This window comes from Panicum virgatum, chromosome 2N, assembly GCF_016808335.1.
Source record: "Panicum virgatum strain AP13 chromosome 2N, P.virgatum_v5, whole genome shotgun sequence".
In the NCBI taxonomy this organism is placed as follows: domain Eukaryota; kingdom Viridiplantae; phylum Streptophyta; class Magnoliopsida; order Poales; family Poaceae; genus Panicum; species Panicum virgatum.
The window spans coordinates 8,694,220-8,836,491 of NC_053146.1; the positions used below are offsets into that span (position 1 = coordinate 8,694,220).

The 142,272-nt window shown below is 46.0% G+C and overlaps 9 protein-coding genes and 2 long non-coding RNA genes across 15 annotated transcripts; 6 read left to right on the plus strand and 5 right to left on the minus strand.

Annotated features, from left to right (window-relative positions):
- Positions 1-35,645: 35,645 nt before the first annotated feature.
- Positions 35,646-40,369, plus strand: LOC120659667. Its single transcript, XR_005669130.1, has 2 exons — positions 35,646-38,759; positions 39,818-40,369. It is a non-coding gene; the product is annotated as an uncharacterized LOC120659667 (long non-coding RNA).
- A 6,833-nt stretch (positions 40,370-47,202) lies between these two features.
- LOC120659668 lies at positions 47,203-49,846 on the plus strand. 4 transcript variants are annotated; one of them, XR_005669132.1, is made up of 4 exons: positions 47,203-47,805; positions 47,872-47,979; positions 48,785-49,025; positions 49,115-49,846. It is a non-coding gene; the product is annotated as an uncharacterized LOC120659668 (long non-coding RNA). The 4 variants fall into 4 exon arrangements; XR_005669133.1 differs by having other exon boundaries at positions 47,208-47,805; positions 47,895-47,979; positions 48,785-49,846; XR_005669131.1 differs by having other exon boundaries at positions 47,214-47,805; positions 48,785-49,846.
- Positions 49,847-51,572: 1,726 nt separating this feature from the next.
- LOC120658708 (sugar transport protein 8-like) lies at positions 51,573-53,351 on the minus strand. The gene has a single exon (XM_039936940.1). It carries the CDS (start codon positions 53,283-53,285, stop codon positions 51,744-51,746), a length of 1,542 nt encoding a protein of 513 aa, XP_039792874.1. The 5' UTR covers positions 53,286-53,351; the 3' UTR covers positions 51,573-51,743.
- An 11,297-nt stretch (positions 53,352-64,648) lies between these two features.
- Positions 64,649-69,878, minus strand: LOC120659670 (cycloartenol-C-24-methyltransferase 1-like). The gene is made up of 14 exons (XM_039937879.1): positions 69,670-69,878; positions 69,217-69,343; positions 68,359-68,425; positions 67,954-68,027; positions 67,711-67,795; positions 67,574-67,629; positions 67,247-67,301; positions 67,098-67,145; positions 66,630-66,713; positions 65,839-66,039; positions 65,538-65,663; positions 65,270-65,367; positions 65,075-65,153; positions 64,649-64,987 (listed from the first exon to the last, which is right to left on the minus strand). The coding sequence occupies exons 2-13, from the start codon at positions 69,297-69,299 to the stop codon at positions 65,096-65,098; spliced, it is 1,035 nt and encodes a 344-aa protein (XP_039793813.1). The 5' UTR covers positions 69,300-69,343; positions 69,670-69,878; the 3' UTR covers positions 64,649-64,987; positions 65,075-65,095.
- Positions 69,879-73,799: 3,921 nt separating this feature from the next.
- LOC120659671 (V-type proton ATPase subunit G 1-like) lies at positions 73,800-75,473 on the plus strand. 2 transcript variants are annotated; one of them, XM_039937880.1, is made up of 4 exons: positions 73,800-73,986; positions 74,343-74,440; positions 74,936-75,036; positions 75,116-75,473. In XM_039937880.1, the coding sequence occupies exons 2-4, from the start codon at positions 74,353-74,355 to the stop codon at positions 75,257-75,259; spliced, it is 333 nt and encodes a 110-aa protein (XP_039793814.1). In that variant the 5' UTR covers positions 73,800-73,986; positions 74,343-74,352; the 3' UTR covers positions 75,260-75,473. The 2 variants fall into 2 exon arrangements, with proteins under 2 accessions (XP_039793814.1, XP_039793815.1); XM_039937881.1 differs by having other exon boundaries at positions 73,893-74,103.
- A 15,719-nt stretch (positions 75,474-91,192) lies between these two features.
- LOC120659672 lies at positions 91,193-94,546 on the minus strand. The gene is made up of 3 exons (XM_039937883.1): positions 93,816-94,546; positions 91,609-91,678; positions 91,193-91,516 (listed from the first exon to the last, which is right to left on the minus strand). The coding sequence occupies exons 1-2, from the start codon at positions 94,488-94,490 to the stop codon at positions 91,610-91,612; spliced, it is 744 nt and encodes a 247-aa protein (XP_039793817.1). The 5' UTR covers positions 94,491-94,546; the 3' UTR covers positions 91,193-91,516; position 91,609.
- Positions 94,547-96,135: 1,589 nt separating this feature from the next.
- Positions 96,136-99,720, minus strand: LOC120659673 (leucine-rich repeat receptor-like tyrosine-protein kinase PXC3). The gene is made up of 2 exons (XM_039937884.1): positions 97,141-99,720; positions 96,136-97,042 (listed from the first exon to the last, which is right to left on the minus strand). The coding sequence occupies exons 1-2, from the start codon at positions 99,503-99,505 to the stop codon at positions 96,717-96,719; spliced, it is 2,691 nt and encodes an 896-aa protein (XP_039793818.1). The 5' UTR covers positions 99,506-99,720; the 3' UTR covers positions 96,136-96,716.
- Positions 99,721-109,130: 9,410 nt separating this feature from the next.
- LOC120659675 (general transcription factor 3C polypeptide 6-like) lies at positions 109,131-111,852 on the plus strand. Its single transcript, XM_039937886.1, has 5 exons — positions 109,131-109,401; positions 109,798-109,994; positions 110,150-110,200; positions 110,947-110,998; positions 111,394-111,852. The coding sequence occupies exons 2-5, from the start codon at positions 109,863-109,865 to the stop codon at positions 111,573-111,575; spliced, it is 417 nt and encodes a 138-aa protein (XP_039793820.1). The 5' UTR covers positions 109,131-109,401; positions 109,798-109,862; the 3' UTR covers positions 111,576-111,852.
- Positions 111,853-112,859: 1,007 nt separating this feature from the next.
- On the plus strand, positions 112,860-115,073 carry LOC120659674 (40S ribosomal protein S2-3-like). Its single transcript, XM_039937885.1, has 2 exons — positions 112,860-113,634; positions 114,720-115,073. The coding sequence occupies exons 1-2, from the start codon at positions 112,957-112,959 to the stop codon at positions 114,879-114,881; spliced, it is 840 nt and encodes a 279-aa protein (XP_039793819.1). The 5' UTR covers positions 112,860-112,956; the 3' UTR covers positions 114,882-115,073.
- Positions 115,074-131,396: 16,323 nt separating this feature from the next.
- On the minus strand, positions 131,397-137,833 carry LOC120659676 (receptor-like serine/threonine-protein kinase SD1-6). Its single transcript, XM_039937887.1, has 10 exons — positions 136,995-137,833; positions 135,657-136,138; positions 135,115-135,167; positions 134,930-135,006; positions 134,140-134,256; positions 133,752-133,849; positions 132,821-133,040; positions 132,502-132,736; positions 132,253-132,406; positions 131,397-131,976 (listed from the first exon to the last, which is right to left on the minus strand). Exons 2-10 carry the CDS (start codon positions 136,101-136,103, stop codon positions 131,626-131,628), a joined length of 1,752 nt encoding a protein of 583 aa, XP_039793821.1. The 5' UTR covers positions 136,104-136,138; positions 136,995-137,833; the 3' UTR covers positions 131,397-131,625.
- A 2,975-nt stretch (positions 137,834-140,808) lies between these two features.
- LOC120658710 lies at positions 140,809-141,495 on the plus strand. The gene has a single exon (XM_039936941.1). It carries the CDS (start codon positions 140,821-140,823, stop codon positions 141,382-141,384), a length of 564 nt encoding a protein of 187 aa, XP_039792875.1. The 5' UTR covers positions 140,809-140,820; the 3' UTR covers positions 141,385-141,495.
- Positions 141,496-142,272: the final 777 nt, after the last annotated feature.

A 142,272-nucleotide genomic window follows, 5' to 3' on the forward strand; every position in this document is an offset into this window, starting at 1 on the left:
GAGGTAGCTGTTGAGTCTTCTGACACGTGACGTAGGAGGCACCGGATAAACCGATGGGGTGGCGTCGGTTCATCTGGTGCTCGTCGGATCATCCGGTGCTGAAGGCATCTTCGGCTGACTGCTGACGTCATTGCTCCGACGCTATACTCCGGTGCCCGTCGGATCATCCGGTGCTGAAGACTTGGCTTCGACGCGCTTGACATGCTCTCTGGTACATCCTCCGGTGATTGCTCCGACGCTCCATCTTGGCACCGTCGGATCATCTGGTGCCACTTGGCTTTTCTCCTACTAGTGCAGCAATCCGATGCCAACCGGATACTCCGGTGACCCTGCATCGGATCATCCGGTGCCACTGGTTTCAGCAGAACTTGTCCATTTCAATCTTTCTTTGAGTTTTTTCTTCGTGTTTTGCTTTGTTTGGACTTTTTGCTTCATCTATGGGATCTATTAATGTTCACTTGACAACCTCATTAGTCCCATTGATTGCGTTGTTACTCAATCACCAAAATCACGAAACTATGACCTAATGGGGCCATGTTCCTTACACAGCACTTCCCTGGCCGCCATGAATGCCGGTGACCGTGGCTGCGCGGCCACTTGCAGGTGTCCGCTAGTGGAGGTGGTGGTGCTGAGGTGACGGCGGCGTTGACGGCGCGTGCGCCAAGGCGGCAAGGCCAGGGAGAAGGTTGCGACGAGGTGGGGGACGCAGCGAAGGGCGGCACGGCGTGATGCCGGCGGCAGTGCGCGGTCCCGTCGCGGGGCCGGCGTGTCGTGTGTGCGACCCGAGCACGGCGAGGGAGGGGGCCTGGCTTCACAGGCCTGCACGCGGCAAGCTTGCAGCTGAGACGACGGCGGCGTTGATGGCGCATCCGATGAGGCGGCGAGACTGCAGCGGCGTGGGTCCGTGGCGACTGGAGAGGCATGGCATTTTGAGATTTGCTCGTGGCGTGCAGCAGCGAGAACGGAAAAGCTTTGGTTTGGTCCGCGAGAAGCTTGCATGCATGCTGCGCAGAAGTGTTGAGTGTGTGTGCAGCTCGTGCGTGTGAGAGTGCACAGATTAGAGAGAGAGAGAGCGCAAAGAAAATTGATTGACTGGAGGGAGAGAGAAGGAAATGATTAGGATCAAGCGAGAGATGGATTAGATGTAAGGGGAGTTGAGCTCAAAAGATAAATTTTGCAATAGGTTTTGAAAATAATTTTTAACCTAGTAAATTTGGTTAATTTTACGGATGTTACATGACCCTAACTATACTTCTGTCTGTGCTTATTTACAAGATTATATGTTTTAATTGGAACATGGAGAACCATCCAAGAAAACAGTACAACTACAATACTATATGACTCTGGTCTTGTCTGATTAATTAGAAACTCTAGTTTATGACAGTCTTACCGAAAAGACAAGAAGGGATGCATCAATGGAGTATAGCTCAGTCCTCTTTGGGTAGCAGCCTTTGCTAAGTTGTTAACTATTAGGGAGGTTTATGCTATGTTTTGGCTTGAAATCTTAGCGGATTATCATTTGTTAGAGAATCTTTGTAAAGGTCTCGTAGTGTCCCTTTGCGAACATATCTCGGAAGTGTGGTATTGTGCCTAGCTAGCACAGCGTGGTTGGGTTCAAAGTTCTTCAGAACTTTTACGCGAATTGTGGTGAAAGCGTACAACATCTGCAGAGTGTATAACTGATATATCAGCCGTCCTCACGGTTATGAACGGTTTAGACCCTCACATGATTAATAAATTTAAAGGTGGATATAAATCACATTCTTGTTATTTCTTGTGGCCTTGCTGACTACCAATTATAAGTGTACTCACCCTTGCTTACTGCTGCTCAGAAGAGAAAGTTGCTGTGAAGTCTTTCAAACATGATGCTGAGTTCTAGGCGTACGCAACCCCCAGTCGATTGCCTGTGAAGTTTGAAGCCTTCGTTTTCAGGATAAGCTGTATAGCTCTGATAGTCTTTTAATCGTTTGTAATTCTCTTTTACATGATACTATTACTGATCATTCACTTATAATGTCTCTATATGTATGAAATTGATCCTAGCATACATATAGTTATGCATTCGATTTTGTTCTTAAAACCGGGTGTGACATGTTCGCGCTAATCTTTGTTTGCATGCTTGTTAATTGATCAAGGTTAATTAGTGCTAGTCCTTTTTTGAGACTCTTCATTGGCTTTTGTTAAGCTTTGCTTCTGTTTATTTTGAGATTTGCTATTCATTGTTAAATCATTATCTGTGTGGTTAAGTGAAGCTTTTGTTGATAGTTGTGCACGAGTCGATCGCTTTGCATTCACATCCTCTTTGTATGGAACTTTTAGCACTTTGGTAAATAATTGCTTCCGCTTTGTGCCGCTCTTTCCATCGAGCTTTTCTAACCTTTCCTAGGATGAGCTCGTCAAGAGTTGGCTCGTGTCAACTTGGTGGTTAGAAAAGAGATGTGCCGGATGTTCTCTCGGAGAATTTTCAAAGGCTCTTATTCACTTCCTTCTGGTCGCCCGTTCCGATCCCACAAATCCAAAATGACACCTTTTTTTACCTTCTTTTTTCCTGAACTCTATTGGACTCTGGTTTTGTTTCTTTGGCTTTTTAATATATAATAACCAGTAGGGACTCTACCTCTCCTATTTCATAATTTAAAAAAAAAGTGAATCTAACAACAAACCCTTCTCAAAGCAAACGCTGGCATGCTTACACAAATCTAACAACATTTTACAGCTCTTCGTGTGAGAAATCATGCTTCATGGACCATGACACAAATGGACCGAGTACCCTCGACCTTGATTCCTCGATTGATTATTAGCGAACAAAGTATTGCGTGTCTTTCGGATCAGTCAACATATCTCTGTTGGCTGCGTCATGATGTGCGGTGTCCACAGGGTCTAAGAGCTGCTCCCCATGGTTGCTGCCAAGGAAGCCCGCATGAGACAGCAAAGCCCACAAGTGTGTTATGAACTCGCCGCTTCCAGCCAGATGCTCCCTATGCTTCGTTGCACTGGTGCGCGCAGCCAAGTGGAGGAGCAATCCCGTCCAGAACTTAGCCAAGTATTCCCAGAGACCTACTCTGTTTGTGCCGTACGTCTCCATCAGCTGCTTTCCAAGCCTTGTACCCATCATGGTTATGGTGTCTTTATTTTCATAGTCATCCTCAGGGCCTGGCTCAGGGTCTTCTTCATTGCCTTCTATGAAGTCTCCAGTGCCATCGTCTCCCTGGTCGTCTTCACCAGGTTCTTCATCACAGATTGTGGAGCCGTCTCAGGGTTTTTAATTCCGGTAGGGGAAAAAAATCGGAACCCACCGATAAAACCGATATATCGGGAATATCGGGATTTTTTATTTTTATTTTTTATTTTTTATTTTTTATTTATTTTTTAATTTATTTTTTAGTATAAAAAATATTCATTAAATCAATTTCGGCCGATAAAAAAAATATCAGACCCCACCGATAAACCCGATATATCGGGCATATCGCGAAATTGCGGCCGATATTTCTAACCCTGAGCCGTCTCCCATGGCTACTTCCACTTCCACCTCTGCCACTTTATCAGACTCTACTTTGCTGTCCCCAGACTGCACATTCGGGTTTGTATCCCTTTCTGCATTCTTCATAAGTCTTTGATAGATATCGAACAAGGAGTTGAACCTACACCGCCTGAAAGTTGCACCGATGATTTCGCGGCGTACTACGAAGAAGACCTTCTCAACAACAAGGCCATTATCAGGTACTAGTCCCCTGGTAACCAGGTATGCACAGTAGTTGGATAAGCTGGAGGCAGTTATGTAGTGCTTCCATACATCTTCCGGAGCTCTTGATTTATTTACAAATGGCCTCGGTTTCATCCAGAAAGTCTTGAGCGCTGTGGCTTCATCAGAGAGATTGATCTCACAGAGGCAGGTTGCGATATGCCAGACCAGTATCCTGTGCGTGTCTGCTTCGAGGTCAATTGCCCATTCCAGGTCTGCCTTTGATGCGAAAGCAGCGTCTAAAATATAGGACATTGATATTTCTGGATTTTGGTGAAAACCTTCACATGTTTGGGGTGCTCCTTCTTCTCTAGTACCGAGACTCTTAAATGATTGCATTATCGCCTCCATGACCTCTGTCTCCAGCTTGATACTTGTAGGGAACAACCTGGCCGCAGTTATCTTTAGTAGACGGGAAGATATCAGAAGGTTGTACTGACGGATCTTCCGGTTCCACTTGCCCTTCCCGATCAATTTGAACATGACTGTCATCGCCATCTCAACCAGACAACAGCGCCCCAACCTTGGATAGTTGATGTGCATGCAGATCATCAGAACCTTGGTCCACTGTGAGAACACATACATCAGGATTTCTGAGATCTCTTTGGCAATGATAAGAGCAACGATAAAGCGAGTGATCAACACTCCATGTGTAATCCCACTCCGGTCTTTTGGGTCAATCCTCTGCGGTATTTGACGAATAGGATAGGCAATGTATCCAGTAGCCGCAACCAGAGAGAGAGAGAGCAGCAGACTACCGTACGGGAATCCATTGATGAACATTTGTGCATGCTTACTGTGAAATAAGTCTTGGAGGAAGGACAGCTCGACCCCTGTGATGCGAAACGCCCGCTCGTAGTCACTGCCGTCTTTCAAGATACCCTCCAAGACAAGCTTCTTTGTCTTTTCTCGGCCGGCCTCATGTATGGGGAGGTCGTACAACCGACGGCGTAGCAGCTTGTACAGAGCGTATGAAAGGCAGAAGTCCTTCAATTTGTTGTCAGGGTCAGCGGTTCTACCCAGCAACCTGCTGTCGTGAAGCCCCCATATCTTCTCCACGGTGACGAGCTTTTCGTGCTTCATGTCCAACGTGAGGCTGAACTTGCCGGGTTCACGCTTCATCTCCTGTTGATCTTCCCCGCAGACCAAGTACTTATACCCGCCCATACTCTCGGCGTTGCTGGTTTCAGAGAGTGTGTGCTCATACCTCATGTAGTCGCTAACCAGCCTCGCATCCTCCTCGTTGCGGGTCATCGCTTTGTCAGTAAACAGAAAGTATGCCATCATGCGCGCTGCATTGACTGACCAGATAAACCACAACGGGATTTTCAGAAGGAAGACAGTCTGCACGCGAAGTAGGTTGCCTGCCCAGAAGGAGGACATCAAGTCGAGCAGTGGGATCCGCTTGGACCTACCATACGGGCGGCCAATTTTGACACTGTATTGGAGAGTGACCATAAGCACGGCCCAGACCTGGAAGTAGTCATTCACCCTTGCCGCCGAGAGCTGCATGAGCCCTAGGGTGTAATGCACCATGTTGTAGTTCAAGAGCTCAATAGTTTGAACCGCGGCCAACGTGAACTTCTTTGAGTACCATGGCCCAAAGAAATCCATGAGGAACCTGACCACCAGGAGTAGCGTCGTCGCCAGCACCCATAGTTCCACACTTGCCATGTGAGTGACCTTATCTTGCTTGAAAAGCCTTTTCATCATGTAGAAAATTGATCTTGCAGCAGCCTCTACAAACGACGGCATCCTGGCACTTGGCGTCCAGCCTCCCTCTCTCTGCTGTCAAGATCTCAGGAAGGGTCAAGCACGGATCGATTTATTGCCAATCACTAACACAAAAGAGCAGTTGATCGTCAGCAGAGATCCTTTTGTGCTGGCGGACATCTTAAGCACCCGCCATCACAAATGCCTCTACATTAGTGATGGTGGTTGCTTAAGAAAAAATTTATGATAAGGCCATGCACCTACAAAAGATTAGTTGCAAATTTATAAATTTTTCATAGAATTTCAGGTATTAGTGTCATTATTTTCAATAATGTTGTACACAGAAGTTCAAATTATTCATAGCGAACATTTGAAACCCATCTTTTATATCAAGGATATAAGCTAAAATGGAGCACAAGTACTTAAATAAATTCTTTGCGATATTTTTTAAACATTATTTGAGATACATCTAGTTTAAAATGGTATTATTTAATTATGCTAGTTAAACAATTATGTAATGTATCCAAAAAAGTTTGCTTAAGAAGCCCATCAGACAAATTTTTTGAAATTTTTGTGATAAGATCATGCACCTGCAAAAGGATTCCTTGAAAATTTATAGATTTGTTGAATGATTTTTAGGTATTTGTTGGGGATCGTCACTTTGGCTGGCTTTTGGCCAAAGGTTACCATCAGGTTGCTAGCTAACTATAAAAGAGCCGGAGTGTAAGCTCCAGAAGGCCAACAGCCCTCAACAAATGCTTTCCTCTTCACTGTGCATCACATGTGCATAGGCTTGGGAATAGCACTCTCGGAGATCGTTAGAAGCAAAGGTCAGCTATTCGATAGTCATCACCTCCGAGATTGAGGAGAACTAGTGACGGCGCCTGAAGGTGCCAGTGGTCACGAATATGGCGTGAAGCCCCCTTGAAAGTTAGGGCGGACTCACGAGAGAAGCGTGAGTACATGAAGAAATCCAATTTGAACACTTGCTCGTGGTATGAAATATTTCAAGCATATTCCGGGTGGTTTGAGGGTATTTCTGGTATTATGTAATTCTGGCAGGGAGGTATAAATACCCACCCTCCCCCCTTGTATGGGGATGATTTTTTTTTGGTAGATAAAAGTTATTCCTAAATTTGTTGGAGGAAAACCATCTTGTTCTTCCCTTTTTTTGTTTGGAATTAACTTGTTTGACACCAACAATATTAAATTATTAACGTTATTATTTTCAATAAAGCTGTAAAAGCAAGTTTGAATTATTCATAGCAAGCATTTGAACTCATCTTTTATTTTAAGGATACAAGCTAAAATGGAACACATGTACTTGAATATAATTTTTATACAATTTTTAAACATTATTTGAGATTAATGTAGTTCCAAATGGCATTATTTGATTAAGCTAATTAAAATTATTTAATGTACAAATATAGCAAATCAGCTCAAAAAATATCAAAATGCGACAATACATCTTAGCACTGCTACAAAAACTGATGAACAACGACCTTTATTTAGGAGCTCTGAGGCGGGTATAAAAAATAACCGCCTCTGTTAATACGAAATGACCATCTCTGTTAATGCTGGGTATTAACAGAGGCGGTTACGAAAACCGCCTCTGAAAATCGATTAACTGAGGCGGTTATGTTTAACTCGACCGCCTCAGTTAATGCCCCTATTTTCAATGGAGGACACGTTATAGATGTCCACCTCAGTTAATGGACTACCCCAATTAAAGCCCGTGCGAGCCCGTTCCGAAAACTCTAACCCTAGATCTCTCTACTGTCTTCCTCTCCCCGATCAGCGGCGGCTGCACCTCTCTCCTTTCTCCCTCTCCTCCGCCGCCGCCCCTCTCTCTAGCTTCTCCCTCTCCCCGAGCAGCGGCGGCGGCTCCTCTCTCCCTTCTTCCTCTCCTCCGCCGCCGCCCCTCTCTCTACCTTCTCCCTCTCGTCACGAAGCGGCAGCGGCGACTCCTCTGAACCGCCGAGCAAGGGCCAGATCCAGTGAGCAGGGGCTAGATCCGGCCTTCCCCGGCGGCCGCGGCTGGTAGGGCTGGACTCGAGCCGAGCCGAGACTTTTTTCGAGCTTTCTTCGAAATCAATATATTCGTATTTATTATAGTCTCCCGCGTTGTTTGATATGCAACTTCAAATCGAGCGAGCCGAGCCGAGCCGAGCCGAGCCGGCCAAAATTGACTTTTGTTCCAAATCAACTAATCTTTATTTTAAAAAAAGAACGAACGTAATCGGAGCAATTTTGAAAAAAGGCACCGAGCCAGTTAACGAGCTTTTTTTCCAGCCCTGGCGGCTGGGCGGGCCGGCGGCGGCCGCATGCGGGGCGCTCGGCGGCGGCGACGGCAACGACGGCCGAGGGCAACGCGTGCGGCGGGCTGTGCTCTACGGCGGAGATGGCGGCGGCGACGGCAACATCAACAACATATACGTAGAACTCAGCAAGATCTTCAAAAAACTTCATTTCAGCTTTCTCTTCTGAGCAGCGGTTTTATCAAGTGTAATTACACTTATGGTTGGTAATGTCATTGCTTCTTAATGTCAATTCAGCCATGTCATTGCTTCTTAATGTCAAAACACGTTTGGTAAACTTGAGAAGGGGCAGCTGCAAGGGGTGCGGGACTAGGGCTCAGGGGCACAGGTGCTCGGTTCAAGAAGGGGCTCGCCTGGCCTGGGCGTCCGTGCCCAGTAGGTCTGAAGCATTTGGATCAGTCCCGGACTCAGGTCCAAGTCTGGCTCGGGAACGAAAAAAAACCTCTAGGCGATCGGGGCCCACCTGGGGACTGCAGAGGGAAAGAGCAGGAGTGGGGCGAACTGGGCCGGCGGGGGATGTTGGCCCGAGAAGGAGAGGGGCCGATAGGGAAGAAGACCAGTGGAGAAAAAAAAAGAAAAGTGAAAAGAAACGGAGAAAAAGGAAGAGAAGTAGAAGAAAAGGAGCTTTTTATTTTCTTCAGAAAATAATAGAAAGAAAGTATTTTCATTCCAAAAAGTTTGGAATAAATTTAGGATAAGAGGAGCTCAAATAAAATATTTTAGAGCCCTCGAAAAGAAATCTAGATGCTTTCAAAAATTGATTTAGCTCTAGAACAATTGATTATAAAAGCCAGCAAAATCTGAAAAATTCTTAAAAAGTCTATAAAATATATAATTTTATTTGAGAAGTTATTCACAACCCAAAAAATGAAATTTTTGGGTGGGGTGTGACATCGGTCGACCAAGTTTTTGGGTTGGCCCACCAGGTGAAGCTCTCTATCTTGGAGGTGTTTCGGCTCTAGCTCACACCAGTTTGAAAAAGGCTCAAGCTTAACAAGTTCCTCAACGGAGTCATGGGATTCACAACGGTGAATTCGAACTTCAGGAAATAAATTCTCATGACTAAATTTTGTTTATCTCAATTCTTTACTATCTAGTACTTATTAGTTAATTCCCATCAATCTACTTGGTTGTGCTTGCTGTTCTGTGTGCAGTGACTTGCTAGAAACACCAGAAAACATCTACAGAAGCGCTCCACCAAGTTTGGTTTGTGTTAAAGCTCGATGAAGGAAATTACTCTGATTTTATTGTGCTTTCTATGTTGGACTGGTCTGAGTGTTGACAGTTGCAATTAAGTGTTGTAATTTGCAGAAAACTCTATTCACCCCTCTCTAGGCATCATCAAGATTCTTTCACTATCAATATATAAAAAATTAATTGGACTTTGAGAATTCCCCATCATATGATGTGTTCATGTTAAGAGGACTGGACAAGAACAACGAAAACCTAGACGAAAACAACAATTCAATCATAGACAAGAATAATGTACAATATTCATGTCAACCTCATCACAAGACTGGGGGGAGTGATAGAAGAAAGAAGAACGGACGGGGATTGTGGGTGTTTACAAAATTAGAATGCGAGCACGAGTTCGAGTCCTTGTACTAGCTACGAGGACTTTTGTGACATCTCTACTATAAAAATGATTTGTAGGAACACCTCTCTTTTTTTAGGGGCGGGTCGAAAAAATAATTCATTCCTATAAAAGAATCGAGTTACTGTAGCAGAAACCCGTACCTAAAAATGCATTTGTAGGGGAGGATGATGCCATCATCTGCCCCTAAAAATGATCATTTTTAGGGACGGGTGATAAGGTTACACACCCCTAGAAATGATATTTGTAGGGACGAATTATCCCATCACCTACCCTGCAAAGTTTGAATGCAAGAAGAGGGACGGGCGGGATTAAAAAATTGTTGTTTGGGGCAGCACCGGCGTGGACGGCCACACTTATCTACCTCTTTCTATCCTTCTCCCTTAGGCTATGCGCACCGGGGTACTCGACAGGTTACTCCAGTACCGCTTTTACAAGAAAACATACTGCAACGGGGTACTGTAACCTTTCCGCTACTGAAGCGGACGACCGAGCATCCGCTAAATGTGGCGGGGTACCGGACCTCCTCTATCAAGGATGTGGCTGCTCACGGGGCCCGCCGACCGCCGACCACTCGCGCCCCTGCTGTCTAGCAGAACTGGCCCGTCATGCCTCGGCGGTCGAGACTGCCGCCCCCGCGCCGGCCAGAGAGGGAGGCCAGGGAGACAGAGAGCTCAAGCCGAGGAGGAGAGACTGCCGAAGAGGAAGGACAGCCGCCACACCGGAGCCAAGTGGCGGCGGAGGTGAGGAGCATGGGCGGTGGCGAGCTCACGGAGGAGGGCTGCCGGGGAACGATCGGAGCGGGGAGGGCCGCTGAGGAAGGACAGCGCAGGGAGGAGGTCAGTCGCAGGGGAGGAGGAAGGCCGGCGCGAAGAGGATGCTCGAGACGCAGCCCGCCCTGGCCACTGAGCCCCACGCGCGCTGCTGTCGGGTCCCGACGCTGTCGCGCGCCGCCGCCGAGTTCGGTGTCGCGAGCAGGGCATGGAGGAGGGCGCGCCGTGGCATCGCCTGGGGCTCTGCGACTACCACCGAGATCTGTGAGGAGGCGGAAGGAGAGGACGGCCGCCGAGGAGCTCTGCCGCGAAGGAGGAAGGGCGCTAGAGTTTGCCGCCTCTGCTCCACGCCGGCCATGGAAGGGAGGGAGGAGTGAGGAAGGAGAAGGGAGAAGGGCTCTCGGTCCACGTCGCCAGGGAGGGAGGGAGGCGTCGCACCGGCCCCCTGCCTGCGCAGCCGCGGTGCTTACCTCGCTCCTGCGAACGCGCGCCCACCACCTGGCGACGAAGCAAGGAGGCGTGTCGGCGTGCTAGTGGACCGGAGCAGGAGGAGCTCGTCGGGGCCTGCCGCCTGCCCCGTGGCTCCTGGATCCGGTGGCTCCGGAGGCAGCCGCTACGCAAGAGGAGAGAGGAGGGAGGGAGCAAAGGTCGTCGGGGCACCGCCGGAGCCGCCGCCAGCGCACACCCGCCGTGCCGCCCTCGAATCCTCTGCCGGCCTCCACCCTGGAGCTGCCGCCGCACCGCACCCGCGCGGGTCTCTTCCTCCGCCGCCCGCGCGAGCCTCCACCGCCGGAGACGGCCATGCTGCCGCACGCCACGGGCCCAGCCCGTGCTGCCTGGGGCCGCGCCGCCACGCGCGCAGGCACCGACCGGAGAGGATGCGACTCGCCGGCGGGAGCGAGCAGGGAGGGTGCGACAGGGGAGCAAGCAGGAGAGGGAGCGGAAGAAAAGAGAGAAAAACGAGGAAAAAAGGAAAGAAAGGGGTAAAAAGAAAAGAAAAATGAAATGTATTTATTAAAATAATAGGGTAGTTGGAGGTGGTGGACTAAACGAGAAAAAACAAGCAGGGTTGTAGTTGATATAGAGTAGAGATATAGAGGATGAATGGGTACAGAAAAACTGGAGATAGAATAGAGAATCTCGATAACTATGACGGAATATTCCTTTTTGAGGAGAAATTTAGAGTATGACAAGTCGGATATCGTTATTCTCTGCTTTTCTTCTTCTCCATTATCTCTCTCGGCAGCCACCTCTCTCTCCCCTTCAATCTTTCCTTCTAAAGCAGATGACAGGCTGGGTGCGGCAGCCAACAAATGCGGGCGCAGGTGCAGAGGCCGGCAGAACCCGGGCCATGAGCTGCTGCGGCCGCGTGAGGTGGAGCGACTGCGGTTGCGGCACCCGACGGAGCGCGGAGAGGCGGTGCAGAGCAGCTGCGGCACCATTTGATGGAATTTGGGATTGGCCCATGAGAAATTTCAAAAATTCCAAATAAATCTCAAAGGCCCATGTAGTGCATGAGGAAGTGTGCAATCCTTTAGTCCCACATTGCTAGTTGAAGTGGAGTATGACCAACTCAAATGTGGAGGTTGCTTCACCTCTCCAAGCTATGTGTGTGGGGAGAGAAGGGGAGCACCACATGCGCGCTCGCTAGCCTCACCGGGCGTGGTGTGGCGAAATACGCGGGCGCATGACATACACGTGAATGGTCCGCTGAAATCCGGCCCCTCGCCTTGTTGGGGCGCTGCTTCCTTTTGCTGTTTTTATTTTTGGTTACTTGGCCTTTAAGTCTACGAGATATGGAATCCTAATCGGTTTCCTAATTTTTCAGAACCGATCATGACTCGAGGTCGTGGGCTCTTCTATATATCTGACCTGTCGGCCTCCACCAAAATCATCTAATCGAGTTAGGGTTTTGCCTCTCCTCACTGCTGCACCGCCTTTGCAGTTTGCTCCATCCCGAGCGCCGGCATGCAACGGCGAACATGAGAGAAGGTCTCTGGAACCGCTCGCTCTTGTGATCCTGCACCGGGAGAGGGCGAATCAGGTTTTTGGGAAGCGCCAAGCACGACTGCTCGTCTTCTTCGCCACGGCTCGTCCTCTGTCCAAGTCGGAGTTGTGGCGTACCGTCGTCTGCAACGCCGGTTGATGTGCTCCGTTCAAAGGACCATCTTCGTATAGTCTGCACCATTCGTCTTCCCGTCAGCTCCCGCTCAGTACGTATTTCATGATCAGATCCAGTTCATAATCATGTTTTTTGAGATCATGTTTATGATGTCCATACTGTCTAGTATGTTAGAGTCATGCATGCTAGGTTTAATTCTCATCATGTTAAATCTAGTTTGAAATTTAAACTTACAGTTGTCTATTTTTCCAACAATCCAAAAACATGATTATAGGCAATCTGTTGATTTAACAATGGTGTGATTTTTGGGTTGTGATTATAGGCCAGAAAAGTTTACTGGTGTGAACTTTAAGATCTAGAAATCAAAGGTTCGCCTCTGGTTTACTTCTATGCACATCTGGCACATGAGACTTGTCAAGCCTGTGGGCATACTTACTGCTGATGAGCAGAAGAAGTATGATGAGGCCAATAATCTCTTTGTGGGATGTACCATTAGCAATCTGTCAAACGGCTTGGTCCATGTGTACAATGATGAGACAGAGGCGAAGGCGCTCTCAGATGCTCTGGTTGCTAAGTATGATGCAACAGATGTAGGCGATGAACTGTATCTCATGGAGAGTTTCCATGACTTCAAGATGGTGAACAATCATTCTATGGTGGAAGAGGCACATGAGGTGCAGTGCATTGTGAAGGATCTTGACCTCCTTAAGTGTCCTATTCCCGACAAGTTTGTGGCTGGTTGCATCATTGCAAAGTTGCCTTCCACGTGGAGGAACTTGGCCACAACTCTGAAACACAAGAGACAGAAGATATCAGTTGAAAATCTGATAGCAACTCTTGATGTGGAGGAGAAGGCTCGGAAGAAGGACGCACCTGAGAAATGAGATCAAGGCCAGTCCAGCGCCAACATGGTCCAGAAGTTCCCACGTGGCAAGAACAAAGGGAACAACAACAAGCCTAACAAGACCACTACCTTCAAGAAGAAGAAGAACAAGGCTTTGGAAAAATTCTATGCTTGGTTAGCTTGGACACTTCTCCAAGGAGTGCCTAGATCGGGCAGACCGCAGGGCCAAGAAAGCAAATGAGTCCAAAGATGTCAACATGGTGACCATGGGCAACACAGGAGATGCATACGGTAATTTACCTACAATTCTTTCTGTTTTTTAATCCACGAGACGGTGGCTTGATACGGGTGCTAATGCTCATGTTTGTGTTGACATCTCCATGTTTTCTTCTTACCAGACCATCCAGGCCTCCTCCGTGCTGATGGGGAACGGGTCACATGCTTCTGTTCATGGTGCTGGCACATGGTAGATCTAAAGTTTACTTCGGGAAAGATCGTGCAGTTGAGGAACGTGCAGCATGTGCCCAATATCAACAAGAATCTGGTCAGCGGGTCAGTCCTATGCAAGGACGGGTTTAAGATAGTGTTAGAGTCCAATAAATTTGTCGTGTCGAAGCATGGAGAATTCGTTTGTAAAGGCTATGATTGCGGAGGCTAGTTCCGCTTCTCTCTTGCTGAATTCTGTAGTAAATATGTGAACCATATTTGTGGCAACGTTAGCAATGATGCAAGTGTTTGGCATTCATGTTTGTGTCATGTTAATTTTGGTTTGATGTCTCGCTTTCCAGCATGTGTTTAATTCTGAAATTCAGCATTGCCAAAGATTCTAAGTTCCATAATTGTGTGCAATCAAAGCAACCTCAAAAGCCTCACAAGGCTACTGAGGAGAGACACTTGGCACCTCTAGAACTCATACATTCTGATCTATGTGAGATGAATGGTGTGTTCACAAAAGGTGGAAAGAGATACTTCATGACGTTGATTGATGATGCGACTAGATTTTGCTATATTTATTTGTTGCGAACAAAGGATGAAGCACTAGACTGCTTTAAAATCTATAAAGCTAAAGTTGAGAATCAACTAGAGAGAAAGATCAAGCGTCTAAGGTCAGATTGTGGTGGCGATTATTTTCCCAAAATATTTGATGAATTCTATGAGGAGCACGAAATTATTCATGAGAGGACGCCTCCCTATTCTCCCGAATCAAACGGGATTGCCGAGAGGAAAAACTGCACGGTTACTGACTTGGTTAACTCCATGTTAGACACGGCTAGTGTTTCTAAGGCATGGTGGTGGGAGCCTATATTGACTTTGTGTCATATCCTGAATAAAGTTCCAAACAAGAATCAAGATCAAACTCCATATGAGATGTGGAATGGGAGAAAACCATCACTTTCTTATCTGTGCACTTGGGGTGCTTAGCGAAAGTTAATGTGCCTATTCCAAAAAAGCGCAAGTTGGGGCCTAAGACAATGGATTGTGTCTTTCTAGGATATGCTCAGAGGAGCACTGCTTATAGATTTTTAGTGGTTAAATCTGAGGTCCCTGATGTGCATGTTGATACTATTATGGAATATCGTGATGCAACAATTTTTGAGAATATTTTTCCTTTGAAAGATATGTATTGCAATTCTAGATTTTTGACAAAGATAACTCCTCAACCAGCAGCACCTATAGAGTCTTCTAAACAATTCGATGAGCATGTCCTAGAGAAGGATGACAGTGAAGCTCCTAGAAGGATCAAGAGACAAAGGATTGCGAAATCCTTTGGTGACAATTTCACTGTGTACCTTGTGGACAATACTCCGACGTCCATTGTAGAGACATATGCATCTCCAGATGCAGATGATTGGAAAGAATCTGTCCAAAGTGAGATGGACTCAATTCTTTCTAATGGGACATGGGAGCTCACCGAACGACCCTATGGTTGCAAACCAGTGGGTTGTAAGTGGATATTCAAGAAGAAGCTTAAGTCTGATGGTACTATTGACAAGTACAAGGCTCGGCTTGTTGCCAAAGGGTACATACAATTGGAAGGCGAAGACTTCTTTGATACTTACTCACATGTCGCTAGATTGACTACAATTCAAGCACTACTTTCCTTGGCTGCCTCATATGGTCTTATCATTCATCAGATGGATGTTAAGACAACGTTCCTAAATGGAGAGTTGGATGAGGAGATCTACATGGATCAGCTTGATGGATTTGTAGTGAAGGGTCAAGAAAACAAGGTGTGTAAGCTTTTGAAGTATTTGTATGGCTTGAAACAAGCACCAAAGCAATGGCATGAAAAGTTTGACAGAACTTTAACTTCTGCGGGCTTTATCATTAATGAGGCAGATAGATGTGTGTATTGTCTCTATGGTGGGGGTGGAGGAGTTATATTATGCTTGTATGTGGACGACATACTGATCTTTGGCACAAACATTGATGTGATCAATGAGGTCAAGTCCTTTCTATCAAAGAGCTTTAATATGAAGGATCAGGGAGAAGCTGATGTTATCCTGAACATCAAGCTTATCAAGGTTGAGAATGGGATTACTCTTTCACAATCCCATTATGTGGAAAAGGACTTGAGCTGCTTTGGCTATATTGATAGCAAGCCTTCTCCAACACCTTATGACCCCAATGTGAGGCTGAGAAAGAACAGGAAAATTGCCAAAGATCAACTGAGATATTCACAGATTATTGGTTCACTCATGTACTTAGCTAGCACAACGAGACCCGACATATCTTTTGTTGTGAGAAAATTGAGCAGGTTCATGTCAAACCCGGGTACCGATCATTGGCATGCACTTGAAACAGTTATGCGCTATCTAGTAGGTACTGTGAGTTACGGGATTCACAATTCTAGGCACCCTGCTGTACTTGAGGGATATAGTGATTCGAATTGGATTTCTGACGCTGATGAGCTATATGCCACGAGTGGGTATGAGTTTATCCTTGGAGGTGGTGCGATATCATGGAGGTCTTGCAAACAGACCATCTTGACACGATCGACCATGGAAGCAGAACTTACTGCTTTGGACACAGCCACTGTTCAGGCAGAGTGGCTGCGTGAGCTCTTGATGGACTTGCCTATGGTTGAGAAACCAGTGCCGGCTATCCTTATGAACTGTGACAATCAAACGATGATAGTCAAAGTGAATAGTGCTAAGGATAATGCAAAGTCATCAAGACATTTTAAAAGACGATTGAAGTTGAGAAACTCCGGAGTGATAAGTGTGACTTATATTCAAACAGACAAAAACCTGGCCGATCCCTTTACAAAAGGATTATCATAGAATGTGATAGATAGTGCATCAAGGGAGATGGGTATGAAACCCGTATAAGTTGTCACAGTGGTAACCCAAACTATGTGATCGTAGGTCCCGTGAATTAGGATTTGGGAAGAACAAGCTGTTGGTGAACTGAGGAGAGTAATGATTAGACCCTCTCTGAGTGAAGATACAATACTCTCAGTTGTTGTAAGGTAGGTTCGCTATATGCCTTAATGTGTTTTTGTTGGCTCTGATGAGCAAAGGTGCTGTCCTACAGAGCATTCTTGAAAGAACACACCTATATGAGTCTGATAGTCTAACATCGCAGTTTGTGAGATTTGGGTGATCTCTATTAAACTCATGAAGAGACCAGGGAATATGACGTAAATTCTCCAACTGCGGAGCAGGCTACTGGCTGCCATTTACTGGTTCTGGCTTTGAATGAATCTTGTTCGCGCAAAACTTGCAATTCAAGGCTTAGTCCATTGTTCAAGTTGTGAATGAGTGAAGCTTGAAGCTCTAAGAGAGAGTTCAACTTAACAGTCCTTGCTGAAATACTGGTATATAAATAGTAGTGAGAAACAGGCAAAATATCTGATGGGTAATTGAGATCTGGTGGGGGATTGATGGAATTTGGGCTTGACCCATGAGAAATTTCAGAAATTCCAAATAAATTCAAAAGCCCATGTAGTGCATGAGGAAGTGTGCAATCCTTTAGTCCCACCTTGCTAGTTGAAGTGGAGTATGACCAACTTAAAAATGCGGGTTGTCTTCACCTCTCCAAGCTATGTGTGTGGGGTGAGAAGGAGAGCTCCACACGCGCGTGCTCACACGCCTCGCCTCGCTGGCCCGGGCGTGGCGTGGCGTGGCGAAATATGTAGGAGCACGACATACGCATGAATGGTTCGCCGAAATCCGGCCCCCCGCCTTGCGGGGGCGCTGCTTCCTTTTGCTGTTTTTATTTTTAGTTACTTGACCTTTAATTATACGAGATATGGAATCCTAATTGGTTTCCTAATTTTTCGGAACCGATCACGACGCGAGGTCGTGGTATCTTCTATATATTTGACCCGTCGGCCTCCACCAAAATCATCTAATCGAGTTAGGGTTTTGCCTCTCCTCACTGCTGCGCCGCCTTCGCAGTTTGCTCCATCCCGAGCGCCGGCATGCACCGGCGAACGGGAGAGTAGGTCTCCGGAACCGCTCCCTCTTGTAATCCTGCACCGGGAGAGGGCAAATCAGTTTTTTGGGAAGCGCCAAACGCGACTACTCGTCTTCTTCGGCACGGCTCGTCCTCTGTTCAAGTCGGGAGTTGCGGCGTACCGTCGTCTGCAACGCCGGTTGTTGCACTCCGTTCAAAGGACCGTCTTCATTCTGTCTGCGCCATTCATCTTTCCGGCACCTTACAGTTGTCTAATCTAGTTCGGAATTTAAACTTACAGTTGTCTATTTTTCCAACACCTTTCTTGATAGAGGGCGCGCGGGGGCACGGTTCCCGTGGTGCGGCACAGCAACAGCAATTGGCAGGTCAACAAGAGCTCCCTCCCATCGTACGTCACGCCCTCTTTCTTTCCTTCAATTCCATTCTGCTCCCTCCGATCCAGATCTGGCAGTTTTCTTGCCTACTAAACTGAAGTACTAATTGCGATAAAGATTGCATCTTTACTTTCCAATCCAATAGTAGCACTAATTTGGAGATGAAAGCAGGTTCGATGCTCGGAGTTTCATGGAGTATCACACCAAACTCGAGTTCTGCTGGGCGCCCTTCCTCGTCGAATCCAACTCCGACAACCCCAAGATCCACAACATGGAGCACCGGATCGCTGAGCGGATCGAGGGTCACGGACTACCTCATCTTCAACACGCTCCTGCTTCCTTGCTTCGTGAGGCTAGGGCTAGGGGCACGGCGTGGCCGGCGCGAGGCACACATCGGCGCACAGCAGCGGCGGCGCGGGGTTGCATTTTTTAATTTTTTTTATTTGATTTGTAAGGGTTGGACGTGGCGTGACCCGCTGTCCATTTGCAAGAGGCAGGTCATACCTTCATTTGTCTACATTTTTAGTTGCAAAAAATAGAGTCGGATGCAGTACTTGCTCTTGAAAATATCTTTTTGCCCGCTCGTACAAATCCTTATTGTAGTATTGGAAATTAACCTTTAGGCAGTGTTTAGTTCCTAAAAAAATTTGCACAGCATCATTCACATCGAATTTTCAAACACATGCTCCTCTGTTGCACCTATTGTTAGAGTTTTGGCTGTTAGAGTTTTTGACGAATTGAACCGATGCTCCTCTGTTGCACCGGTGCAACAGCGTCGGATCATCCGGTGTATTGGTTTTCGTGACAGCATCTCTGGGTATTCATCCGTTGTACCGCCGGGTTCATTTTGTCCCTCATCGGTTTAACTGGTGAGTGGTTCTGGGTTTTGTCCTTGTCTGGGCATCGGTTTAACCGACGAGGTGTTCCCTGTGTACGTCGGTTTAACCGGTGTTCACTACGTTGTTTTGCTGCCTCTCTGGACTACTGCACCGGCGTTTTGAATTTGACTTCGTCGGTTCAACCGGTGTTCCGTTGGTCCGTTTTGGAGCCTCTCTGGACAATTGCACCGGTGTTTCTTGTTGAACTCATCGGATCAACCGGTGATTGCTTTTTCGTGCTGCCGGCTCTGTCTCACCGGTTTAACCGACGCAGCCAAGTTCATATACGTCGGATCAACCGGTGAGGTATACCATGCGTTTCCTAACGTTGTTTCTGCATGTTTGCTTCCGCATTTTGTTGTGTTTGTTCCTAGGGTTGTTCTGTGTTAGTGTAGCTCCTCTATACCTACTCTACACTTCACTTAGGACTCTAGGGTTGGGTGCGCACTTGGGATCATAGGCTGAGCTTCCGATTGCAAGAATTTTTATCGGCTCCCATTCACCTCCCTCTAGTCGCATTTTCGGTCCCACAATTGGTATCAGAGCTTGGTTAAGGTTTTCATTACCCTAACCGGTTCGAAAACCACTTGGCGACCATGGCAAGTCTTGGGAAGATCCCTGTGTTTTCCGGCGAGGACTATGCTTATTGGAAGGTTCGCATGCGAGCCTTCTTGCAAAGCATGGGAGCCGAGGTTTGGGATATAACCAAGAACCAGACTTATGAGGTGCTTGCCGTTCGGACCATGCCTCTTCAGGTGACCGAACACGAGGCTAACGCCAAGGCTATCAATGCCTTGTTCGCTGGCGTTTCTCGTGCGGAGTTCTCACGCGTCCAGGGTTTTCAGGAAGCCCACAAAGTTTGGACGTGCCTTAAGAACTACCATGAGGGCACACCTCAGGTGAAAGCTAGGCTTTTCGAGACTCACCGGCATGAATATGAGAACTTCACACAGGGGCCGGGTGAGAGCATTGGCGACATGTTCGGTCAGTTTCAATTGATTGTGAACAAAGTCAGTGCGAACAGATCTGCTGATGCCCTTGACTACACAGAGCATGAGAAGGCTCTCAAGTTGCTCTACGCACTTGACCGCTCTGTGTGGGATCTCAAGGTGAACACGATCATCGAGTCTACAGGCTATGAGACTTTGACCGTGAATGAGCTCTTCGGCAAGCTCAAGGCCACTGAGGTGGACAACCAGACACGAGCCAAGCTCAATGGTGCCCCTCCTTCCAAGAGCATCGCTCTTGTGACTGGCCCAGGTGGATCGAGCTCTAACGCTAACTCAGCTCTTGGCTTTTCTCTTGCCTCCTTGCCTTCTGTTATAGATGAGCAGTTGGAGACGCTGGGTGATGACTTGTGCCTCCTCATCAACAAGTTCCAGCGTGTCTACCGCTACAGGCAGAGGAGGAAGAACCCCGGGTGCTACACTGCGGCGATCCGAACCACTTCGTCGCCGATTGCCCCAAGAAGTCCGGCGGTGGCCAGAAGAACAACCTCGACTACTACCGCCACTGCGACCGCGACAAGGGAGGCTCCAACAAGGAGCGTCGGCGCCACAAGCACCGCAGTCGTGACCGGGGAGGGCGCTTCGACAAGGAGTCACTCAAGAAGCGCTTCCAGTACAAGGCCAAGAAGCGGGAGAAGGGTTTCTTGGCGCAGCTCAGCAACCTCGACAAGAGCTCTGACACCGACCGCTTCTTCACCAACCTCCGATGACGATGACAAGAAGAAGAAGAAGCGGGACAAGGAAGCCACCGGCTTCATCAGCCTTTGCTTGGTGGCCGGTCGGCGCAAGAGTTTTTGCACCATGGCGGGTGAGGCCAATGGTGCTCGTGCGTCTCCAGGTGGACATGCTACACCGATGCACGACGACTCTTCTCCTGGATCCGAGAGTGATTCAGAGGTAAACTCCACTATCGACCTTCTTGATACTGAGGTTAGGGAGTTGTACGCCACTCTCGACAATTAGAAAAGGCTGCTTAAGGAAGCAGCTAGAGAGCGTAAGAAGCTTAGGGCTGAGCTAGCTTGTGCTAGAGAGAAATCTGGTGAGGATGAGTGCGCTGGCTGCATATCTCACATGAATGATCTTGTTGCTCTCTGTGCCAAGCATGATGAGAACGTTGCGAACTTGGATGTTGCCAAGACTTTGCTTGCTGACGTGTCTCATGAGCTAGCCAAGGCCAAGCATGAGCTTGAACTGACCAAGGACGCTCCTATCGTTAGTGATGTGCTTGAATGTGATGAGTGTCCTATCTTTAAGTCTGATCTAACCGCTTTGCAATCTAAATATGCTACTATTGTGTGTGAGCTAGAGGAGCTTAGGTCTAGGCCTGTTCAGCTTGGTGCTTGTAAGCTTTGTCCCACGCTTAGGTCGGAGCTAGATGAGAAGAACGCCTTGATTAAGTCTTTTGGGAAGACTACGGTCGGGGAGTCTAGCCCACCTATTGATTGTCATGTTTGCCCTGGTCTAATTTCTGATATGGATAATCTTGCGGTAGAGAAAGCCAACTTGGAGAATGAGAACACATATCTTAGGGTGATTCTTAGTTGGGTCTCTAGTAGTGAGCCGTAGTTGGGCATGATGATCAAGCAGTTTAATCGTGGTGATGGGTTTGGGGTCGGTTACACCTACACGAAGTCAGACTTTGACAAGCTGTATGGTAAGATCGGCAAGGCTGCTGAAGTTTCTAGTGCTCTAAACACTGCTAGTACAAGCACGCAGCCTTCGCTTGTTGACCCCGTGGATGGTGTGCTGAAAGAACCACAGAAAACACCTCCACAGAAGCAGGTTTGGGTTCCAAAGCCCAATGAGCTGAGGAATTCCCTCGATATGCTCCCTGCTGCCATAGCCCAGGTTGCCCAGAAGAAGAGGGTTGCTCCTCCCCATCCAAAGGCGGGGCCTCCACCTCCCAAGAGCGAGGTGAGGTACCACTGCGAGTACTGTAACAGAGACGGTCACTTGGAGGAGTTTTGCTTCAAGAGGAAGCGGGCTATGAGGCGTGAGCAGGAGAGACGTAACTCGGACATGTACTCTGCTCGAGTGCATGATCCTCCTCGGTGTGGTGGTAGGCAAGATGCTAGGGCGTGCCGTGTAGGTGGAGGACAGGGAGACGGTGGTGCTTACCGTGCTCCAGCAGGTGGTCGCTTTGCCGGTCGTGCTCCAGTTCATTCTCAGTACGGCTATGGACCACGGGACCGAGGTTTTAGAGGAGGTTATGAGACATCACGCTTTTCCTCGCAGTGGTGGTCGTCAGCCTCGCGGTAGACAGGATGGGGGATACGCTTTGCCTGATCTTGCTAACCCTTCTGTAGAGCAAATAGCTCGACACTGGTTTGCTTCACACTCTGCTAACCCCAGTGTTGAGACATTTGCTCACCCTTTGTCTCGCTACTGATGTGCAGGTTGGAGGCTTGGAGAACAGGTGGATCATGGACTCTGGTTGTTCGCGCCATATGACCGGGAATGACAAATGGTTCTCCAGCCTCACCCCAATGCACCACAAAGAATACATTATATTTGGGCATAACAGTAAGGGCAAGGTATGTGGTGTTGTCACTGTTAGAGTTTCTGATCGCTTCACCCTGAGAGAGGTTGCTTTGGTTTCGAATCTTGGCTTTAATTTGCTTTCGGTTTCGCAACTTCTTGATGAGGGGTTTGAAGTTCGCTTCAAGGAGGGTGGTTCTCGAATTTTGGATTCCAGAGGAAACCTGGTTTGCCGGATCGTTCCTCGTGACCGAGTTTTCTTGGTTGATTTCTCTGGAACTCCTTTTGGCCCTTCTTGCTGTTTGGTGGCGACTCCTTCTTCTGATCTTTGGAAATGGCATAGGAGACTCGGTCATTTGAGCTTCGATTTGCTTTCTAGACTTAGCTCTCTTGACTTGATCCGAGGATTGCCCAAATTGAAGTTTGAGAAGGATCTTGTTTGCCACCCGTGTCGCCACGGGAAGATGATTGCCACTTCTCATCCGCGGGTTAATCAAGTGATGACCACTCACCCTAGAGAGTTGCTACACATGGACACAGTTGGTCCTTCTCAGTGATGTCGGTTGGTGGGAAGTGGTACGTTCTTGTGATCGTGGATGACTTTTCTCGCTATTCTTGGTTCTTTTTCATGAGAACCAAGGATGAGGCTTTCGAGTTTGTTCGAGACTTGATCTTGAGGTTGAAAAACGAGCTACCCCAGCCATGAGAGCGATTCGCAGTGACAATGGCACAAAATTCAAAATACTCGTTTTGACAGCTTTTGCGATCAAGGTCTTGAACACCAGTATTCTTCCCCCTACACTCCGCAGCAGAATAGAGTTGTAGAACGGAAGAATCGGACATTGGTTGAGATGGCTAGGACAATGCTCGATGAGCATAGGACTCCTAGAAAGTACTGGGCTGAGGCGGTTAACACCGCTTGTTATGTGTCCAATCGTATTTTCATGCGTGCTTACATGAACAAGACCTCTTATGAGTTGCGATTTGGACGCCAGCCCCGTGTTGACTATCTCAGAGTTTTCGGTTGCCGGTGCTTTGTGCTGAAGGAAGGAAATCTTGATAAGTTTGAGTCTCGCTCGTCTGATGGGATTTTCCTCGGTTATGCTTCTCATTCCAGAGCCTACCGTGTGTTGATTATTGATACTAATATCGTCAGAGAGACTTGTGAAGTCACTTTCGACGAGACTGCACCGTGCAATGCTTCTGTCTTTGAAGTTGCAGGAGATGATGAGTTCGGCACCCCCATCTTTGAAGATGAGGAGGAAGAAGCTATGGAGGGTGATGCTGAGGGTACCACGCGTGCTGTGGACCCAGCCGCCTCCGCCACGAGCTCGGACGATGATGACGGCCCCGACCCGACTACATCTACTTCCCGGGGGCCGATCGAGCAGGTGACTCAGCCTTCCCCAGCTACACCGGAGGAGACACCAGCTTTTGTTGAGGAGGAGGCGACTTCAACAAGGGAATCACCGCGACACATTCAGCGTCGTCATCCACCTCAACAGATGCTAGGTGACCTCAACGAGCGAGTCACACGGTCCAAGGTAACAAGTATCGCTGGCTTTGCTCATTCAGTGTTTGTTGCCTCTTTCGAGCCCAAAGATGTTGGACATGCACTTTCTGACTCCAATTAGGTCAATGCCATGCATGAGGAACACGAAAATTTTGAAAGGAATCAGGTTTGGGTTTTGGTTGAGCCTCCGCCTGCTTGTAATCCCATTGGAACCAAGTGGGTTTTCAAGAACAAGCAAGGTGAAGATGGGTTGGTAGTGCGGAACAAGGCTCGACTTGTAGCCTAGGGGTTTTGCCAAAAAGAGGGTATTGATTATGAGGAAACTTTTGCCCCGGTAGCACGCTTAGAGGCGATTCAAATCTTTCTTACTTTTGCTACTTCCAAGGGTTTTAAAGTTTTCCAAATGGATGTGAAATCTGCCTTCTTGAATGGTTTTATCGAAGAGGAAGTTTATGTGAAACAACCCCCTGGCTTTGAAAATCCCAAGTTTCCAAACCGATTTTACAAACTTCAGAAAGCTCTTTTACGGTTTGAAACTGGCGCCTAGAGCTTGGTACGATAGGCTTAAAACTTTCTTGCTTGCTCAAGGTTTTAAAATGGGATGTGTTGATAAAACCTTATTCCTCATGCGCTCTGGCTCTGACTTTCTGTTGGTTCAGATTTACGTGCATGATATCATCTTTGGTGGCTCTTCTCACGCTCTTGTGTCCAAGTTTTCTGACCAGATGTCCAAGGAGTTCGAGATGAGCATGATGGGTGAGCTACAGTTCCTCCTCGGGCTGCAGATCAACCAAACTTCCCAGGGCACGTTCGTCCATCAAGCCAAGTACACCAAGGACTTGCTGCAGAAGTTCGACATGAGTGACTTGTCTCCTCAGCCGACTCCGATCAGCACATCGACGGCTCTTGATGCGGACTTGGATGGTGAAGAGGTGGACCAGATGGAGTACAGGAGCATGATTGGCTCTCTCCTGTACCTGACAGCGACCCGGCCGGACATTTAGTTCGGGGTCGGCCTCTGTGCGCGATATCAGGCTTCGCCGCGCACCTCCCACAAGCAAGTGGTGAAACGCATCTTCAGGTACCTCAAGTTCACTCCTGAATTCGGTCTTTGGTATTCTGCGAATTCATCTCTTGTCTTGGTTGGCTTTTCGGATGCCGATTTTGGCGGGTGTCGGCTGGATCGCAAGTCGACTTCCGGCACTTGTCATTTTCTTGGTACATCGCTGGTTTCGTGGTCCTCTCGCAAGCAAGCTAGTGTAGCACTCTCTTCCACAGAAGCCGAATATGTTGCCGCTGCTAGCTGCTACTCTCAGATTCTTTGGATGAAACAAACCTTGCAGGATTATGGGTTGAGCTTTGGTAGGGTTCCCATCTTTGTAGACAACATGTCTTCCATTTGCATTGCAAAGAACTCAGTGCTCCACTCCAGAACCAAACACATAGACATCAGGTTCCATTTCCTGCGAGATAACCATGAGAGAGGCCACATAGACATGATCCATCTACCATCCGAGAGGCAAACCATAGATATCCTTACCAAACCACTTGAGCTTGAGACTTTTGCTCGCATGCGAGGGGAGCTTGGGGTTTGTTACCCCTTTTAGTTGCTAGCTTTTCTTTGGTTAGCTTTGTAGGTTTTATTTGTTCTTCTCTTTGTTTTCTAGATTTGGTAGTTGGCTTGTGCATATGCATTGTACATTTCTGCATCTTGCATTGCCTCACTTGCACTAGCATTCTTGTATACATTGCTATGATCTCCTAGTGCTTGCTAGTGTGAATTTATAAACGTGATCATGTTCAGCTTGCTCTTCTGTGTATATTACATCCTCTGAGTATAGCTGCTTTTGTTTTGAAAATATGAAAACATGGTCACCCTGTCTTGGCTACTAGCATGTTAGGGCGTGTTGATATGCTTTGCTATCTTATTCATGATAGTGTGGCTTTTGACTCATGACATGAGCTAGATTTGTTAAATTTAAGATATGTCTGAAATGGAATGAAAAGATCCAGGTGGGATTGCTTGTCGCACTGATCGAGCTTTCGGGATGGCTCACAAAGCACTAGTGAGAACCCGGGCAAGGCTGTGCATGACTGAAGCGAGTGCCTTAAGCTTCTGACTGACTTTGGCATAGGCTTGGCCTCGCTGCTAAGTAAAGCATGACAAGCTTTCAACCCCTGGCAGAATCACTTGCTTGATATAACTTGTTAAATTTTCGTTCAAATGCAAGCTTTGAGATGCAGAATTGGTTCATGATAAAATTTATTGGCTGAGTTTGGCTCACCTGTATGAGTTTGATTAGCACTGCTTTCCTTTCCCTACTTGTTAGTGCTAGATCATGGGTGATGCTTTTATTTCTCCTAAACTGAACTTGCCTAGCTCTAGAATGATTTGATATACCCTGTGGAGCTAGATGCAGGACTAGTTTATAGATGCACACATGCTTATGACTAGATATTGCTCATATCCTTGTATCCCTGAATGCTTTCACTTACACCTCCTGCATTGCATTCATTGCATAGCATAAGTTCAGGGGGAGTCTCAGTTTCAGGGGGAGTTTTAGGTCTGTTTAGCCTTGATGTGTGCATGTGCCAACAAGGGGGAGAAGTTTAGTTATCGAACAATGGGAAAATTGTTTGATTTTTGAGAGAACCAAAAACTTGTTGTGCACAGGGCTTTGAGAGTGCATACATGTGGTGAGAGTTGCACGTCTGAGGGGGAAATGCATTTCAGGGAGAGTTTCTGCTTTGTTTGGCTCCTGGTTTCCTCGTCACTTCTGCATGATTGTGTCGAGCCCTGCCTCTGTCCTTGAGGAGTCATGCTTGTGTTTGATCGATTGCGTCGAGCCGTTGCCCTTGTCTTAGGGAATCGATTTTTTGCTTGGTCGAGTGACTTGTTCGTGATTCTTTCAAGCTTTTGTCACTTGTTCAAGTTCTTCATCCTCGTTGTTCTTGATTCACTTTTAGTTTGTTTTGGTTTGTTTGTGGTGTGTTGACAATGCACTCATCAAGGGGGAGATTGAGGAATGTTGAAAACCTTCTCCTGGCTGTGATGAGTGAATTGTCAACCGTGCGGTGTGATTGTGTGCTTGGTCTTTGGTTGCAGGTACACGGGCGTCGAGTGTCGACGGAGAGCTGCCGTGGAGGTGCTGTGGCCGATGGACCATGTGGCCGTGAAGGGCAGCCGGGACCGGAGCTCGGGCCGGGCGTCAGTTGTGGCGTCCACTCCTGGATCGAGGGCGCAAGTGATGACGGAAGGCGGGTTTCCTGGTTTGCGCCACAAAACCAAGCTGGCGGACGGCGGTTGAAGACACCAAGTTGTGGAGGCACGGGCGTCGGTCTCGGGACTGGCAGAGGAACGGGCGTCGACGGCGTCTAGGGCCTCGCTACGGGCGAGATGGTGACGGGCGTTGGGCGGCGTCTAGGGCCGTCAGAAGGCCGAGGCGGGAACAGCGACCAGGGACACGGCGTGGAGGCGGGAATCTTCCCGCGCGTGGAGTTTTGGCGGTTTTCTCAAAACCGGCCACCTACCCGGGTTTCGCGGACCCTGCAAAACCGCGGACCGGATCTTCATCCACACGGTGGCATCGCGGAGAAAACTTCGACTCGAAGAAAGAAACTCGGCCGTCGGATGAGTATATGTATCTTTTCCGGTTTTGCCCCTACAGGCCTTCTAGTTTTTGAGTTCTAGATAAAACCCCGTTCTTGCTCGGGAATTCCTCGATTCCTCCCAAACCATGGAGTAACTCGTCGATTCCTTTCATGGATATGTTCAAAAGGTCTTTGTGATCATGCCTGCATGTTTTGAGCCCATTTCGACTTGGTTTGATACTCCAATCGTCAAGTTTTCCAAAGGTCGCAGGCCGTTAAACTCCAGTTCTGCTCGGGCTGGGTTTTTCATCATCATCGGTTGAACCGACGCTTGAGATCAAGATCGTCGGATCAACCGGTGAGTACAAGTTTTGGCTGTTAGGGTTTTTGACGAATTGAACCGATGCTCCTTTGTTGCACCGGCGCAACAGCGTCGGATCATCCGGTGTATTCGTTTTCGTGACAACATCTTTGGGTATTCATCCGTTGCACCGACGAGTTCATTTTGTCCCTCATCGGTTTAGTCGGTGAGTGGTTCTGGGTTTTGTCCTTGTCTGGGCATCGGTTTAACCGACGAGGTGTTCCCTGTGTACGTCGGTTTAACCGGTGTTCACTACGTTGTGTTTGCTACCTCTCTGGACAACTGCACCGGCGTTTTGAATTTGACTTCGTCGGTCCAACCGGTGTTCCGTTGGTCCGTTTTGGAGCCTCTCTGGACAACTGCACCGGTGTTTCTTGTTGAACTCATCGGATCAACCGGTGATTGCTTTTTCGTGCTGCCGGCTCTGTCTCACCGGTTTAACCAACGCAGCCAAGTTCATATATGTCGGATCAACCGGTGAGGTATATTGTGCGTTTCCTAACGCTGTTTCTGCGAGTTTGCTTCCGTGTTTTGTCGTGTTTGTTCCTAGGGTTGTTCTGTGTTAGTGTAGCTCCTCTATAGCTACTTTACACTTCACCTAGGACTCTAGGGTTGGGTGCGCACATGGGATCATAGGCCGAGCTTCCTATTGCAAGAATTTTTATCGGCTCCCATTCACCCCCCCTCTGGTCGCCTTTTCGGTCCCACAATACAGGAATAAAGGACCACTAGTACTGAACTTTGCTGAAAATATCTATAAGTATTGAACTTGAGCAAGAGAAAGGGAAGAGAACTTGCTTGGCGCCTCTGGCTGGGACATGGCGCCTACTGCTTGGGGTTCCATCTGAGCTGAAATTCAGGTGGGCCGCGCGCGTCAACAAGCCAGCACGACGGAGCTCCAATTTGGCCTGCTAGAATTTTTAGCTGCCGCTAAACAAAGGTCTAATTTAGTGGCTATGTCTGGCTAAGCGCAGCTATTAGCGGCAGCTAAATCATAGCGTTAAACTTGAACTATCCTAGCTGCTCATCTCCCTGGCCGCTATCTCCGGCTAGCCGGAGATTTAAAACCCTGAAAATGATTAGCTTATTAGATCATTTAAGCTCCACTTTGTAGATTAGAATTACTCAATGATGAGGCCTAGGACATTGAAATCATTTTTATTGAGCTTGTAGTACAATTAGATTTGGAATTGGCGATATACTCTAGATCAAGCAATTTAAGCATTTTTTAGGCTACTGTGCTATTGTAGTTATCGCCATTTGCACTAGTTTAAGTGTTTTTAGTACGGCCCTAGGCGTGAATTTCTTCTAGCTCCGCGGCTGCTGGCCGCTGGTGAGTGGGAACTGTAGCAAAGAGAATGAAGCACCCAGCGGCAACGAAAAAAAAGGGGGGGAAAATGGTTATCGGAGATCCACCATACACGGCAGAACTTCCGCGCGACCCATTTATACATTTTTGCACCCGATGTCTTGCTTGGTAAGAGTGGATATCTTACTGCAGTTTTCCCGAAACAATTTCATGTTTTGATGTTTCAGTGCCAGAAATCAGTTCAAATTACTGCCGATGTCTATTAGATATGTGTGAAAACTGCTGCTTTGGTGCGCAATTTTGTAAACTCGCAGCTGAAATCCGCGCGAATAGATAAAGATTGATGATCCATACACACAGGAATGAAATTACAGATAGCTCATACCGTACCGTTGTCAGATGCTTATATGGATGAACTTTGAGTCCTCCAAGCTATGCCTCCCGAACCCTTCCTCCGAATAGAATTTCAAACTCGACGAGCCCACCGAAACGTCTTTTGGATCAGAACTTGGAAGGCGCATAAGGTCGCTGGAAAGTCCAGGTCTCTAATTTTCCACTGGATCTGCAATCGGCAACTGATGCAGTCATGAAGCAAATACTCACAACCGTAGCTACCTATGCTCGTGTGTGTATACGCAGAAGCTAGAGTACCTTGATTCAGGAGCTGCTCGTACTGCAGGTTACTCTATAGGAGGAGGAAGAAGAGATACCCATTACCAGTTCTTCTGATTTGCAGATAAACTAATAAGCCAATGATTAACTCTGCATTTCCATTGACTTGCATTGGCTCACACCTCTGGATCACGAGGTCTACTCTACCAACTCTGCATTTTTTTGCACCGACTTAACTCACACCTCCGCATCAAAGACTCAAATATAGTCAATCAAGAAGGTGCAAAGACCCTTGCAGAGTTCCCAAACAGCATAGAGCTTGGGAAGCTCAGACTCGGTCAAGATCCGAACAACGGCGGAGCACTCAACTACATGTTTAATAAGTAGTTGTCTTTTTCTATTTGGATTTTTGCGAACAGGCGTTTACATGAGATTAGTTGAGTAGGCTTGCCTTAGTTGTCTGCTATAAGATAGCTAGTTGTGGGGCTTTTGAAAAAAAAAGGCTGAAGGCTTCGCTATCGCTCATGGCTTGTATTGTAGTCGTAGTCTTTAGTCGGCCCTCCATACCTCTTTAGTCTCTCTAATCCTGAGGCATTTTTCCTTCATTCATTTTGCGGTAGCTTACGCTTCAGAAAAAGGCCTCCTTTCCGGCCCGGAAGATCGCTTCGCTTCTGGTGACTAGCTTCTACCCACAATGGCTGAATCTAAGAATCAATCAATGAATGATTTGTATCCCCCATGGGTTCAAGGACCTGTTTGGGTGGGGGGAGGGGTCGAGATTCTAGGACGGAACCGTATGAGGCGAGAGTCTCACGTACAGTTTTCCTTTGAGAAGGGTGTGATACCACCACCTATCAGGCCTGACGAACGGTCCATGGAGCTGCATCCCTACTCACCCGGTCTATGCGCATCGCTCTTTCCAGGAGGTTGGCCGCCTATCCTAGATCTTCCCATTTTCAAGAAGATCCCTTGTTCGATCTGGGGTCTGTACCAAAATTTATTACTCCCTCTGACCCAGTATATAATGTCAGTCTCAGTGGAACTTTCATGTGTCAAATGGATTTCATGGTGATAAAACTCTCCTCACATCCCATGAAACTTCATCATTCTCTCTTCTTGTCATATCAGCAAAATTAATAATATTTAATGCTATAAAATTCTCAATGAAACTCCCATTAAGACTGGCCTAATAAGTAATCACATCTGGTTCAAAGAGTAAGGAATACATTTAATTCTCTATCAACACTAGTATTACAGCATCAATGTACTAGTATTAGGGCACCCGCAAAGGTTATAGAGAGCTAGGGTCCTGTTTGGTTTGTGCTACGCTAGTCATTAGCACAACTTTGACCGTTAATTAAAGGTGTTAAATATAGTCAGTTTATAAAACTAACTCCACAACTCCTGCACTATTTCAGGAGATGAATCTAATGAGGCCTTTGACCGCATAATTAGATGATGGTACTGTAGCATTACTGTAGCTAATCATAGATTAATTATCATTATTAGATTCGTCGGGTAAAGTTACACCCATCCGGGAAGAGGTTTTGCAAATAAACTTCATTTAGTACTTCATGCATGCCAGATTCTCTTGTAGCGCTAGGAGTTGTAGCTCAAAACAAACGGGTTGTCCACGTCAGCTGTAGAGAGCTTTATAGAAGCCTCACCCATTGGACTGTCTATAGCACGGTTTTTAAAATGTCGTTGGTCCCATGCGTTAAAGTTTTTTAATGGTACGCTTCTCTGAGTTCTGGTTCTTATCCGTCCCCCATCATCTTCCCTAGCCGGAAGTCATACCCGCCGCCACCTCATCCCAGCAGCCACGCGCTCCTCGGCGTCCGTACTTCAGCGGAGCGGCGGCTGCGAGCTCGGCGCACACTGGTCTGCATCGACGGCATGGCATGGCGCTGGTGCCTTGGAGAGCGAGCTCGAGCTGCCGCTTGAGGAAGGCATTGTTGCTGCTTCCTTCCCTATGAGAACTCTTCTTTTCTTGCATGAACGGAGCACAACAGAGCAGCTCCCTGCTTCTTGATGCTACCAGAAATAGCAGTGAAATTGAAGCTCTTCTTTCTGTTGGTTTTGATTTCTTGTTGTTTCTAAGGAACACCACTGAAGATCTTTGCTAGCAGCAGAATTGATTCATATAATGCTAAAGCTTCCGAAAGCTACAAATGCTGGTGGTATTAAAACAAACTAGACAGCCACGACGAACTTTGCCCCATGCCGGCTGCCTGCCTGCGTGGTCCTGCTCCGCCTTGCTCCGCGTCAGCGGCCCGGTGTCCGCGCCATGCGCCGCCTCGCACTGCGCCTTCACCAAGCTCCGGCCGCGGAGAGCGGCTAGAGCGTCACGCCCGACTACTGCCGGAGTCCCCGGGGCACCGGCTAAGCTAGCCATCAATCCGTGCCGTAGGAGCTCGCCTGAGCTGAGCTCGCTCGCGCTGGATTCTGTGAGGCCGAGCTCCGCCTCGCCCGCGCTCTTCCCTGCTCGACACGGGAGACCACGTGGGTCGGGCCTGCTGCCGTTGAACCGCATGCCAGCGAGCCTCGCTTGTGTAGGAAATAAACTTAATTTAGAATTTAACTTACACAATATCTACATCTACTCAAGTAAGCACAACCCTTAAAATACATAAGAGATTTAGATCTAAACCGGCGAGAAGGGGCATCGCGGACGTAGTAGATCCTCAATCATCTTGGTTGGGAAAATATGCGTTGTAGTCGTACTCGCCGGAATTGGAGTAGTTGTACTCGCCGGAGTCGAAGAAAAACTCGGCAGGTACCGGCGTTCTTCTGGCCTCCACCGGCACTGTCCTGGGACGGCGGCGGCGGAGAGGCGGCGACCTTCAGGTAACTCCAGCGCCGCCGTAAATCGGGTGGCTGTAGGGGGGGCGCTAGGGTTACTTTTGCAAAGTTTTCACTGTGCTGCAAAAGGTGCCGGGTCCTCTTTTAATGTGGCGCTAGGTAACCTGGGGTCACAATCAATGGGCTGATTGGACCCCGATCAAGGCGCAAACAGGCTTTTTCTCGAAGGTCTTGTCCTTCCTTTTTCCCGTTTTCTTAATGTTGTATTTTTGGCATTTTTGACCACCAAAAATTCCAACAGCTTCCTTTATCGACCTTTTTTCTCTCTCCTCTCTATCCGACGTGGATATACTACCGCAAGCTTTTATCGATCCGTTAGTCATGCAGACTTAGAGCAAGTATTATAGCAAGCTGGCTGAATCCTACGTGGAGTAGAGAAGGTAGAAGAGAGAGAATAAAGTGGGCGCTAGGCTTGCCGCCGGCTGAGGCAGGCAATTCAATCTCTGCTATGGGACTGGACGAATCAAAACTCTCGCACGCAGCCTGCAGCCGGCGCAGATGCCGGCGCATGCATGCGCACCCAGCCGGCCGGCGGGCTGGCTTACCTGTTCTTAGTAAGAGCAAGTATACGGGTGCCAGATCGGCGGGCGAAATGCCCAGGCACGTCAGACTTTGCTGACGTGGGAGAAAGAGAAATGAGAAGAGAGAGGGAAGCCGGCGACTCACACAACGCCGATTGAGAGCGGGCACAAGCCGTTCCCTTGATTCTCATTCGTCCACGCTGCACTGCGTGAATACAGAAGGCATTAAAGAGCTGGGGTCCACAGGTACTGCTCGAGTGACATGGCTCTCTATACGTCTGCCGGCTTATTAGCCATGCTCTAAAGAGTGGTTGCCCATGCCCACGCATTCAAACAGCGACATGTGGAGCAACCAAACGAGCAGTCTGAATAAGTCAGAAAAGGGAATCTGTCTGTAACAAAGGTGGACGCTCCTCCCCACCACATGCTTTCGCGCACAGTCAGTCCAAACGGTACAGACACTAAAAAACGAAACATGTGCGCACGGAGATTGGTCTCTATATTAGGACGGAGGGGGTATCTCTAACAAGTAGACTCCGTAAAGCAGAGTAAAATACCTTGCGTTCAGCTGCATCTGAGGACGCTGGCACGTTGATCCAATAACTAAGAAGATGACCTTAAAATTTTGGTTGACCATGTGATGCCGAGGTGTGAGTCAAGTCAGTGGAAATAATGCAGAGTTGGTAGATCCCGTGGTGCAGAGGTGTGAGTCAATGCAAGTCAATGGAAAGGCAGAGTTAATCATTGGCTTAATATTGTATCTGCAAATGAGAAGAACTGGTAATGGGTAGGTATCATCTTCCTCCTATAGAGTAACCTGTAGTACGTTTGCCCCAATATATTGGACACACGAGCAGCTCCTGAATCAAGGTACGCTACTAGCTTTAATTTCCACATCTAGCTACGGTTGAGTATTTGCTTCATGATTGCATCAGTTGCCGATTGCAGATCCTGTCAGAGATTGGATACCAGGAGTTTCCACTGATCTTATGCGCCTTCCAAGTTCAGACCCACAACGTTTCGGGCGAGCTCATTGATTTGGAAATTCTATTCAGGGGAAGGGCTCGGGAGACGAAGCTTGGAGGCCTCAAAGTTGATCCGTCTGAGCATCTGACAACGGTATGCGCTTTCTGTAATTTCAATCTTGTGTCTATGGTTCATGTTTATCTATCCGCGTGATTTCAGTTACACGATTTTACAAACTAGCTCACTAATCCAGCAGTTTTTCACTAACATCTCTAACACACATGGGCAGTAATTTTAACTGATTTCCGGCAGTGAAACCTCAAAGTATGAAACTATTTCGGGAATACTGTAGTGAGATATTCACTCTTACGGTCTTACCAAGCAGGACGTCGGGTGCAAAAACATATGAGGTCCTAAAAGTAACACCTTTTTGCCTTACTAGCGTAGATGCAGGTGCTGCCGCATGGTGTCTTTTTTTCCCCAAAAATTTAGTGAAGAAAAATTGGATTCATAGATCAAAATATTTGGAACTCTTAATACTAATACAATGGGATGAAAACACAGTCAACTCTCACTACTGGAAAAAGTGTCTTTGGCACCGGTCACGGATAGCCTTTGGTACTGGTTCTTACAACCGGTACTAGACATCCGGGACCAATGGCTCTAGCCATTAATACCAGGTGAATGACCCCGTATCTTTGGGTACCTTTGCACTGCGTCAAAAGAAAATTGAGGCACATTGCAGTGGCTAGGATTCAAACACGTGGCCTCTTGTCTCACGTGTATCTCCTTTACCACCTCATCTACAACGTAGTTGTGACTGAGGGAAAGATATTTTCCTTTTGAAGTAACATGTGAAGCACTTTTAGTACCGGGTGGTAGACACCACCCGGTACCAAATGCTAGACATAGGTACCGGATGATGTTTTCACCCGGTACTAATGTGAAATGATCCATTAGTACCGGGTGGTAACACCACCTGGTACCAATGTCTAGCCTTTGGTACCGGGTGGTCTTACCACCCGGTACTAAAGGATCCCCTGGATCGTTTCATGCACCTTAAAAGAAGCTTTGGTACCGGGTCATTTTGGTTTTGGTACCTTTGAGGTGGACCGATGGCCTCTTTTCTAGTAGTGTCTTGAACTGAAGAGATGAGTTTTTTTTCTGCGATATCGTAGAATATGGTGACATTTGAGGGGAAATTGCAAAGGTAAATACACATTATTGTACTTCATTTAGTAATGCCCTTTAATTTGATTAGGAAGAAATTGAGGTATTAAACCACAACTATGGATTCTCCCACCAACCGCTCATCTACACATCTTCTAGTAAGTAAAAGCACGGATACCTTTTATTTAACTAGTAACACCCTAGAGGCAGATCCGGCCAGTTCTCACTTTGTTCCTCACCACTAGAGGTAGAGCAACATGCAACCGGTGATGAACCTATATCATGATACTAGAAGAACAGAGGGAGATGGATGGTTCACTGGAGAATACATATATATTTTGTGTTAAGGATAGGATGCATCGAGAATAGAGAAGCTAGCAGCTTGAAGAAACATATGGCATCTCAGACTTAGAGATCTACCATCCCTTGGGTAACTAGCCATGTTTGCAGGAAATTATCAGTGCCATTGCTTCCACACACCTGCGTTTGCTTGCTGTGAATGTTGAATTGTATATTCCATAGCATTTGATTTGGTACCCTTCTCTATAATTCTCAAATTGACGCATTAGTAGCAACTATTGGATCATCTTTTATAAAAATAATAGAGTGTAGATATTAAGGTTATACACGATGACAATTGATGGGATGCATTGAGAAAGAAGAAGCCAAACAGATGAAATATAAGTCAAATTAGAGACATGTAGGCTGTTGTTGGGCATGGTGGCGGGGCAATTTCCAATATTAACAAACCAAAAGGGAAAACAAGATGCAAATTCCTGTGTCAACAATAACCAAAAATGTATACCGTCATGTTTAGGTTTTGATGAATTTTCAAAGTTTTGACTCCTCTTAGTGCAAAGAGATTTAATAATCAAAGCCAAGATAAGCAATCTCTATATAAATATTTCAATGAAAATCCACATACATGCAATGCAACCATTAGATAGCATTAAAAATGGAAGATTTGTCAACCTTTACATTTCAACTGCATCAATCAAGCACCATTATAAATAAAACTTTCTTAAAATTTGGAAATGAAATTAATACGAATTCGAAATAATTTTATATCTTTAGTGGGACATATGATCAGCCAATCTATCACCCATCAGGCATATAGCGAAGTGTACTTGCTCTTGCCATGCTGGAGCAACCATTTTCTAGTCTCTTCCCTTAGTGTCGTAATGTTGTATCAACATTCATGGAGTTAACAGAGAGTGTTGAGATATTGGAAATGGAAGCATCAGGAAAGAAAAAGAAAGGATATTAATTAATTTATCTGAACATTAGTAGGCGTCTATATAAGTGTTGGCTCATTCTCTACCTGGCATCCATGCATGTTCCCTTCCATTTATTCGGACCCGAGAATGTTTATCCTATGTTCTAGTTCAATCCTGCAGGTCATTTTGCCCGATGTGCCTCATGTTCATGTTTGGGTGCGAGATTGAGACAAATCAAGAACTGAGAACACCATAATCAGCTTCTAGTTGCAACTTCTAGGAAGCAATCTTCTCAAGGAGATTTGGCTGTCCTACCAATCGCTTGTCTAGAAAGGGTACCCAATCTTTCAAATACTTGTGCTTCAATGGCTCAACAATCTGACACACTTCAATATACGATCTTCCATCTGACAGTACTGTCGGGAGTCTGGAATCCCAAATGTCAAATTAGACAAGGCGTGCCGCATAAACTGTGTTGACGTGCTGAAGGAAGTTGTTGACATCTTCCAAAGGTTAGAGGGAATGGGTAGCAATGATGTCGAGGTATAGGAACGAGATGTCTACATGAGTAGCAAATGAGCAGTATGTTTATCGCTGAAAAGGATATGCACTATATTATCATAGTTAGTTATCTGCTGTTGATACTGTAATAAGTAACATATGAATGTTTTCTACCATTCCCTCAAAAAACATACTCGCTCAGTCCCATAAAGAGTGCAATTCTAGTTTTTTTTCAAACAGATTAATGGTGGACTGGTGGCGTGAAAAGACACTCATGCTCTGATTTGTTGGCCATATGCAGTTAGTTTTGGTACACAAATCAAATTAGACCACATAATTAGGTAGGTAGTTGTGATCCAATTTCTAGGATTGCACTATTTTTGGGACCTTTTTCAAACCAGGATTGCACTTTTCATAGGAACAGGATAGAGGGAGTGAAATCGAAGCAATGTTAGAAACTTAATTGTAAAACAAATGTTCCTAGCTACCTACCTATCATCCATCCACCGTATAAGAAGCTACTCTTGGCACGCGCTGCTCTCCACGCATAAACATTTCCTGCCCTCCCTTCCTCTGCATAGCGACACTATCAATTTTCTTGAGATGGTGTAAGAAGGCTGAGAAAATTCATCTGCCTAAAAACCATCAAGAAAGCCCAGGTATTGGGATGGGATGCACTGGGATAGAAAAGAGGAGATCTAGGGATCCTGTGTTTCCAATAGACATGATTTGTTGTCATCGTTATGTGGAACCTCGTCTCACGTCAAATTGTGATTCTTGGCAATCCAGGGAAGCAATGAGAGTTACTTCAAAATTAGTTCCGTAATAGAGGGGATACATTTCCTGCCTCCTTCCATTGGCACACGTAAAGTCAGCAGCACAATGCAAGTCCGAAAGGGTAGAGGGGACGAGAGTGACAATGCGCACCAAGAACGATGATGAGGTAGGGGAATGGGGTGCATTTAGAAACCAGAGTACCTCTCATGAAAAATCCAATGTGATTATGGGATGTACAGTGATAATATATTTCTTCCTGTAGCAGTTGAAACTGAACTTCTGAGCATAGCTATGCTCGAAATTCTTTTTGGGAGTGTTTGAGTCACTAAAAATTTGACTTCCTAGTTTGGAAATCTCAATTGCTGCTAGACTACAACCACGTGTGTAGCTATGAGATTCTTGCTCTTGAGTGTGAGATTACAATGAGAATCGCCCATATCACTGCATTCATGTTCTTTCTCCAGAAAAATAGGTACTGTAATTTTTTTATTATACAACATATGTTATACAAGCATTTTCTTTCCTACTTTCTTCCCTATACATTAGTATGATGAATGGCTTATCTGATGTACTTTGACCAGAGTCAAAATCTGAAGTGCATTTGGATTCTCTTAAACTACATATTCTATTTTGTTGGACTCAGATGCTGAAAAAATTGAAGGGTGGAGAAGATAACACCCAGGGAAGGCAAAGCTCTGCCTCAGATTGGTGTTTTCAGAGCATCGATGGATGCCTGGAAACCTTGCTCCTCGCCGCGGACTGAATCCCCTCGCCTGAATCTCATCCGCCGGGCTCAACGTCGCTGCCTCTGCCGACCCGGGATGCATCCTCCACGCAGGGGTGCCGCTGCTGCGATCCCCGCCGGCGATGCCTGCTCATCCTTCCGATCCATCTCCATCTCTAGATCTCTCTGTGCATCTCCCTTTAAATGAAAGAAAAAGACTGAAGCTTGCCTTGCTTTGCGCAGCCATGCAGCGGCATCCCGTGCGGATTTTGTGGAGATGGGCGCGGGATGGCTAGCCAGTTGAGGTCTCAAGTTGCCGGTGGCGAGCGCGCAACCTCACTAGGATGCCCTGTCGCCGGCCGAAACATTTGTGAAAAGCCCTCCGAACTGGATTATAATTATTAATCGTGATCCAAATATATGCAAATAACTCCCGAATATATGCAAATAAGGACCTAATAAATTGGATTTTCCATACAATCGTGCCCCTTGGTTTGGTTCGGTCTCTGCTATCCGGTCAGCCCATCCTCCATTCCTCATCCGCTTGCGCCTCCGGCCTCCAGCCGCCGGCCATCCCGGCTCTAGCACCGGCTTTCCCCTCCCTTGCTCCCAAATCGCCGGAATCATGGCCGGAGACGGGGCACAAGGTGAGAAAATCTTCGGCCAGCATCCGGCTGGCGCAGTCAACAGCTTGCAGCGTCTGGCGTGAGCATTATTTCAGGCATGAGCCTTCTTTCTTCCCAAACAGCGCCAGCCGTCTCGGTCTAAGCCCCACTCATCGGCGGCGAAGAATAAGCCAAATGGCAGCTGAAAGATTAATTAGCATGTGCCTGAACTTCTTGAGGCTGCCATTGCTGCTAACTGCAGAGCTGAGCAGCTTGGACTGAACATTTTCCTCGCCCTTCTCTTCTTCAGTCACTAACTTGAATGCAAAAAATGGCAGCAGATCGAGAAGATTATCATACTTTCTGTAAATCTGGAATGCATATCTAGTTAACCGTACAAGTGTATATTTGTCATTTCTGAAATTAAGTTGGAACTTAAGATTAGTACTGGAATTAAATTATTCCGTGCATGATCCCCAAACTCATACTCTATGGATGCTCTTGAAACTCAACACTGTACAAATGTACATGCGAATCAGCACACATGATCATGACATGAGTATTGATAAAATGATTTGCTAGGTTATAAGTGCCACTAATTTTAAAGTTATAAGTGTACGGCAAACTTTATGAAATGGTATAGTTTTATCCATACGTACTAATAGGTGAATGCACCTGTTCACAACTACCACTGAGGCTGACACATAAATGAAGCCTATACGTCGGGAAGATTCTCAAGTGAGGCAACTAAATGCCGGAAATAAGTAGTAAAGCATTTGTGTTCAAAGACTCAACTTGATCTCTTGTCTCTAACTCTCTCCAGGGTATACTTGCACTAGTAGCTAGAATGAAGACAATACAAGAACCAAGCAGCAAGGGACATGACTGATGTCTGATATAGGCATACGCATGGGATGCATTAGGGAATAAAATTGGTGTCAAACAAATGCTTGTTCATGTCGAATAATGTATGCCAGCGCCGTGGATCTTGGATCAGACCCGGCTACTGCAAATTCTTGGTGATCCTGAAGATTGATGCAAGGGAACGAAGCGTGCAATGAAGGCAGCAGATAGATGTGTAGGCAAAATCGTGTGAAGGACATGCAATGAACTCCAGATCTGCGAGAACCTGTCCGGGCCATGAAGTGTGAAAGAAGGAACAACCAGACAAGCACTGTGAGAGCAGCGCTGCTCTGCACCGGATTGAGGCTTGCTACCGTGGTAGTGAAAGAAAATTTGAAGTAATATGTAATTTTCATAGTATAATTAATACTGAAATGAGTTTTTTTGCGATATTGGAGAATTTAGTTGGATTATATGGAAGAGACAAGCTATGAAACTTGGGATTTAATTTGTTGCATCGCTTTAACATGCATGTCTCAAAATGGAATGGAACATATAAGAAAACTAAAGTTTTCATATGCTTTCTTTGGTGAAATCTTTACATGATCCGATATGAAGCAATTTTGCTCAAGAAAGCTGCAAACCGATTCTCTTTTCTATTACAATTTGTCAAGCAAAGTTGTCTCTGGTGAAAGGGATATCTCGGGGATCTGAGAGCATTGTATAAGAACATATAGTTGGCTCGTATGACTCACAATAACTCAGAAGTCCATTAAAAAATGTCCACAAAAGAATTTGGTCACAGTCTCACAGATGAGGGGAAACTGAGAACGTAACTAGCTACACGATTGCAGTTCATTTAGTAACACCCATTAATTTGCTTATGGAAGGAAGTGTGAGCTATTAAACCACAAGTATAGATTCTCCCACCAACCATTCATCAATACATACAGTGTGTGAATGAAAGCACATATGCCCTTTATTTAATTAGTATTTAAAACCCTAGAGGCACATCCGGTTCTCACATTGTCCCTCACCACCAGAGTCACAGCAACATGCAATCTGGTGATGAAGCTATACTAGAAGAACATATGAAGATGGATGGTTCATTGGAGAATGCATATTTGTGTCAAGGATAGGATGCATCGAGAATACAAAAGTTAGAAGCTTGAAGAACCATGGCATCTTACAGGCTTGAAATCCTAGAGATCTACCATCCCTTCTCTACCAGAAAATATGAGGAATGTGGAGTACTCTATCCTGCTGGTGATGAGTGAATTGTCAACCGTGCGGTGTGATCGTGCGCTTGGTCTATGGTTGCAGGTACTCGGACGTCGAGTGTCGACGGAGAGCTGCCGTGGAGGTGCTGTGGCCGATGGACCGTGCGGTGGACGGCGGTGAAGGGCAGCCGGGACTGTAGCTCGGGCCGGGCGGCAGCTGTGGTGTCCACTCCTGAATCGATGGCGCAAGCGACGACGGAAGGGGGGTTTCTTGGTTTGCGCCACAAAACCAAGGATGCGGACGGCGGTTTAAGACGCCAAGTCGTGGAGGCACGGGCGTCGGTCTCAGGACTGACGGAGGTGACTGGCGTCGGGCGGCGTCTAGGGCCGTCAGAAGGCCGAGGCAGGAACGGTGTCTAGGGCCACAGCGTGGAGGCGGGAATCTTCCCGCGCGTGGAGTTTTGGCGGTTTTCTCAAAACCGGCCACCTACCCAGGTTTCGCGGACCTTCCAAAACCGCGGACCGGATCTTCATCCACACGGCGGCATCGCGGAGAAGACTTCGACTCGAAGAAAGAACCTCGACCGTCGGATGAGTCCTTGTATCTTTTTCCGATTTTGCCCCTACGGGCTTCCTAGTGTCTAATTGAGTCTAGGGGTATTTTAGTCTTTAGTCTAGAGAGTTAGTGGGCTTAAATATCTACCCCCTCACCCTCTCTCTCTCTCTTTCTCTGCTTTTTGGCCTGGACAGCACGTCGCCCCTTCTGCTCCTGGCGCCCCTCTCCTCCCTGTCCCTCTCCTCTCCTCTCTAGAGTTAGGGATTAGAGGTATGGATTCTTGAGGATTTTGTACTGAGATTGATCGGGAAAGGAGGCCCTTCCCTCCTTGTGCCCTCCGGGGTTTTGAATTCATCTCGTTCTTGTTCGTCTTGTGCCTCGTTTGATTGAATTTCGATTTTCATTTGTCGATTCATGAGTACAAGTTAATGGCTTGATTCTTGATGATTTCGTGACTCTTTGTAGTGATTCAAAACCATCTAGCCTAGTGCTATACCCTCCGGAATCACGAGTCCCCCCGAATCGAAGTTGTTGCGTTCTTGTGAAAACCCCAATCTTGCTCGAAATTTCTTCGATTCCTCCCAAACCATGGAGTGATTCGTTGATTCCTTCCGTGGACATGTTCACAAGTCCTTTGTGATCGTGCCTACGAATTTTTGCGAGATTTGGACTTGGTTTGATCCTTCGATCATTGAGTTTTTGGGCGAGGCGCGGACTGGAAAAGTGTTTCTAGACTCGAACAGAGTTTTTACCTATCACCGGTTAAACCGACGCTTGTGGTCATGTTGCGTCGGTTCAACCGGTGAGTAGGCCGTTCTGTGTTAGGGTTTTGGCGTTTGACTCGTTGCACCGACGCTTGGAAATTGTTGAGCGTCGGTTCAACCGGAGCTTAATGCGACTTAGTTTGCTGGTTCTCTGGACAATTGAACCGACGCAAGGGCTTTGATTTCGTCGGTTTAACCGGTGCGTTGAATTTCAATTTTGCGATCCCTCTAGACAACTGCACCGGCGTTGGTGTTTGATTTTACCGGATCATCCAGTGTGTAACACCGGTTGAACTAACGCTATTCAAACCCATACGTCAGATCAACCGGTGCTCACTTTTTCACTGCTGCCGGCTCTGACTCATCGGTTCAACCGACGTACTTAGTCTCATATACGTCGGATCAACTGTTGAGTTATACCGTGCTGGTTCTTGTGCTGTTTTCTCGCGTTTGCTTCCGCGCTTGTTCACACTTGTTCCTAGGACTGTTTTGTGTCGGTATAGCTCCTCTATAGTTACTCTGCACTTTACCTAGGACTCTAGGGTTGGGTGCGCACTTGGGATCAAAGGCCTAACTTTCATTTGCAAGAATTTTTGATCGGCTCCCATTCACCCCCCCCTCTGGTCACCAGTTTCGGTCCCTCAAAATAGAAATTTTGTGAGAGCCGAAAACACTATAATGAAAATAGCCAAAACTGAAAATGATCTATGACGTCTAACTCTCACGAAAGTCCCCTCATGAATCAGGCATCACGAAAACAACATTTTCAAGAGAGTCAACCGCCAAGATCTATTTTCATGGCGATGACCTCGATGAAAATATATTATGACACCAGGTCTCATGATCGTTTTCATGAGAGCGAACCATCAAGAAAACGCCGCCACAAATGCTTTTCGTGTAGGCTTATAACACTCATGAAAATTCATTTTCCTCTCCAAGCCGAATCCATCATGAAATACATTCAGACCATCATGAAAAAACTGCCAAACCAAAGGGCGAATTTCATTTGCATGAGTTCATGCCACCAGGAAAATACTACACACAAAACACCAGATCCCGTTCCAGCAGACATCCATGCTTATATAGTATCCATGTAGCACTCCAGCACATAATCCATGCACATATATGATCCAAATATAAATATAATTTGCATTCATGTATGAAGGAGTCTGGCATTAGCTACTGAAGCATACAGATCCGAAATTACCCCCATGTTTAGTCTTGCATACAAGTCCATAGATGCTACAACAATTAAATCATACAATCCTACACTCATGCACCCAAAAGGTTAGCATCAACTATGTTGCAGCCACCAATCCATAGATATACCCAAAAGGGATTACATGTGATGAACCAGTAACCTGCAAAAGAGGACACATGAATGCATAACACTTAGAGATTCTCTCATTTAATTGAATAGAAGTAACCTGATTTGTTGGCTTCACTTATTTCTGCGGTCTTTCAAATGTTTGCATCAAATTATCTGTTTCATTGCTTCCACGCACCGACATTTAATGTGAAAGTTGAATAGTATATTCGATGGCATTTGCTTTGGTACCCTTCTCTATAATTCTCAAATTGGCGCATTAGAGAATAGAGGGTAGATATTAAGATTATACACGATGACAATTGATGGGATGCATTGAGAAAGGAGAGGCCAAACAGATGATGACATATAAGGCATATTACAGACATGGAGGCTGTTTTGGGGATGGGATGCGCTGGGACAGAAAAGAGGAGATCCAGGGATCTTGTGTTTCCAATAGACATGATTTGTTGTCATGCTTATGTGGAACCTCGTCTCTCGACAAGTCCTGATCCTTGGAAATCTAGTCAAGCAATGCGAGTTACCTCAAGATTAGTCACGTAATAGAGGGGATGCATTAGCTTGAGGGTTTTATGCAGGCACTAACATGTATGTATCGGGATATAGTTGACCATATTGAGTCATCAGCTCGATCACCTAGCTGCAGTTGACATTTTGCAAGCGTCAAGTGTATGTGATTTCTCTGCGGCATCACCCTAGTTATTTGCCAGCGTCAGGGTTCAACTTGTGCTATTTGTATCAAGTCCAGATTTATTTGCTGATTTGTACTACAGTTAGTTATTGTATAAAAAAAGAAAGAAAATATGTGGATATATTAGACATCGTTCATAAATCAATGCACCACCAACTGATATACTCCGCCTAGTTAGTCGCAATGCAAGTAGGTGACGTTTTAGGATTGTCTGAAGTTAATTATTCCAAACTTTGACTGCATATTACTTTTTACATGTCGAGCTTCAGCATTTGGAAGTGATATGAGTACATTTGTTTTGGAAAATAGTATTTTAAAAGTATGTGTTTTCTATATCTTGTAGATATTAAAATAAAAAAAAGTAGGTAGCATAACAATTGTCGACAACACAATAAATTCAAAGTACTAATAGAAAAAAAATACTGGACCACAAACACCAATCAAGCTACCGCACGTCCAACATGCATGTATACTCAGCAGGCACGCACTTGGTGCATACACAGCAGCACAATGCAAGTTCCAAGGGGTAGAGGGGAGAAGAGTGACAGAATGCTCACCAACAACGACGATGAGGTATTTGGAATGGGGTGCATCACAAAGGAAACCGGTACTAGGCTGGATGATGTCCAATCACAATTCGAGGAAATTGGAGCACGAATCGAGGAAATTGGAGCGCGCACATTTGGATGCGCTCCAAACCGTGATACAGTTAATCAAAGAACTAATCAATGCCGAACCGTGATGGAGGAATTGGTTTGGCAAGGCATGACATGCGCCATATCTTGGCCTCCCCGTTCAGGTCTTCTATCTTGAGCTCCCCGTTCAGAGCTTCTTCACATTGTTGGCTGCCATGAATCGAGTTGCCCGATAATCGAGCCGCATCGGGCAAGTTCAAATGGAAGATGAGGATCGAATCGTCATCTAGATAGGCCGGGGCTCGTTCGTTGGCCCGTGGGCTAATTAATTCTTCAGCATATCCGAATTTCCTTTCGTCCTTTATTTGTCACTCAATGCCTGTCAAATACTTGTTGGCACTCAAATTTCTCTCCAAATTTGGTCTCCAAATAAATAAATAGTGTGGGACCGGAACGGGTGATCAGAGGGGGTGAAGGGGAGCTGATCAAAATCCCTCTGAAAAGTTGACCCCAATTCACTGCCCAAAACACCTCTCTTCTAATCGCGAAGATGACACAAGTTAACTGGTGACATGCTCATCCTAAAAACGATTAGGAAGCGGAAGTACAGATTGAGCAACGCCGAGAGCTCGACACAAAGTGGAAACAAAAGCGAAACGATTCACTTGTTACCAACAAAAACTTCACTTGATCAAATGTGCACAAGCAAAAATGTCACGAGCACTTCACTTAACCAAGATTACAAAGTTTATCCAAAAGGCCGATCAAGAGACTCACCAAAAATATTGGAACTAATCACCGTAAAAGAGTACTCTTAACTAGGCAAGCAAAGATTAACAGTTGGAGCTAATTAACACAAGTCAATTAAGCATGTAAAGATCTAGTGAAGATTATCAAGTGCAAGAGCTAATCATCAAAAGCTAAAGCATGCAAGGACTTGCAAGCACTAGTAACAACACAAACTAATTAACTAGCTTAAGCAGGAAAAGATGCATGGAAATTAAATTGCAAACCAACACCTGCTAGCTGCTGGACGGTACTGTGCAACCGGCCACCTTCCTGGGCCACGTGCCTGCTTGCCTTGCGTGCCTAGGAGCTGGGCTGCTACGTGCAGCTGCCGAGCCTTGTGCAGAGCTGGGCTGTGGGCCTATTCTGCTTGCTGCGCTAACCAGAACGGTGGCCGCGAATCCAGCCGCCTGCTCGCGTTTGGGCCGTGTACTCGGCCTGCCAGTCGCACAGGCCTGCTCCTGCACTGGCTGCCTGGCAGCCACGTCTGGCTGGGCCACGACCCACGAACGAGCCGCCGCGCCTGCACAGCGCTCTGTCGTGCATGACTCTTCCGGAACTCCTGTTCCTCGGGATCAAGCCTGCACTTGTCCTTCACCACCAAATATAGATGGTCAAACGGGCGGCCCGGCACGAGCCCGTTTAGGCACGGATTAATAAACGGGCCGTACCGTGTCTGCTCATGGGCTGAACTGTCGGCCCAGACACAGCTCGAAAGTGCTTTAATCGTGCCAGGCTGACCCGTTTGGCCCGACAGCCCGAAAGTGCTTTAATAGGATTTAATAATAGAGTGGGCTGGTATTTAAATGAGCTTATCATGCTACCCATCGGACTGATTGGGCCGTCTATTTCGAGACGTGCCGGGACATATCCAGCGGGCCGACAAAGAGGCCTAAGCACGGCCCGACAATCGGGTACGTGCCGCCCGGAGCCCAAAAATCCTCGGGCCAGGGCCGTGCTCGGGTCGGGCTAAATTGGGTCGGGCCTCGTGTCCCCATGGACTTCGGGCCTCGTGTCCCCATGGACTTCGGGCCAAATGGCCAACTATACCACCGAATCATGCATCGGCGTCAAGACTCTTACATGCCTATCATCACCGCACGTCACATCCAAGATGGAGCTCGCCCTTCATCACAACACAATGTCGTCGATCGTCACATCGTATCCAACACCTGCATATCAACATTGTCAATCACTTATCATCCAAAAGTGACCATCAATCCTCAATCAGTTTTTTTCTAGTGAAAGAACATGTATTATTATATGTTATAATCCGTGTAAAAAGTAAAAAAAATATATGTCAACTGATCTACCATATTCCTCATTTCTGTATACCACTTCTTGCTCCTCAGCCGGCCACGTCACCCACCAGCAGCTGCCGTCGGATCTCCGAGCCATTGGATGTGATCGGTTGGAGCTGCTTCCGCATGTAGCGGCTTCCCCTGGTCATTGTTGCCCTCCTGACTTCTGCTACGAAATTAATCAGCCAGATATTTCGTGACTCATCCATCCTCTCTCTCTCCAGTCTCCCGAACCTTCCCCTCGCGCGATCCCGACCGTGGCGCCGCCGCTCCCAGCCACTGCCTCCGGCGCCGCTCTGAGCGGCCGCGCTCCCGAGCGCCATCCGCCCCCCCCCCCCAACCCGCACAGAGGTTGCGAGCCCGCCGCTGGTGGCCGCGGTGCCGCGAGGCCGCAGCTCCGCCCTCACCGGCTCAGATTCGCCAGGTGCTCCGTCTGTCCCAGCGCCGCGCACTCCACCCCTGCCTCTTCCTTGCTCTGACGTCCCAACGCTGTGATGCGCTACCTCGGAGCCCCAGCGCAAGAAGACCCTAGCGGAGCAGCCCGGGCGCCGGCGTCTCCCTTGGTCCCACTCCCGTGTCCGTGTCGAGCCGGCGATGCCCCGCCAGTGCCTTTAGGCCGTGCGAACGTCCTCCAGGTTCCAGCATCCAGCCAAGCTCTGCCAGCCGCCGGGATTCCTGGGCACCTCTGGTGAGCACTAACTAATGAGTACAGACTACTACATATTCCCTTGAAAATGATATGAATTTTGTGCAGTCGTGTACACTCATATGCTTCAGATGCCGGCTGCAATTTGTGATTCACCATATTAAATGGGGCTTATGCCGCATCTGTTGCCACGGAGTCCGCTGCCTAAACTGAAGGGTACAGATATTATTATGCAACTATTCACAAGTCAGCATTTTGTCTACCTAAACTTACCTATTAATTCGAAGCCTATGTACTATCTTTTGTTGCTGTGGAAATGGTTTTGCTCCTTTTCGCTCATACCTCTGTACATCTGTAGTTTTCAGGCTACGAAGCTAATTTCAGAATTATTGCTTCCAAAACAGTATGTGCAATGCAATGGATCCACTGAGGATCTTATTAACACATTCTAGAATGGTAGCGATTTATGATATATCAACAAATATAATATTGAGCCACAATGCAATGGATCCACTGAGAATCTTATTAAGCCATTCTGGAATGGTAGCAATTTATGACATATCAATAAATATAATATTGAACCACAATGCAATGGATCCACTGAGAATCTTATTAGGCCATTCTGGAATGGTAGTGATTTATGATATATCAATAAATATAATATTGAACCACCCTTCCAGCCACTGAGAATCTTATTAAGTCATTCTGGAATGGCAACAATTTATGAAATACCAATAAATGTAGTGTTGAACATTTGAACCACCCTCAGACTTGGGCATATGTGCAATGCGCTTTTTTTTTTACTTAATTCTCTGCATGTGTTGGCAGGGAGTTGCCTACCTAAACTCAATGGTACAAATATTATTGTTCAACTATTCACAGGTTATTATTATGCTTACGGCTTACCTAAACTTAGTTATTATTTGGGAGCCTATGTGTTATCTTTTGTTGTTATGGAAACAAATTTGCTCCTTTACATTCTTGCAATTTCCTCATACCTCTGCACATCTTTGGTTTTCAGGCATCGTCTATTCTACTTACAGACTCATTTCTCGAATCAGAGCATCCAGAAATTTAAACCAACATATCTTGCTGTAATTTCAGCAGTTGACAGCCAAACAGCTGAGTATGCCTCTTCAATTAATCTGAAGGTGCCTCAGGTGGCATAATGACCTGTAAATCTGGAGTTTAGTCTGCACCTATTTTTGCAGTATATGTACTCTTCCAGTGCCCCTGTTAACTGAAACCAGTAGAAAAATCAGGTCAGAACTCTCAACCTTCTAAAAAGGAGATATGCTATTCCTTACATGATAAAAAAGTGAAATGTGCCATTACTGTTTGCTTATGACAGAACATGACCTCACACTGTGCAGCATGTTGAATATCAAAATGTCAACCTTCCGTGAATGTACTTATCTCTTCTCCTATCCCACTTAAAACATTCCTAATCAGTGTACGTAATACCTCATCATTTATTTCACACAAATTTCAGTTTGAAAGCAATACTGCACCAATTTAGCCACTCTACAAAGAGTTATAATTTTTCAAAAGCAATACTGCACCTATCTAGCCGCTCTACAATGGGTGATAATTTTACCATGTGCATTCCTTATTTCTTGCTCATTCATCATCAAAGCATTCCTGTGATGGCCCTTGCATGCCATCTAGCCAGTTCTAGAAAGACATGAACCTACTTTGGACAACTTAATCTCGCATCCTGTTTAACTATTTTTTATGCGAACAATCTTTATGCTTCTGATTGCTAAATCATTTGCATGAAAGCCAAGGAATAGGCTAATGAATGACATAACGTTTTTTTTTTTGGTGTTTTCCTTGCTACTACAGCTGCTTCTTGATGAAAAGTGTGACAGCAAGGTGCCACCATCAAATCATCTCTGCAAGATATCATTTCAAGAATAGTCTGTTCACGTGTGAAACATTAGGTTCTCTGATCTGTTCACTCTTTATCCTTTATTTAATACATAATACTTCAAAAAAATGTAATTGGGAGTTTCAATAATCTTTCTGTATGCCCATAATTACAGTAAGTATTACCAAACATGCCCCGCGCAATGCGCGGGGGGGACTGCCTAGTATCTAGTTATATGTACAAAATGATCTAGACTACTCCTGTTGAGATGCATTATATATGGCGCATCTAGTAGCCCATTTAACCTCAAAATGACATAGCTAACAAGACCTGATAGTGGTCTAGCTAGTTTTTTTTTAGGGGCTAGTGGTCTAGCTTGTCTATAACATACTAACGGGCCATGATTTCGAGCCCTGTCGTGAGCCATGGCTCCACGTGGGACCCATATAATATTCATACGGGACCCATGTATTCTTAATGTGGGACTCATGCCTTGACCCCATGTGGGACCCATGTAATGTTCATACGGGACCCACATGGGACCCACGTACTCTTCCGGTAGGGCTCACGTACTATTATGGTGGGCTCTTTAGGTGGAACCCACATACTATTCAGGTGGGACCCACATACTATTCAGGTGGTACTGTTCATAGGTTTGCACGTACTCTTCAAATAGGACCCACATGGGACCACGACTCTATTGAATGAGTCTCTTTTGTCTTTTTCAAAAAATTATGTTCCTTCTATTATTTCAAAACATAAAATATATTTAATTATTTTTATATAAAAAATAATAACTAGACTTTGTATATTACGTCCGCATGTGGTAACTCTACTACTTTCTGAATTTTGCTTTCACTTTGTAAACTCGCAAAATATAGTCGAATTATTCATTCATTGCTAAGCTTATCATTTTTCCCCTACCAAAAGCAATATTCAATGTACATTAATCCATCAACTATACCTACTAAAATAAAAAAATAGTGAATCCCTAACAAAAATAATATGTATCTCTATACTAAAATATCTGTAATTGCCACGCTCTTAAACTCTGAACTGCTATACCAAATTTAATGTAACTTTTATATTTGCTTTAATACATCGATACGATGTTGCTTTGAACATAGCAGGGGAAAATATTTTTCCATCATTACTTTAGGCCAATATTTTAGGTATAGGCGTGCCACGTCGACCTGTCTAGTTAATCTGAAGCTGTCTAGTTTGGTAGGATCCAGCAGGAGTTGAGATTTATCCGGTAGCGTACGTGTTGGCCGTCCTTCTCGCTTTCTCAATCCTCACGGGCAGCTGCTGATAAAGCCCACGGTAATCGGATCACGGCGATCTGGCCATGCATGCAAGGATGTGTGGCCCCTACACTTGGCTGGTACATGTGTCAGTGTGTGCAAGCAAAGAGATAGGATATCGTAGGAACAACGAGATCCTACACACGCGTGCATGGCTTCATCTTCATGCATCACCTATCAACATCTAGGGGATCAAAGGATCAAACTTAGTTTGATCTAGGGGCTTGTAGTGTGCTAATGACCATTCTCCTGCCACAAAATTTCAAGACTCCCTCTAGCCTTCAAATAACTATTGTTATGGTATGCACTTCAAATTAACTTTTGAAAATGGTATGACCAGATTCTTCTTCAATACTAGCAGTTTCAAAACATTGCAGATTTACTATATATCTTAAATGTGTTTAATGCTATTAACTAAAGGTTAAAATAGTGTTTCAGTGACCATGTCGCCTTTTGAAATGACAACTATATATATTTTGAAGACAACGGAATAGCTCTAATGTTCATAACGCGCAATAGTTATGAGTTCTTGAATATACGAACGACAGTCACACAGCTCAACATTTCTTTTCTCGAATACACAGCTCAACATTTCTCATATAGTTTAACCTCCCAACATCCTCTATCAGAGTAACACTTAATAATAGTTTTACATCTCCGTTATCATCATCATCATCATCATCATCATCATCGGAATCCGGCAGATTTATAGAATGACAATTATCTGTATATAGGAATTAATCCATCTAAATAGAATTAAGTATACTAAAGTCTAAAACCGAACGGGATAATCTATCATCGTCGGATTAGCAGTTGTTGACCCTGGCCTCATTGGCGCCATCGCCGAAGCACCTCTTCCAGAACCAGTGGCGGCGCCAGACCCTGCCCACCATCTCGTCGATGGGCACGCCCTTGGTCTCCGGCAGGAGGACGAGCACGAAGGCCCCCATGACGACGATCCACGCGGCGAAGAAGAAGAAGATGAAGGCCCTCATGGCGCACATCATGGACAGGAACGCCTGCGCGATGAGGAAGGTGAAGAGCATGTTGGAGCTGACGGCGATGGAGAACCCCGCCGCGCGCGTCTCCAGCGGGAACGTCTCCGACGGGATCAGCCACCCCAGCGGGCCCCACGACCACGCGAAGCTCGACACGTAGACGCAGATGAGGACGACGATGGCCACCGCCCACGCGCGCCCCGGGCTGCCGTCGGCCCGCACGTGCGCCACCATGATCCCGCCGACGGCCGCCTGCGCGACGAGCATCTGCGCGCACGCCTCCAGGAGGAGCTTCCGGCGGCCGACCCTGTCGACGAGGACGATGGAGACGACGGTGGAGGCGACGTTGACGCAGCCGGTGACGACGGCGGAGAGGAGCGAGCCGGCGGCCCCGAAGCCCATGGTCTGGAACAGCACCGGCGCGTAGAACATGATGGCATTGATGCCCGTGAACTGCTGGAACACCTGCATGGCGACCGCGATCACCAGCGGCGGCCGGCTCTCCGGGCGGAGCAGCCGGCGGTAGGGCTTCTCCTCGGCGTTGAGCGCGGCGGCCGCGTCGCACGCGGCCCGGATTTCGGCGAACTCGCCGTCCACGTCCGCGGTGCCGCGGATCTTCTCCAGCGTCCGCCGGCCTTCCTCGGCGCGGCCGCGCTCGACGAGGCTCGTCGGGGTCTCGGTGATGGCGAGCGAGCCGACGAACAGCACCGCCGCGGGCGCCGCGGCGCCGCCGAGCGCATAGCGCCAGCCGGCGGGGTGGACGCCGGCGGCGAAGTAGTTGACGACGTTGGCGACGAGGATGCCGACGGTGACGTTGAGCTGGAAGAGGATGTTGAGCGCGCCGCGGATGCGCGCGGGCGCGATCTCGGAGAGGAAGAGCGGCGCGGCCTGGTTGCCGAACCCGACGCCGACGCCGAGGCAGACGCGGCCGACGATGAGCATGGCGAGCCCCGCGGCGCCGGCGCAGAGCGCGCTGCCGGCGAGGAAGAAGGCGGAGGCCGCCTGCATGGTGCGCCGGCGGCCGAAGCGCGTGCACGCCCGCGACGCCGCGAAGCTGGCGGCCAGCGCCGCCAGGTACAGCGACGACGTGAAGAGCTGCAGGCGCTGGTCGTCGAACTTGCAGTAGTTGTTCTCCCGCGCCCGGTGCTTCCGCGCGTACACCGCCGGGAAGAAGCGCACCAGGAAGTCGTCCATGGCCGTCACGCCCCCGGAGATGCCGACGTCGTAGCCGAACATGAGGCCGCTGGTGGCGGCGACGACGCCGCAGATCCAGACGTACCAGGTGATCTTGCCCCCGAACTCCCGGCGGCCGGCGGCGGCGGGCTTGGAGACGGCCAAACCCCCGGCCATTCCTCCGATCGATCCTCGCGCGTGCAAGATGCGGCTCGATCGGCCGGGACAGTGGAGTGGAGATCGGAGTACTACGCGGTGGAGATCAGGAGATGGAGAGGCGGGCTGCTGGCCTGCTTAAATAGAGGGAGGGAGGGAGGGCGATGGATAAGGCGGGCAGGGGAGTTGACGCGGTTCCTCGGGAGTTCAATTTGCTGAACGGATAAAGGATAATTGAAGGATAATGGCAGTTGTTCAGGTACGCCCTCCGATGGATAATGGCAGCATGCTCGTGCGGACGTGCTTATTTTTCTCACTTTTTTTAAAATCAACTTTTCCTGATATAACACTTCTTCTTGCAACTTTTTAGAGCATCTTCAAAAGTTTGTCATACTGTATTTGGTAAATTTTGTGATTTGCCAACTCTCAAAACTATTTGCCAAGTAAAAAACAGTTCGATCTCCAATAGTTTACTATTTCGGATGTAAGAATTGTAACCCTTCATCTGTAATGTATATGCTCAATCTGTTTGGCTTCTTGATTACAATTGAAACCCTTCTTCATATTAGTGTCTTACATATTTGTGCATCACAACAACAAAATATCATTAGCACATTTTATATATCGTGGTCTACAATATATATATTTTGTTTGTCATCATCCTCTCTGCAGTCTAACCTGTATAACTTCACAGTGCTAACATGGTTGTAATAATATTGTTCACTTCATGTAATTGGTCTGCATTGTACATACATCTCAAAGTTTACTGGTTTTACTTTTTACTAGTTCTGGTTGATATTACAGTTCAAACAAGTGGCTATTGATATGTTGCCTTTGGCTCTGCTGCATCTAGTTCCGTTGGCTCTGCTGTATCCAGTTGCTTATGGCTTTTTTGAATTTTCCCTATTTCCCTTCATCTAAATCACACTAAAATTTGTATTAGGCTAACTATATGTGAATTATATACATCTCAATATTTTTTATACAATTGAAACCCTTCTCAGATTAGTGTCCTACATATTTGTGCATCACAACAACAAAATGTCATTAGAATATTTTATATACAGTGGTATACAATATATATATATTTTTTGTCTGTCATCATCCTCTCTACAGTCTAACTTGTATAACTTCACAGTGCTAACATGGCTGTAATAATATTGTTCACTTCATGTAATTGGTCTGCATTGTACATACATCTCAAAGTTGGCTGGTTTTACTTTTTACTAGTTTTGGTTGATATTACAGTTCAAACAAGTGGCTATTGATATGTTGCCTTTGGCTCTGCTGCATCTAGTTCCCTTGGCTCTGTTGTATCCAATTGCTTATGGCTTTTTTGAGTTTTCCCTATTTTCCTTCATCTAAATCACACTGAAATTTGTATTAGTCTAACTATATGTGAATTATATACATCTCAACATTTTATATATAATTGAAACCCTTCTTCAGATTAGTGTCCTACATATTTGTGCATCAAAACAATAAAATATCATTAGCACATTTTATATACAGTGGTCTACAATATATATATTTTGTCTGTCATCATCCTCTCTGCAGTCTAACTTGTATAACTTCACAGTGCTAACATGGCTGTAATAATATTGTTCACTTCATGTAATTGGTCTGCATTGTACATACATGCGGCGCGGCGTGGGTCCGGGGAAGTTGAAGCGGTGCCGAGGAGGTGGAGAGGCGTGGGTCCGGCAGGGCGGACCCACCAATCGATGAAGACTAGGTGCATTACATTAGATAGACCGATTTGGCTATATGATTGTGGGCAGTAATGCTACTAAGACCATCCCCAACCTTCCTATTAGGATGGTGTCCATAGCATTAATGATACTGCCACATAAGCAATTTGGTGACATGGCAAGAGAATTAAAGAGGGAAAAGATAGATATGATTTCTCATGCAAGACTCCATGTCTACACAAGAACCAAGAAAGAGAGAGGAGTGATAGGGTAAGTCAAAGGAGAGAAGAGAGATGATTGAAGGGTAAAAACCAAGATGGACATGGGCCATGTTTGGAGAACTAGCTAAGGGTTAGAGTTAGAGTTAGAAAGTAGCCCTTGCAAATAACCCTTCCTCAAAGTAGCTCTTGGGCTGTTTGGATCCAAGGGTTATTTGGGGTTAGTTGGCAATTAAAGCACTTTAGCACCCCTTGGATGGAGAGGAGAGAGAGGGGAAAAGCAGTGGTGTCCACTAGAAGTAACCCATTTAGCACCCCTTGGATGAGCTAGTTTCTTTGGAGGGGGGGGGGGGGTTAGTTCCAACTAGCCCCAAATAACCCTCCATGTTTGGCTACCCAAGAGTTATTTGGACCCCAACTAACCCCAAATAACTCTAACTCATGGGATCCAAACATGGCCATGGTTTCTCATGCAAGACTCCATGCTACATGAACATTGAGTGTAAAACAAGCATAAAATATCATGACATGACATGTAATCATGACAAGTTATACAAGTCTCTGAATAGATGCACCGTACGTTGTCCTTTTATGGAACTGGCTTTGCCCCTGGCTAGCAGGCACCGTACGGGGAAGGAGACTGATGTGAACTATCAGCACGCACAGCCTCTCTCAGTGGCGAATCTAGTCGGAACATTTATAGGGCAGGGTTAATAACCCAGCCGGCTGCATGCCCTGCCATGCGCCAGCTTTGGCACCAGCAGCAAGCTGCAAGACAGCGGCTGGGTTCGGCCAGGCCAATGAGCAGGAGGTGAGGGCGTCCCTTCCATCCGGCGGTAAGCCAGATGCCTACTTTCTTCTCTCTCTTCTTCTCTCACTCCACATAGGATTCAGTCTACTTGCAGCCCACTATAATACTTGCTCTTAGAGAGGGCTCATGATCACTCTCTTTTCTTGCTCCCCTTCTCTTTCTCCTCCCCTCCTGTTTCTCTTCATTGTTTCATCCAGTCCAGAGCCTGTGCTTCTACAACATTTTACATTCATGTCATGTTATGTTCTAGACTCCATGTTCATGTAGCATTTGACTGTGATTGATGGTAGTGGCATGGCGTAAGTTGCGATAGAGCAGATCAAACTGTGCCTGCTGAGACGTCACATCAGTCTCTGTCAACCTGCTGGCCAGGGGTGATGCCATCAGATCCATATTGACCACGAACGCTACATGCATACAAAGTCTTGTATAACTTGTCATGATTATATATCATGTCATGCTTCGTTTAGAGATAAACTATTATTTACACTTGTGCCAGTGCACCAGGCAGAAGCAACGTGGCTTCACCCCTGCTGCTGGCTACTACAGTAGTTTGCGTACGCTACTAACTCACACCGCATGTGAACCGAGACGACGCTATGGCAGTACCGTTGAGTTTTCTGGACTCACCGGTCACACAGGACATGTTCACCGGACTATACACCCCAGGACGGACCTGTCGATCTATCCGGTGAAGTTAACGGTCTTACCCCTCTAAATCTACTGGATTGCCCATGTAAATCTTCGTGGGATGTGACCGCCGCCTGCACCCATCCGGCCCATCCACCTCGTTGGCTGCTTGGGTTGTTTCACGTGTTCTGGCCCATCTGCTTCACGGTCTGCTTGGATTGCTTAGCATTTTTCTCTATTATTGCACTCATGAGTCAGACTGTTGATATGACCGGCCATTTTGTTCATGTACTCGACAGATTTCCTCATAGTTCCAATGACCATATGGACCAGTGTTCATAGTTCCATAGACCGATGATCTTTAGGATGAGCCCCACTAACATATTCTTGATCTGTTGCGAGATGGGTGTAGTGAGACTGGTGCGCCACCCGTACCAATCATCGGCTTGATTTTGTGAAACTCGACGCTCCGGAGCCAGACAATGGTAACACAAATGATTGACCCGTGTTCAGTGTTTATTATCACCAGAATATTATTTACTCGCTTGACACATTCGCTGATTGACCACCTCTTTCGACGCATGTTTTGGACTGGTGACCATCGGTAAGAAGCACTGAGCGAGTCAGCGAGATGACTGGTGGTCGATTCATGCACCAATTCGACCGTTGCTCGACAGACAAGTTCACCGTCCAATCAATAACTTGGAAGGGAGATGGACGATGGGCTATTGCCTAGAGTCATTAAGGATCTCCATATAATAAGCAACAGCATCCATGTCCTAAAGGACACTAGAACTTGTAACATCAGTGGCATCCGGTGAAATGTTCTCCAACTTCCCCAAGAACCTCCATGAGGAAGGCTTAGCGCCAACTTGTGAAAGAATGAGTACATACTTCAATTACTTGAATTTGGACGTGTTCCTCTTTTAGTGCACTCACTGATCGAACCCGTGGACTCACGGGACATTTTCTAAAGGACTCGGCAGATTACCTGGCGGCGCTATTCTTTCCTTCCACTAATTGGACCGGTCTTCACCATTCTTGACGACCGGTCAATATGTTAGGAAACTACGAGCATAGAATGCATTGATACAAAGGCATTTGCTGTAGAGAGGCCTGGAAGTCAGTCTGGCACTCTGGATTTCTCTTCTCTTAAGGTGCATGCCCAAAACAAAGGGTACATGTACATTGCACCAGCATTACATGTCGATGATGACGGTTTTGGTCGTGCCAAGACATTCCGGTGCAACACGGTCGACCAGATACCCAGATGCTCGTGGACGCACACGTGCTACACTCCTGATTGTCATGTTCTTGAAATTGGACGTGTTCCTCTTTTACTCAATGCCGAGCGACACGAGCAACGGCACTCTGGAACCGTCACTGCGCACACTGGCACCCCTCCACGGTCCTTGGGAATCCCAATCGTCGCTTGCGGAATTCAAACGACTTCCAAGCCATCTACACTCACCTATCTAACTGTTGGCTACAAAGCACATCACCACCGGACGAATTCAAAGGACGCGCCTGTTCTGAGTGTGGTTACAGTGCAATTAGTGGGGTAGCGCTAGACGACGGCAGTTCCCAAGGTTGCCCGTTCAGGCTTCTTTTTGATTGCTACATAAGGGAATGACACCAAACCCAGTCCTCTCATCCCTTTGCGACTGCGCACTCGCCCTCTTTCCGGCCTCTTTCCATCTCCATTGTCGCCGACCACCCCGACCAGAACCTCCTTCGCCCTCCTCGTCGCCCGGCAGCCTATGGCACCTACAAGATCCCTCGCCAACCTTCTAGAGGAGATGCTCATCCACATCGCCGCAAGTGTCACGGCCTCGTCCGACTACCCCATGGCTGATTTTAGTAGCCTTAGGGGGGCTTGCTCTCTCATGAGAGACAAGGTGTGCGGCGCGTGGCTGGTCTGCCGCAGCCTCAACCTGAGCCTCGGGCTGCACCAGTCGGTCGACGAGGCGAGCAGCGAGCGACTGATCTTCAACACCCACGGCGCGGGCAACCCGGAGGCGCTCTTCATCATGGGTATGAGGGCCGTCTTCCGACAGCACAGCGGGGCTCTTGATGCGCCGCTCGACGATCTCGATCGGGCTGCCCGGCGGGGCCACAAGCCGGCGGCGTTCCTGCTCACTGTGCTCCTATGGCGAGCAAATCATGGCACCGAGTATGACCTCCGAGCCAATGAGCTCCTGGTAGAGGCGGCGGACGACGACCTGGCGCTCCCCGTCTTGAACAACCGCGGGCTTTCTCTTCCGCAGGAGCACGTCTTCCACACGCTGTGGAGGTACGTATGGCCTTTCTGGCGCGTGGCCCCCCCGCGTGCCTCCGCCAGCACCTCGCGCGGACGTTCACCATTGCGTGTCCCCGTACCGGCATGAAGGATGGGGCATCGATGCCGTCAAGGAGGGCTGGTGCGGCAAGCGCGTCAGCGAGTACAGATGGCATCCGTGGTCGAACTTCTGCAGTGAGGATTGCAGAATCTGTTTCACATGCGAGTCCTTCCTCAGCTCCCTCTGGCGTTATCCTTAGGATGTGATGTACTTCTGCAAGTTATGTTATCCCTAAGGTCTCATATTATGTTGTGTATGGTCTAGACTCCATGTTCATGTCATCTAGAGCCTGTGCGTCTGCAACATTTTACATTCATGTCAGGTTATGTTATGCATGTTTCTAGACTCCATGTTCATGTAGCATTTGACTGCGACTGATGGTAGTGGTGTGGCGTAAGTTGCGATAGAGCGGGTCGAACTACGTCTTCTGAGATGTCACATCAGTCTCTGTCAACCTGCTGGCCAGGGGCGAAGCCAGCATATCCATATTGATGAACGCTGCATCCATTCAGAGCCTTGTATAACTTCTCATGATTACATGTCATGCCATGCATCATTAGTGGTAAACTATTATTTACACTGGTGCCAATGCACCAGGCAGAAGCAACGTGGCTTCACCCCTGCTACTAGCTACTGCAGTAGTTTGTGTTCGCTACTGACTCACACCGCACGCGAACCGAGGCGACGCTATGGAAGTACCATTGAGATTTCTGCACTCACCGGTCACACCAGTGGAGACCGGTCGGACAAATCAACTCGACCGGTGTTCACCGACATGTACACCGGACTATACACCAAAGGACGGACCTGTCGATCTATCCGGTGAAGATAACAGTCTTACCGGTGAGAGCTATCATGATCTACTAGATTGCCCTTGTAAATCTTCGTGGGTTGTGTCCGCCGCCCGCCCCCATCCGGCCCACCCACCTCGCCGGCTGCTTGGGTTGTTTCACGTGTTCTGGCCCATCTGCCTCGCGGCCTGCTTGGGTTACTTAGCGTTTTCCTCTATTATTGCACTCACGAGTCAGATTGTTGCTATGACCGGACATTTTGTTCATGTACTCGTCAGATTTTCTCATAGTTTCCTATGACCATTTGGACCAGTGTTCTCGGTCCATAGTCCGGTGATCTTTAGGATGAGCCCCACTAGCATATTCTCGATCCTTTACGAGATGGGTACAGTGAGGCCGGTGCGCCACCCGTACCAATCATCGGATTGATTTTCTGAAACTCGACGCTCCGGAGCCAGACAATGGTAACACAAATGATTGACCCGTGTTCAGTGTTTACTGCCACCGGAGTATTATTCACTGGCTTGACACATTCGCTGACTGACCACCTCTTTCGACGTATGTTTTTGACTGGTGGCCACCGGTTAGAAGCACTGAGCAAGATGACTGGTGATCGATTCATGCACCAAATTGACTGTTGATCGACGGACAAGTTCAGCGTACAATCAATAACTTGGAAGATCTGGCTGACTTACATTGTCTCTTGCCAAATCATTGTCACTAACATTACAAACTCAACATCTACAGTAACAGCAACTAGCACTGGAGATCTGGTCTTTGCGTTCACCGGACGCTATAGATCGTCCTGTTGGTTTCATCGATCACTCGGGAGGTATGGAACTTCAAGACACGGGTCGAACGGACAGCTTCTCTTCCCGAGATGCATACACTTAGTCAACACCTGGAAGAGAAATTGCACGCCATTTTCGTGGGCTCTGACATAAATTGTGGGCAATGATAATGTATATTGATCTTTGACCATGACACCTTCACTTCTATAGGTGCAACTATAAGAACCGCAACTATGGGACTGTTTTTTCCATGCACCAATGTGACCGGTGTTCATCTGACATGACCACCTGACAATTTATCATCCGACGAACTACATCATTTCTATGCCTCACAGACATATATTGATCATGTACACAAGAGCACAGAAAAGCACCAAGAGGTCCAGCTCCAGCTACTCAAGAAGAAGGACCATGTCCTTCTCTACAGTCTACAACCATTGGCAGCTCCTGCTCAAGCAACAAGGATGCATCAACTTTTAAAGCATCTTCTCAAGGACCATTTCAGAGCATCCCAAGGAGCAGTGGCCGCCTTTCTTACTTCTTGTTTGGTGTCAAGTACTGAAAATCTCTAGCTGGAAGATGATACCTTTTCTGAACTTATGTTACTACTTCTTATATTGTTTGATGACATCAACCTGAAGATACCGTTTGCTGTAAATATTTGCTACTATGAGATGATGTTTATGAACTCAGGTTCATGTTAGTGCTATTACCTTAGCTCTATGAACTCAGGTTCATGTTACTGCTCTATGAACTGATATTATTAACTACCATCCATGTGCATTTATCACTTCATTTTGCAAACCTGTTCATTTTGCATTGAAATATGCTGCAAGCTCAGTCAACATTTACATCAAAAGATCATGCACAAACAAAGATTGCCACAAAAACTCAGGCTCTAATAGAGCATGTCATAATGTTGAGTACTTCAGTACAAACAACAGCCCTAACAAAGCAAAAACTACAATGCACCTACTGAAACAACTATAGTTACTCTTCTCCTTCAAGTCAATTTGCTCCTTTTCCTCCATCTTCTTATTGAATTCATCCTTCTCCTTTTCTAGTTGCACTATCATCTGCCTGAGCTCTCCATTTTCCTCCTGAATCCTCTGAACATGCTGTTGCTCCTCTTCTTTCTCCCTCCTCAGCTGCCAAACAGCATCACGAAGGTCACACATCAAAATCCGCTCATACTGTGTGGCCTCACGATCCATCCACACATAATATCCGCAATCCCCAGGTTTCTACACTCAAATAAATTGCACAGCAAAACAGAAAATCAATCGCTGAGCAGACCAATCTAAGGGGACAACCTAAAGAAATGATTACCAATCCTGAAGGGCATCTGTAGTACCTCCGGCCCGGGTTGTCGTCACTCCATGATGTCCAACAAGGCGTCTTCCTATTGCAGCGGCACTTCACCGCCGGGGAGTAGTCATACGGACCTACTCGGTACGGCACCGGCGCCCTAAACCTCTCCATCTCCCCGCCTCCTCTTCCTCTCGACGATGCGGACCACCGTGACGAGCGTGAGCTTGACGACGCCATGGCCGCAAGCCCGCAGCCTCTCTCCCTTCGTCGCCGGACCGCGCTCCCTCGCTGGGAGAAACCCTAGGTCCACCAGGAACCCTAGAACCGACGTGGGTTCAACCTTAGTGGACTAAAACTATATTAGATCAACCATTCAATCAAACTTTACTACTCAAAGAGTTATTCACGCAATTAAGGATTTACCATTGTACCCTTATTCAAATAAAAAAAATCAGAAATACAATTTTCCCACCTCATCTCCGCCGGTGGGAGGCCCACCACTTCGGTATGCACCAGGTGCTTAGGGCCCACCATTTAGTATGCACCGGTGCCTCTCTTTTTGGTGCCTCTTGGTGTCTGTACCTTCCCAACCGTTGGATCGAGCGATGATGCGTCCATTTTTCTCCGACCATTCTAAAAAAAGTGTTTATGTTTATATAGTTTGGTTCTATATTTTTGTTCATACTGTTTTTCGAATAATAAAAAAGAATGGAAACCATGTTGTGCCGGCAGGTGGACTGTAATTTGAGTGGTGAATCGGCTAGCACTACAATGCATTGGTCTGTGTGAGCTATGGAGGGGAACCGAGGCTGTGGGCGTCACGACAAAATGGGCAAAATGAGTAGAAATGGAAAATGATAAAATATTTTATAAAAGGAAAGATAGTAGGTTTGTGTGATCCATCGCTAGAAGCTCTACGGACGCGCGCCTGCAAATTAGAAAGCCCCTTCAGAATGTCCACAAGGTCTACGGAGGTTTGACTAGTAGTTTTTCTAATAAAGTAAAATATTTTAATGAAAAGACAATTAAATAGTCTAGGTTCCTACACTTCCATAGCCCGTGGCTATACAGGAGGAGAAGGGTGGCGGCGGCCCGGCAATGGTGATGGTTCGGCAGGCGGTGGAGGTGAGAAGGGAGCACCGCCGGCGGGGTGAGGCTGGACACCCGGTAGGCAGAGGGGCAAGAAGAAGACCGGTTTAGGAAAGGTCGGACCGAAGGCTGACAACACTACAACAGGCAGACGGCGCAACGGTGAGGTAGCCGCCTACTAGCACGGAGGACGACGGGGTGGGGTGAAGGACGGCCGGGCAGGAAGGAGTGAAGCAGCAGCCCGTGGTTGGGCTGTGGCTTTATCAAAAACTGCTGTTGGCTGTGATTTTGAAAAAAAGTAACTTTGGCAAAATTGCTGTGAGATGATTGAAAGCCCGTTTGGTTAACATGCTGTGGCTTTTGAAGAAGTTCCCTCACTTACAAGTGAGTTCCACATGTCATACATAGATTGTATCTTCTTCTTCCTCTAGTCAATGCCAAGACCGTGCAGGGAGGGACTCGCCGGAGCCGCGGCCGTCGCGCCCGAGGCCGCCGAAGCCACGCCCGCCGGAGCACGCCTGCGGCCGCCGGAGCCAGGCCCGTTGAAGCGCGCCCGCGGCCGTCGCACCCGAGGCCGCCAGATCCGCGCTTGCGGCCCGCCGGAGCCAGGCCCGCCGGAGCGCGGCCGTCGCACCCGAGGCCGCCGGATCCAGCCCGCTCGCCGTCGTCGCAGCTGACAGAGAGGCGCCAGAGCCGGTCGTCGCAGTCGAGGAGAGAGAGGCGCCGGAGCCGGCCGCCGTCGCAGCTGAGAGAGCCGGATCCGGCCGCCGCCACCGCTCCTCGCCCCGGCCGCCGCAGCTCGTCGCGCCATGGCCACCTCGCGGGCCTCCGCGCGCGGACGCCAGTGCCGGCGCCGCCACCGCGAGCAGGGGATGGGGCGGAGGGAGCACCGGCCTGCTCCGCCACGGCCCCACGCGCGCGGACAGGGGAGCGTCGGGGGAGGAAGGCGGCCGGGAGCTCCGTGCAGCGGTGGACGTCGGAGGTGGGGGGAGGGATGCCGACGAGGCGAGGCGCTGTTGGACGAGGTGAGGAGAGAGAGCGACGGAGAAAATAGAATGCGAACTAAGTGGCAGGTGGGTAATTTTTTGAACCAAAAACCAGTAAAAACAAGGGGTCTAGGAGCTTTCTAATTTGTACTACGCAAAAACTTTTTTTTGGATGTTGCTTTGGATAGCAGCCAACCCCTTTGATTGGATGTTGGCTTTTGGAGGCAAAAGCCACAACCAAAAGTCCAACCAAACACACCCTTATGCAGCCATGGCTTCTACCTAGTATCTAGTTTCCACAAGCCAGATAATAGCCCCCAGTGAAATTCATCCCATTAGTTTGATTAGCACACAGGCCGTGCAATTTCACATGACCCGTAACCCAAAGCATTCTTATACATGTTGGTTGGTTGAAGAGCAGAGGACTTGTATTGCAATCAGCATGGTTCCAGCTTCCCAGCCGAAAAGGAGAGCAAAAGAACTCCAGATGATTTCACCATCTTCAGACTTCAGTTCACAGGTAGCCCAATAAAAGGCAACCCTGGGGCAAATGCTGCATATGACAATCCTTATCTTCCTTGCATGAAGTAGTTGCACACTGCAGCAGGCCTTTTGCTGTTTTCCTCAAGAATCAAGACGAAAAGAGCCAACATAAGGTTAACAGCTCCACTTCTTCAGAGAACTTAAACTGTCACATTCTGCTAATACTGAATCTCAGAGAACCAAATAAAAAACAGAGGAATTGTACTAGATTGGACAAATCTCCGAACCACCACCCAAAATTATTTCGACATTTAGTACATCAATCAAAGGAGTTGTATAAACCAACTTATTTTATACTACTGAGCTTAGGACAAGGAAAGGGATTCAAATTGTCAGTCCAAGAACAGCACAAACACTATACCAAGGAAGCTCACGCAAACAAAACAATCCAACAAATATATGCTCAACAGTTAGCACATTCCACTACTTCTCTTCCTAGGGAGAAGAACTCCAGTATCTTGATTGCAGATTTCTCATTCTGCATCTTCATTCAGCTTCCTCGCAATGACTCCTTGTTTTCTCTCTGGAAACATAAACAAACAACCACTTAGAAACACATAACAGAACCAATACAGAATTGATCTTGGGAGCAGGCAAATTTTTATATTACCTTAAATGTGCTCTGATGGGCTCATTCTGTAAGAGGCTTCCGAACCAGAAAGAAGTACATCGGCGTGAAGATTTCCTTCCTGTGGTTGGTTATTCAACAGTAAACAAGAGAGAAAATTCAGTGCAAAAGTAAGTGTAGTAAGTTAATGAAATTGTTCTTATGTCATTCTGCTTTCTGGTTCAGAAACAGACTTACTTGCCACCCTCTACAAGACCTTCTGCAGCCTTCTCTAGGAAATTGGAGACCCTCTCACTTCCTTGTGGAGCAAGACCAATGTATTCTAACGCCTTGACCTGAATAGTATCAACAAGAGACTCAATGCGCGGTCATAAAGCTTTACTATGCCCTAATTGTCAATTTTCATCCTTGGACAGAGGATGGCATTTATTTGATTCCGCAGGACAATCAGACAGAACAAGTAAAACATGAAGGATCTGAATAAACAAACAATTATTGGCCTCACCATTGTACGAGTGACCATACGTCCCACAGACGTCAAACGGAAGCTACTTAAGGAAAATCGGCTTGGATCCAAGGGCAAGTACCAAGGCAAGGGGGAATCTTCGGCAAGATCCTTATCCCAAACAACCTGCATGAAGAAAAATACTTACACAACTTAATCCACTAGCTAAGCTATGAAACTACATCATATCAAGCAGAAAGAAGTACGAGTAGTACATTGCTTTGTCAATGGTGTATTTACAGCAGGTAAACTGTAGCAGAACATGATCAGAAGACAGGGGAAAGTGTAGCATCTGTCTTACCTCAAACCCAGCATCTTTTACTGCCTGAAGACATTGGTGAGTGCTTCTAATATCCGGCAGGCCATTGCCAAGCTCAATTTCATCCTTAATCCTTTTATGGGTTGCATTGTTTGGATCATAGTGATCAGTAATGCACCACTCATATACAGCAAAGCACTGACCAGGCTTCAATACACGATATATCTCCTTATAGCAGCCAACCTTTGCAACAAAAATACCAATTTAGTTTCCAATACAACAAAGATAAAAATTCGGCCATATAGCCATTTTCATCCTTAAACTTTCTACCGTGGGTCAATTTCATCCTTCAACTATCAAAATGGCCATTTCAGTCCTCAAAATTCTCCCGACGGTTCAATTTTGTCCCTCATCCTGCATGTCATCCGCCGCGCCCATCGCTGTGCCGTGGACATGGTCAGGAGAAGAGAGGAGAGGTGGGTGGCCCACTTGTCTGTGAGAGAGAGAGAGAGAGGAGAGGTGCCACGTTGAATGGGTGATGTGGACAAAACCGGATGACGTGGACCAAAACCGGGTTGTTTAGGTTCGTGGGGGGTAATCTGCACAGTTTTGAAGAGTTGAGGGTGTAGGATGTCCGGTTTTGTAGTTCCGGGTTGAAAATCGGACTATCGTGATAGTTCAGGGTTGAAAAATGGATTTTTCCCTTTTAATGATTGAGGGACGAAAGTGAGCCTTAGTGGAAAACTGGAGGATGAAAATGGCTATGCTGCCTTAAAATTGATGATAAATCCTAGTACAGAACTAGAAATTTGAAAAATAAAATGAAACCTTACTGGATCAGGTGCGTGACATGTCGCCTCTATGGCATAAACAGCATCAAAAGTGTTGTCATCGAACGGCATCTTCATGAAGTCTGCCTGCATTACAGACAAATATCAGCATTGCCCTTTAGCTTAACAGTAATTCCAAGGAATCCATCTACAGGCATCAACATTATGTTAAAAAGAACGATGTCTTCATAAAGTCTGCATCTATTATAGACTAATACGGCAAACTGTGGACAATGTAAATCTTTCTAAGTACTACTGAAAAGCATCAACCTTGCAACTAATTTATACAGCCATGCAAATGCATAGAACTGTTAACAAAATTTGCACTAAGAGGACATTAGTTACTTTATTATTTTTCAACAGCAAAGCAATTGCAATGGCTTGTCTGTCAATACCAATGAAAAGAGTAGCGAGTAAATACAAGAGCTGAACCAAGCAAGAAATTTGACCTAGCCGATAGGCTAACTATACCTTGACAAAATCACAGGTTCCACTAACTCCTGCCAACCGATTGAGCTCCTGAATATCAAAACATCATGTTAGCATTAAAAGCAACATGATAACTAGTGTAACAATTCAAAATGTTAATTTAACAAATGTCAAATGTGGTTACAAATAACCTTTCCCCTGGTTATCTGGTAATCGTTGTTATTCAACCCAATAACTGAAGTTGAGCTGCAGGAAAAACATTGCAAGATTCAATTGGCTGCGGGATTTTTAGCATAAAATGGATCAATACTGAAACGAAAGAAGGCAGTGCTCTAAATAAATGAAGATTTTGCTTTGTTTGAGAAGGCACCATCCCTCTAAAGCAAATTCACCAGAAGTGCCAATCTTTAAGTGATAAAGATTAGTCAACTCTAATACATTGGCCAGTATGTTAAAGAGCTACAGCTAAGGACATCATAATTCACCAGCAGTAAAGAACTTAGGATCAAGAATCAAACCTAAATCTTGCAATTTCTCGTAGTGGTCCACCTATTCCACAGCCCACATCCAAAACCTACAGTTAAAAATGAAAGCACACATTTATTATAAGATCAGCAAAAACAACTCTCACATAGAACTCGATATGACAACTGACCTTCATTCCTGCTTTCAAACCAAGCTGCAGGGCAAGAAAATGCTCATGTCGCTTGATGCTTTCACGTAAGGATTCTCCACTCCATCTAACATAAGAAGCATAGTACAATTAACATGGACCATGGAAAATTATAGCCAATGTTACCTTTAGAATAGGCACTAAAACACTTATTTGTTCTGATAAATCCAAGACCAATAATACAGAATTTTCTGCAAGGGTAAGGTTCTGCAAGAGAGTTCTCACCTGTGAGCAAAGTGGAAGGATTCGCCCCAACCATACTCGTAGAAGCTAGTGGCTAGATCATAATATTTATTAACCTGGTCAATCAGAAAAAGAATCGGCTGATGATAAGTACATGAAAATGTTACAAAGTAAATAGCCTCTCACTCCAATGCTACTGCCATAGGTCATGAAGAACAAAAACCAGTTTCAGCATCATTGATATGTTATCTAAAGATGTCTTTCTGCCAATATTTTTCACTCTCTTTTCGAATAACATATATCCTCAAGGGAGTCTAGTCAAGGAGAGTTGCAAGCAGAGAAAGTTTTAAGTTGCAGCAGCTGCAACTTAACTACAAAACCATATTACAACTAGAATAAGGGGCATCGAATTTATTAAAGAAAGCTCTATTCGAAAGGTCATATTACCATATCAGTGTAGTTGGATTTTCTTGTTTCCTCCTTCCCTCCATAATATCCATGATATTTCTCATACCTTATAAAATAATTTTACATAAAAATCAGAGTAAAAAAAAATGATTCCTAGATGAATCTTTCTTTGGAAGGAATGAGCATAATATGAACCAGGATGCTAGTTCCGTTCAGCAGCTTCCACAGTATGTTGCATGCAAAGGGGAAAGATGAATATCTAGATGGCTCTTTAATGGTATGTACTGTATGAAAGGACAGTTTAACAACTTAATCTGTTATGTGGAGAACTAAGTTGAGATAGTGATAGACTGATAGACCGGAACATAAGCTAGGCTAATAATGTTGCACTCCACAATTTACACAGTACAGTACTCTGTTTATATGAATGAAACAGTTGAGATGGCTAGTATTAGACGCGGCAGATAGTGACATACTGATCATACAACATCAGATGCACATTTAGTCCAATGAACAAATAAACATGGAACAGATCAAGAGCAACATCACTATCAAGTAATTGTTGGTGAGTTTATGACACAAAGCACATGGTTGTTGGTTCTAAAAGCCCTCATCTAAAAAAATGAAAGTCTTCTGAAAAAATTATCCTACAAAACAGCAAAAATTGAGGATCCCATCCTTTTAGTTAGACATACGAAGAAAATTCGCGAGCGGATTATAGCATGGATGCATGGAAATCTAAATCTAGAGAACACAGAAGCAGCTGCAGTTATATGGAGTGTAAGTACAGTCAACTCCTCTGTTTAATTTATTCGCAGACATCGCTGGGAGCCCCACAACATCCCCGGAACTACGACCGTGCCACCCACAAAGACCTGCCGAGATTCAGAAACATACTCATCGACTGCCGACTTAACTTCCGCCTTGTTGATCTTCCCTCCAAGGCCAGACGCAAGATCCAGGGCTCCTGCCTTGGACATCGTGAAACTCCTCGCCGCCGCCGCCGGTTGTGGATCAAATGCACCTGAAATCGTCGTGGCAGCGATTAGAGCCCTCCCATTTCTCTCCAAGATTCTGGAACAATCCCGCACCTGCGCGCCCCTCCTCCCCTCGTCGCGCCGGCCCGGCCGGCGACAGCGGGCGGCGGCGGCGCGAAGCAGGGCGGCAGAGGGAGGAGCAGCGCGCGCGGGGCGCGGTCCAGACGAAAGGATTAGCGGAACGCGCAAACGAATCCGCCGCCGCGAAGTGGGCGGATCGAGGAGGAAGAAAGGGTCCGGGTTCGCGGCCCCCGCGGCAAATCGGAGAGAAGGGTGAGCGCGCCCAATCCGTCTGGAAGCAGGGCGTCCTTACCAGCGGCAGCGGGTGGAGAGGTTGGCCGGGCTGGATGGACCTCCGCCCGCACCCCACCGCAGCACGGGGAGGACGAGCGTCGTCGTGCTTGGCGGAGGCGGAGGCGGAGCGGAGGTCGGCCCGGGAGGCGATGCCGATGGGTTTAACGAGAAGGGGCCAAGGTCATTTTGGGGATACCGATGTCCACTTGGAAATGTGCTACTATTTTCCTCCCAAAGGCAAAATTGTTTGAGTTTGATATATGTATTGCCTTTTGGGATACCATATGTTTTCCTGGGGATACCGACTTGCTATGCCATTGAGGTCACTGCCCACCGAAGTTACAGATCTTAAAATCAAATGCTTTTTTGGCAAAATACTGCTCCACTCCGCAAAAAGTTCGAATCGGTCTCTTGCACCTCCTTTTTTATGATAAATATACAGGCAATAATCTAAATGAATAATAGTTTTTGATAACTCATCCTCTTTACTATGTTTGTGCCCGCTCCAACATCCATGGATTATCAGCTTGTTTGGCGGGGGAAAAGCTAACCCAGCCGCGATTGGTCAAGCCAGCCGAACAGGTTGCATACCTTTACCTTACGTGCTATACCAAGCTTAAGGAAAGCAAGCAGCAATAGAAGAAAGAAAATCATGTCAGAAATGAAAATTACAATAATTAAATCTGACAGGTCCTCTCTCCCACCGCATGCATGCATGACAATAGACAACCAACCATAGCTGCGACGTTGGTGCTCCATTTTCCGATCGTGCCCTACAAACACTAATCCTTTTGTTAGCAAAAGTAAAAGAAAAGGAAGCAAGACGTTGCATACATACATGGATAATTGCTGCTCACGTGCGAGCAACCGCGGCGAGCGACAACCGTCGCCTCGTCGACGATGAGGTTCCCTTCGATACTACCGATGCCCAGAGCTGAGGCACATGCCCCGTATTGCCCCTGCCTTTTTGCCTTTTGCCCCGTCGTCTCATGTGCATGGCATCTTTTTTTTCTCTCTCCTTCGGAATAAAGTCGATCTCGTCGATCTCCATCTTTTAGTTTTTTGATGAATAAAGCTAGTCTGGCTCGTCTGCATCTTTCGCTACAGCTATGAGCCAGCAGATGTTGACACCAGATGTTGCCAGAACGGCACAGGTAGTAGTGGTGGATGAGTCGGCGGAGTGTCGACAAAGGAAAAGGATGAGCACGCACCACATGCCCTCGGGTCAAATTGACACGTCAGCATCCGCCTTTGATTTGGCTTTTAGCGCAGTCTGTCACAGCGTGTGTGCATCAATCCGGAGTCGGCAAATGGAAACGCGTCGTCATCACGAACCTCGCAGCATCGGCGCTGGCAAGTGGCAACACGGGCGAGGGCGTCCGTCGTCGCCGCACTCGGACAACCTGGGTCTGGTGCTTGCCACCGGGGCGCACGTACGTACATGGCAGGCAAGTTCCTGCTGACACGTACGGTCTCGCGATGTACACACCATACTCCTCTAGCTATGAGACAGAGCGCCCGACACCTCTTGGCCCCTCCCCCACCATGCGTCCCCACTCCGGCCGCCGAACTCGGCTGTGTGCCATATTGTGCGTGCGCCGAGAGGTCCGTGCTTGCCGTCTCGTCGATACTACCAATGCGATCCGGTTCACCAGTGTTGCCCACGCCACGCCACGGTCTCGTGGCGTCCCTTGTTGTTGCCAGCTAGCACGAGAGACCAGGGCCATGTTTGGTTGTGGAGTGAAAATGTTTTGATGAGAGAGAAACGATGCTTTGACCACTAATTAGGAGTATTAAATAAAGTCTAATTACAAAATTACCTCCACAATTATGGTACTGTAGCAGTTGTTCTAGCTAATGAGGCATTTGACCGCACGATCGGAGGATGTTTGAGCACGGTTACTGTAGCATCACTGTAGCCAATCATGATGGAACTTGGCTCATTAGATTCGTCTCGAAAAGTTACACCCATTCCTAAAAAGATTTTGCAAATAGACTTCATTTAGTACTGCATGCGGGCATTCGTCTTTTAGTGCAAAAGTTTTCGTGGTTGCATCCAAACACGGCCCAGATGGATGTTGCCAGATAACCGAAAAAGATGGTGGGTCTCGGGTCGTATGTGCTTTGTGCAGTCCAGATCGACAGCACAGTAGTACAGCTAGCGCCTCCAGCCGTAGGTTAGTTCCGTATGAGCTAGCTTGAACGGGAAATGAGAGGGGACCAGATTTGCAATTTCTGCACACTTGTGTGGTAAAGCTTAAGTCCTCCTTTGATCAGGGGGGACCATGGCCACTTTTGTCCATCATCTGCCCTGCTCTAGAGTTGATATATATGAAAGAGATCGACTCTGCTCTAGAGTTGATATATATGAGAGAGACTGTTCATAGGAATTCGAAAGAAATTGCTCAACTTTTTATTCCTTTTCGCCTCGAATTAATTAAAGCCGTGACTAGGACAATATCCTATTTAATGAACCTACCAAAATGTTTATAAGATCTAATTAAGTGTAGATTTAGATCCATCAGTTAATTGTACATTTAATTAACCCGATGGGTCCAAATCTACACTTAATTAGATCTTATAAATATCTGGTTGGTTCATTGTACCTGGAATGGGTTTCAACAGGAGACAAGCTAGTGCGCAGTTAAAACTCTTCTAATAGTAACTAGCTAAATAGTAACTATCCAATTAGCTGGCTGTTTCTAATTTCAGCTAAGCAGCTAATGGATTAGGTATTGGATCCAAACGGGATCCAAGTATAAACTCTCGATGGTCATATAAGAATATCGTTTCGCACGTGGGTATCACTAGCACAACAACACAATGAGTATCCGGTAAAAAAATATTCTTTTAAAATATATATACTTATATACATACCATTTCTTTAAGTTAGAATTCATATATGCGAAAAAAGAGGAATACTGATGTTAAAGCATCTTCAGCAATGGTTCGGAAAAATATTTTTTTTGAGTAAGGGCTTCCTCTATATTTTGAGGGCTGTTTTTTTTAACCTCAATTGTAGTCGTGGTCTCTGGATCTTACCCTCTTCTTTCAATCTAAAGGGTGGAACCCATTTTTTAGTGGATGAGTGGCTGCTAGAGACTCTCCAAGAATAGAGGATAGAGGAACGGATTTAGAGGCCTCCCTAAAATCTTCCGTAGAAGATCTGTGTGTTTTTTTATTCCACCATCCAGATTTAAGATGGAGGATTATTTAAAGAATCTGCTGAGTTACACTTAGTGTATTCACATAACTTGAAACGTCTAACGTGGCCGGAATATATTTAGGCGCGGCTACAACACTAACAGTACTTTACTAGTGCGAAAAAATACTGAAGAAAGAATTTTAGAAGTGGGTAAAACCATATTTTTTAGGTTGGACGCGGTACGAGTCTCTATTTCTCGTAGATAAATTTTGATTTTTAGGAACGGGTAATGTGACCGTCCCTACAAATACATTTATGGGGGTGGATCATGGTATCACCGGCTCCTACAAATAATAGCCATTTCTTGCCCAATTCGGCTAGCTGGGCCAGACGCCTGCGCTGGATGGAGCTACAGTGAAATATGAGGGGGAAATAAGCCCAGCCAGCCAGCCACGGAAAACGCGCTAGCCAGCAGCGGCGGCTGGCCCAAACCAATCGAACAGGTTATCTAGAGCCGGGTGAGGGTATCACTCATCCTAAAAATGGTGACTATTTCTATATGTATTTTTAAGGGCATATCAATTGTATAGTAGCTCCACCCCTTTTAGAGTGGATTAACTTTTGACTTGTTTTTATGAAAAAAAACTCTACCCGGGGGTGTGAAACGGCCCCACCATTTTTTCATTAAGAGGAAGCCTAGCTGGCTTACCCGGGTAAAGAAACCCCCGAACCTTGGCCCATGCCCATGAGAGACAAGTCTTGCGGCGAGCACAGCGAGGAGTTTACCTTTCGCTTGACTTGTTTTTATGGAAAAAACAGAACGTTCCTGTGAATCATTTTTACAGTTACGATTGTTTTATCCCTCGTGATTTACTGTATAGATTTCCATCATCATATTCGTATTCCAAGCTATCGGTGGTGTTTTTGTTTTTCTGTTTTTCTTTTCAAAACGGTATTTGTATTGGATTCCACGATTTTTTTTATACTAGTACAAGCATCCAGTCAAAAAAAAATCAAGCAAATCCGTTCCCGGCGACCGGCGTGGAGGTGGGGAGCCACGTCGTATATCCGCTGGCCAGCCAGAGTCCTCCAGAGAGGGACCCCGATTTGTTTCGTTCCCCATCCTCGCGGCCGCTCCACCGCCGCCGCCGCCCTCCGCTCCGGTCGCCGAAGTCCCCGATTCAGATCCAGGTACCCCCCGCGCTGAGATCCCTCCCCTCGTCTCCCAATCGCTCGCGGCCGCGTCCAGATCCGACCGGGATCGCTCGTACGTCCCGTCGGATCGATCCGCGGTGCGATCCCTGCAAGGCTGGAACCCAGATCTCTCTCTCTCTCTCTCTCTCTCTCTCTCTCTCTCTCTCTCTCTCTCTCTCTCTCTCTCTCTCGCCGGGCTACTGGGACGCGAGCTGTCCAGCTCGTCGCGGATTCGGCGGTCTCCTCCGCCGCGTGCTGGACGGCGGGGAATTTCCCGTCTGGCGTAGTGGGGTGCTTGATCTGAGAGCTGCTGACGTGTTTTGCCGATTTCTGAATCCTGTTCCTTCGTCCAGGGCCCGAGAGATGGACGCGAGCAGGCGCCAGAGCGGGATCCAGCAGCTGCTGGCCGCGGAGCAGGAGGCGCAGCAGATCGTCAATGCGGCTAGGGCTGGTAATGCTTCCCTATCTTTTCGTTCGGCTCAGCCATTGCGGATCTAGCGTAGCGTTGTTGAGCAAGTTAGCCGAGCATGAGTTCGGGCTTGTGTTTGTTCTCAATGCCATCCATATGTTTGTTCTCAATGCCATTGTCGATACATAGACCTTTCGCGTTGCGAGGTTGCATTGAAATCGGCATCTCGGTTGTGGCTTTGCCTTGGGCGTAGACTCACATTTTGCATATGTTACCATAATTTCACACCTGTTTCAGCCTATTAGGCTATCTCATCTGACCCAATATTGCAACTCAGTTTAATTTACAAACTTGCTTTTAACAATCTTTGTGCAATTTAAGGTTGGGAATTACTTCTCTTTGTCTGATAGCTAATCTGTATCGTTGCAAAACTACTCTGGAAATCATAAATAGCTATGTAGATGAAAAGCAGAAGGATATGCTTTCCCCATTTGTATAGGCTGCAATGTAAACTTGAATTTTTTCCGTATCCAACAGCTAAGTCGGCAAGGCTTAAGCAAGCGAAAGAGGAGGCTGAGAGGGAAATAGCTGAATACCGTAAACAGATGGAGGCTGAATTCCAGAGGAAGGTTGCAGAGGTACGCACACCTGTGCATCCTGTTCTTTTTTCCCCATAGGATTTCAGGGGCCTAACTTCTATCTTGTTGTCTACTACAGAGCAGCGGTGACTCTGGTGCAAATGTCAAGCGTCTCGAGCTGGAGACGGCGGCGAAGATCGAACAGCTCAATCAACAGGCTGCAAGCATCTCCCCAGAAGTCATCCAGATGCTTCTGAGGCATGTCACCACCGTGAAAAACTGAGCCTTGCTGTGCCTGAAAATATGATTGGAAGCTTGTATCATCTGTCCATTTATTATTTCGGAGAGCGTGGTGAGAAATAATTTGACTTATGGCTGTAATTCCTTGACCACGGAATAAGCTGCTGCAGTAGAGCAGCAACCGTACTGGTACTGTCAGATCTTGCTTTGTTTGGTATATTGGTAAATATTTTCTTCATGTTCAAATTTTGAACATACTCGCTGTGTTCGCTTGGTTGTGTCTGATGGCTGGTGCTGATTTGTTATGAGAGAATAATACTGCTGACTGGTTGTTAGCTGGTGTTGATTTAGTACGAGAGAATAGTACTGTTAGCTGGTTGGCTGACAAGCTAAGTGATGCTGTGTCCCAATCTAGTGCTCCTAGTTTCCTATATGTCGCTTCAGACCTGCAATCAAAATCATGGAGTGCAACCTCTGCAAAAAAAAGTTGTGGTGTTCCTGTTCAACAAGTCATGGTTTCCTATGGTTGCTATTTTTAACTAGTAGTGTCTATGTGCCGCACATGTTTGTTTTAAAATTAAGAGATTTCTAGCATAAATTCACATACGGCATCTTATGTTCAAAAAATTTAATAAACAATAATTTTATATTTATGATAAAGATGTATGCACCATAAGGACTTTTAACTTCCATTAGACAAAAAATACATGTATTTATACAAGCAATTTTTAAAAATGTACATCTCAACGTTATTAGTATCTCCTAAATTACCAGACTTCATACTCGAACAACATCCAACATATTCACCATTTTCATGGTTATCTGAATCCAGGAGGAACATCAAGACCTTATTATTGACAACTATACATCTTTCCCGACTTCTATACTTCCAAACCAATCCAATTTGAGAAAGAGCAAATAAGACTACAAAAAATTTCCATCCGAAAACTGATGGCCAATCTTCCTTTTTTCCGTTCATCGTCATTCCTCTTTCCAAGTGTTTGTGGCATCAAAAGTCAACAAATACAACACATAATTAGTTTTATCCGGCTGAAAAGCCACACTTTTAGCTTGTTTTGGACAAAAAATACATGTATTTATACATGTAGTTTTTTTAGAAATGTACATCTTAATGGCACAAGAATCTCCTAAATAACCAGTCTTCATATTTACAAACACTATAACTTATCAGAGTCTTTAACTGAAATAGTAGTGTGCACGTGCGTGCCGCACGTGGTTGAAAAACAATATTGCAAAAAAATAACCACACTAAATTTTAGTGGCAATAAATATTTTAAATAAACTATATATATGGTGAAAATAAGCATTGAGGTTAAAGTTGTGAAAATAAACATTTGTGTGAGAGTCTTTAGAGTGGATTATCTCCTCCGCAATCCGTGTACCATTAAAAAAAATCTAAATTAGATATTAAGCTACTTTCATCAAGAAATTATAAAACTCAAAATGAGTTATGCACAATCACTGAACAACTAATCAGTTCAAGTATCGATCTCCCTACTTCACTGAACAACTAATCAGTCAAAATGAGTTATGCACAACCACTAAACATGGACATTTAAGAGATAAAGCTTTCACGATGAAGATAGCTTCCAAACGCCATCAAGTAGCAGATTGAATCCCTCCTCCGCTGGTAGGGAAGCAGCTAATCGAAGCACCATATCCTTTTGCCGAAACCATTCAGCAGCACACTACCTCCTTCTCCTTTGCTTCTATCACAACCGAGCAAGCAAACCAGCGCCCTGCAGCTTCTCATCTCTCTATTCCTCACGACACCAACACCTGCGGGTGGAGGACAACTCCGGGCGCATGTGGATGACGACGATCCCAACATCACACAATATTAAATGCATTTTGAACTTACAAAGCATAAAAAAACCAACCTGATGCATCGGCCGCCCAAGCGAACGTCCATGGCGCCGAAATCCTTGCCGTCCTTGTCAGACTCCTCGCACCCAAAGGTCCACTCCTCCCCCGCGCCGCCACTGCCCTCCTCGCGCAGCGGCCCCTCGCCCGCCGCCGCGTCGCCTCTCCTCGCGCCGCACAACCACGGCCATGAAGGATTCAAACATAATCTCGTCACCTTTCTATATCCTTTCTCATAGTTGTTCTACTTGTCTTCTCTCTCATTTTACTAAACTATGGAAAAACCAGACCCTCTTCTTCCTGCCTGTCCCTCGCCCTCCCTCTTTAATCATACCAAAATGCATCACCCAGTCACAGTGATAAAATTTCATAATTACATTAAATCGGCATTCAATCTAAGTAATGTGCTTGCCTGGTCAATAAATCTGTACCTGTTTGTGGTATGGATAAAAACTTGGTATGCTCTTTTGTAGGTATAATTCCATCCAAAGGGAAACCTGTTGCATAAAGCCATAAGCCAAATACAATTAGTTACAATACTGTATAAGAGGAAAAATCTTAAATATAATAGAATATCAGCTGGCAGGCAATAAAATGATTCGATAGGGTAGGAATGAATATCATAGATTGTATCACAGAAAGTTTGGGGAACATCATTAATTATGCAAATGATCAAGCTAACATCAAGTACACTATCGATCTAGAAGTATTGCGATAACTTGGGCCAATTGCCATTAAGCTAGCAATTGTAAAGTCAATTATTGATGTTTGTTTTGAGTTTTTGACCATGTTTAGCTCAGCTGGCTTCAAAAGGACATGCATTGATTAACCTAACAGTCCTGCGTTTCCTCATAGTATAAACTTTCAGTTCATCTAGATTTACATATACTGGCGAAAAACTCATTCATGTGCCACAGCTCCATAGGTATGCTGAGGAATAGACTAAGAAGTAATTTATAACATCATTACTGCAATCAGAAGCAAATGTTAACTGGATGAAATTGCACTACTGGTCGCAGCAGAAAACTCATGCCTTTGTGGGCAGTTGTTGCAGGCTAATAGTAATTAATATTGGTATAAACATAAGTAATGCCCACAGGAAAGGGTATCAACTCATCGACGGGACTTACTTGATTCAAAGAAATTTGGGGAGTTTCATACTCAGCCACCACAAAGACAAACACCTACAATCATCCAATGAAAGAAGTTAAGAAACAGAAGCAGGAGAGCATTCTTATGTTCTGTTTGGATAATTTCCATTATGTTTTCCACAGTATCATTGTATGAGAATAGAAAAGTAATATAAATTACAGTTACCCCAGAATTCAAAGGCAAAGATTCACACATGATCTTAGACACTAAAGAGACAAGTACTTCCTATGCCCGAGGATTTTTATTCCCGGTACTTTACAGTTTCCAGTAAATCCTATGTTTCAGTAGACCTTGTATAAGCTGATACCATACTTTCTAGTAGACTAAAATTTAGAATTTGAATGGAAATAGTGAACACCGAGGGGCAAGGGAATGAAGAACTCCAAATACACATTACTTGTTTTGTGTTCCACGTGAAAAGAGATGAAAGGTCCGTCGAGGTGTTCAGCGTCATGCTAACCTGAAAAACAATAAAGACACCAGTTGTAACAAATTCTCGGTATAAGCAATCTCCTGCTGGTTTTGGTCAATTTGCATAGCACAAAAGGGTGCGGTGATCATTTACCTCGTTGTTGCCTTCTAATAGAGAGACATATTGCTGTGACTTTGGAAGCAAATATGACAGCCAAAATGAAAAGGGCTCCTGAATTTATGTTCCGGCCAATTTTACTGGAACTTCTAGTGCAGCTGACAGACCCATGGAAAAAATTCTTATCAAAATAACAAACAGGTACGCAACATTTGATCCAATTTGGATCAAACTATTCAAATAAAATAATTTAGTATATACGCTTATATGATATGGCTGTAATTTATGAGGACAAAAATTAATGTTGCCCATATAATGAAATGCAATAATCCTAGCATGTCCTTTCTGGATGTGCTCCTTACTTGCATCTATCAATCACATTGCAGTACTCTTTGAGGCAATCATTTAAACTGAAATCAAGCAGCCTCTATAGCACAACATGCATGGGATGCAGGTGTGTACATATAAGCAGCCTACATGGTAATCCATCTTGCAGTTTATCATTTACCTTTCACTGAGCTTGGCCCTTCTCATTTTTTCCCTACAAGCTTTAGATATTGGCCTACCAGAAGATCTTGACCTTAAACTGCAAATTGAAATAGCAATTATAGAACTGATGACTGGATACAATAATGCAATATGCACCTAACTTGCGAGGTGAAATAAAAGCCTAACCGTTTATTACCCACTTCCTTGAAGATATCACCGGTTATTACATAGCTGCCAACTTCCACACTGTTAAAACAAGCGGAGAAATGAATAGAAATTCTGGATCTCCATGGGGAAAACTTCCCAGTTGCTACCTTGTTTCAAACAAACAAACAAAATCATTCACAAAATTAATTAGAAAAATTTAGCAACATGTAAGTCACATATCTCTCCCCACATGTAGTGACCTCCTTTTGGCAGAAAGCATAGAAAAACAGTATTAGCTAAATTACCCTAAATTAAACCTAGAAATTTCTATGTTACTATTATCTAAAAGCTGCACACAGTCATGAGTGATAGGAATCTCAAGATGGAAGAACCACGGCCTTTGGGGCGGCCATTGAAAATTAGTAATGACAATCACGAAAGGAAGTTATAAAGCGAGATATTAGATCATCGAGCAGTGAGCACAGGTTGTTCATCATCATCAGTCGATCCATACATTTTCCTTGCAGTGCCATCCATGTCGAGCTGCAAAGCCGTTTGTGCTTGCCATGGCTGCTGCCGTGTTATCGCCAGAATATGACCAGGATTGGTAGGCCAAATGTCAGAAAAAGCCCACGGTAAAGGAGTCCACTTAGCCAGGCTTATATCATAAGTTTGGCCAAATATGATGATAACTGTGCACTCAAGGCTCAAGCCGAGATGGAGTTACGGGCCTAATCCATGTTGAAGCCCAGTCTATTCGCGAGGCTGGTTCGGACTGCAGGAAGAGGCCGCACAAAAGTGGACGCCCAGGCCACATATGGACTCCGTTTTGGACGTTCTAGATATGCATGAAAGCTAAGGAGATAAGCTTTCCAATACAACTACAATCACATCAAGATTCGCTCGGAGTTGACGGGAACTGCCGAAACAATAGGATGACCAGAATCTGCCACAATTATACGGCATGTTTCGGCTGATATTTGGAAGCTTCATGAAGATTTATACCGGTGGAGGGAAGAGTCCAGATCATGTTATCTAATCTTCGAGTCTTTATTGAGTTGTAATCTATCTCTAGTCTTCGTTTAGGAAAGAGTTTAGAGGTTGCCTTGCACGGCAAGAAGTCTCCGGACTATAAATATGTACCCTATGACATTTGTAAAAGAGAGAGCATCATCACGTCTCGCAAACAACAACTCTCGGCGCATCGCCACCCCTAATCCTAGGGTTTCATCCAAGTAAGCGCCATGCTGCCCTGATCGCTTCTCGCGATCAAGGCAGCGTTGTTCTTACTTTTACCTTGGTATTACTCGTACTGAAGCGTTTTTTATGGCGAGTAATGCTAGTTATCCTGATGTTCGTAGCATGGCTTTTAGTAGATCTATCGTGCCTTGTTGTTTATCATCTACGAATATCATGTTGTCTCTGTGCAGTCACGTTTCGATCTTATGCTAGTTCTCGTCGCATAGAATTAGTTGCACAGAGACAACACCCTGCTTCTTTTATGTTTAGTAGATCTGATCTGTTACGGTTTGCTCTTGTTCTTAAGAGCTGGCGTAATATCTGCTAGGTTAGGCCTTGCAAACGGGTTGGATGATCCGGTGGCGTGTTAGATGCTTTGCTTTAGTCTTAACAGGGAATTGATCTGGGAATCGGCTCTTGCTAGTTCTTAGGCCTCTGTTTTTTTGTTATGGTTTAGTTATCTCTTACGTTTATTAGGCCCAGTCACGTGTAGGATGTTCCGATCTAGCAGTGAAGCATTTACCGTTGTGGATTAGATCAATTAGATTTAATTGAAGCAGCTTTACAGTTATTTGCTTTATTCATCAATATCTGGATGCAACAGATCCCATCTGACACCGGGACTCGATCGGCTCTTTAAAGCCGATGCAAGAGTCATCCCGGGGAGCCGACCACGGCTCGGACTTATATTTCCACGTGTTTGTGTATGCAGGCAAATCATTGCAAGCACGTCTACACCTTCCTGATCGGGTATAGGTCAGGTGGCACGCCCTGCGTCTTCACAAGCCGCGGCGCGTTGCTGGAATTGCGGGCCGTCGACGAGGGAGCAGTGCCTGCCAGCGCCCCGACGACCTCCCGGCTCTTCGTGTTGCCTGTCGCTGCTCGCCGGTGTTTTTCGACCGACAACACATTCTGGCACGCCCAGTGGGACACTTTTCGGCAACAACGTCCACTGCAACAATGACTGGAGCTCAAGATCAAGAACCCGCTCCCAAGCCCGTCACATATGAAGAGCTCCCTCCTGAACACAAGAAGAAGTATGATGAGATCAAAGCTCTGCTGGAAGCCGATCTCATCGGCTCTTTTGAGAGGACCCGCAACCATGGCATCAGGTGGAAGGGGTTCTCACCAGAAGGCGCTCTCGACAATGTAGATCTGTCTGTGCCGTCAGAAGTGCGCACCAGAGCCCTGCGTCAGGAGATGAACTACATGGTGGCCCATGCGCTTCATCGGCACTCTCAGAGCCTGATGAACGAACTCGAGCGCATGGCGCATCGCGTCATCCAGGAGATAATCAAGAACCAGTACTCTCCATTGGGGCCAACCCTGGGGAGTCACACAGAGGAAGCTGCACTGCATTCTAGACCGGTATTGCCGTTCTCATTTGCAGCTCCAAAACCACAAAATTCGCCAATCTACGTCGTCCACAAGATCGGCGGCGATCCTGGAGAAGGCCAATTCCTCACCGAGCCACCCAAGGAGATTCCGCAGGGCTACACGTGCGCCTACATCCCTGACAGCGTCAATCCAACACGCTCGGTGCAGATGGTAAACCCAGGAGCTTCTGGAGCAGACGCGGAGAAACAAGCATGGCTGGCAAAGTACGCTACTGGGCCGAGTGCTGAGCCATCGGCCTCAGGAGTTCTTAGTGTGGAGCAGGTCAGTGCAATACTGAGAGACCAGTTCGGCATCCTGCCCAAGAGGAAAGCGATCGGCTATTCCAAGCCGTATCCAAGTGACTATGACTTGATCCCACTGCCACCTAAGTATCGGCTTCCTAAGTTCACCAAGTTCAACGGGTCAGAAGGAGCTAGCTCCATCGAGCACGTGAGCCGATACTTAACGCAGCTTGGGATGATCTCAGTGTCGGATCCGTTGAGGGTCCGGTTCTTCGGCCAATCTCTTACAGGCCCAGCTTTTGGATGGTATGCATCACTGGCTCCGGATTCGATTCGAACTTGGAGGCAGCTTGAAGATCAATTCCATACCCAGTACCACTCGGAGGCTGCTGAAGCTGGAATTGCCGACCTTGCCCAAGTCAGGCAGAAGCGAGGAGAGACTGTGTCAGAATATATACAGCGCTTCTGGGAGGTCAAGAACCGATGCTACTCGTCGTGCATCACAGAGAAGGAGGCAGTCGATCTGGCTGTCCTGGGACTCGCTAAGCCGATCAAGGATGCGGCTTTTCAGTTGGAGTTCACATCTTTGGCGCACCTGGTGCAGAAGCTTACAACATACGAACATTACCATCCTGAGCTGTACCAGGACAAGTTCAAGCGCCATGTAAACATGGCCCAGGCGGAAGAATCTGATGACTCTGGCGAGGAGCAAGAAGTAGCCGTGGCAGAGTGGACTCGGGGGGCAAACCCTGTCCCGTGCAAGTGGGTCAAACAGCGGGGACTTGTGAAGGGCTTCGACTTCGACGTGACCAAGGCAGAGCAGATATTTGATCTGCTCCTCAAAGAAAAACAGCTGAAGCTCCCAGAGAATCACATGTTACCAACGGCACAAGAGCTGCAGGGAAGACTGTACTGCAAATGGCATCACTCGTTCACTCATTCCACGGGTGAATGCAAGGAGCTACGTCGTCAGATACAATCGGCTATCGAGCAAGGCCGATTAATCCTGGCTCAACACACAATGAAGGTTGACACAAAGCCCTTCCCACAAGCTAACGTGGTGGAGCTGTCAGATTTCGGATCCAAGGGCCAGGATTTGGCGTTCCAGGTCAACATGGTGGGACCCATGCGCCGCCATGACAAGCAGAGGAAAGAGGCCGCTTCTGGCAAATGGCCGCAGGATGAACGCAAGTTGGAACAACATCATGTGACTGAAGAGCAGGTGCGTCACATCCGCAATCAGCTTCCTGCTTCTAATCGGCTTCTGGAAAAATACCAGTACCAGTACAAGTTGCGCCGCCGATACAAATCGGAAGAGGATGAGTACGAGCACCGCTCAGGAAGGACACTGGGGAGACGCCAGGCTATACGTGACCACTAGCATTGCCCATTCTTCAGGTACTGTTGGAACTCCGGCATGAGCCGATTGCCTACTATAGATGACTGCTTGGAGTGCAGGCCTCGGGGACGCCAGCAAGGCGAGACATCGGTGTTCCGGTGCTTAGGGCCCAGAACACGTCACGATGGCCGTGTGAGGCGGCCATCCGGGGATGATCTCGAGCCAGAAGAGGAAGACAAGTATCATCATCCACGGTGGTGTCCTGACGGGCTCAGCCGATCACAGAAGTGCAGAGTGCAGCGTCTATGCAATCTCGAAGAGGCGGAAGCAAAATACCTTGACGTGCTGAGGAAAGCACGTCCGGATCTCGCAGAGCAAGTCAAGCGCCCGCAAAGGGTGGAAAGGCGCCCTCCAAGGAGGGAGTGGCGCCCAAAGCAGCCAAGAGCCGATGACAAGCCATCGGCTGATGTGAATATGGTGTTCGTGCTCCCGTCAGAGTTTCGGGCGCCCCAACCGGAGGAATTGGCCATCGCGCAGCTGGATCTCGGCCCACAACCGATCGTCTTCGAGAAGCCCAAGGAGAAAAGTTACAAGCACCTGAAGGGATTATATCTCAAGGGCCTCATCGATGGCAAACCTGTGAATAGGATGTTGGTCGACACTGGAGCCGCGGTCAACCTAACGCCGTACTCAGTGCTGCGCCGATTGGGTTGTTCTACTGCTGATCTCATCAGGATCAATGTCATGCTCAATGATTTGAACGGTCAGCCGTCGGAGGCACAGGGAGTCCTCAATGTGGAGCTGACAGTTGGCCGCAAGACTGTCCCGACCTCGTTCTCCATCGTCAACATCAAGAGTACATACACAGTGCTGCTTGGGAGGGATTGGATTCACGCCAATTGTTGTGTTCCTTCCACGATGCACCAGTGTCTGGTCCAATGGAATGGCGATGAAGTGGAGGTGGTCCGTGCAGATGACTCCAGCGAGGTTTCGCTCGCAGACATGAACGCCTGGGACGCGGAAGGGCAAGAGCCGATCTCAGGGATTGCGCTGGAAGACTGTGATTGGATCGAAGCAACAAAAAATGAATTGAGGCTAGTCTTATCCACTGGCCTCATAGAATAAACACATTCTGGCACCACTTCATGAATTCTACGGGATCATGCCCTATAGTGGCCGATCTAAGCGATCGGCCCCAGCCGATGCGATGCCAGAAAAAGAAAGTCAAAAGAAATAGTAGCAGAACAAATTTGCTGCATGGCTAACATATGAGTCCGGGCTGATGGGCAGATCAGCCCCAAACACAGCCGATTCTAGCAATCGGCAGCAAAACGTCTGAATTCTCTGGTTCATAGTGAATTGGACACGGCCGATTGGAGAGCCGATCTCCTCCAATACATGAAGGATCCGGCTCGGGGGGCATAAGCGGAGATTTGGTGATGAAATATGGAGACCCATACAAAAATTTTCGTCCGGATGAAAAACTACCGCCGGTGCTCCTACAGCTTCTTCACCATCGGCTACTTCCGCTCCTTCGCAGTTCCGGCCACCGACATTGGCTACTTCTGCTCCCATGTGGGCGTGGGAGTGTCTGATACATTAGCCGATCGATCCGGCCAACAGTACTTATGCATCGTCATCGTCATCGGCTATTCCTGTTCCTGCGACACCATCGACATCGGCGAATGCGGCTCCTACGGGGTCAGGGCATTTGTCGCCTACAGACGGGTCCGTCTCGCCCGACCCCTGCGGACGGGGTCCGTCTCGCCCGACCCCCACGGATAGAGGGTCAGGGCATTCGTCACATCAGCTGGCTGATTCAGCTTCTGTGCTCCTTCGATGCGATCAACATCGGTTACTTCATCCACGTCGACAAAGCATTTGAAGAGCTCTCTACGATTGCGATGTGCTGATTGGACTTTAGGCTACTGATGTTCGGCTTTCTAACAGCCGATAGTTGTGATGAGAATGCATTATGGCAAGTACGGACCAGGCGGGATTTTAACCATCGGCTCGTCAACAGCCAATTTGATTGGTAATATTCAAACCCACCATTGCATCATCATACAGTATATGCATTTATCACTTGCACTAGCTTCCTTGTATGCTTAGTAGCTTCTACTTGTGTTTCGTGTATATATTTTGAGGTGTGGATGCTGGTGACCATGTGTGGTTAGGCTCATTTGAATATGTTGAATATCTGATACCGAGCATGGCTTTTATTCTTTTGAAAATCTGAAATATGGTCACCGCTTTACTTGGCTACTAGTATGTGTAGGCTGACTTTGCTTTTACTATCTTGTACATGCATGGTAGCTATATCATTTTCTTGGAATCATTTATGCAGCTCGAGTCTCAATGCTTATATGATAATCTTATGCTAAATTACATTAAAATCTGAATGATGTCCATGCTGTGCTATAATGAAAAGATCCAGGTGGGTTTGTTTTGTCTCACTGATCTAGTTCGGGACTGCTTGCTATTGCACTTTAGCATGAACTTGGACTAGGCTGTGAATGACCAAAACCTTGCTTTAAGCTTCTGATGGTTCAACGGACCTAGGCTTAGCATTGGTTGGTAAGAAGTGGCCTGATAAGCAAATAACCCCTGGCACAGAACAAAAGGCTTGTTTGAGTTTCAAATGCAATATGTTTTAACCTGCAAGACCTGAGGGCATGAGTAATCAAACTTGTTAAAAGATCCTTGTATCGGAGAGAGCTCACTGGTGTAGGTACTTGCTGGTTTTTGCTTGTCATGCTTTAATGTACTAGTTGGTTGGGCTAAGTGGTGATGCTTTTTATTTTGAAAATCCTAAAAATTGCTTGCTCATGTTCTAATATAGATATATTCTTTTGAGCTTTTCTATGCGGTGTCTTTATGCTATACCCTCACTGTATATACATGCTAGCACTTGTAAATGCTTTGAGACATACCTGGAAGCTAACACTCACTCTTTGCATGACATAGCATATATTTGTGGGGGGAAGAAATTTTTATCAATGATGATGGTTTGGTTTATGTGGACTGTTTGGCTAACCGAATATGATTCATCAGCTTTTAGCCGATTCACAATGATCTTTGTAGCGTCGGTTCGGCAAGTGAGTGTTTTGCAGGAGAGGCCGTATGTGTTGATGCTGAGCTGATGAAGCACGAGGATGATCACATAAGTCAGTGCTATCCATGGAATATGAAAACTAGGACCGATCTGCAACAACATTGAGATTGGTCGAGGAAGGCGTGAGGCCGGTTCAAGCAATCGGTCACAAAGTCAGTTGGCTAATAGCTGATCTATCGGCTCGGGGGGCAAGACCATCAGTGGCATGAGAAGACAATTTGAGAAGATGATGTTTTTATTTGGTTTACGGCTGGCGCTTAGAAGATTCTGTCATATTTGGCCAAACTTGGGGGGCATGTGTTATCGCCAGAATTTGACCAGGATTGGTAGGCCAAATGTCAGAAGAAGCCCACGGTAAAGGAGTCCACTTATCCAGGCTTATATCATAAGTTTGGCCAAATATGATGATAACTGTGCACTCAAGGTTCAAGCCGAGATGGAGTTACGGGCCTAATCCATGTTGAAGCCCAGTCTATTCGCGAGGCTGGTTCGGACTGCAAGAAGAGGCCGCACAAAAGTGGACGCCCAGGCCACATATGGACTCCGTTTTGGACGTTCTAGATATGCATGAAAGCTAAGGAGATAAGCTTTCCAATACATCTGGAATCACATCAAGATTCGCTCGGAGTTGACGGGAACTGCCGAAACAATAGGATGACCAGAATCTGCCACAATTATACGGCATGTTTCGGCAGATATTTGGAAGCTTCATGAAGATCTGTACTGGTGGAGGGAAGAGTCCAGATCATGTTATCTAATCTTCGAGTCTTTATTGAGTTGTAATCTATCTCTAGTCTTCGTTTAGAAAAAGAGTTTAGAGGTTGCCTTGCACGGCAAGAAGTCTCCGGACTATAAATATGTACCCTATGACATTTGTAAAAGAGAGAGCGTCATCACGTCTCGCAAACAACAACTCTCGGCGCATCGTCACCCCTAATCCTAGAGTTTCATCCAAGTAAGCGCCATGCTGCCCTGATCGCTTCTCACGATCAGGGCAGCGTTGTTCTTGCTTTTACCTTGGTATTACTCGTACTGAAGCGTTTTTGATGGCGAGTAATGCTAGTTATCCTGATGTTCGTAGCATGGCTTTTAGTAGATCTATCGTGCCTTGTTGTTTATCATCTACGAATATCATGTTGTCTCTGTGCAGTCACATTTCGATCTTATGCTAGTTCTCGTCGCATAGAATTAGTTGCACAGAGACAACACCCTGCTTCTTTTATGTTTAGTAGATCTGATCTGTTACGGTTTGCTCTTGTTCTTAAGAGTTGGCGTAATATCTGCTAGGTTAGGTCTTGCAAACGGGTTGGACGATCCGGTGGCATGTTAGATGCTTTGCTTTAGTCTTAACAGGGAATTGATCCGGGAATCGGCTCTTACTAGTTCTTAGGCCTCTGTTTTTTGTTATGGTTTAGTTATCTCTTACGTTTATTAGGCCCAGTCACGTGTAGGATGTTCCGATCTAGCAGTGAAGCATTTACCGTTGTGGATTAGATCAATTAGATTTAATTGAAGTAGCTTTACAGTTATTTGCTTTATTCATCAATATCTGGATGCAACAGATCCCATCTGACACCGGGACTTGATCGGCTCTTTAAAGCCGATGCAAGAGTCGTCCCGGGGAGCCGACCACGGCTCGGACTTATATTTCCACGTGTTTGTGTATGCAGGCAAATCATTGCAAGCACGTCCGCACCTTCCTGATCCTTCCTGATCGGGTATAGGTCAGGTGGCACGCCCTGCGTCTTCACAAGCCGCGACGCGTTGCTGGAATTGCGGGCCGTCGACGAGGGAGCAGTGCCTGCCAGCGCCCCGGCGACCTCCCGGCTCTTCGTGTTGCCTGTCGCTGCTCGCCGGTGGCTTTCGACCGACAACATGCCGTCATGTTGGCGGTGTGGCCATCTGAAGCAGCGAGGTAAACAGGTGCGTCAGGAACATCGGACGCCGACGCGCTCCGATGCCCCGGGCGGCCGGGCAGCAGGGCCCGCAGCCCCATCTTCCCTGGCTTCCCCAGAGGGAGACCGTCGCCGCTAGCGTCCAATCTAGTGACCTGGTGGTGTGGGAAGGGAGAAATCGATGGACCATCGATCTGACCTGGGATTGGAGGATGACCGGGACGCTTCCCGCGGGAAGGCCCCGCAGCTCACGACCGGGAGGTCGTCGAGCATGTCGAGGTACCAGTCGTCGCCGGCGGAGAAGGGGGCGGGGGGGGGAGGAGGATCTGCGCGTACGTAGGAGGTCGGCGCACGGGGTGCGCAGCGCACGCAACTCGCCTGTCTCCCAGCGCCGCCTGCGGCCACCGCCGTCCCCTGCGGCCGCCGCCGTCCCCTGCCGACGCCATCTCCGCGCGATGCGCGCGTCCACTCACCGCCCGTCGCGGGCCTTCGTGATGCTGCGGCGGCGCCGGTGGGGGAGGAGCGCCCGGGGAGGGGAGCAGCTGCGGGGAAGGGGAGGGGACTAGGGACCCACGCCGGGGAGGGGACTGGGGACCCACGCCGGGGAGGGGAGGGGAACTGGGGAAAGAGAGAGTAGGGGTGCCGTGGAGGGGAAGGGACCCGAGGAAGGAGAGAGGAGCAGCGCCGGGGTGGGGAGGGGAAGAGAGGGGAGCAGCGCGTGATTGACGGAGTGGGTACCGTGGGCGGGTATGTGGAGGTGCGGTGAAAAAAAAACGGAAGTCGATGGGAGGGAGCGCGGGGATTGCACGGGAGGGGCGCGACGATTTCGGCCTGCCATGTCCCTGTCAAACATTTGGTGCTTCCAGGTGGACCCAAAAGTGAAATTTGTGAGGTGGGTATGGAAGTTAGTCTTGGTGAGGATTGTTTCAATTGTCATGAATGCTTATAGTATAGATGCATCTATAGTAACAATAAAATTCTATCAAATATTTCTTGGTGAGCTTAACGAACTCTGAAGCAATAGACAACTCAATGCAAATGCTATCTGTGCCGAGGAGTGAGGCCAAGTGCAGAGCAGTGCTCAATCTGGCCAGCGAGTGCGCGCATGCAGACGGCACAGACGCCGAGTCGATACATTTTCATGCATCTGAATAAAAATTTGGCCCTCTTGTGCGTTTTACTGTCAAAATAAAAAAAGGCTGCACGTTCCATCAACACGGATGCCATTCCACGATCACCCCAGGTTGGCAAGCACGTTCCATCAACATCACCGTGCTCGTGCAGCACACTTTCATGCCATCCCATCAAGAACAGGTCCATTACCCAAAACACAGTACACTGAACCAACCATGCCAGGTGGAAGAACAAAGCGAACAAGCTCACATGGCCACCCATCGGCGCCATCGGAATTCAGGACCCATTTTGTCCTTCAGATCTTCTGGACAAAGTGGCAAGTGGTGATGATTATTGGTGTGGCGAGTCTGAATCTCTGAACCTTAAAAGCTACATGAAAGATCTGATCCAACAAACCATCAGACCCATTATAAAAAAAAAGTCAGGCAACATTCATTTCGTGCTCGCTCAAAGCCGCTGGTAGTGGTACCACCGTACCAGTATCAGCTTTGGTACTTGAATATTTACAGGTTGCAGAAAAAAAAGGACTTGCAGGACAGAGTTAACAGTTCAAAGGACAAAATAAATTGTGACACCGAAAAAGCTGTTTGATGCATAGCATCGATTCAGATATTTAACTTTTTATTATAGCTATGAATGTCACCTCTTCAAAAGCCATCCTTAGACCCTTTTAATTACCTTACGACTATTTTAAGGCATGCTTTTTAAGTCCGTTTAAGTCAGTTGAGATCCAAATGAACGTGACTTATAGAGACTAAAAGTGATTGAAGGAACTTAAATCAATAAGTCACTCAAGGATAGGTTAAAGGAACTTATTTGGCCTCTTTCCACCTCTAATCCTAAGCCAGGGGTATCAGATTAATATTAATTAGGGGGTGCAATGATTTTTATTTCACAGTATTAAAGCACTTTAGTCAGTTCAACTAAACAAGAGATGACTTATGGTAACCAAACAGAACCTTACAAAAGTTCCTACAAATTTGCCACCGGAGAGAGGTACTTCTTAATCGTGAGTGAAAAATGCCACTTAAAAGAGAAAGATTTCCAAGAGACATTCCTATCCCTGTCTTTCTTCTTCATGTTCGCTTCGTCCACGGGTATCAGCCGGACAGTACGGCGGGTTTTTTCTCCCTCGTTACTGACCTTCTTATCTCCTACTCCCGTACACATGCTAGAAAAGAATTCCTCAGTACTCGCACACATCCTTGATCCGTGGACCGCTTCCACCTCAAGGACGTCTGGACGTGCAAACCTGGCCGCAAACGTACATGCAAGGTCAACCTTCAACAGAACCATACGTGCGCTGCCGATCCGGCCGGCCACTGATCACCAAGCAGCACGCGGCCAGCTAACATGATTGCGATAAAACTTATCAGCATGCTTCACCGACACATGTGAGCCCATCTGCCCAACATTGGAAACATGCAATGCAACTCAGCAAGACAGCAACAGATGCTGCACTAAACAACATACATGCGCAGATCCAATCACACACCATGATTCATTTCTATGCTATGGTACATCTAGATGCTTTAGTATTCAATACATTACATGTACAGACATAAGCAGTTCTGACATGTTTGCAAGACAGCATATACACAGCACAATATGATAGCTTCTTATTCCAGCCTACACAGCACAGTATCCAAATTATATACAGATAGGCACTCCAGTTCCATCGAGGCGGCTCTGCAACTTGATAGTATCATCCAGAGTAATTGTGCAGTTATGTTCCACCAAGTGCTCAAATCACCGTCACTGCAGAAAAAAGGTGCAGAACTCGTAAGTCGCGTTAAATCAACAGAGTACGGATTACAGAACAGACGCACAGAGCATGAGATTATTATTACCTTAATAGCAATCCTGGCTTATGATTCTCTGAGTCTCTGGGCTGATATTCACCGAGCATGATATAAGCCCCTGGATCAGCAAGAATTGCGTCACGAATTATGCTGAGAAGATATAAAGTGTGATACTGCAGTATGATACTGACACTACTAGCAACTTCATGGCAAACATGAATACTCTTTCTGAAATGGCTAGAGGGCATAGCTTTCATTAAGAAATGTGCCGCCACACTTTGCTCAGGACTACATCTTTACCATTAAGCTTTTCATTAAAAAAAAGAGCAAACCTGGTAAATTTGAAATAAATAGGGTGAGCAAGCTATTATTTGCTTATAAGGTTCCAGCTAAAAAGAATAACTTCTGTGGCACAAACTTCCAGACCTTAGGACATGTAAAACTTCAGAAGCTGCTTTGATCTTCTGTTCTGCCTTTTAATTGTTCACTACGTGCATAATTTTGTTAAAAACCCTCTTCACTTACTAGCAACTTTCAATTTTTCAGAAGAAACCATTTCAGGGAACTCAAATTTTGCATCCGTTAGACATCCAATCTAGAATGGCTTTCTGTTTCCCATTTGTGCATATAGGCCCATGTACCATCATCACAATGGTTCGAGATTTATGCTAACTTGCAAAATTACAAACTAGAAAAATTGAAACTACCATCTCATCTTCTAGTTACTGCAACAGTGCATGCCTCTAACAAATCTGGAGGCACCTTGTGACGGCAAAATAGTGCAGTACCAACATGGACAAGTACTTTAGCATTCTCCTAATATCAAATGGTTTAACATAATACTACATAACTAGCTAGTCAGGAAATGGACGAGTAATTTACATGATAAATCTACTAATATTTTCCCATGCGAATATAGACACTTCACATGCACTAGAAATCAAAGTTTTAGAGTGTTGAAAACTAATAGCATGCATTTTAGGGCAATATCCTTTTTTTCTTTTGAGGTAGTAGCTCAATCCTTTGGCCTCTCTAATTCACCCACCAAGTTAACCCTTTTGCATTTATCCTTAACCCTTTTGCACCAGCTCACTCATGCAATTGTTGACTATTTTGTAATAGTAATTCTTTAACGGCACTTTGTGGTACTGTTACATGCAGTTAGCATTTCTGTAATTAGACTTTTTTTTATATACATTTATATTCTCATCGAAAAATTGCTCTTTCTAATGAGCCTGATTGTTAGACCAAACCTGCCCAAGGCCACATCCAAGTAAACACTAAACTACATTAAACCCAAATACCTAAACTTCATGACTAAAAAGATGTCGTTGACACAATGGAGGTGGACAGATTAACATAGTCTATAATATTCTTATTAGTGTCCTATAGAGTTTGTTGGGTCCATATTTTAGTAGTAACTAACTAATTTTCACAGTTCCCTTTTTGTCACTATAGTCAAATGCCAGCTGACAGACTCATATTTGTCACAGGAACCAATAAAACAAAACCCATTACTGGTCATGTATAAATTGCATTCTTCTCAAAAATATAGAAAGAATAAGGTTGAAAATAAGCCCTCTAATTGTATTAACATGGAAATGGCAAGTCAAAGAACTGTGACACTAAAGCAGATGCCAGTGAACCCTATTCCATATTCGTTTACCACCAAGTACGATAGTGGTGTCCAGAGAAATGCTAAGACATAATCTATGGAATATAAGAACTAGTATTTTCCAGCTGTCCTTCCCACACCGAAGCTATATCTGTTATACGCTTTTCGGTAAAGTAACCATACTACCAATCTTTCCAAAAAAAAATTCAAAACAAATCCAATCACAAGTTCGCAACCAATATAGTAATTTACCTAAGCTAGGAACCATGAAAAAATAAACAGCATAAATATGAACATCTCAACGCGAGTAGAGAAGTCCTTATGATCATGCAAATCCCCTTCAGCAGTCCGGACCATGCAATCCATGACAAGAACTGAATGGGTAAGTGCAGAACAGTCGAACCCAACCCCTAACAAACTAACGCAAATCCTTAAATCTTACAGATTAGTATTTAAACAGACCCAAAAACTAAACTTTTAACATGCCAAGTCCTTACTTGTTACAAATTTTCTAATACGATTCCAAAGCCACATCTTTGCAAACAGTACAACTACAAGCATCAACCCTGACTCTCTCAGCAAGCTACTAGTAAGGGGACCATAAAATTGATAAATATCTACCGCGAGAACACGCAATTACCTTCACAGGGATGTGGAAACGGAAGACCCTGATCGAGCCGACCACCTCCGTGACGATCTCCAGCGGCACGGAGCCAGTGGCCAGGTCCGCGATGAGGTCGACCACATCATCCAGCACCCTCCCGGCGTTCACCCACACCTCAGCGTCCGCGTACACCTCGCCCCTGCCCGCGAGCTCGCCGGACCCTGGCCACGCCTTGGCGGACCCGAGCAGGTGGCCGCGGTACGAGACGGCGGCGGAGACCGCGCGGTAGCGGAGCGGGAGGACGAAGCCCGTGTTGCGGACGCGGAGCCGCAGCGCGAGGCCGAGGTCGAGCGCCGGCGGGTCGGCGCGGAACCGGTCGACGCGGAGCCCCCGGACGCGCGCGGCGGGGGGCGAAGGGTAGAGCAGGAAGGCGGCGGCCGCGAGGAGCGCGAGGGCGAGGAGGAGCGGGAGGATCCGGGCGCAGGCGCGGCAGAGGCCCGGCGCGCGGCGCGGGCGCAGGCGGCGGAGGCGGACGAGCACCGGGGAGCAGGGCGCCGGCACGAAGACGAGCGTCGGGGGAGGGGCCGCGGGGTGCTCGTAGGCGGCGGCCGGGTAGGCGTAGTAGGGCTGCTGCGGGGGCTGGGGCGGCGAGAGGAGCGGGCTCGCGAGGTGCGCGTGGGGCTTCTCGCCGGCGGCCGCCGCGGATGCCATCGCCGACGCGGTTGCGGGGGAAGGCGGGGGATCCGTGGGTTGGGGAAGGACTAGTGGGTGGTAGCTTCACGGCGGTGGCGTCCAATAGGGAGCGGCCACGTCGGCGCTGCAGAGTGTGATGGGAGGAAGTCTTACATGGGCCAGGCCTACTTGTTGGAAATATAGGCCTTCTTGGGCTGATCCTCTCAGATATGTTATTCACCATCTTGGAAAATCTTATGGACGTTTTCATTGTGTCGACCGTCACCCTGACTGTGAGAACGCCCATAAAATTCCCTTCTTTTGCCCTTTTCATCATCTGCGTAGAAACCAATTCAGTGACCGGACAGAATATTTAAATTTTTCTTTAGGTAATGGAAAAGATTATAGGCTTCACCCTCCTCATCGAGCTAAGGGGATCATACCGGCATTATTACACACAGTAGCAACCACACGAAAATATTTAAAGTACAAAGCATGTTTATTGAAAGTCAATCCATAAACTAAAAGGTCATCCATGGATGCAATTAAAGAGCCGCCAAAATATTTAAGTGGAGCGTCATTTTTGCAAATTCTAACGGCAGAGACTCTCGTAGTCTTGTTTGTCAGTAAGTTTTTTTTCTTTCTTTTTTTTGTTCTGGATATGTTTGTGGTGTAGTCGAGTCTATCCATGAGAAGGAGCCAAGCGCGGACTTTTGCGGCAGTTTCATCGTGCACTTGCTTTTCCAAATCCACTTTAAGGCCGACGGTGGTTGCATCTGTTGAAAATCACGAGAGCACAGTACCTACCTTTCTCGCGAGGTACATTGTTTGACACTTGAACACATCAAGGTTTGACAAACCCATACAACCAATATAGCCAACAAGAACGGTTATGATGACATAACAGATCCCCTGCTCCATTGTTTGATAAGGCAAAATATATATACAGAAAAAAAAACAGATGAAAAATTGCAAGGTTTAACCATCACATCATGGACCCACCCAGCACGATTTCTTTCTTTCTTTCGATCCAGTGCAAATGTTTGTTCAGCATTGTGGTGCGATCATGGCTGCCGACCTGCCGTCGAAGGTCGCCATCGCTTTGCTGCTCGCCCAATGGCAGAGCAGCGTGAGGGAGCATCAGATTCTGGAGCTGGGCACTTTGTCAGGGTGCTCATCGCTGAACAGGGCGATTTGGACGGCCAGAAGCTGGGGTCGCTTTCCTGAATATGACCCGTCGTGGTACACTCTACAGCAGTGCTTGTTTATATTTTTGAGAAATTTAAATAAGTAAATCTAGTCTATGACAAAATTTTAGGCAAGTTACATACTTGGAAGCAAGTAGATGCTGGCCTTGTTTAGATCCTCATTTTTGGAATTTTGAAAGAAAATCTTTTTTATTTTGAAGTATTAAACATAGAAATCAAAAAACTAATTATAGAACTTGTATGTAAACTACGAGACGAAATCTAATGAGCCTAATTAATCCGCCGTTTGCACATATTTGCTGTAACTTTACTGTAACAATTTATTATCTAATCACAACCTAATTAGATTCATTAGAATCGTCTGGCGATTTACAGTCCATTTGTGTAATGTAATTTTTTTCGACTACAATTAATACAACATGCAGGCGATTTCCAAATCTTTTGAAATTTTGAATTTTGAATCTAAACAAGGCCTAAGGAAAATTGTAGCTGCTGCATTGCCTAAGGTTAGGCTCACCACATTCAAGCCTAAGGTTGTACAATGCATCAGCCTTAAAATAAAATAAAAAAGAACACTTTTTTTTATGCAGGCGATATTATTCTTCCAAACAGAGATGGATTAACAAAAGGCAACTCAGCAGACGCAGACCACCCCAACTGCGAGCAATGACAATAGCCCCACAAGCGCAACCACCTCTTCAAGATGACAACCTCAAGATAGGAGTTTCTTTTGCTTTTTTTTTAGAGGAAACTCCTCAAGATAGATCAACGAGTTGCCTAGTCCAAGGCCGTTCCAGATTATGTACGAGACATTCTCCACTTGATGTTGCAGGCAGCAGCGCTGCAAGTCTTCAACACTGTACTTTGACGCTTCAAGATTCAACATTCAGAGGTAAATAGCACATAATCGGGGTACTAATTACCGAATATATACAGCGAATAAAACGCTACTGGGTTTCATACTTGACGCGCCGATGCCCAGAAATTTGATCTTTTAGGTACCTCGGTTCATCTCCCAAGCAGCAATCTGACCGACATTCAGCAGTAAAGAGATTGCTCAGCTGTTCTTGGCCTCCTGCAGCATCTCCACCACCTTCTTCATCCTGGGCCGCTTCGCTGGGGTGCGCTCAGTGCACAACATCGCCACCTTGAGCACAGCGAGCATCTGCCTGCGCCAGGCGAACGACACGGTGCTTAGCCGGGGATCCATGATCTGCTCTGGCGTCTCACCCCTCGCGGGCGCGGTGTGCACCCACTTGACGAGGTCCACACCCTCCCCAAACTCCTCCTCCACAGGCAGCTTGGATGTCAGGATCTCAAGCAGCACCACGCCATAGCTGTACACATTGCCTGGAACCGTCACCTGCATTGTGTAGGCATACTCTGCAAGAACCCAATTGCAACAGCAAACAAATGTTCATGATTGTGGACATATAGAAGAAATTGTGCTGTCCTTACCAAATGTTGAAAGGAGTTCAGACCTGGAGGTATGTAACCAAATGAGCCTGCAACCGCGCTGATACTGGCAGTGCCCTTTGAAGGGTCCAGCAGCTTGGAGATCTCAACTTCTCCAAGAAGCGCATTGTAATGCGAGTCAAGGTGGACGTTCCCTGAAGAGATGTCAAGGTGAATGGTGGCAACCTGATGGAGGAACGCCAGCCCTTCAGCAACATCAATGGCAATCGACAGCAGTCTTGGCCAGTCAGGTTTCTGCTTCTCACTATCAGTATTGCAGTCATTGTGGAGCAACTGAAGCAGGGTGCCATTTGGCATATGGTGGTGCAGCAGCAGCGCACAGTCATCGTAGATGACATAGCCAATGGGACGCACCAGGTTCTTGTGGTTAATGTGCGCAAGACGCTCAAGCTCTCGGATCATCTTCGTCTGGTGGTGGATCACCGCACGGTCAACGGACTTGAGCTTCTTGACACACACAACCATGCCAGACGGCATGACAGCTTTGTAGGTTGTGCTGAACGTTCCATTACTCAATTCATTTGCATCTTTGTATGTCGCCTTTACGCAGCTCTGGAAATCGATGGCCTGCTGCAAGCTCTCAATGAACACGGTTGAGGCCACGACCTGCGGTGCTGCCACTACCACCTCCTCTGCCTCAGCCTTCTTTGCCTCTACCTCTTTTTCCTGCCTCTCACGCCACATGAACAATGCCACCACCAATGACACCAACGAGAAGATGAGCACACAGGAGCCAACAACTGCCAAAGCCACTCTGTAAGATATCTTCCTGTGGTCCATTCCATAATTGGAACCATAAATTGATCCACAGTCCACATCCAGCGGGTCGCCACACAGCTTGGCATTGCCGGAGAAGCTGGAGGCTGCGCTCTTCTGGAACGGCCCGAACGCCGGTATGGCGCCACTGAGACGGTTGTTTGACAAATTGACCTCAATCAAGCTCAGCATCCCTCTCATATCACCTGGGATCTGGCCTGATATCTCATTGCTCGACAAGTCCAGAGTGACAAGCTTATCAAGCCGCCCGAGCTCCCGTGGCAGCGTGCCGACAAAGTGATTGAAGCTAAGGTTCAGCGCAATCTGCAGACTCTTCACCTTGCCTATCTCAGCTGGTATCTGGCCACCCAGGTTGTTGCTGCCGAGCTGCAGAGCGAGCAGACGGGTGCAGCCTCCAATTCCCCGTGGAATGGCACCGGAGAACTCGTTGTGATCGAGGAAGAGGAACTGCATCCGTGATCCATTGCAGATGTTCTCCGGCAAGTCTCCATGGAAAGAGTTGTAGCTCAAGTCCAGCTTGCTCAGGTTCCGGCACCGCAGGATCGATTTGGGGAACTCGCCGCCCAGGCCGTTGCCCGACACGATGAGCTCCTGCAGGTTCCAGAGCTCCCCGAGAACATCCGGCACCTCGCCGGCGAGGCGGTTGTACGCCAGATTGAGCAGCGTCAGGTTGGCGCAGCGCGCGAGCTGCGCGGGGATCCCGCCGGAGAGGTCGTTGGTGTTGGCCTCGAAGTAGGTGAGGCTGGCGGCGTCCCCAATCGACGGCGGGATGGCGCCGGAGAGGCGGTTGTCGCCGATGCGCACGTTGGAGAGGCCGCGGCAGCGGCCGATGGCGTCCGGGATGGTGCCGTTGAGGCGGTTGAGGGTGAGGACGAGGACCTGGAGGGTGCCGAGCTGGAAGAGGCTGCCGGGGATGGCCCCCTCGAGGGCGTTGGAGTGGAGGTTGAGCACCTGGAGCTCCGACGAGAGGCCGAGGCCCGGCGGGATGGGGCCGGAGAGCGAGTTCTCGTAGGCGGAGAGGACGCGGAGGGCGGGAAGCCCGGCGAGCCAGCCGGGGAGCGCGCCGGTGAGGTTGTTCCCGGAAAGCTGCAGCTCCTGGAGGCCCCGGAGCCCCCGGAGCTCGTCGGGGATGGCGCCGGAGAGCGCGTTGTCGGAGAGGTTGAGGAAGCGGAGCGCGGAGGCGCCGGCGAGGGCGGCGGGGACGGGGCCCGCGAGCGCGTTCATGGAGAGGTCGAGGAACTCGAAGCGGGGGAGCGCGCCGAGCGCCGCGGGGACGGCGCCGCGGAGCGAGTTGGCGGAGAGGTCGAGGCGCGCGAGCGCGGGGAGCGCGGCGGCGGCGGCGAAGTCCCCCCGGAGGCCCCGGCGCGGCAGGTCGATGGCGGTGACCGCGCCGCCGCTGCCCGCGGCGCAGGTGACGCCGCGCCACGCGCAGTGGTCCGCGCCGGGGCCCCAGCCCGGCGGCGCGAGCTCCCGCCGCAGCGCCTGCATTGCCGCGGCATCCCCGCCCGCGCCGCCCGGCGCCGCGAGGCACGCCGGGAGGAGGAGGGCCAGGAGGAGGAACCCGCGGCGGGACGGGGGGAGAGAGGGAGGCATTTGGAGCCCGGGGGGCGGGGTTCTTGGCCCGCGGGGGCGACGTCGCGAGGAGGTGGTGGTGGTGCCCAGGCCCGGCCAGGCCTCGCGTTTGGGTGCGCCTGCTTTTCTTGTGTGGTTTAGGGAGGCGAGGGAGAAGGGAGGGAGGGAGCACGGCGACAGGGGCCGTGGCTGCTGCTGCCGCTCGCTGCTCCCACTCGCACTCCGTCAGGAGACGGAGAGAGAGAGAGAGGAAAGGTGGTTGGACGGGGTAGACGAAGGTGGTCTTGTGCTCAGTGCATTTGGGGTTGAATTCTACAGTCAGTGTGTGAGATAAAAGCGGCTATGGGTACCCAGCGATTGAGACTAGGTGAACACCGCTATTGTAGGATAAATGTGGTCTACTGATAATGTGGTAGAATAAATTTTACTACGCTATGGTTCATCAAGCTAGAACATAGGAATGTTTTTCTTATTTTTATCATCTATAAACATATCCACTCCATTCGACTGCTCTTGAGCTTACCTTGGCTGGGCTGCTCTTTGCTACTGCAGCCGTTCGACTGCCAAAGATATCATCCTTCGTCCTTTTCACTCCCTCTCTCATTCCAGCGGCTACCAATCTGGCCGCTGCCTGCTGACTGCATGCAGTCAGTTGCTGATCGGTTGCTGCAGCAGCTGCAGTGCAGCCTATATATATGTAGTGCAGCCGAACAGCGTGATCGATTGGCATAAATTAGTTAGAACATAAATCTTTTAAGTGCACATGAAAATACTAATGGTTGATATTATTCTGTTTTAGTTTCTATACCGATGTAGCTACAGGCAGATTTTTGTATAAGAGTCTAGATAGTCACCCAAAGTATTAATTTTCACTTTATTAATGAGCTAAATATTATGTGGAGGTTCACAAACCCACAGAAGTTCCAATTACATACGAACTACTTTTGTTTTTCTAAGCAAGTTCGAAGGGTAATTTTAGGCAACAATAAAGGCATATTAAATTTTATATGGCGGTCAGCTGAGGCTGAGGCGAGAGGGAGGGGGGGCAAATGCCCCCAAAACCTTTGGTGCACGCTGCTAATGTGTTGTTGCTCTGACCGTATAGATTAATTAAAAATGTTAAGTGTAGTAACTCTAATGCGTTATTTGCTATTTGTCTTCATATATTATTTATTTGGTAAGAGTGGAAGACCCTCGTTGCAGTCTCTAATGCTCCCAATGGAGCATATTCAAACATTTGAGCAAACGAGAAGAATTGCTACTCAACTTTTTTTTTCAATTTGTGATTTGCACACACTCAAGCCGCACAAATGTACATAAGCATGAGCACATATGCTTGGATCATTGAAATTTTATTAAAAATCAAGACAAATGCAAACTATTATGCCCATTTCACTCAAAATCGTATGAGATCCTAAACATACTTTCCCCGTGTCATCTCAATTTTATCTGCTGAGTATAGCTGAACATTTGTTTTTATAAATTAGTTTGATTCAAAAGTAGAAGGAGACACGAGTCTTTTAAGAAAAAAAACGAACTCTTCCTTCTCGCATTACCTCGGTGCATCTAGCAATTGGCTGCTGGACGACATGGTGAATTTCTCGGTCGCCGAGCCGGGTGAATCTTTGTGCTCCGTTTCGATCCAAGCAGCTGCAGGTGCTCGATAAAAAAAAAAAAAAACTACTCCAATCTACACGTACGGCTTGTCTTAAGCTACTGACACAAAGGGCCCACCTTGCACGCCCTTTTGTAGCGACCAAAGGCCTTGTTACTCCAATCCCTGGCATGATGCTGATGATATCAAACTTGCCTACTCTTCTTTCTGCTGTTTCTCTCATTGGCTGATTGGCATCTACGTCCTCGGAGGCCATGATTCCGGATTTCCATTCCGTGCCCTCCTTTCGGCACGGCTCCCTTTTCTGGACCATCTTGTGTGCAGCTGAATCTGTTCTGTTCTGTCTGTGAGGTGAGAAGTTATCTTGTGAAATGGGAATGCATCCACACTGACCATCATTGCTTGCAATGATCTTTCGCTGAGACTAGGGGATGGGTGGCTAAGCATATGATTACCTCTTTTGATTGATCTCAGGAAAGGAGGAGGAATTTTGTTTGCGCTTTTTCTTTTTGTGGAACATAGTTAGGCAGGCTATCATGAGGGCATAGATAAAGTGCAGTCTGCAAGTTTGAGGTACAATCATGTGTGCTTTGTTTTGATGATTAACATGGGAACTTCGTAACTAAACCCTACTATGATTATAGATAACTATAAGTATGTACACAAATTTTAATCGCAGTATATTAGAATATACTATGAAAAGGAAACCTCTTGACAATAAACAAAAAGGAGTAGACGTAAAATGCAATGTCCTTCTGTTTATCTAACGTATTTTGAGTTTGGAAGTTGAAGTTTAGTCTATTAGAACACTCATTGTACATCACCATTGTTTATATCAAACTTTTGCATGTCAGGTGTAGTCAAACTTCGAGGTACAATCATAAATGAAATAAATGTAAAAAAAACTTTGCCATAGGACACCCCTATTTATAGCAAATTTTTTTGCAGGACACTTTTATTGATTGGTCTAGGGAAACTAGCTCTTAAACTATTCCTATTTGCCATAGCGCAAACATCGTATTAAAAGAATATCATCTACCTCATGAAGGAGAGAGAATGTGTGCAGGTGTAGCACTGATTTTTTTAATTTTAACCCTTTTAATTTAAAATTTTAATAATAATCTATTTGGATCTAAATTTTCAAGAACTAGCCCTTTTGATCACGCCAAAACTCAGAGTCACGCCATATGCTTTGGCGCGACCAATCTGCCACACTGGCAGGTCAGCTGACCTGGCAGCGCTGAGTCGCGCCACATGCTTTGGCGTGACTCTTGGCGTGGCGCGACTCTTAAAGGACTCGTGCTGTCCAGCGTGGCGCGACTCATCTTAATAAGCGTTCACCTCTTTTTTCTCCTCCGTTTCTCCCCGCCCCCGCCCCTCCCACCCAACTCTATCCTTCACCCGATTCAAAGGGGAAACAAAGAGAATCCTTGTAAGTAACTCCTCCATTCTAACTAATTGGTTTTCCTTCATTTCGTGGATTTTCTAGGATTTAAGTTGGTTGAGGTTATTATGGTGATCGCGCTTGTATTTTCTCTGGCAACTCTTGTTGAAGAGCTGAAGTTAAACACTAATTCCAATTGAAACTGGATATCAATTTAAACTATTGGCTTTATTATATTGCGAAAGTAATCTCTTAGCGAAATCTATGTTGCATTGCAATGGAGATATATTTCATGTCCATTGTGCAGCTCATGTCCTTAATCTTATTGTAAAAAATTGTTTGAAAGTGATTGATGGAGTAATCAATGATATAAGAGAGAGCGTGGAGTACATTAAGGGTTCCACATCTACAAATGAGAAATTTGAGGAGGTAATAGTAGTGATGGGTATAGATTGTGGGAGCCGTCCTATACTAAATGTGCCGACACATTGGAACACAACGTGTGATATGTTGGAGTCAGCTTTTGAAAGTGCATCTAGGCCCCTAAAGGGTTTTGGTAAATTGAATGACAACAAGATTAAGGGACTAATAATTTATTTGAGATATCATGAGCTGGAATTTATTTGTATATCATTGTGTGTATTGGCTCATGTATCAAGGAATCAAATAAAAGAAAGCTTATCATTGAAAGTCAAGCATGTTGTGATAAGAGATGAGAAACAAGTTTTCATGCAATGATAATATATGGTTTCTATTCATGGCTTGACATATTTGAATAATATTTGAGTTATAAAATTGTTGAAAGTATTGTTGCAAGGCTTCATGGAGTGAAAATAAAAAGAGAAGACATACACTTATGTGCTACATATTGGTCTTATATTGAGAAGCTTGCAATGCTTGGAATATTGTTATCAAATTATGGTTACAAAGCAAGACAAGCACATTATGAAGAAAAGATAGAAACAAGTGCTCATGCGTTATTTGATGGTTTCTAAATATGGCTTGTCAAAGTGAAGCATGCTTTGTCTAAAATGTTAAAGGTTCATGATTACAAAGTAAGACAAAGAAATAAAAATATGTAAATGAAATATGGAATTCATTGTTGACGTGCAAAGTTTAGCTCAACATGGCAAGAGCAAGTGATGAAGAAACCAACCGACATGACTAGTGCGAGGGACTAAGCAAACTTTGGTGAAGCGACGGCTTACCATGTGTACAAGTGCTAAGGTGAAGTGCTAGTATCCGTGGGGTGTTCGAAGTATCATATCCAAATCTTAAGTGGGAGAAGCAATGCAATGCATCAAATATTTCTATTGGAGTGACTTGAGCATTCAAGGACAGTTTTGCAAATGATTTGGAGCTCTAAGTCACTTGCTCAAGTATGGATTTACTCAAAAGAATGTTGTGCAATGTTGGAATCTCAAAGTTGAAGAAAATCAAAGTATGGCCAAACTGAAGTAATTCAAGACTCAAGTGGTTGAATTGTGTTTGATATTTAATCTTGAGTATACGTACGCCAAACTATTAAAAGGGATGCGATTAACATGGTCATATGTGCTCATAGATCACCCCAAGTGAGAATCCTGAGAGAAAACCCCTGAGAACTAACTTTGTACTACTTGGATGATCAAGTGTAGAATTGGTGGACCAAGTAGAGCACATTAACTTGGGTTTGGACTTCTTTGGCCCAGACCGGTCTGACCGGTCTGGGGTCTAACTACTAATTGTTTGAACAGACCGGTCTGATTGGTCTGGGGGACCGGTCTGCACTGACAGTTACAACGGCTAGTTTTTTTGGAAGCGGGGTATCTATACTCCTTAACTCTGTCTTGCGTGGGCTGCTGGTTCTTTGCCTTCTCTTGAGCTTCCTGAAGCAATTTCTTGACCAACTAGCTCTCCCCAACACTCTTTGTGAGTTAAACCATTTAGATTGCATATCTTTGAATTGGGTTGAGAGATTGAGCAAGTGTGAGATTGTTGAGCATTGTGAGAGCTGCATTTTGAGCAGCAAGTGAGCACCCATAGCTTGAACACTCGAGATTTGTCAAAGCATTCAAAGTTTGCATTTGTTACTCTTGGAGGATTGCCTCCTTGATGGCTAGGCATCGCCGGCTAGTTTCCAACATTGTGGTGAGTAGCGGCAGGTCTGTGCGGACATGATCTTGCTCTCTTGGTGGAAAAGATCAAAATAGTGGAATTGGGGAAGTGGTTGAAACAGACCCAACTAAAGAGATCGAGTTGAAAGAGACTCACACCCAATGAGTTTCTCAACGGAGACGTAGGATTCACGGTGGTGAATCTGAATTTCGGGAAACAAATCCTTGTGTCTTCTTTGTGAAACACTACATCAAGTTGTATTAGTGCTAGAGCTCGAGAAGGGGAGAAAACTCTGATTTGTGCAGGTTCTGCTTGTGACCGGTCTAACCGGTTAGCCTGCTTGCTCAGGTTTCTAAGTGTTTGACCGGTCTGTGTGCTCACAGTGTGTTTAAGTATTTTAAATTGTAGAATTTGTTGAAACACCTATTCATCCCTCCTCTATGCGACATCCAAGGTCCTTTCAGTTTTGCATTTAGATAAGCTTTTTATGAATTAAAAAGGCAGGACCACAACTACATATACTTCCCATCATTTAAAGAATGACAAAAAGCTAAAGTAGTTTGCAATTTGTTAAAGGTTTAGAAAAAGTGACCAATGTTGTTTCCGTTTTAAAATACCCCACCTCTAATCTTTATTTTCATGAAATGTGGAGTGTGAAAAAGTATGGGACAAGGAAATATCAAGTCAAAACCAAATTATTGTATTTATGGTGACATAAATAAAGAAGAAGTTTGAAAAATATTAGAAAATCTCATACTAGTTATACTTGATCCTCAATTCAAGTTTGGATTTGTTGAGTTTCGCTTAAACAAGGCTTTTGGAGACATAGCTAGTGTTCACATTGATTAAGTAGGTAAAACTATAAGAAGTTTGTAGAACGGATATTCATCTCATCTGAAATGGGAGAGTCAAGAAGGTGAGATTGCAAGTTGAAGAGATTTGCAGAACACCTAATCTAAGTTGGCGGGCTCTTGCAGAGCTATTAATTAGTGCATACAAGTGATGCAGGTAGCCCTACAACGTTCGCAGATGGACTCGTTTGCATCTTGAGGCGGTGCCATGGAGATTAAGTCGGGTGGGAAGGGCGGGGGAAGAAAGGAAGGAGAAAAAAATATTAAGTTGAGTCCCGCTATGATGCATGGTGCGACTCCCTGAAGAGTCGTGTCAGACGCGACTCCTTTAAGAGTCGCGCCACGCCGCACGGCATGACTCGGTGAAGAGTCCCGTCAAAGTATATGGCGTGACTCAGCTGTCTGGCAGGTTGGTTGCGCCAAAGCATGTGGCGCGACTCTTCAGTGAGTCGCGCCACGAGTTTTGGCGTGACTAAAAGGGCTCGTTCTTGAAAATTTAGATTCACACAGGTTATTATTAAAATATTAAATTAAAAAGTATTAATTTTTTTAAAAAAATTATGTAGCACTTCTCTCCTTGCACGCCCTTTTACTTGAAACATGGTAAAAGTGACCTTTTTATGCTAATTTCACTTGAGTTGCCACTTGTAAACATTTGCATATTTTCTTGATCCAATTTTGGATATTGTTAAGAGCTTTTCTCATTTTCAGAATATTAAAGCAACATGTTTTCAAAAGAATATATTTGTATTCAAAATGCTCTGTTTGTAGCCTCTTAGTAGCTTTCTCTGGATTTCAGAGTTAGATTGACATTGTTACTGGAATATGAACAGGATGGGCAATTTGGGCATTTATGGCCTCATGGGATGTCCTGTCTGTAGAGCATACATTCAAATATTATCCTATTATTTATTTAATCTGTTCCACGTGTTGTGGGAAATGACCAACATTTTGGACGTATCGACGCATCTCGTTCTTCCTTCAAGATGAAGTTGGGAAGAATAATATAAGAAGGCAAAAAGTGATCAAGTGTAATCAATATTTTAGGTACAATAATTTCAATATACTTTTTATTTGGTACTAAATTAACATGGAAATTTCTAAGAACTCCTACTGTGCTTTGTAAATTTCTCTAGTCACGTATAAAACTAAAGCTAAAACTGAAATATACTGGTAGCTAACAACTTAAGAAAAAGGCAATTTACAAATTAAGAGGTAGAAGAAAAGGGACACAAATAGATGCCTTTGTCGCAAGAATTTTTTTATTTTCTTTTTATTTTCTAACATAATTTGAACTTACACATTACAGATTTTGAAAGTCTTCTAACCGCAGCTCTGTTTTGTGGTGCCGCCGAGCAAATGTCAGCAACATTTGACAACGCCATGTAGCCACTTTTGCCATAAAAAGCATATGTTTGAGTTCATTGCACTTGACAAGTTGCCATTGCATGGGGGGTGCACACAGATAATTTGGTGCTTGTCAGTGTGCATGAGGAGAGGATCAGAGGACTCTACTATTCACTATTCAGTTCACATGGCACCAGTGAGGCAGTGATACATGGATCATCAGGGAGTAGTCTCTCTGAATAGGAGTCCAGGTGCCGTCTCTACCATATAATTTGTCCATAAAAATATAAATAATTTATTTCAAAAAATAAAAATATATATAACACCTATGTTGATTCTGCGAAACAATTTCCCCTTTTGTTTTTCACACGCAAAATCAGCATGTACGTACTATCAGATAAAAAAAGAAGCCTACTTTTTTTTAAAAAAAAAACTGGCATGAATATGATACTGTATCTTCATGCCATGCAGAGCAACAGTTGGTTCTATATGCTTTTCGTACTGTGCCCCCATGATCTGGTGTTGAACCTTGGGAAATTGATGCTGGGTTGTCATCGTACTGGGAATACTAATGCAATTCCTTAATTGCGTGTGCTGTTCCGTTTAAATTTGCATCTCGATCGATGCTAGATTCCGAAGTTTGTGGTCCCTTGAAACTGGGAACCTGCTTTTGTCCTCTGAAGAGCAGGGAATATTCGTATTTGTATGACCAAATTCAGAAAGAATATTGTTATGAACTACTCTGTCTTTGTGCGCAAACACAAATTTATACAAGTGTTTTCTTGTGTTGTCCTGAACTCCTGACTGCTGACTCAGCACTTTGGGTGCTAGCTAGCTTCAACCTCTTCCTTGGGTGCAGCCATTTCTTTTTCATGTTTTTTATTTGGCCCTTGTACTCCAAATTTCTCTTATAAGCTCATGTTATTCATTCTTCTTGCCGAAGTAAAGGTCAGACGAAAAGAAGTAGCAGAGAACAAATAAAACAGAAGAAATTTAATTGAGTTGGACCAAGAAATTTCCTTACAGAAACGAGATCTCGCTTCACCATAGAGCTCATCCGAGCTAATAATAGCACACTATTGATGACCCTGCAGGGTTCGTTGCGCGTTGCATTCCATAACCAGAAGCCCAGCGTAGGACAGCAACCAGTTCAGCTAGGTTTCGTCAGGTCGCTCCGCAACCTTTTGTAGCAGACAGTTAGCCCACGCCGGGAATTCCCAAGGAAAGCGAAAGCTGGGCGAAGGGGGCAATTCAGTTGGACGCTTTCATCGCTCTCACTCGTACCTGTCACATTGTTCATATTGACAACAAATGTGATCTTTAATTTGGTCCAATATAATTACCCACAAAAAGATACTGTGATCTCTTTGTAATTGTATAGAGATGGCATTCCATTTTTCACTTTGTTTTTAGAGAGGTATATATAGGAGAGATGGGCTTTTGATAGACCTCCTTCACTGCAAAACTGTTGCATAATTAAACAGCTGCATAGACCTGAAAGAAGCCCAAGCATCCTCTTTTTTTTTTCCTCTTTCAGTCACCTATAAAACCTAATTCTAACTTGTCATGGTTAAGCATATCGAATGTACAACATTCTAACCTGTTTCTCTTTTTTAATTTCCCCTAATGCATGTGTCACCGATGGCTCAGCTCTTCCTACTATGTCAGAATCACACTGGTACTCCTACAGAGGAAATCATAGCACCAGCTTCTTCTAGTCGAGCGACATGGACGAGACACTGTTTCTCGGTGCTATGCAAATGCAGCCCTTCTTTCAGAACTGACGGAACTATTTCAGCTAGCAAGCAGTATATGTTTTCTACTGTAGCAACAGGAAAGTGGTCCGGGCGGCTCACCTCCTATCCTGTAGACGACGACGTTCAGCTTTTTTAATTTGTCGTTTTGAGTGTCTTAAGTTAAATATTTTAAATTTTAACTATAAATAAATTATTTTGAGTTGAGTTTGAAAATATAAAATCGATATAAATAAATTCATCTTGAAATATAGTTTCGTAAAAATATATGTTGACTATATTTTATAATTTTTTATAATAAAAAGTTAGTAGTCAAAGCTATTTTTGAAGATCGTGTCGATATTCGAAACGACTTTTTTTTCTATACGGAGGAGGTAGTACGAGTTTTCCCCTAGCTACTAGTGTTTGCTTTTTAGATTTTTCTTCTTGTAGACAAGGAAAGAGGACATTTTCTTTTTCATGACACCGCTAGCTGGGCTGGATTTTCGAGTGGCCCGCCAGTTCATAGCCCAGTCCGCTTAGTCCTCTACTCGCGTCGCCTCGGCCTGCCAGAGATACTGAGAGCCCAGCAGCAACCGGCGGGTCGCCGCCGGCGGCATCGGAATACTTGCCTGCCGAGCCTAGCCACACCGTCCGCGGCGGTTCCACGCCCGCTGCCCAAGCCTGCGGAGCCAATCTCCCCACCACTCCCGAAACCCGGGCACCTCCACGATACCGGCCAGCCGCCGCAGGCAGGAGAGGGGCCCACGCCCACCGTCCGCTACCTATCCTTGCCCTGTGCCCCTGCTCGACGAATCCATCTACTCGCCTCACTCGGTCGCCGCCAGCCGCTCCCCGCCTCCGCCTGGCAGCCGTCGGGGTGTTAGCAGGTTTCCAGATTGCTATTCTGCTCTGCTCTAATCTATTCTGCTCCAATGATTATTATGATTCCTGAATCCTGGTACAGTATGCGAATTTCAAATTTGGTTTACTACTGTCTGATGAGCAGCTGGGGTCCTTGCTAGGCGCATGCATTTGGATTTGGTTGCAATTTAGCATTGGTTTGCTTCACTTTGGTTGCAAATTACAAATAGTCTTCATCTTCCACAAATTAGCACTAGCTGCACTCTATTATTTCTGTTTGGCCACCAGAAACCAGAAGATATTTCTGCACACTGATCTGAGAATCTTGAAAAATAATACAGAGTAGCTGATACTGATATTACAACACTAGAATGGGGCTACACTGCTCGCTCTTCTTACTTATTCTATTCTGTGTAACTTAGGTTGCTCGTCTAGAGTCCGACCTGATCAATACAACTCAACAGCTGTGTTGGTGGTCCAATTGGAGATGTCAGGAACACATGATAAAGATAAGAAGATTGAAGAGGAAGAGGAGGCGGAAGAAGAAGAGTACGTCTTGCTAGAGTTGGATCATTGTCTTTATTCAGACATATTGCCAGGCACTCCGTTTGCACTCTCTGTAAGTTGATTCTTCACTGAATCTAAAACTTCATGCAAATAACTTGTGTAGTTGTTGGTCATTGATATCTTGGCACTTGGCTCATACCTATGGATTTTTTTTTGTTTATCACCTTTACTTTAGATTACTGAGTTCTGTGTAATCATGTTTTTCAGGGTCTGGATACACTCACTCCCACCCTGACAGTAGGTGATGGTCTCAAGATGGTATGTCATGTTCTGCTCTTGTAGAAGTAACTGCTACTTTTGACTAGTGAGGCCTTTTTTGTTTTACTGCCTGTACTCAACCATATTGTGCAATATGGATTGTAGGAGGTGTTGTAGATCCTTTGTGTGCATGCAGTGTTAGTAAGTTATTTGTACAAACATACAACCTAATTTATTGTCTTCAACCTTCAGAAATCTTCTTTGATGCTTTTATTGCTAGTCTATCAGATCAAAATCAATTACTTGTTCGTGTTCAATTGTTGGAGTCTGACTATGGAGTGCTTATTCATCAAATCCATTAGAGAGTGGCTATTTTTTATGCTGGTTTGCCAAAACCTAATGCAACCCTCCTCCTTTACCCGGGCTTGGGACCGGCTATGCTGAGACGACTCAAGAGAGAGAGAGTCTTCCAGTCAGCATAGGCGGAGTGCTTATTCATCAAGAGTAAAAAAATCATAATAGTTCTACACCTTAGAAAAAATTCAATCAGACAAGATGGAAACATGATGTTTCTGAAACCCATAAGTTGTTTGTGCTTCCTTTAGTACCAAACATGCATAGATCGCTGAATTCTCCACTAATGGTAGCGACGTATCCCATTAGGCTGCTTTGGTATTTTTTCCTTGTGCTAACTTCTTTATCCCCAAAAAAGTGCCTGCAGATTTGCAGTTCGTACCTACCTTTAAGCTTCATGCTCTAACCTGCTTACCGAGTGTGCTAGTACTAATGACCTTGTTTAATGACAGATTGGAGAATACGAAGAAACTGTTGGCACATGCTATTTATACTCTGAAAGTGGTAAGTACCACTGAAACTACCCTCTACCCTCCCTCTTCTAATATTTGGCAAATATTTGTGTTCATTGCTAGTTAAATTTCTCAGAAATGGATCTGATACTGTGTGAGTATGCTTCTCTTGTTTCCTGAAGATTTCAGATGCTTACTTCATATTAATTTCATATAAGATGGTTTTGTTTGCCCTTAATGCACCCCATTATATGGGTATGATTGGACCAGTGAATATAATTTTCATTTTTATGATCAAACTTTGTCAGTCGTGCAATAAATAATCTCAACTCCTGCAGTTCTTTGGGAACCTCCTCAGCGCAGAATCTGAGAAACTCTATTGTTTGATCCAATGAAGTTCATCACAGTACATCCATTCACTGTTTTTTCCCCCTCTTCTATTGTCAGAAGCTGAACCAAAACCTCATAGTGATGAGACTGCACCTTCCAATATAACCACAGAAAAACCAGTCAGCAACAGCAAGGAAGCTCTGTCGAAGGAGGTGAACCATCTCGCCAGCGTTCAAAAGATCCTCAAGTTTCGGCCAATCAACGCAGAAGCACCCGCAGCACAGAGCACATCAAGATAAGGACAAGGAAATCTGCAACAGAAACATGTAGCTGCCATGTTCTTCAACGCCTTCAGTGTCCAGTAAGGAAATCTGCAACAAAAACATGAGCATCTTCAAGAGTTTCTAATATTTTTTTCCCAAAACTTCTTGTTTGCCAACTCCCCAAATAGGTATAGGGAGGCAAAAAAGAGTCTATCTCCAATAGTTTTCTATTTTTACTCCAAAAAATGAGAAGTTGTGGCCCCACAAGAATAATTTCACGAGAAACTTCCATAGCTGACGGGCATGGCTGGCAGATAGGAGCTCCTTGCAGGTCAGATTGCCGGTGATTTAGGGCACGGGAGGTCTTGAAATTTGGGGGAAAAGAAAGAGGACGACGAGAGGGTTTCGTTTTACCTCTTACTTGCGCTGGTGATGCACCGTGACGGCAGGAATCGGTGTAGGAAGAAGTGGTAGCGGGCGCGGTCCATGGCGGACATGCCAATGGCGGTGACGGCCATAGAAACTAAACCCTAAATCCTAACATGGGAAAAAAAAATCAAAAGAATGGATTGGATCCATGGCGCAAAGGAGGGATGACGCGGGGAAGAAGACGACGCGACAAAAAAAAGTCACGGGGAGGGGCGATGGGGAGCGACGGAGGCGTGCATATTTTTACGCACAAGGGAACCCAATTTGCCAATTGTTAGGAGATGGGGAATTAGGATGAGGAACTATTGGAGAGTGGTTATTTGATTTTTTTTCTTTCTAAAAAATAAAGATGGGGAAGAGAAATAGGGTACTCTTGAGATGCTCTTTGCTGCTAAGACTACACAGCAAATGGGCTTCTTCTCAAGTTGTGATGCTATCCTTTTCTTTTATGGACTGACCTTCTTTTAGATAATAGGTTCCCCCATTTTATCCTAGAATATTCACGTTCAGGTGTTGAAGATTCAGCTAGCACATCATATTCTATCAAGGATCGAGCATCAAAGAGAGTTCAGCCTCCCTAAACTTGACATCATTAGAGCATCTTCAAAAAGTGCTCAAAATATACTTCCAAAAATAAATTTTGGGAACAAATACAAAAAAACACTACCTCAATACAAAACTACCACGTGGGCTTCACACGTCTCACATAAACCCAACAGCCCACAATCCAGGGCCCAACTAACTTCGACTCCTCAGGCCCTTTGGGCCCGAGCCCATACGTTTCGGCCCACCAAACTGCGCAGCCTAATCCACTCCCAGGGCCCAGCTCAACTCCCCAGTCTCCAAACCCTAATCCCACGCTGTATATAAACCGCCGCCACCCTCCTCGCCTCTTTCCTCCCAAACCCTCGCCGCCGCCGCCGCTGCCAAGCACATCGCACCCGGCTCGATTTCCCCGGCGAGAGCTCACCCCCCATCCCACCCAACCATGGCGGACCACGGAGGCGAGAGAGGCGGACAGCGCGGCGGCGAGCGCGGCGGCTTCGGCCGCGGGTTCGGGCGCGGCGGGCGCGGCGACCGCGGCGGGCGCAGGGGCGGCCGGCGCGGCGGGCGCCAGCAGGAGGAGGAGAAGTGGGTGCCCGTGACCAAGCTCGGGCGACTCGTCAAGGAGGGCAGGATCAAGCAGATGGAGGAGATCTACCTCCACTCGCTCCCCGTCAAGGAGCACCAGATCGTGGAGGCCCTCCTCCCCGGGCTCAAGGACGAGGTCATGAAGATCACGCCGGTGCAGAAGCAGACGCGCGCCGGCCAGCGCACGCGCTTCAAGGCCTTCGTCGTCGTCGGCGATGGCAACGGCCACGTCGGGCTCGGGGTCAAGTGCGCCAAGGAGGTGGCCACCGCCATCCGCGGCGCCATCATCCTCGCCAAGCTGTCCGTCGTGCCCGTCAGGAGGGGCTACTGGGGGAACAAGATCGGCCAGCCGCACACCGTGCCGTGCAAGGTCACCGGCAAGTGCGGCTCCGTCACCGTGCGCATGGTGCCGGCGCCCAGGGGGTCCGGGATCGTCGCCGCCCGCGTGCCCAAGAAGGTGCTCCAGTTCGCTGGCATTGAGGATGTGTTCACCTCCTCCCGCGGCTCCACCAAGACGCTCGGTAACTTTGTCAAGGTATGCAGATCTTTGTCTAATTCTCGTTGTTATTACTTGCTGATTGCTAATTGGTCATTAAATGTTAGCTTGTTGCTATGTTTATACTTGGTTGTTTTATTTGTATAATTGTACAAAATTAAGATTGATGTTTCTGACTGTCAAGTTAGTGTTGGCTATGTAGCTCTCAGTTGCAGCTTTTATATGATAATTGTTGTCTTAATTTTGTTTTCAGTTCCATTCCTGTACTTGGTAGACCTTGTGTTACTTCTGTTCTAGTGTCGTTGTAAATAGCTAAGTGGAACCACAACAATTTAGTTTTCAGCTATCTGTCTGGATTGCATTGTTGCGTTATTAGTCTATGTTAATTCCATGTCTCTTGATTTACTCATTCACGCTGGGTCATGATGTTGGTCTCTATTATTTTTGTCATGTTTGTTGTGATTTTGTTGGATTGGGAATGTGTTATTTAAAATGTTGTTTGGACAATGCGGATTGTGTTCTATGCAGTTAGTCTTCTCTAGATTTCTTTGTCTCATAAAGTTGTTTAGTTTATCTAGTAAGTCAAATCATTTTAGCTATGGCCATCAGTAGCGAAACAAATTGTTTTGGAATATGTCGTTGACTGCCATTTTTTACAAAATGATATAGAAATGAATTGACCGCCTATTTTTCACAAAATGGTATAGAAATGAATAGTCAATATTTCATTTTGTACTGTGTATTGCTAATATTTGTTTATTGCTTGGATTTTTTTAAAAAAAACTGATTGTTCCATTCCCTGGTACCTAGTAGTTTGTGGGTAAAACCATCAGTTACATGACAATTTGTGAAATCATTTATAGCTATTTGGGGTTGGAATTCATGTCAATTTTCAGTCAGTGGAATATTGGTTTGAGGCTGAATGGTAATTTTTAGCTTTGCTTGGTCCAACTGTCGCTTAATTCTGGACGCAAAATTGTTACTGCACCCTAGGGTCAATAGTTTTCACCATATAATGTTACCTCTACCACTGTAAACTGTGCATCATCTGTCCAATCAACTTGGTTGTGCAAAAAATGCTGTGTCAATTCATATTGGTCTGAGTATGTCTTTTTTGCTTGCAGGCCACCTTTGATTGTCTCATGAAGACCTATGGCTTCCTTACTCCTGAGTTCTGGGATGAGACTAAGTTTGCGATGACCCCATTCCAGGAATTCACCGATCTCTTGGCCAAGCCAACAAAGGGACTTGTGATCGAGGCTCCAGTGGAGACTGTAGAAGCTTAAACCTGTTGGAAGTTCAGAGCAAAGTTTCCTTGTAGTAGAAACTGGTTTCCTATCTACTTTTGTGTGGGTTATTATGTATTACTGTCTCGGATATCTCAGTTTTGAATTGTAAACCTTAAGGTATGCACTTAAATATCCAGATAGTCTGTTCTTGTTTTACCGTTTGAAGCCCCACATGCATTTCAGAGTTCAGACTGCTTTTGCCGTAACATTTTCTGCCTCTGTGGATGTGCATGGAATGCTTAGTGAAAAGATTATAAATAAATACTATGAGCAAATTAGAAAGCTCAAATGCTACCAGTTCCTCGAAAAATCAGAAAGCTATAATTTTACCAGTCCTGGACTTGTGGACAGGTTTCTGAATGTGGCCCAAATTCTAGCATTTGGTCCTAAGATCTGCCGAATTTTTTGCTGGGACGGTAGTGCTCAAGACACATCATCAGCACACCCTGCACGGGCCCTAGCTTGTTCCCTCATCATTGCCAGGAGGCGAGGTTTTCTCAACTCGAGTGATATAATTCATGGATTCTCATACAACCCAAGGAACAATTCATGGATTCTCACTCAACTCAATATTTCTCTACAATAGATATCATATATAGTGGAAAAAATTGGCCGTGCTGATTCTTATAAATAATAAACTACATGCACTTGGGCATGTTTCCGAAAATACAAGCACCCATTCAAATCAAGAAATCGAACCTAGATGAATAGTAGAACTTTTTTAGGCTAAGGTTTCGGTCGGGAGGGAAGAGAAAGAAGAAAGGGAGGGAAGAGGAAGAAGAAAGGGGGAGAATTGAGCGAGGGATGGCGCTGTGGGAGGTAAAGGATGAGGTGAGGGCACCAGTATCATTTTCCCTACCCTAGACATGCTGGTGTGAGGACATGGCGCTCCACGTCGTTAAAATTGGCAAATATGTTGAGTCCTCAGTTTGACGATGGCAAAAATCTAAAAACCAATCAAACCATGGCAATCAATAAGTTAAAGAAAAAGTCCTTTTTGCCTCCCTCAACTTTGAGCCAAATCTGCTTTTACTCCCTGGACTACAAAACCGTCCGTTCAGCCTCCCCAGACTCACAAAACCGTTCACATAACCTCCCTGAGCGGTTTGAGGGTGAGGTGGCAGCGGTTTTCTATTTTTCTTTTATTTTTTATTTTGACTAAATCTTTGAAAAATCATAAAAGAGAAAATTCAATTTTGTTGAACTCCACGTAAGTAGATCTAAGCATTGAACATATTATATGATATACTTAGTACAAATTTTTTCTATAGTTTTAGATATATGCTTTTCTGTAATTAATTTATAGTTATAGTCTCCATCATCAAATTACAATGAAAATTTCATGGTGGTATAATCATTATATGATTGAGATGTAGTAAAAATTATATAATTATCGAATCATGTATGACTGAGTTATTGATTTATCTAGATTTAACTATAGATTGGTCTAGATTTATCTAGGTTTATATAGATAAATATATAGCTCAGTCAAACATGATCTAATAATTATTAAATTTTTACTATAGATCAATCATATAATGATTATCTCACCATTAAATTTTCATCGTAATTTGATGATGGAGACTATAATTATAAATTAATTACAGAAAAGCATATATCTAAAACTACAGGAAAAAATTTGTACTAAAGTATATCATATAATATATTCAATGCGTAGATCTACTTACGTGGAGTTCAACAAAATTGGATTTTCCTTTTTATAATTTTTTTGTGATTTACTATGATTTTTCAAAGATTTAGTCAAAATAAAAATAAAAGAAAAATAGAAAAACCGCTGCCACCTCACCCTCAAACCGCCCAGGGAGGTTATGTTAACGGTTTTGTGAGTATGAGGAGGCTGAACGGACGATTTTGTGGTCCAGGAAGGAAAATCATATTCGACTCAAAGTTGAGGGAGGCAAAAAAGATTTTTTCCATAAGTTAAATATCCTGTCAAGTACTGTTCACATGGATGATACAGACGCTGAGCGCCGGGTGGTTGCCGCTGCTCCGTCCCTCCATCGCTTCCCCTTCGCCGCTCCCTTCACGGTGCCGGGTGGCCGCGCGACCACTATGCGGTGGTGTCGTGCCTGCATGTTAGCAGATCGGAGGGAGGACGGGTAGGGAAAGGGGTTCGTGAGGAGCAAGCAAGAATAGAGCGGAGAGAGAGAGAGGAGGAGGTCGACGAACAGAGGTCGTCTTCCTGATAGCAAAAGTGGTATCTGTTACAAGGTTCATGTCTCTCTCATCTCTCCACTTGGCTATAAGTAATCTACAGCTGCCACTCTGGGCCGTGAAGACGGACATTAGGCCGAACCACTCGCTTGGGCCTTGGGCTTGGACAGGAAGTAGTGCTAACACTCCCCTCCTCTTGAGAGGCGACTTGTCCCCAAGTCGCAGCACGCGGGAAACGTTGGCGAAGATCATCTAGGTTCTCCCAGCTGGCCAACGACGGCGGCAAACCCGACCACTGGATCAAGCCTTCAAGAGCTGGGCGATCACCTGATGAAAGACGGCGCTGGAGAACACGTTCAGGCACATGATAGTAAGCAGAACCATCTGGAAGCACAGAGGAAACCGGTTGATCGCCGACTGCTTTCTTGAGCTGGGACACGTGAAACACCGGGTGGATGGAAGCCGAGGAAGGCAACTCAAGCTTATACGCCACAGACTCAATGCGTTCGAGAACACGGTAGGGGCTGAAGAACTTGAATGACAACTTTTGGTTAGCGTGCGGCGCCAGAGAAGTCTGCACGTATGGTTGAAGCTTCAGAAACACCGAGTCTCCGACGTTGAACGAGCGCTCAGAGCGGCCTTTGTCAGCCTGCCGCTTCATCCTGTCTTGGGCACGCAAAAGGTGCTGCTTCACGAGATCTTGCATGAGAGTACGCTCGTGGAGCCAAGAAGACAAGTCCGGAGCCGAGATCGCCAAGGCAGGGTCCAGCCCAAAATGGCGAGGGGAGTGTCCATAGAGTACCTCGAAAGGAGAACGACCCAAAGAAGCGTGACAGCTAGTGTTGTACCAAAACTCCGCGAGAGAGAGCCACTGAATCCACTTGGTTGGGCAGGCATGAACGAAACATCGGAGGAACGTCTCCAAGCACTGATTGACGCGTTCCATTTGGCCATCGGTTTGCGGATGGTACGATGAACTCATGCGCAATTGAACACCAGCCAACGAAAACAATTCCTGCCAGAGCTTGCAAGTGAACACACGGTCGCGATCAGACACAAGCGACAGAGGCATACCGTGAAGCTTGTACATGTTGTCGAGATAAGCCTTGGCAATAGAAAGAGCGGTAAATGGATGCCTGAGAGGGATAAAGTGGGCGAATTTGGAGTACTTGTCAACAACCACCGGAATAGAGTTGAAGGACCCATAACGAGGAAGACCCTCCACGAAGTCCAAAGAGACCATCTGCCAAGCCGAGTCCGGAACCGGTAACGGCTGGAGCAAACCTGGGTAGCGAGCCCGATCGGGCTTGGCCTGCTGGCAAATAGAACACGCTTGGACAAAGTGTTGCACGGACGACTTCATGGATGGCCAGTAGAAATACTGCTTGAGTCTGCTATAAGTTACAGGGACGCCGTAATGCCCGCCGACAGCAGAAGAATGCATGGCCGATATCAGCTGGGTCTGAAGAGCCGTGTCATTACCAATCCAAATACGGTTACGAAAACGGAGAACACCACCAGACAGTGTATAGTTTGGAACAGCATCAGGGCTAATGGAGAGCTTTGTGATCAACTGAGTCGCCTGAGGATCAGAAGCATAGGACGTGATCACCGCTGACAGCCAGGAGGGTGTGGCCGTGGACATGGCGAGGACCTGAGCTGCAGGAGAACGTCGGGACAGTGCATCAACGACACGGTTGTCGGCCCCTTGCTTATACACAATTCTGTACTGCAGACCGAGAAGCTTGGTAAAGACTTTTTGCTGCCACAATGTGTGGAGTCGTTGCTCATTCAAATGTGTCAGACTCCGTTGATCAGGGTGAATTATGAATTCGCCACACTGCAAGTAATGTCGCCATTGTTCGACTTCCACCAAGATAGCAAGGTATTCCTTCTCATATGTAGAGAGACCCCGAGTACGAGGGCCAAGAGCTTTACTGATAAAGGCCAATGGATGTTCCCGTTGCATCAACACGGCACCCACACCATGGTCACAAGCGTCGGTCTCAATAGAGAAAGGCAAGGAAAAATCCGGCAATGCAAGCACTGGTGCAGTAGAAAGGGAAGTTTTCAGAGTAGAAAAGGCAGTATCATGCTCTGAAGTCCAGATGAACAAACAACCCTTTTTCAGCAGGTTAGTAAGTGGACATGAAATCACACCAAAATGCCGCACAAACTTGCGGTAATACCCAGCTAAGCCAAGGAAGGATCTGAGCTCTTTGACATTGGAAGGAATCGGCCAGTCCACTATGGCCTGAACCTTGGCAGGGTCGGTAGATACGCCCTGCTCGTTGATGATGTGGCCCAAGTATGCAACCGAACGTTGAGCAAACTTGCACTTCGATAGTTTCAATTTCCAATGATCTTTAGCCAACCAAGAAAAGACTAAGGCCAGGTGCTGCAAGTGGTCCTGATATGTAGCACTATAAATGAGAATATCGTCAAAGAAAACAATCACGAATTTACGCAGACCAGGAGCCAAAGTGACATTCATGGCACCCTGGAAGGAACCTGGAGCACCTGTAAGACCGAAAGCCATAACTCTGAACTCGTACTGACCGAAGTGCATCTGGAAGGCTATCTTATGTTCCTCACCGGGCTTCAACAAGATCTGATGGAATCTGGCGCGCAAATCCAGATTAGAGAACCAGGATGCTCCAGACAACTCGTCCATCAAGTGGTCAAACACAGGAACAGGGAACTTAGATTTCAGAGTTAAGGCATTGAGGTGACGAAAATCCACACAGAATCGGTAAGTGCCATCCTTCTTTTTCACAAGCAGAATAGGAGAAGAAAACAGGCTTGCACTAGGCTGAATTATCCCTTGTTGGAACATTTCAGATACTTGTTTTTCTATTTCATCTCTCAAAGCCGGAGGATAGCGATAGGGACGGATATTTACCGGTCGTGCACCAGGGATGAGAGGGATCTCATGGTCACACGCTCTGGATGGTGATAAGCCCAGGGGATCCTCAAAAACATGAACAAACTGGTCAAGGAGGGACTGCACCTCAGGAGGCAATGATGGTTCTGTTGGGCCTTGAGATTCTGGTGGTGCCAACACACACACAGCTGCAACAAAAGTTCATCAAGCTGGTCAGGTAATATACCCTGAAGCACCACTGAGTGACCTGCATATGAAATTTCCATCCACTTATCCAACCAGTGAACACGCATAGGGCTGTGAGCCTCGAGCCAATCCATGCCAATGATAAGATCATATGCTGTCAAAGGAAGAACCCGGAGATCTGACTGAAATGCGACATCATCAATAAACCAAATAGCCTGTGAAATAACAGAGGCACATGATAGAATACCACCACCAGCAACCTGGACTGAAATTGGGGTTGACAGCGGGGAAACACCTGACAGCTTCTGAGAGAGAGCAGTACTGATGAACGAGGAGGAACTGCCAGAATCAACTAAGACCGAGACAATCTGATGCTGTATAGAACCACTGAACTTCATAGTACGAGAGCCCACCTGACCAGACCATGCTGACTTGGAGAGAGCCAAGAATAACTGCTCTGAAGCACTATCTGGTGAGGAAGACGTGTCAGCAAATAAATCCTCCAACTGGAACAACTCCCACAGTTCTTGAACGGCATGAAGTTGCACAGTAGGCGAGCATTTGTGATCACGGCTCCATTTCTCTACACAGCAATAGCAGAGACCCATGGCTCGACGATAGGAGCGGAGAGCGGCCAATTTGGCATCAGGAGAGCTCACAGGGGAAGCGTCTGTGCTTCGACGCTCATCCTAGGGTACTGGCAGAGACGGCCGAGGACGAGCTGGGGGAGGTGGCAGAGGAAGAGCCCCCCAGGAGTTGAGGCTTGAATGAGGGCACCGAATCGAACCGGCGTGAATCCTTGCGGCGAGAAAAATCCCCCACTTCATCCTGCAACGACGCAAGAGCAACAGCAGTATCCAGATCGCGAGGATGTTGAACCAACACAACGGATTTAATGTCATCACGAAGGCCATCAACAAATCGTAACACATAATACAGTGGATCATTGGAAGAGAAATAAGCAGCTAACTGATCGACTAGCGCATAATACTCCTCAATGTACTCCGACACCGATCCGGTCTGCTTAATGTGAAAAAGCTGACAGATCAAGGACTCATGCTAGTCTCGCCCAAACCTATCTTGGATCAAGGAACAGAAATCCTCCCAACTAAGAGACATGAGCTTGCGCTCAATAGACTGCAACCACCGTGCCGCTGCATCCTCGAACTGCGTCGCAGCAACACGGACCCAAACAGACTTATCTACGCCATACATGTCAAAGTAATTCTCAGTGCGCGATTGCCAAAGCTTAGGTTTCTCTCCAGTGAAAATAGGGAAGGTTAATTTGGTGAGCCGACCAGTGGCGGGGAACATAGCAGGACCGGATGAACTCTGAAAGCGGAAAAAGCCAGGAGAACGCAAATCGGGCGCGGAACTGGATGGATCGGGGGACGTACCCTTGACCGGGAGGTGGGATATGGTCGTAACAGACCCAAACCCAGGCTCCCGGTGAACGTTGTCAATGCGGCGCCCATCAGGGCCGACGGCTGTTGAACCGGCAGGAGGAGTCGCCGAAGCCGCCAAGGGGCTTGGCAGGATGCCGGCTCCCGGAGGAAGACGCTCGAGGACCATGCGATCCAACTTGGTGGAGAGGGAATTCAGTTGATCCTTGAGGCGGGTGTAGTGGTGATGGGGATCCAGACCGGAGGCGCATGATCGAGTCTCTGATACCAGATATTAGCAGATCGGAGGGAGGACGGGTAGGGAAAGGGGTTCGTGAGGAGCAAGCAAGAACAGAGCGGAGAGAGGAGGAGGAGGTCGACGAACAGAGGTCTTCTTCCTGATAGCAAAAGTGATATATGTTTCAAGGGCTATAAGTAATCTACAGCTGCCACTCTGGGCCGTGAAGACAGACATTGGGCCGAACCACTCGCTTGGGCCTTGGGCTTGGACAAGAAGCAGTGCTAATATTGCAGGCCCCTGCCCTGGGGCGGGGTAGGCCGACAGGGGGCTTCCGGCCTCACCCTGATGGGTCCTTTTTTCATTTTTATATTTAAAAAAAAATTAAAATTTCAAAAATATATGGCCGTTCCAAGAAATTTCAAAAATGGGCCCCTGTCGCCATGGGGAGGGCGACAGGCCCCTTGTCGCCTAGGCAGGGGGCGACATGCCTTTTTTGTAAAAAAAAATTTACAAACATGGATGACTTTATGCCTCCCAAACCATGGCCTCCAACACATGATGTTCCTCCCCCTGTACATGAACCTAGATCCAGAAAAGAGAGAAAGGGAAAGGCAAGAGGTTCGTCGAGCCATACTACACCACCTGCAGCACCACCATCTGTCAACTGGGATGGCGACCTAGATAATTTCATGCCATGATCTATAACATATGATGTTCATTGGTTTAAGATGTATTCGCATTTAGTATTGTTAATATTGTATTATGCTTGTATGTATGTCTTGTACCTAACTTGCATTCACTGGACATGTACATAATGTCGAGTTTGAATCGTAGTTAGTCCTAATGGAGCATCGAAGCATAAACATACCATCTATCGTATGTAATGGAAAATACGAGAGTGATCAGAGGCGAACGTTGAAGTGTACAAATAAGCGGTCCATAGCTATCTCATTACAAATAAACATCAGAGATACAAACATCGGATATATCTAACCACCCCTAGGGCGTTGGACCCTCTTAGCCCATTGCTGGGCACGGACATGGCCCTCGGAGTAGGTGTGACGATCCGGAGACCTCACCTGTCGCTCAGGATGCAAAAGGGGCTGTGGTGTCTGCAGCTGAGAGATCCCAAGTGGTGCTCCTCCTAGCTGTGAATACCCCAAGACATCGGGGTCACCGTGCGCGCCAGGTGAGTCTGGAGTCAAGCTGTCGAGTTCGTCTTAGGTGACGCCCTCGTTATCTGGAACGAACGTACTCGAAACAAACGCTGCGTAACATATAAACATAAACTAACATATGTTGAATGGTAAATTAGTGAGTGTATTGAGAGAGTGTTTTGTACCAGGTCGAAAGGAGGAAGAAGGTCTGGCGCCCGCATCGGGGTAGAATCCTACGCGTAAAATGCGGATGTTAGCGTACGCTCGTGTCTTTCGTCATGACATATAGAAACTGAAATACGAAACATAAACTAACTTGTGTAGGCCGGTATCTGTGGCCCCGGTACCATCCCTGGATACGGTCCGCCAACTGGTGGTGCCTCTCTAAACATTCCAGTATGGCCGAACGCAGTAGCTGGATCGTATCCTGTTTGTGATATTAGTAAATATGTAGCAACACTTGATATAATTTTAAAGAGATATCTACGTTACCTGCAGTTGTGTAGTACTGAGACGTCGGCTGGTGCGCGGTCGCCGGACACAGGAACGACGACGAGGCCTGGGATGACCCGTGGCTGTCTTTATACTACACACGGCTTCCCAAGTTGTGCAGTACTGAACGCAACTGGTCACGCTGCCTTGACCATGCCTCTGTCTGCTCAAACTGGGTCATTGGAGATCCGACACGTACCCTCGTCAGGTAAGTCGAGCAGTCCGTCTCCATCATGTTGCAATGGCGAAACTGCATCCATTGAGTAAAGGAATAGTTAGTAACACATGAATTATCTTATGAATATTAATATATATGCAAATATGATCAAGAGACTCACCGCGCCAGCTAGTGCCTCCACGTGGTGCCGGGCATAGCCATCCTGAGGCCTCGCCTGGTGTGCCTGCGGGTGAGTGTCAACATAAACCAGACGAGCCCGAGTCCGGGGTAAGTACCACGTGAGGTAAGTTCTAAAGGAGCTGTCTGTGTGTGGTCCTGTTGGATGGACCAAGTGCACGTCTGCCTGTTCCCATTGGTCCACCCACGGCTGAATCTTAGTGAGCCAATCAGCTGAGCACGGCAAGCCACTCCTTGACAACCTACAAAAGTGGATGACGAAAAATCGTTAGATTCGACACGAATGTATGAGCCAAGTTCATTCATAATTAACTGTGGTCCTGGCGACTGACACGCACCAACGCGTGGGCACCGAAAACTCCTGGCGCTGCACAAACTGTCTCATGACTCTCCAAGGGTAATATGCCTCAACCGCGATGTCGTAAACCAGGACGGCTGTAGTAAGCCATAGGCTCGCATTCGCGGAGCAGTGCTAAGACAGGCCTGCTGGTGCACGGGTAGCCACAGCCTCTGGGCTGTAAGGCTCCCAGACAATGTCCTCGGGCGTCAGCATGTCGAGCTCCGAAACAAACTCAGGATATGCGCGTCTAACCTGTGCATACTCCCAGGACCTCTGCAGTCCGAATAAGTAAAATTAAAAGTGCGCTAATGCATCGTGTAACAATGAATAACAAAATTAGATTTGTTGCGAATGTACCTGACGCCAGTTCCAGAGAGTTCCCATAGTGGGCATGTCGTACCTGACGGTAAATGACTGCAAGTACCGCCTCACCCCAGCTGTAGGACGGTACGTCCTCGTCCCCATCCGCAATCTACCGTGCATAAGGAAGGAGAATCCTATCGACCGAGTTGCCATGAGTGTTGTTGGACATGATGTAACCAAACAACCAAAGCAGGTACGCCTCCAGCGATCTGGTCACACTGTACTCGTCGGCATCCGCAGGCAACAGGGTAGGCTGCATAAACAATTAAGATTAATGGTTTCAACTGACAATGCAACATGTGAATTGTATCAATTAAACTTAAATATGCAATGAATATGTACTGTAAACTGTAGGAACCAGGTCTTCGAAGGACCTGCTGCTCGCGGGTGTGGGTTGATCGGACCTGCTTCTTCCACACGGTGAACCAGGTCAAAACGGGCCTCCAGGTCATCCTTCCACGAGGCCGTCACCACACGCGGACCTACAGCCTCCCCGACGATAGGGAGGCCGAGGAGGTAGGCCACGTCCTGCAGCGTAGGAGTCATCTCCCCACACGGGAGGTGGAACGTGTGTGTCTCCGGCTTCCATCTGTCAACGAGCGCCGTCAGGAGGGATTGGTCGAGCTGAACAAGCCCACCCTCGACAAGACGACCCAGAGTCAGTAGACCGGACTCACGTAACCTGCAATAAATAAAATTGTCGAAACAAAGGAATACCAATGAATACATAAGTGATAAACAATAATATTTCATTACATACCTGTCAACCCAATCGTGGTGTATAGAGATCTGCTCCCCAGGTGGACAAGGACGTAGCAACTCTAGGGCTCGGTGCTCAACTGCTGCAAAGAAAGACCTGTGGCTCGAGTCGATAACTGGGTCTAGCAAGGAGTCCATCTCCATACCTACATTCAAAAATATATGAGAACACATAGGTACATATATGTTCCATACAAACTGGACGCATGATATTTATACATTACAGATAGCTTCGATACAAACTGGACGCATGATTGATACATATGTACATATATGTTCCATACAAACTAGACGCATGATTGATACATAGGTATATATATGTTCCATACAAACTGGACGCACGATTACTACATATTACAGATAGGTTCGATACAAACTCCACGCACGATTAGTATATAGGTACAAACTGCACACTGGTGGATCATGACACCGAGTGCCTTCCACGAGCAATTCTCGCCGATGGTCGTCTGAACGTAGGAGGTGCTCCATCTATGGGATTTCTGGAAGGACCGGCGTCAGTAGCATCGTGAAGTGCATTCTGAGGACACTTTTTGTTGTTGTGACCCAATGCTCCACATTGGCTGCAACGCTTTTGTGTCTTGCTTGCCTCGGACTCGTCCATACCATTCCGAATACGACGTGTCTGACGGCGGCCTTTGCCTTTCTTAGTGGCTGGATCAGGAATAAACATCTTATCCTCATTATCCTGAATGAAAGGTCCCACTATTCCAATCCCGTATACCTCATGTCCCTAGGTGGATACAGCTGCTTCCTTGCTGAAGTAAGGTGAAACAAATACTCCTGGCTGCAACCCAGACTCTGCACATGCCGCAATGAGATGCGAGCATGGCAAATACAATAACTTAGGCTTCATGCAGTAGCAGAAGGCTTTGCCATCTATAGTAATCAAACTCTCTTGTACCACCCTATCTCTACGGATACCAGGACCAGTTCTATCCTTACATAGAACCTCAAATCTATGCTTCATTGTACCTGTCGATATGACGCGGTGTAGTTTGGCTTTTTCTATCTTCTGTTGCATATATTGTGTCACTCTTGTGCAAAACTGAATTTGGGGGTTGCTGATGTTTATGCTTGCAGCCATGTAACGCTCTCTGAAATACTTCATGCACCCATACATGATGAACTCAACAATTCCCACAAGAAGAAATGCACGACAACGCCGCATAACCATATTGAAACACTCTGCATGGTTCGTTGTCTGAATATCATACCGCATTCCGTTAGTATCATAAAGGAATGGCCATTTCTCCTTAGGTGCACCTCGAATCCGGTGTGAAAATGGCTTCTCAATTGAATTCCTAGCCTCTGCAGCCTGACTCGTGCTAGTTCCTGATGCCCTTACCTTCACTTGCTCTGCAGTCAACTGATCAAGCATCTGCCATAAAGCATTGAATTTTCTCTATTGATTTTGGATGCACAACCTCTTAAACATGTTCTTAAGATCATTGTTCTTGAAGTGGTCATAGAAGTTTGCACCCATATGCCTAATGCACCACCTGTTGTGGACATCGGGCCATAATGGAGGCGTTGTCGCAGTTCCGCGTTGCAATTTCATTATTGATTGTAGCAGACCTGCATGCCTATCACTAATAAGGCACACATCTGGACGTGCAGCAACAACACGAACCTTTACTCGTTCAAGGAACCAATACCAACTGTCTAAGTTCTCATTCTCAACAAATACAAATGCAAGCGGGACTATTTGGTTGTTGCAATCTACCCCGATTGCGGTGAGTATCTGACATTTATACCTTCCAGTCTGAAATGTGCCATCAATGCAGATCACCGGAAGACAACACTGAAATGCCCTAACACAGACACCTAGGCAAAAGAAAGCTTGTTGCAGAATGCTTTGCCCCCTAGTCACAGCTGGTACGAGGTATGTGTCATAAAAGCTTTCAGGATTTCTAGCAGCAACCTGGGATAACATACGAGGTAGGTTATCATATGATGCCTCGTATGTGACGAACCGCATCTCGAATACCTTTTGTTTAGCCCACTATGTCTTCAAATAATTAATGGTGTACTGGTAAGTCTGCTCAATGTGTCGAACAATCATTTTTGGCTCATAATTTAGGTTGTCCATAATCAACCCATATATTTGCTTTGCAACAAAATCACATGATATATTGCGATGCATGGGCTAAACTTCTGACAGCAAACAAGTGTGCTCTGTCACAATGGAACATTTCCAGTTCGACTTCCATTTTCCCTTGAATGCATGTACTCGCCATGGACATCCATCATTCACACACTTCACCTCATATTCTTTATTGCCAGACTTCACGACCCTAAATTCTCGCTTCAATGATATTGCACATACTCTCACAGCATCTTTTACGGCTTCAATATTTGGATATGTTGCACCTTGCACTACCTCATTCCCTCTGTACTCCAACTCCTTTTTTTCGTACGTCTTCTACGACATGATTGCCAAAACCATGCTCCTTCCACTCTTTTGGCAATGAGTACTGCTCGTCATCAGATGAGCCCTCATATTGTTCCATCTCCATTGCGGCTTGGTCTTCTGCCTCCATCTCGTACACGATGCTATGTATCATCTCTCCCTCATCAGCAAGGCCCTGGGTCCGATGTTTTATTTCTCTATCTCTTCTGACTCATCTTGCTCAACATAGTTGGTCTCTCTTCGAATACTCGGAGTTGCTTGATCTGCACCATGTTGGATTTCATTTTGTGTCTTCTCCCGAGTTTGAACAAGAATGGCCAGAGGCCACTCACGCTCTAGAGCTGCTTCCATGTACTTCTTCCAGTCATTAGTGTTGTGTATCATCATCAATTCCTATAAATCACTTTCTACTTCCCAATTAACAAGAGAATGGATGGTCATCACATGTGTCTCCGGATCAACACGGAACCCACGCTGCAGCCACTTATATCTGGAGCCAAAACTCATCTCCAGAGGTTTATCTATGGCGCGAGATGTGCACTTAAAGACAGAAATGTCTACTCCATTTGGCCCATACAAAATATTGTATTCACCAAAAAATACTTGAAACTGCATCTTGCTCGACATATCTGTATATCACAGAATACTTATCGAGTTATACTCTTTACTTCACTACCTTATTCAATAATCCGTAAAACCTAAGTATGGATTTCAACTACAACATTTAAGTATTCATAACTACGTGATGACAATCAAATTCTATACTGTATATGCGAAATTCTATTCTAAATCGTAATTAATTTATAAACACGTCTCTAATAGTATTGCAATTGTAATAATAAACGCGTAGTCTTAATTTCCTAAACTAATAATAAACGCGTATCCTTAAACTCCTACTTAAATTGGTTCTACTATAGCACTAATTAAATTTAATTACTCTATAATATCAATGGAAAAATACATAAGTTAAATATAAATACCTGCATATCACAAGTGCGGAATCCGGCAGGGCTTCGCCGCTTCCTTGGTCCTCACCCCTCTCTTTTTTTCTGGATTTTTGGTGGAAATTTTGGGCTCAAATGAGAAGGGAATGGGGGTGGATGGCTTATATAAAGGGGGGACCCTGTCGCCCGGGGGGCGCCCCCCGCCGCCGAGCCCCCGCGCCGCGCTGACCGAAGTCCGGTTTGTAAATTTTTTTAAAAAAAGGCCTGTCGCCCGCTGCCTAGGTGACAGGGGCCCAATTTTGAAATTTCTTGGAACGGCCATATATTTTTGAAATTTTATTTTTTTTAAATATAAAAATGAAAAAAAGGCCCTTGATGGCTCGCTGGTGGGGCTGCCGTTTCTGGTGGGCTGTGCAGGCATGCGGAAGTGGCTCTGGGAGCGCGGGGAGAAATCCCAGTCCAGTCTTAACTCTCAACCGGCTAGCAATAGAGACGCTATTTGTTCTATTTTTCTTCTTGGAGGCCTTGCCGATACGCAATTTGCATGGCCGTATTGTCATCGGGTGATACGGGAATTAGTCTTCTAGCTTTGCTTTGTTTTATAGTTTTTTTTCTTGTTTTGCGAAATCCGTCGTTTGAGATTTAGAGTCTAAGAACTCTTATAAAATTTGGCTATAGACATTCGCTTGTAAATGTTCAAAGCTGAGATTTTTCTATATTTAAAAAAACATCCCTTATTGCTAATAGGAGTAATTGGCTACCAATCTAGAACTACCCCCAATTATAATTCGTTTAACTTTTTTGACTTCAACTTTGACCACTTATCTTATTTAAAAATTTGTGCAAAATATCACTTCAACCACGATGCCAAAATGCGCACATCAAGCTCGGCCATTAATGGCCAACCATCTTTCCGTTGCTTTGTAACACTTGCTTATATGTATGAAATAAGAGCAGAAAACATCGCAGTTGTTCGCGGCACCAACCTCATATGGACATTTTCCAGTTTTGTGTTAATTAATGGAGACCGATATGGTGCATTTTAGTCATACCAAATTAAATGAACCATCAATTTTAGTATCTAGTGCCTTATATACATATAAATTTAAGGATTTCTGCACATTCATTTACTTAAATAACTCAGCCTTTAGTGCCTTGGTGTGAGTTGGTTCAAAGATTTCTCAAAACTTATTTTCTATTTGGAACTCTGTATCAGGATGCAACAATATCAAGATCTGGGTTCTTAGACATTAATTTGTAGTGGTACTGCCTTTTCACATGCTATAAGTACAAGTGCCCTGTGGTGCTCATTGTGACCAAAACAGCTAGTACAAGGATACCATTTGCACATGCTCCCATAGAGGCCATTGTTGTTATACTAGCACCAACAACACCATAGTAGTAGAAGATGCCTACAACACCAATCATTCGACTTCTTGTTTTTGCTTTAGTCTTTACCTTGTTCATAATGCCTCATGCCTGGGGCGAGCAGGATTGTTACCATGAGAAAGATGTTTTTTTGCACAAATGTGCTTTGAGCATTAAACGTGGCCTTGCCTACTTGCCTCCCAACCCCATTTGCTGTCGCGTCGTGCGAAAAATTGATATGACGTGTGTCTGCCGTGTCATCCAGCCTCCGGAGGAGGAAAACATAGATGTGCGCCATGCTTATTTTGTTTCACAAGATTGCGGCAAACCGGTGCCTGCTGGAAACAAATGCGGGAGTAAGTGCCTGCTAATACTACTTATTAGTTTCTTAACTACTTTATTTGACACTTCTATGATATAATATGATGCATGTTAACAGGTTGAAATAAAGGTAGTAATGAAGTACAGCATGGCCTTTGTTTGTATTTTTAGGTTGGACTATTCCTGGGGCAGAGGTACCACCACCGCATCATCCATGAGAGTGCAGGAAAGGAAGCGAATAAAGGAATGATCATGAAAGAATAAATGTATCCACATCTGAGGAGATGGAAACGACGTGCTTTCAGGTTGAGTCCAAAAATATAAGCAGCACAAATGCACAATGCAAGTCATGCATGTAATGTAACATATATATTATATGTATGAATATGTGGAACAAACCTCTTTTTTTATCTCTCAAATCTTGCCTTAATTTCATCAAAGGGTTCAGTTAAGTCAGGAACCACCCAAGCACCTGCAAAGTCCATGAAGAGTTCATGTGCACGAGAATCACACAAGCAAAGGATATTCCCTCCGTCCTGTAATAAAAGGCATCGAAGGATCCAAAATGTGTACTCCAATACAAGGCATTCTAGGACTTTTGGACAAGTGGTAAAAGAAATTATTTAATTTTCCTTGGCTGGATCTCAGCTGCATAAGTATCTTTTCTATTCCTTCCTCCGCTGCTTAATCTTAAGAACAACTTAAATTACGGCCGGTAAATGAAGGGCTCTCAGAGGGTACACAAGTCTTTTGTTCTCTCAGTCTGTTTGAGAATTGCTAGAATGCCTTGTATTATAGGACGGACGGAGTAAAGTAATAGCTTATACGTTTACTAGATTTTGTTGGATTTCTGCCTTGGCTTACTAGGGACGAAATACTGTTGTTCAACGTCATCAACGCATGATTATCTATTTTTACATGGGTGATGGCATCCTCGGTCCTGAACATTTCGAGGACAATTTTTTTTCCGAAACTTTGAGCAAAGCCTCCCCCCAATTCAACCTCCAATTCAGAGGTCCAACCAGCAGGTTTCGATTTCACATATTAAAATTCGAATTTAAAACTTTACACTCAAGAACATCCAGATCATTCAACTCAGAGCAACAGACCTTGATATCATATCATACTAGATATATATGCTAATTTCTGTACAATACACGGTCCTGACATTCCGGGTGGCTGGGAAGATATAAAATGAGAGGCCTTTTATTTTGGTGGAAACATATTTATAATAATGATTATTTGTCTGCAATGCAACCAATAGGATGTGTCTCGTTTCAAAAAAAAAACCAATAGGATGTGTGTGCACAAGAGCTCCCTGTTCCATGCTGGGCACACAACTGCTACTGTCTGTCAAGAAGAAGAGAGAGAGTGGTACCCATGACACAACCGGCCAGGCGCTCAGATTCAGGTCCTGGCTCTGGCACATTGCTTGTGGCTGCTGCTGTCCGACCCGGGATTATCGCAGTGACGTCTCTCTTGCAGTAAGCTGGCTGTTTGGGCAACGGAAGCGCAGCATCCTCGCAGCTCAGCATCAGAACAACGTCCCACATGGTAGGGCGGTCCTCACGGTTCTCCTCCACGCAGAGCAGGGCTATCTGAATGCATCTCATTATCTCAGCCGCTCGAGATTCACCCCGGAGCAAGGGATCGACAAACTCAATCAATCGTCCACGATTCCAAAGGTCCCACACCTGAGAAAGAAAGAATTATTCCAGGTTACAGTAAATGGTATTTCAGTAATTATATTAATTAATCTTTCTTTGAGCAAGAGTATTCTACTCTTCTGACTGCAAATGCAAGCTCACTAAAATCGAAAGCAGGCCATATATGCAGTGTCCAGCTTCAGGTGTCAACAAACTGCAGGCTCTTGAGATGGTATATACATAGACAAGTTTGCTCTAGATAAACCTTGTAAAACTCCTGCCGACTAAAGCTCAAGGAACTTGCATGCTCGAAAGTTTACTTACCCATGTATTGAGAGGCCCATAATCACGTGGTCCACTTGAAAGCGGACAAAATCTCTTTCCACTAATAATCTGGAGAAGCAAGGCCCCAAAGCTATAGACATCAGACTTCATTGAGAAAAGACCTTTTTCTCGATATTCAGGGGCCACAAAACCGCTGAAGAAAAAAAGGTATAAGTTAACACCTTCAGTTAAGGAATAGAAAATTAGAAATATAAACAATGCAAAACAAATATATATTAGAAATCTTACGGTGTGCCAAACACGTTTTCTTCAAGCACTTCATCGACACCTGGATTTAATATTTTGGATAAGCCAAAGTCAGAAATCTTAGGAGTCATATCAGAATCCAAGAGGATGTTGCTTGGTTTCAAATCACGGTGGATAATATGCATCCCACATTGCTTGTGCAGGTAGGCGACTCCCTGAGCTACACCTTCAATTATTTTATAGCGCACTGGCCAGTCAATCGACTTCCCGGTTTTTCCTGTAAATGCGGAACCATTAATAGAGACAATGAAGTTTGTATATCTGTAAAGATAATACAACCGAATCGTTATTTGCGACATACCAAAGATAAATGAATCCAAGTTTCCATTCAACATGTATGCATAGACCAAAATCTTCTCTCTTCCATGGTAGCAATAACCTAGAAGCTTCACTATGTTTATATGTTGAAGCTGTGTGATAGATCGAATCTCATTGTCAAAATCTAGTTCTTGGAAATCCAGGCTAGTGGGTACATCCAAACGCCTTTTGATGGCCACCTCGCGTCCATCAAGCAATAAACCCTTGGGAGTATAGACGCCAAGATCAAATGCTTTCCTAAATGAACTAACTGCAATGTATGTGGCGGTTGACAGCAACATATAGATTTCCTAGCTATTGTAGCACTTGCTAAATAAATAAGCAAGATTTTATTATTCACTCTGGAATCTCAGATTCTCAGTGCTGCTTTGCCTTGAACCTTAAAGGGTCATTGTCATTCACTAATAAATATATTTTGTACTTTCGATGCAGCTGTACAAAAGGAGCCAGTAAAAAATATAGCTATTCACAATCCTCATGAAAGCCTAGGTTGCAAAGTAAATTACATAATTCTCCAGGTTATGATGGTAAATTTATTTAGAACTTCCATTAAAAAAAATGCTATTTGGTTTCTTTAGAAGCAGCATGAAGTTTAGTTATAACAGCAAGATCAATCTACTTGTCTGACACATGTAAATGCTAAGCTTTAAGCTGCCCCTCCATTTAGGCATTTCACATTAAGGAGTGTTTGTTCACATAACCAGGTTCATCCAATGTACTGCCTAAATAACATAAATCGTTATTCCTTCTGATGGGTACAAGGCACTAACATTGCTAGAAAACGTGATATATATAAATTGAATTATTTCTCTTGTAAAGAATCCAAAAGGCTAAAAGTTGAAAGGAAGAGTGCCCCCTACCAGTGGGGGCTTCCCCCGCTGTACAATTTTTTTTTTAAAAAGTGCATCCCCTACCTTGTATACAATGCTAAAGCCACCTAGTCCAATCTTACTTCCAGGTGAGAAGTTATTTGTCGCATCCACTAATTCCAAGAAATTGAAATCTTTAAACCCTGTCAGAAAACAAAAATTAGCTGCAACTCATTGAAAATTTAGCATTTCAGCTATATATCCCTTTTTCTACGTTCATGGTATGAGGAATCTTATTTTCTTAAAAACAGGAATCTGGAAGAGTGAATGTTTATAACGAACGTGGTACAACGCACTACAAGGGATGTTGAAATGGTTTGACAATGATGCATAGCTAGCTCAAGCTGCTCAACTTGTACAATAAATAATACATGCAGGGATAATGCATAGCTAGAGATTTTTTTTTAAAATTAGCTAGTTCCTAAACTCTTACCTCTTACTTCAGGAACAATAGATCTATGCATAATGTTGGCCCCGACATCTTTTTTCATCCATGGAAACTTGATTCTCCTTGATCTGATTCGAAATGTTTCAACAACATTTTGAGGGCCTGCAAGGAATCTGATCTAAGATTCTTGTGCTATTTAGGCAGAGAGAGAACAGTCAGCAAAATGAATACAATCACGACGGGAAACAACTCTATGTTTACCATATCTCAAATGCTAGTATAGCTGACATTTTGTCCAAAGATGTGCTTTGGAAGGCATCTTTGTGGTTTGGACCAGCCCCAAGCCCTCAACATAATTTTTGAAGTTCAAAGAGAATACGGTCAAATAGACTACCTTATTTGACCTGTGCTGGATACCAAATATTGTCTTAATCTAAAAACTAGTTAAACTAAGTTTACTGTCAGATTGGAACTTGCACTATTTTATCAATGGTGATGATATATGCCTGTTGGATCAACACAATAACATATGAAAATGCTGACATTGTTAGTTGATTAGTTCCATTGGTTTATTGATGCTATCGAATTGAATTGATGTATGACAAACCGATCAAAAAATTGGATTGTGACTACCATTGGCTATATCACCTAATTTACATACAAATTACATGAAAAAAAAATGAATGCACACATGCATTCTACGTAAGATTATAGGTACTGTAGTCAATTATCAGGTAAGTATACACAATGAAGAATTACAATAAAATATATTGGAATACCAACATTTAGGAGTGCACTATTTCACACAAAACAGTAAATCTACCAGCACAATCACCTGCTACTTGGTACTCAGTAACTTTGAATGGCTCAGTTGCTGCTCGAGTTCTTTCAAATGCACCGCTCATTTCAGTCCTGACAATGTTATAGTTAATCAACAATAGCACACCTAACAAACCTTGCCTCACAAAAGATAAAAAAACAAATGTATTCAACAAATAAACATATATAAAAATAGCTTACCTAACATCAGGATTTGAATGACTAGTAAATGACCTAACCAACTTCGCTGTATCCTGAAATAACAAATTAGTTCAATTTTATGTTAAATTTATGAAGCAAAAGCTGTAGCTGATAATTGCAATTATAAGCTTCTAAATCTAATATCAACATTGGCAAGGTCAAATCCCGCATAAGACAAACAGACAGAAATCATAAACTGCAGTATTTATTATCTCTTTCATGATACAATGATTCAATAAAATTCTCCTTGCCACCCCAAATGCATCTTTTTTAATCCCTATGGTTTACAGTTGTTTGACCTTCGCAGTTACCCCCTGCAATCTAGTGCTAGAATCCACTAGAGTTGGAGCTTTTCTTTTGAGGCAAAGGTACGTCCAGTGGAATATTCTGACATGTTGAAATAAGGTATTTTTAACTCATAAATTGATAATCTTTGTACATGTAGTTATATCCTTCCAGTCTCATCCACTGCTAAAGAAAAAGGTGTACTGATTATTTTTTTGCTTAAGTATTCAAATAAACAGGAAAGTAAGGAATATTACCTCATTCTGCGGAGGATGGACACCATTCAGAATACGTACAAGAAGACGTGTGGTGTCGATGTGACTAAGGACAGGAAAGAGTTGGAGGTAGAAGTCGATACTGTTCTGTACCTCGCTAAACTTATTGGCTAGCTTCTCGCCATAGAAAAAGAGGTATATATTACGGCTGTTCTGGCAGGATGTTACAAGGATATATGCACAACAGAGGGTATGTTCAAGTCCGTCGAGTGGTCTCCTAGTCTCTGGACGCTGCATCATCTCTGAGCCCTCTATGCTCTGCAGCAGGTCAGCGATCATCTGGACCCGCTGCTCGAGCTGCTTGCAGGCCTTCTTATTACGGCGAACCGTGTGCACCGCCTTCATGATCATTGAGGTGAGCCCAAAGGCATCCAATCCAGACAGCTGTGCAATTGTGGCTGCCTGCCCTAAGCCATTCAACAGTGCCATCTCTTTTTCCTGCTTCTGATTTACACTCTGCAAAACTGCACAATAAGATAATTTGGTTCAGCTCTCAATGGAATATGAAATGTATATATGCAGAATGCTCTGTTGTCTCTTTGGTCTTGTGTTTATACATGATCTAGTATTTTCTTCTTATTTAGTGAAATGATATGCACTTCTCCTTTGTATTCAAGAACCAAAAGCACTATGGGTCTGCTTGGCACAGCTCCAGCTAAACAAATTTTTGGTGCCGGTCATCCCTAACTCTATAAATTCTTTAGAGTTGGAGCTGTGGGCACGTGTAAGGTATTATATTAAGTAATTACATCATTATTTTGCAAGCACATTTGTTTAAACCACTTCATTCCATTTTGCAAACTCGAAATCTTTCTTGGATCTAGGAGATAGAGCTGTGCCAAGGCCGTACTATGTATAATCACTTACTAACTTCATTACTGCTTGAATTAAAAATGCAACAGCTCATTGCATTCCTGTCAATGTCAAGTAGTGATATGGCCTTATCAGACCTATTGGACATTCTGTATACTTTTAGTTCCATGCCTACAAAATGACAGAATGATGAACAACAGCCCAGAGTAGTTTTCTAGCACAAATAGAAAACACTACAATTCACATATTTTAGTGGCGTTTACTACCATTGATGTTCTAAAGTAATATGCACTGAAGTCTCATACTGATGTACTCTATGAAGCATATAACAGAATAACACAAATTAATTGCACTGGAACGTTGAACGATGAATTGATTCTTAATGATGTACTCTGTCTCTTCTCAGACAGGTGAAAATAAATGTTTTGTTAGATGTACAAATGCATCACAAGAAAGAAAAACCAAAGAAGCAGAAATGGTATAAAACATGTGCTAAGAATATCATACCTAGCTAGCATCAGGAATTGAATTACTAGCAACTGACCCAGGCAACGTTTCTTAATCCTGAAATATCAAAGAAGTTGTTATATAGGAATTGACTTAATATCTACTGACCCAGGCAAAAGCAGTTCTTATATAGGATGCCACAAGGAGAGAAGCGGAAACAGGACAGGAAGATGGTGCATTGGAAGCGACATCAGACAAAAGCACAAAGCTGCTCGTTTCTTGCAGTCACAAAAAGAATCTGAATATCCTCAAAGGTCAAGACAAGGCTGGCTGCGTCATCATCCACCATCTCCCTCCAATATGAAGATATACTTGATCCTTGCCTTGGCACTTGTGAAGAAACGGTACAAGACGACACAGCCAAGTCCCAAGTGCTTCTGTCTGGACAAAGCGGGCCCTTTGTCGGTTCGACGGGGATGAGCTCTCCATGTTCGTGGGAAAGAGCCCACCCATGCTCCGATTGGCCCCAGCATCAGCCGACAAAGATGCAGTCGCACTCAATCCTCGTTCGGCTAAGGTTTCGCTCGGCAGGGACAAGGCAAGGTAGGGGAGGATGCTTCTGACCATTTTCACGAACACCTTGTGCGCGTGAAGGCAGCACCACTACGACGGTAACTTCCTCGTAGGGATTGAATCGCGCGGCAACCCCGCGCGGCGTTGTTGTTGTCGAATGCCAACAGACATGGCATGAGGCTGGGCTTCCGAAGTAGCATTTAGATTTGGATTTGGCTTGACGGCAAGGAGGCGCCGGCCACCGCCGGCAAGGCAGCAGCTCGTCATCGGACGCGGCCGGGAGACTATTTTGCTATTGGGCCAATTTTGTTATATTTTTGTGGCCCAAGAGAAGGCCTAACCAAATCATGTATGCCTAATAGCAGCCCAGCTTAAAAGAAATTAGAAATAAATTCGCAAACATCGCCAAGGTCTGGGCCGCGGCTAGCAGCCCATGGCCCACACAAAGTGATGAACACGAAAGAAGGAAAGGAGAGAAAAACAAAATAAGAAAATGAAAGGAAAACAAAATTGCTGACATCAGCGAATGCAGTACAAAAATGAAGCTCTCTAAGACATGTTTCCAAAAACGAGCGTTCAAATTAAATATAAATTACACCATGTGTGTCTCACAATATGGTCCACGACCACAGTTCAGTATGTCTATGATATTTCGTTATCTTCAACAAGATCTAGAAAAATCACACCAATTATTAAATATCACAATTTAAATACAAATAAGAAGCATCATATTTCAACTATCAGGTTCTTTTTTGTGGTACTTTCTACTAAGTTTGAGTCTTCGAATACTCGCATTTACAACCATTTATGGGGAGGCACATACTCAAGAAATTTATTTGTTTGACGCCTATATAAATTAATGGATAACAAACTCCATAAAGAAATAGTGAATTGTATGAAATCCGGCCATATTAATGCTTATGGAAATAATTCATGCGTGTGAAAATGCCAATCAATATGTCCATATAAAAGTATACTAAGTTTAGAAGCTGGAAAAGTTACTATCCTTGCCGGTCCACTTTATCTGGCTTAACTTCTTAAAATAAAATTTAGACTCGATTTTCTACTATCTCACTATTTTGGTTGGTCCAATCTACCACAAGAAATTTGCAATTTTGTTTCTTCATGTGCATGTTGAGTTTTAACAGCATCTTCAACAGATTACTCATCCATCTCTCTAATATTAAAAAAAATAATATTTTAATGATGAAGGTGCTCCAACAGATTACCAATCCAATTCTCATTAGCTATAAATTTTTGGCAATCACCAAAACACAACTCCCTCTCCCCTAAATGTAGGCGTTTTTCATCTACCTTATTCTTGGTGATTGCATTTTGGTAGTATGCTGCAGCAACTATTAACTAAAACACAAAAAGTAGTTATTGGTAATGGAGAGAGAATATGTTTTGGATATGGGATATGAGTAATCTGTTGGAGATGCTCTAAGTTCAATCTTTATCGGTGGATTGATAATATTATAATTTATTTTAATTTTCATAACTATTATCATACATTAGAATCCTTTAATACGAAATTGACCCTAGAGTGCATCATTCTTCGGTTGAAAAGGTGAAGGGCGCGTGGCTGGCCTCTGATCGGGCCAGCACAGCACGTATGGCTCCTGGGCTCCGGCCATGGCCCCGATCGGAGGTGTGAAAATAGGATTTTTGGAGCACTTGTTAGCTCTACAAATTCTAAAATTGATCCTTATATCCATAATTTTACGGAACAGGAGTTTGTTGGCACGAGGATTTATAAGTGGAGCTGAAATTCATAGAGCGGAGCAATCCCAAATAGGCCAAAAGCCCTTAGATTAGTAGTTGGGATCTAAGTCGAGTCTTAAATTGGAGTTTCAGAGTTAGGTATAAGTGTCTCGTATCTTTTATTTTTTCTTGCAAGGCTTTGTATTTACCAATATGAGGGGCTGTTTGAAAGAGCTTCATCTAATTCGATTTTCTATGGGAGCCGATTCTCTAAGAAGATTCACTAGCTGAAAGTGATTCTCTATGATTCTTTTATATTAGTTTTATAAAAATAGATTTAGTATAAAAAGTGGATCAAGAGAACCTACTCTTTTTTCAACCCCCAGCTGCTTAGTTTACTTTAAAGAATCACTCCATGGAATCAGTATAGAATCACTTCTCTCAGAAAACTATTTGGCAGAGCTTCTCTAGGATTCAGCCTAGAAGCTGCTCCAAGAGATCTGCCAAACAGGGTCGAAATATCTTCACTACCGGAAACCGCATATTTGCTGAGTGCCAAGGGCTTTGCTGAGTGCCAAAGGCACAGCACTCGGCAAACACGTGGCACACAGCATGTCCAAACTTTGCCGAGTGCCGGCCGTCGGCAAAGCTTGCACTCGGCATATTTGATCTTTGCCGAGTGCCGCTGCGCCCGCACACAGCAAAGGCCGGGCACGTGTTTGCCGAGTGCTGTGCTGACGGCCGTTAGCCTTTGCCGAGTGCTGAAATCATGGCAGTCGGCAAAGCCCAAACTTCGCCGAGTGTAATCCGGTCTTTGCCGAGTGTAACTGGCACTCGGCAAAGTGCCAGATTCCGATTGTGCTTCCTTACTTGCTTGAGTTGAGCTTTACTTTTTTTTGTTTACTAGGTTGAGTGGAATTTGTTTTTTTTGAGAGCCGCGTTAAGCAATTTTACTATATACTTTTTCTGTCCTGTAATATGAAGCATTCTAGCAATTTCATAACAAATTAAGAGAGAGAATAAAAGATGCATGTATCCTCCAACTTTAAGAGCTCTTAATTTACCAGCTATATTAAAGTTACTCCTAAAATTGACAAAAGATGCATATGCAGGGAAGGAATAAAAAAGATAAATATGCAGCTAAGAGACAAGGATAATCAAATGATTGCCTTTGATCGATACTTGTCCAAAACTCTTATAGAATGCCTTATATTCGAGTATAAATTTTGACTTGTTCAATGCTTTATATTCTAGTTCAATGCTTTATATTCTAGGACCGAGGGAGTAGATGGTGATAGGCTTGTCCATCCTTGGAGTCAAAACAATTTATTTGCTAGGGCCAGTCATTAAGCAATTTTAAGTAGAAAGTTTTAAAAAAGATACTATTCACTCCCAACTGTTTGCACAAATGTACCTAGACGGAAAAAGGAACGATACAATGCGTGATGATACATTTCCATACACAAAAGAGAAATCTTGGCATCTGATCATGACGAATAATGAACATTCCATAAACTAAAATGATGGCACGCTATAAAGCAACTACATGTAGAAGAGAGTGGCCACTGATCTGACCATACAAGCTTTGCAGGCCACGACAACGACATCCATGGCCTCCTCTTTATTCACCAACCGTAACAGCTTTCTTATTCCGCTCGTCGGACTCCTGTCCGTCCACTTCGCCGCCTTGGATGTCGCCGGCGAGCCCCCCAGCGTTGTGCCCTCGGGGTGCAAGTTCGCGGCCGCCGCCGGTGGTGGCACCTTCACCGAAGACTTCTGCTTGTCGGCCCTGACCGGCCACAGCGTCGGCGCCACGGACTACGGCGACCTCGCCCTCTTCGCGGTCGATCTCGCCACGGCCAACGCCACCGCCACCGAGGCGAAGATCGACTCCCTGCTCGCCGGTGGCGACGGCGCGCTGGCGGACTGCCTGAGGGCGTGCCGGTCGCTGTACGACACCGTGGTGCACGTCTACCAGCCGGACTGCCACGCCGCCGTGAAGGACCGGAAGTTCGTCGACGGGAATCTGTGCCTCAGCAGGACGGCGCGGGCGCCCGTGGAGTGCGAGCTGGCGTTCAAGCAGCGGAGCGTCGCGTCGCCGGTGGCCGCGGAGGACGACGCCCTCGCCAAGCTCGCCAACCTCGCGATCGCGCTGAGCACGATCACGCGCTGAGCTCGATCGCCTGATCATACGCCTACATTTTGTGACCATTTTTCTCATGACCTCTTTACAGTAAAAAAACAGAGATTATCCACAATAATAACAGTATATATTTATTTGGCATATTTTCATGGGTATCCGCTCTGGCCTTGTGGCGCGGTGAGAGCAGGGACGGTCTCCCCAAATGGCTACGATACGACTACGAACGACTCTCTCAGGGACGGGGATGATAGTGACGCGGCGGAAGATCCGGCCGGCCGCTGAAATCTCGCCTGCGCTGCCTCGTGCGCACGCCATGCCCGCCACACGCCGCGAGCCCAGCCCACCTGTCGGTCTCCTTCGCGGGTTCGCCGCCAGGGCGCTGGCATCACACCCTAGCCAGTCAGATCAGTCATCAGATGCAAGCTGTCGAGTCTCCTGGGTGCCCTGCCTAGAGGCAGGGCAGGGTGGTGGGTGGAAGCCAGAAACGGCCTGAACTCGGCGCCGCTCCGGCGCGCCATGACCGGACGCGGACAGGACCTCAATGGTGGGTGTCTCAAGTCCGTCGTGTGCAGTTGAGATTGGGAGCACCTCAACCCTTAATAGGGCCTTCCTCGCACGTCGCGCGCGGGCGCACGGTAGCCGGTGGCCGACTGGCAATTCGGTGGCTTAGGAGAAGCAGTGGCTTGCCCACTTCGCCGGAGTCGTAGAGGTGCTGCATCTGCTCTGTCTTCCGGCGAGGCTTGTCCCCGTGCCGCAAGCAACGGACACACGCCGCTGGGCTGGTGCCCATCAGAGGCTGTGGAGAATAATCCTTGTTTCTAGTTCTGTTAGTTTGTTTAGGCAGTTAGCCGCGCGCGTGATCTGGTCATCCGGGTTGCGCGCGATGTGGAGCTCTGATGTACTGGAGCGCGTCCTTCG

Coding starts and splice junctions, on each gene's coding strand:
- LOC120658708 (XM_039936940.1), bottom strand. CDS start 53,285: ATGGCCGGGGGTTTGGCCGTCTCCAAGCCCGCCGCCGCCGGCCGCCGG.
- LOC120659676 (XM_039937887.1), bottom strand. CDS start 136,103: ATGGCACTGTTGAATGGCTTAGGGCAGGCAGCCACAATTGCACAGCTG. Junction 133,041..133,751: donor GCTTTAGCATTGTATACAAG/GTAGGGGATGCA, acceptor TATACTCCCAAG/GGTTTATTGCTTGATGGACG. Junction 132,737..132,820: donor CTTGGATTCATTTATCTTTG/GTATGTCGCAAA, acceptor CCGCATTTACAG/GAAAAACCGGGAAGTCGATT.
- LOC120659673 (XM_039937884.1), bottom strand. CDS start 99,505: ATGCCTCCCTCTCTCCCCCCGTCCCGCCGCGGGTTCCTCCTCCTGGCC. Junction 97,043..97,140: donor ATTTGGTTACATACCTCCAG/GTCTGAACTCCT, acceptor GGGTTCTTGCAG/AGTATGCCTACACAATGCAG.
- LOC120659674 (XM_039937885.1), top strand. CDS start 112,957: ATGGCGGACCACGGAGGCGAGAGAGGCGGACAGCGCGGCGGCGAGCGC. Junction 113,635..114,719: donor CGCTCGGTAACTTTGTCAAG/GTATGCAGATCT, acceptor TTTTGCTTGCAG/GCCACCTTTGATTGTCTCAT.
- LOC120658710 (XM_039936941.1), top strand. CDS start 140,821: ATGGCCTCCTCTTTATTCACCAACCGTAACAGCTTTCTTATTCCGCTC.
- LOC120659671 (XM_039937880.1), top strand. CDS start 74,353: ATGGACGCGAGCAGGCGCCAGAGCGGGATCCAGCAGCTGCTGGCCGCG. Junction 74,441..74,935: donor CGTCAATGCGGCTAGGGCTG/GTAATGCTTCCC, acceptor CGTATCCAACAG/CTAAGTCGGCAAGGCTTAAG. Junction 75,037..75,115: donor TCCAGAGGAAGGTTGCAGAG/GTACGCACACCT, acceptor TGTCTACTACAG/AGCAGCGGTGACTCTGGTGC.
- LOC120659670 (XM_039937879.1), bottom strand. CDS start 69,299: ATGTCCAAGGCAGGAGCCCTGGATCTTGCGTCTGGCCTTGGAGGGAAG. Junction 66,714..67,097: donor GAACCTGTGATTTTGTCAAG/GTATAGTTAGCC, acceptor TCTGTAATGCAG/GCAGACTTCATGAAGATGCC. Junction 65,368..65,537: donor GTATGGTCACTCGTACAATG/GTGAGGCCAATA, acceptor GATACTATTCAG/GTCAAGGCGTTAGAATACAT.
- LOC120659672 (XM_039937883.1), bottom strand. CDS start 94,490: ATGGCATCCGCGGCGGCCGCCGGCGAGAAGCCCCACGCGCACCTCGCG. Junction 91,679..93,815: donor GTTTCCACATCCCTGTGAAG/GTAATTGCGTGT, acceptor TTGCTGATCCAG/GGGCTTATATCATGCTCGGT.
- LOC120659675 (XM_039937886.1), top strand. CDS start 109,863: ATGTCAGGAACACATGATAAAGATAAGAAGATTGAAGAGGAAGAGGAG. Junction 109,995..110,149: donor GCACTCCGTTTGCACTCTCT/GTAAGTTGATTC, acceptor CATGTTTTTCAG/GGTCTGGATACACTCACTCC. Junction 110,999..111,393: donor CTATTTATACTCTGAAAGTG/GTAAGTACCACT, acceptor TTCTATTGTCAG/AAGCTGAACCAAAACCTCAT.